Here is a 142598-nt window from a genome sequence, read left to right as displayed (position 1 = left end):
TTCTGAAGATTAAACAATTCTAAAATACCTACCATGCATTTTTTATTCATGTTATCAATCCACATCGTTAGGCTGCCCAACTTAGGCAGGGAAATCTTTTTTTCTATGCGACTACTACTCAATATGCATAGGATATTAGTTGTAGTTTCATTGTTTAGCTATTATTAATACATATAACAATAATGTTATAATCAAAGTTTTCTTGATTTTGATCACATTCTAGTATGTATTATAAAGCAGGTTATAGGTACTGAATAAAACAAAACAAGTGGTTTTTATGGTCTATTTATTGTACTTATCTAGGCTGTCGCTTCAGGCAGTGTGGTGATGATATCAGAGTCACCTGGGTCTGTGATGGCAAGTGTGCATACTCTGTAGTATTTACCACAAGCTGTGCCAAGTTCAATATTGTTTCCACTGTAGTGGTGGACTCCGGTCTTTGCCAAAAGCGCATAATATTCAATCTCTGATTTCCTGGAAAAAAATATATTTATATTGTAATGAATTTGTGCATGAAAACTGAAAATTTGGACACAGATATTAATTTATTTTAAAAACTTGGTGAAATGCAAACTAATTTGCATTCATAAGACAAATAAGGTTCTATACTATACTAATACTATAGTTAAATGTAGGGACAGATGAATGTTGTTTGAATTTGTGTATAATGACAATGACTTGGGTAATACTTACACAGCACATGTTTCACAGTAAAAAAAGCACCAAACTGGTACTATTTATTGAGTTCAGCATGGACAGACTACTCCATAGGTTTCCCAAATTTTTGGATTAACAAGTAAAAATTTATAATGTAGCACAGAACTTATTAATATATCTCCTATAAAATTATCAATGTGAATGTTGTAGGCCACATTGATATTTTTTGTTGCCGGGATAAGTTTCAATATTGTAATGAAATGAGAATGTTTAAAATGTTGAATGGCTGTCATATGAATTTAATAAGTTATTTATATTTAATAGATTTTCTCAAGCTCGGAACAAGAAAGTTGCAACTTGTTAATCCAATAACAGGGAATCCATACTTCTTTGTCTAAGACTCCATATGCTTCCCTCAAATTAAAAAAAAACCATGGGAAACTCTACTTCTCAGTAGTCTCACCTTAGAGGAGGTGCATTCTTGGCAATGATAACCAGCTTCGCCTTTCCTTGACGGAGGGTCTTCAGAGTTTGCTTGTAACCCAGGCAATATTTGCCCGATTTCATTACCAACGCGAGGCGTGAGTTGATAGACTCAATGGTCTTTTTCTGGAAAGATAAAACAATGCAATGTTTAGTGCACAAATTAACTACTAAGCAGTTGTAAATAGTGAGACTAGAGCTTTGAAATAATTGAGGATTCAAGTGGGTATGTACACTTCCACGTTTTTGAACATAACCTCAAAATATTGTTTGGTGCTTCCTCAACCCCGCAAATTACATAATTAGCGAGCCTATCGAGCAACATCATAATATAGGACTTCAATAAGAGGAGGCCTATCATAAAATATCAGATAAACCATGCCATCAGTCCGGTTTCAATGTAAAAAATTCACGTGGAAACTTACTTGCTTCTTAGCGGCAACCATTGTGATTGTTGGCGTAATACAGCACAGCGGGAAAAGCTAAAATAAAACTTTCAGTTAATAATTGAAGTTTTCAATGTTAAATAAGAGTAAATTAGATTTGAATTTATTTTTTACACAAATCACACAAGAAAAGACGAACCTAGCGCAACCACGACGACAGAAAGACTTTTTTTTAAAGATCAAAAAAAGGGATGCGCATATTTCATAGACAATCATCAACGAATCTCAGAGAATCGATTTTTTAAATCGATTCTTGTTGATTTAATTTTATTATTAATTTTTTGTCCTGCATAAAAAATCTTAAGCATAAAAATAAAATACAGGGTGTTTGGCGCATCGTGTGCCAAAATGATTTGGCGGATAGAATGGGTCATTTCCTATATTTTCAGCCCCCATAACACGTTCCATGCCAGGCGGCTACTTTTATATTATTTTTTTTAGTAATTTCACCAAAATACCCAAATCGCATCATTTAATTTCGATTTAAAAAAAAACTACTAGGCGCAGCCCTAAAGTAAATATTTTGTTTTGACGTGCATTAATGTAGGGTTGCATCAAATCTAAAAATAAATTTACTGGAAAATATCATCTACTTTTTTTTAAATTCAGCTTTGAAGTTTTCCGAAAAGTTAAAAATGGACTGAACATTTAAGTTTACATAGGTATAAATTTTTTTTTAAAAGAGATAGCGATCTTCGGATTTTATCAAAACTTCTCTAGTCTATCCTCATTCAAACGGTATACTAATCTTGTTTAAATAATAACAACAACTTCACAAATTCCTTAAATTAGTGCATTGACTCTACTCGGACTGATTTGCGAAATTTGTGTTTATAGCCCCTTTTTGTGTGAATAGCACGTTGAACACCTAACAGGTAAAAATTATTTATCTCATGCAATGTAAAAACCTTTTCCCAATCGTTTTTCAATGTGGATTTCTTGAAATTAAAGACGATATTAATTATTTTGATCGTTTATTATCACAAATTTTGTTCAAAATGGCCTCGACAACGTATTAGAGGTGGGCGCCGATATACAATTGGCCGGCGGCGGCGCGCCGACTTTTTGACCTCGGCGGCGGCGGCGTCGGCGGCGTGACCTTGTTTGACCTTTGTTCATTAGGTATTTTTTTTTAATCTTCTTTTTTAGTATCTGTCGTCAAGACTAATCAGGTAATTTGCAGTTGGTTGGGGTTTGAGCCACTAGAGCAGTGGTTTACCCTAGTAAATTAGCTCTCTTGATCATAGATACTTTGATATTTGGATAGCGGGTTTGGCTGAGATCAGGTTCTCGTGTATTTCCTAAAGGCGAGCGTACTAATGTGCCGATAAAAGTACCCTTAACATGTATTTTTGAGCTCTTTGGAGGCACATAGTTAATGTTGGATTAGCTGACTGTCGGTGAAATATTATATTCAATTTTGTTTTATTTATATTTATGGTCTTTCCATGTCATCCTACGGTCCAGGATTTTAATGCAGTTTGATTGCAGCAATGTGTCGAGGTCTAAATTGGCCGGAGGATAAGTTTCACGTCTTAAATGATAATAAGGTGAGACTTCGGGGCTTAATTACATGCGCCACTTGGTCAGCCAAGCAGCTGACTTTGCAACAGTCTAGTCACTTTAAGATCACAGTTACATTTTAGGAAGGCCGCAGCTTTCTGGTGTCTGGGCTACTTTACTAGTAGATGTTATAGAGTATCGGACCAAGTACAGAGTCCTGGGGTACTCCAGCTCTGCAGTTAAAAAGATAAGATTTTGTCACCGAGTTTTATTTAAAACTGTCTGTCACTGAGATAAGAATCCATCAGCAGGTATTAGAAGTGTGCTAGCAGGTATTTTTTAATTTCATAGTCTTTTATGATAAACCCAGCTGAAGCCGCAGCGAAAGCAGATGTACAGGATTCTTTCTTTTCCAAACATTGTACTAATTATGGTTGGTATGGTTTCTGCCAAAATTTATGGTCGGGTATACTATATTACATGGTTCATACTTAGGCAAGGGAATAAATGAGCAAGAACGATCCTTTTCCATAATTTTAACAATACAAATGTCAGATTAATTAAGCGATAGGAGGAGAATTCGTTAGGCGACTTGCCAGCCAGTTAAGAGACTTGCGATGTTCTCACTCAGTGTGGTCATTGTCAAGACCATGGACTTCATGGTGATCAGATCAAATGCAAGTGCTTTACGAGGGTCCATTTTGGCTATTTCTTTAGCTTAGCCATCTCTCTTAGCGTTAGATCTTTCGTTTCAGCCGAAAGACGTCCTGGGCCGCTTGCATCCAGGCACTTCCTGCGACCTTCCCCAAATCGTCGGTCCACCTAGTGGGAGGCCTGCCCACGCTACGTCTTCCAGCTCGTGGTCGCCACTCAAGAACTTTACTGCCCCAGCGGCCATCAGCTCTTCGAGATATGTGCCCCGCCCACTGCCACTTGATTTTAGCGATTCTGTGGGCTATGTCAGTCGTTTGTCCTCCTGCGTCTTTCGTCCTCAATTAGCGTAGTAGGAATCAATCTTCTTCTTTGAACTTGAGGAGGGTAAGCGGAAACATGGCGGTCAACTCCTCAGATAGTCAAGTACAAAGATGTCCTGAAGCAGCATACGAGAAGATGGAAAATAGGCCCTCTCAAATCAGAATGGGAAGGTTTGGCAGCACAGCACCTAGAATGGCGGGAGATTGTGTTGTGTAGAGGCGAGTCCGCGAATTCAAGGAGCAGCGCACAACTGAACTCGACGCAAAACGCGATGATGTAAATCCCGTCCATCTGCCGCCATTCACTATAATTATGTTGGCGGCGGGTAATTACTCTCAATGTGCGAGGAGTTTGCCGGTAGATCGGCTATGTAAGCCATCTTCGGGCGCACCAGCGCCGCTAAGACAGCTAAGTCGAAGTGGTCACCATGACCGAAATCGGTCGGATGAATCATCATCAGTAGGAATCAAAAGGCAGGCATAGCTGCAAGTCTCAGATCAAATCCAATGCTTGATCTTATTTTTTGATTGAATTGTGCATTTTTTGGATTATCCATGTCAATGGGTTTAAATAAACCGGTTTGTCATGTAGCAAAGGTCTGAGATTTTTCTTGTCAGTTCGCACTCATGTATTACCGGACCTAATAGGCGTAAAACACTTTGAGGGAGGTACTTTGTTGCCTTCCAGAGGTTGTGGTTCCCATTTGCATTCCGAGACATATTTGCCAATCTCTGTGTGAGTGATTCGCTTATAGTCCAATAGTGTGGGTTGTCTGCCAGACGAAGGCGGGGATTTTTTTCTTGACAGCAGAGGGACCGGCGCCTCTCGCGATCAATTATTTACTAGTCCAAGCAGCAACTTGAATAATATACTTGATTTACCAAAATTATGCCAACCACATAATTTACATTAACTCAGTCAGGCCGCGCTGATGGCCTTAAACTCCAACTTAATCACCTTCTAAAACAAATCCTTTAAGCCTTAAAGGATTTGAATTGAAAGAATCCTGGCGTGTCTGACCATGCCTTAAAGTTTAAGGCATGGTCAGACACGCCAGGATTAACTCATTCCAAAGCTTTCATAAAAGCCTATGACCGAAAATGCTCCAAGCAGATCATAGGACTGAGTAGGATCAAAATGCGCATCTTAGTTCGAGCCCTCATTGGACTCAGCAGCTTAAACAAGCACTTGTCCGCTATGGGACTGTCCGAATCAAGAACGTGCAGGATGTGCCAAGAGGCAGATGAAACGTCACTACACATTCTCACGGACTGCGGACCTTTGATGCGCAAGCTGAGCTTACACCTGGGCAAACACATCCTAAGCCCACAAGATGTAAAACATATCGCCCCCAAAAAGATACTGCAATTCCTAATGGATGCAGGACTCGGAGGCGAACTGTAAGGAAAATAGCGGCGATCACAATAGATCGGTACCGGTCGCAGTGATACTAGGACTTTATTGAACTAGAATAACCGCTCAACTCAATAAAAAAATAGTTCTTCTGCGTTCGAAACACAAATTAGTACAGTATAGGAGAGGAATAAATTGCAAATAGTTGGTACAGTATCAGTATCGGCGCGCCGACTGCTGGTCGTCGGCGGCGGCGGCGTGGAAAAATTCGCGGCGGCGGCGGCGCGCCGGCGTGGCGCCCACCTCTACAACGTATACACTCACGACATCTTCTTCTAATTTCGACTGTTGTTGTATGCAGCCACATTTCTCTTTTTATTACTACAAAGGCGTTTTCTACTTGTGGATTGGAAGACATGGCCCTATACAGTGGCCTGCACGTTCCCCAGACCTAACTCCGTTCGATTTTTACGTCTGGGGACAAGCTAAAGAACTGGTGTACGTAACGCATTCAAACAATAGAAAAACTACAACGAATAGAAAACGCCTTTGTAGTAGTAAAAAGAGAAATGTGGCTGCATACGACAACAGTCGAAATTAGAAGATGTCTTGAGTGTATACGTTGCCGAGGCGGACATTTTGAACAAAATTTGTAATAATTAATAAACGATCAAAATAATTAATTTCGTCTTTAATTTCAAGAAATCCACATTGAAAAACGATTGGGAAAAGGTTTTTACATTGCATAAGATAAATAATTTTTACCTGTTAGGTGTTCAACGTGCTATTCACACAAAAAGGGGCTATAAACACAAATTTCGCAAATCAGTCCGAGTAGAGTCAATGCACTAATTTAAGGAATTTGTGAAGTTGTTGTTATTATTTAAACAAGATTAGTATACCGTTTGAATGAGGATAGACTAGAGAAGTTTTGATAAAATTCGAAGATCGCTATCTCTTTTAAAAAAAAAATTATACCTATATAAACTTAAATGTTCAGTCCATTTTCAACTTTTCGGAAAACTCCAAAGCTGAATAAAAAAAAAGTAGATGATATTTGCCAGTAAATTTAGATTTGATGCAACCCTACATTAATGCACGTCAAAACAAAATATTTACTTTAGAGCTGCGCCTAGTAGTTTTTTTTTAAATCGAAATTAAATGATGCGATTTGGGTATTTTGGTGAAATTACTAAAAACATTAATTTAAAAGTAGCCGCCTGGCATGGAACGTGTTATGGGGGCTGAAAATATAGGAAATGACCCATTCTATCCGCCAAATCATTTTGGCACACGATGCGCCAAACACCCTGTATAATATAAGTTAGTAAGTTACACAACTAAAACAACAACATCAGAGCCCCGATTACGCTAATTTTTAACGTCTCCAATACAGACGCGCTTCTTCGGTTTTGAGATACGGTTGTTCAAAACAGCTAACGTCCGGGCACGTTGAAGATGAAAATTTTTAGCGTAATCGGGGCGAAGAAATCGAAGAAGCGCGTCTATATTGGAGACGTTAAAAATTAGCGTAATTGGGGCACAGGGTCATTCAGGGCCCAATCCAGGGGTTCCCAAATTTATTCGAGACGCGCCTCCATTCGACCATAAAAAGAATCCGTCCGCGGGTGCCCCTCATCCTCCAGTCCAGATTTATTTATATATTGGTATTTGGTCGTATCGAGCAGTCTGGAATGTATCTTTTCAGGAATCGCAGGCTTTTTAATACTTCACAGATAACCCGCGTCCCCCGTTAAAGGTAATAGCGCCTCCCCTGGGGGAGGCACCCCCCACTTTGGGAACCCCTGTCCAATAAAATGGTGGAAAAAAAGCTTGTTTTTACAAGGGTTTAATCGATAATTTATTTTATGTTGTGTTCATTCACTTGGATTAAGCACTCAACTTGAGTGATATGTCTCTTCACTAGTCAAGTCAGATTGTTTTTGGTCGACGGCCGAGCGGCAGCGGCCATTTTGTTGTGCGATTTCTTGCGATTTGTGCTTTGTGGAATGTGGCATTTCAATTTGACGCTTGCGTGAATTTTGATGCCGGAATAGGTTTCTTTTACTGCTTCTACTTACTACACGATTGTACTAATAGATCTACATGTATTAATTTCTTTATGTAATCAGTAAGAGATAGTTTTTTGGTGATATAAGCGTTCTACTCCGATTTTTAGTAGTCAGTTTTATCATGGAAGGCCCACCAAGCCGTGGCTTTCGTGGCGGTGGACGCGGAGGTCCTCCAGGTCATATGCGAGGACGAGGAGGATTCGATATGCGGGGACGGTAAGTAGAACAATATCATAAGTTTACTGTTCAAATATTGTAGGTTAGGTCCTTGCTAATAGTGATGCCCAGTTTGTAGTCGGTGATTTGGTTTTTCATCTGCATTTTTGTGTAGGTATACATCGTTGTCATAGATAAGACTGTGGAATGTCAACTAAAAGTTTTGTGTCCCGTAGTGGCGGCGGTCCAGGAATGAGAGGTGGCCGCGGCGGCCCTCCGCGAGGGGGCATGGCACCACGTGGTGGACCGCGCGGTTTCCGCGGTGGCCCGATGCGAGGCGGCGGTGGTGACCGAGGCGGGCGCAGCTTCCCTCCTGGCCCTCAAGGTCCAGGCCCGCACCCAGTCCCCACTATTGAGTCCAGAGGTGCTCCTCCTCAAAGTAAGATTTTTAGTATCTTCATATGGATTCATTAATAATTTATTTTCTATTTATAATGCAACAGATATGGCAATTTTTTGGAATTCTCTGCCATACATGAACTCATGTTCAATAACATACTAGGGCTAAATATAACACTAAGACTAAACTTCCAGGAGGGTTCAATAACCGTGGAGGACCAGGTGGAATGAGAGGTCGTGGCGGAAGAGGTCGTGGTGATTTTGGACAGAGGGGAGATAGAGGAAGCGGCCGTGGTGGCATGCCAATGCGAGGTATGTAACCGATTTTATTGTGAAATTAAATAATGTCAGGTCTATTGTAAAGGTGTGTTGATAAACCAGTTGAGGCTACAGCAAAGTTATTTTTATTTTAGAAGATATTTTCACTGCTTTACATTTCACTAAAAATTCACATTAACTAGGTCGTGGGGGCCGTGGAGGTCCTGGTCAGGGTGGCCCGGGGCCGCAGGGCGGGCCGCCGTCTGGCCCCCCCAACATGGCGCCGCGTGGAGCGCCCGCCGGCGGCTCACACCAAGGAGCTCCGGCCCCACAGCAGCAAGCGCCCCCATTCAAGAGAGGAGGTGGTCCTCCACATGGTGGCCCTGGTGGACCACCGAAACGCGGACGGTAAGTTAATTCATAGTTAACGCCCGTATTCACAAACATTACTATTAGGTCTCACAGTGCGCGTGGATGCACAGGGTGACACACAAACCAATTACAGAGCTCTATTCAACGTTGTGCAATGTGCATTCAATTTGCTGCTTCACTTAAGCAAGCATCGTTTGTGAATACAGGCATGAGTTCCGGTCGCTGAGCAGATAGAATTTCGCACAATGACCCCGAGCTACCCATTCTTATCGCTCGCGCGTTATTATATTTCTGTCGCGCTCTCACACTCACTGTGCGACGGATGAGTGAGTAGCTTGGGGTCATTGTCCTTCAAGTTAAGTTTTTTTTTACTCCACTGATGTATAATCTATTGTGCAGATTTGATGGCCCGCGAGGAGGTGGCAGGCCATCACAGGGCGGATACCAGCAAGCCCAGCAGTCGCACAGCGCTCCACAACAGTCCAATGGCTATGGACCACCATCGTATGTACATTATCATTTCCCTACTAATCGCCATAAAAACGTTAAATAAATTTTAGTAATGAGTCAGACTAACATGGTTTATTATTAGCACACTTGCAACATAGTTTCCACAAGTAATGGTATCAAGTAAAATAAGCATTACTAATCCTACTAATATTGTAAATGCGTTTTTATATACTTCTGTTGGTGTGACTCGTTAATTACTCAGTAGCACCAATTTTACTTAAAAATGATGAACCTGAATCATGATAGGAATGTGCCGTCTGATACAAACATGACGATGTGATTATATCTGATAACAATTAAGTTCTATTAATTATTATTTTATGTACTTGTGCAGATAAATATACAGGAATGAACTTTTTCAGACACACTGGTTACCAGCCATATGAACCACCACAAGCGGATCCCTACTCTCAATCCTCATACAATAACAGTTCAAGGTATGTACCAAAGTTTAAACTACATTTTTATTTATTTAAAAAACAGCATGATGAGCCTCTCATATAGGAATTGCCGTCTGAAACACAAATGCAGATATTGTAGAAACTCTGAATCTTGTTTACTATTAGTATTATTTTTTGGAAGAGTATGAGATTTTTACATAAGATTTTTTTCTGCAGTTCATATCAGGGCAACAATTATTCTGCGCCCGCCCCAGCACAGGCCTCGAGCTACAACTCCAGTGGCTACGGCTCCGGGGGATACGGCTATTCCACTAGTGGTCAAGGTGGCTACGAAAACGATGCATATGGGTAAGTCAAATTTAGTTCATTGTCTTCATTGTGTGATCTTACTAATATTATAAACGCGTATGGATGTCTGGATGTTAACATGTATGTTACTCTTACACGCAAAAACTACTGAACGGATTTTGATGTAACTTTACAGTAATAGTATTATTGTTTATAGCCCAGAATAACATATAAGCTATAATTTATGATGATCTGTGACAAACTAAATTTCACGCGGGTGAAGCCGCGGGCTTAAGCTAGTATAAAAAAAATAAACTTATTGCTACAGTAATGTACATGCTTCACTTTTGTTTCAATACACATATCAAAGTATTTTAAATCTGTTACCCCCATGGAGCGGTTTTAAGCTTGATATCGTGACGCCTTAAGCCACGCCGATACACAGTCATGAGTCATGGAGATTTTATTGACTGGTCGTGTTACTTGACACATAAGTATGTGCCCTTTCAGTGATACTAATATCCTACTAATATTATAAAGGTGAAAGTTTGTGTGGATTTTGTTACTCTTTCACGCAAAAACTACTAAACGGATTTGGTTCAAACTTTACAGTATTATTATTTGTAACCCAGATTAACATATAGGCTATAATTTATGCGAATCTGTGGCACTAAATTTCACGCGGGTGAAGCCGCGAGCAAAAGCTAGTGTATCAATAAACCATTTTGTTTGTTTACTTAGCGGGGGCGCGGGAGGAGCAGGCGACACGGGCTACGGCGCGGGCGAGGCGGCGTACGGCGGCGCCGCGCCCGCCTACGACTCGTATTCGCAACCCTCCTACAACTCCTACCAGCAATCACAGCCGCAATATTCCAACAACTATGGTGGTAAGTACGGGAAATATTGAGCCCTAACACTTACCGACTACACAGTCATGTCAAACATATTCAGAAGTTAGTTTTAGTTAAAAGCTAGGAATTACTGTAGTGTATCGTTACTTATGTCGTGTCAGCATTTGTATGATTACACGAATTTTAGTAGGAAACCTTAGGTTACTGTAATTTATTACCATAATTACTAGGTATGATTATAGAATCATTATTAGTTTGCTGCAATAAACAATTCAGATACATCTGTATGTTTGAATGTGGTAAAAACTTAAAACAATCTTGCACATTGCAAGTATTTATTAGAACTAAATGATTAAACAAAGAAAAATGATATTATTTTATACTGCATAGTGATGATGCATAAGTAAGCAATATAGATCTATTTAAGAAAACAATGACAATGATTACTTTAATCAATCTAAAATTAGGTTTGTTCTAGTAACTTATATTATTTGAAATTAGTTATAAGTAGGTAAGTTTTTATAAATCAGTATTAACAAAATACAGAAATCTTCTATATAATTATTTGCATTACAGGCAGTTGGTGATCTGTTAAACTAAAACAGAATATGATTTGCATCTAATACCACACTCTCGAAATAAAAATAGCTGGATCAATTATATTGAAGCAATTACATTAAGAATTAAAGTTTATACATATGAGTGCTAGGTATGAATGAAGAATACACAAATTTCATGAACTGTAGGCAGAGATTGTGAAATGACAAGATTAGACTCCTTTTGACTTATTATGGGATGAAAATGTTTTAAGATTGTGTCCAGTGTGAAATTATAGTATTTAATGTTATATCTCAGTGACCAGGTTGTTTATTAAAACAGAATATTACACATTGTAATAAAATGCAAATTTTCTTATTGAAGTATGATGATGGTATAGGTAGGTACCAAAATGTTTTAATAGACACTAAGTTCGTAATAAACTTGTGAAAGATATATACTGTGTATAATTTTATTTGGTTGATAAAATCACATTTAATTTTCTCACGTAGTCACACGAAATGGTATGACAAATAGCTATTATTAAGGAAAATTAATAAATAATATTGAATATAAATTGAGTGTAAATTTATTTTTGTATGATTACAATCATACATTTTGGTTTAATACATATCCAGCTATCGTTATAAGTATGCCAATGTGTTGGCAAGGATATCTGATGGAATTCCAAGGTAATAATTTTGTGGTATTATTATAAATTCATAATTATTTAATATGACTAAAGTTGTGGTCACAGTAGCAAGATATTTAGAGATGCAGTTATAAGTTTAAAAATGGCATGAAATCCATTTTAGGCACATCACCTGCCTTTGACAGAATCATTTCACTAGCCTTTAGCCAATATTGGTTAACCTATCAGATATTTTTATTTATGGAGAATACTGATTTCAATTTAATATGTGATCGTCAGTTCTATGGCAATTATATCAAGAAAAAGCTCTTCCTGAGAGAACATTGTGCAGTTGCAGTACTAATAGTTTTTTGGTACATATTTATTACAAATGAGGAATATTTTTGGTACCTTTATAAAGTAACAGTATTAACATTTAAGACATAGTAAAGCATGACTAATAATTGGACATTCAATGTTTTCAGTACACTTTATGTAAAGGACGCAGAGAAATGCAGGTATTCAGGGTTGCCAACTTTAGGTAGGTGTGGTATAAAAGACATCCAGTAATTAATATATGATAATTTTTATACTTAATTTCGCAATCCAAAGTGTACAAAGTATTTAACAATATTCGCAGATTAATATCTGCTAGTAAGTAAAAAGTTAAAGAAAGAAACACATTATTTTAAGTTTCAATTGCAATAAAATACTACATAGGATTGTAGGTACTGTACTATGTACAGACGACAGCACATCAGACTATACATTTTCGTTGCAAAGTCGCCCTTATCGCAACTACGTAAGATACCACAGTGTTTACGTTGACGTGCTATCGACTGTACTAATATAAGTACATATTTAGATAGGTACCAGCTTTTGTAGGAAATGGACACTTCGTTTTAAATAAATGTTTGGAAAAACGATATACACAAGTTTATAAGATAATTTACAAAAAATTGTACCTACGTATCCCTTGATTGTTACCTGTTGTGTATGCCTTAATAAAGGTCACTGATTGACTAACTCACTCATTACGAAATTTCAAAAACTACCAGTGCTAGGAGTCGCGAATTTTTCATGGGGATTTCTTTTTAGAACATAGCTGCTCACTAAGACGGGATTTTGCAAAATTTAACCCCTAAGCGGGTAAAACGGGATCCACGCGTACAAAGTCGCGGGCGACCGCTAGTAAGTAAATAAAATGCTAACACTTAATGTATTGGCAATGATTATCTCACTATTCTGTGCTATGCACTAATATAATAATATTTAAAATATGAATAAGTTTGCTAAAACTGGGTTCATATTCCAAATGATGAAAAAACCTTTATGGTTTTATATTATGTAATTAGGTAGTTGTTCTGGCCCACATGAGATTTCTGTATCTCATTCGCGGAACCACAACATGATTAAGAACCACCTTTGGCATCTTAGTACCTGGCTTAATCAGACATTCCTACTTGTTATCGATATAAAGTATATTATCTACTAAAATTAGCCGTTAAGAATTGTGTCGCAAAAATATTGAGATTATGAGGCAAATATGAATGTTATTGTATATTACTTAATTATATTGAAAAGATTATAATTTTTAAGGCAAAACTAAGACTGAAACAATACCTAAAAGATGTTTCAATTCGTAAAGATCGTACTTACGTATTTTACTGTTATATCTGAAACATGTTCGTTGGCAACCCTGTACCTACCGACCTACCAATAAGAAGCGTGATATGGAAATAATATGATGGTTGATGGTAAATCGTAGTTGAGATAGTTACTGATGCAAACGATGATACTAATCATCATTAACAATGAAGCTCCAGTTATTTTCAGGTAACTTAATCTAAGGATTGAAGAAATATTATAATAATGGTAACAGATTACGTTGTACATACGATATTATGGTAACAGGTAATGATCATTTATATTTATTTTAAAGTAGGTATTAAAGTAAGATTTAAAAATCCACACAAGAACATGTACAGAAGTTCATATAGCTAATTATCTTATTTCATGAGAGCATCATTAATGATGTCACTATAAAGAACATAACATTACATAGTTTTAATTTTATTATAAATTAATTAAATCGAAAGGTTAATAATGATATAAACAGTATGAATATATCAATGATGACCATGAATGATACAAGATATCTTCAAATTAAAGGTTTTGTTGTATTAACACAACAAGTATAAACAAAATTATAAACGATGCGAAATAACTGATATAGGATAAGCTATCTATTATGGGTGATTCTGGTTCAAGCAAATCTATGAGGCCAAACAAATTGGCGTATACGCTAGTTTTCATTATAAATTGCTAAGTTAACAAACAGATGTTATTTTTTCGGTACCAGAATTACCCCATGTGAGGTTACTAATTAATAGAAAATAAGTTCCTGTGCAGTAGATTTAAATCAAATGGAACCGAGTAGGGTCAGTGCGCCAAAATATAAATTTTATACGGCAAGAAACGGTGGTAGGTGGTAACTGTATTATGTGTATGGTATACAGAAGTATTATAAGTAGGTAAAGAGTGTCCTTGCAGGTATACATAAAATGATAATAGGATAAGGACGAGCTTTATTGACACCATTAATATTTATGACATGGAAAGGATACAAAAGATAAGAAACAGCAGATGAAATATCAATAGCATAGGTTGCAATTCCGGTGTATTGACGTTTTTTCCGATAAATAATCACAAAAGTAGAATAATCATTTTGACTGCAAGAAATTTAGAAGAATAAGACGAACACAAACGGCAGGTATACAATTTGCAAATTTTGGACCAAGAGAAAGAAACAGTCATTCAAAGATAAAAGTGGCATATCGCTCATCTACTTACATACTGAATGACAGAAAAATTTACGCACTGACCCTACTTTTTACTAGAACAAAGTAATTAGATTTACATTGTAGAAACAAGCTTACATAATTATTCAAATAATCCCAGATAGTACACAGGAATAGAACTACTAATTGCACACGCAGATTTACAATTCACTGCCACTGCAAATTCTAGTCAATGATTTAATATTATTCATTAACTAGAATTAGTGGTGGTTGTATGTGTTTCAGGCAACTGTTTTAAATATTTGTTTAATTTTCAGAATATGGATAAAATATCCTGATGAAGTCTTTGAGTGAAATTAAGGACTTGTTGTGAAATGCTGCAGCGATTAGCCGTGATAGTAAGGTATGTAATTTCAAAAAGCCAAAATCAAAATTGTTCACTTGTTTAGACCAAAGAATTAGTTTAGTTAATTATCCTTGAAATATTTAACCATTGTCATGATCTCGCATCGATAGCGCCAATTAAATGAATTTTGCAAAGTAGGCCTGTGGACACTACTACATATTTGAACAGCCAACTACCGCTTTATCATAAAGCCTACTAAGTACTGCTTTATTATCCATGATGAGCACAGACTGTATGTAATAAAACTAGTTTGCCTTATGATGGTGGTCACAACTGATGACGCTGAATTTTGATGACGATTGATACAGAATATAACAAATAGTAGATGAAATCTTGTAGGATAGGAAGAACTTACATTGTCTGATTTGATTTTTATTTTTCAGGTACTCTTCAAAATCCAGTCGAAGTGCTTTACAGAAACGCGATGCCATGTTTCCGAAACAATAGTCTCGACTTTTGTTTGTTATTTTGTTGAATAAATGATAATGACTTATATCAGTGTATATTTATTTATAATTATCACATGTTAAGCCAAGGCGCAGACCGTGTAATGTACTGACTGATCAACTGCCCGACTGAACTATCGGCCGACGAAAAATCGATGGTCTGCGCCTAGGCCTAGTGTAGGATAACTAAGATACTTTTTCACGCAAAAACTAGTACTGAACGAATTTTGATGAAACATTAATCTAGCTATGATCTATGCCAAATTGCCAAGGCCCTTATGATGTGAAATGAAAAGACACTGAGAACTCCATTGTAACTTGTACTTTTTCTATCATTTAAGATGAGTTAAGTCTGTACAAAGTGATTTCGATGGTTTGCGTTATTGTTGTCCTATCAAAAATCTAATTATGCAAATAATTTGGGCCCTATCTGGGCTTATTCCACTATTCCCCATTGACAATCCCCGTCAACGGGGATTATGAACTTTTTGTTCACTATTCCCCGTTAACGGCAATTGGAGCTTATAATGTTAAAAATAAAATCCTATAATAACTTTTTGTTCACTATTCCCCGTTGACGGGGATTGTCAACGGGGAATAGTGGAATAAGCCCCTATCTGGTGGTGTAAATGTGCCCGGAAACTTTAAATTTGAGCCCTCAGCCGTTTCAGCAGCAGTATTCAATAAAAAACGGGTCTGCCATGTCTCCGAACTCGATTTTTGTGGGGCCGGCACTTAGGTTGAGTTGCACCAACTAACTTTAAAAATAAATTTGATAAATTGATACACGTCAAAAATCTGTCACTCCATACACAAAGCACAGGTTAATGTTATTGTTACGGTTAAAATAAGGTGGTGCAACTGAGTCTTATGTAGTTGGTAAAAGAGAGTTAGGCCCTTTTCACACGTCCCGGTTGCCGGCTAACCGGCGCCGGGTATCCGGTGGTGAAGTGTATGGGCATGGTACGTAGCTTTCACATGTTCCGGCGTAATTAATCCGGCATGCCCATACACTTCACGACCGGGTACCCGGCGCCGGTTAGCCGGCAACCGGGACGTGTGAAAAGAGCCTTACTGTTTTGTTACCAATAGGCTAGATGACAAAATATTAGACTCTTATTTTCTTTCACAATTAAATAATAACAGTGCTAACTTTTTTTTATGCTACCTACATCTAGTTGAAATGTCCCAATTGAATAAAACAAAAGTATTTTTTCAAATATTTTTTATTACGCTAAGGTAGTCTCAAATAAAAAATCATCAAATATATAATTTTCAATATGCACAGTTACATCTTTATACATGTAAATAATATAGTACATAACAAATAAATAATAAATAGTACCAAATTTCAGGATTTATCCATTAAGAAATTGTCGTTTGGTGAGAGTTATAATACAAAGTGACTTGACTAAATGCCAATTTGTATATTATGTGGGATACTCTTAAAATTGAAGAATAAATTTACATTATCTAAATTGTTGTTTTAATAGTCAATAATAAAATTATTTATATCAGTTAATAATGGCATTGTTCTTTGTTCAAAACGTAACATAATGTAACCAATTACTTTTCATCATCACCACCAACTAGCTTAACTTTATATAAACAATATAATATGGCCATATACGAATGAATAGGTAGATTTCACATTACACTTTCTTTTAGAAATAAACAATTGCAACATAATAATAAAACCTAAGCAATATTAACTTACTTAAGAATAATTTTCAATATCAAAACATTTATTCTAGAGGTTATTGCTTAATATTACAATAATATTTCTTAGTAGGTTGTATCGATTCTCAGTACAAAATGACACTTGTAATAAATGGGTTTCAATTAACTCGATTGTAATTACGTGGATTGTCTTTTGAGCATAAATTACCATCTGTCACTATCACAAGTCTTTAAATTCCAAATGACCGAAGCACATGGTATAATTTTGTTACTTTGACTAAACTACTGGCATGTCGTCTTGTACAATGAGGGCACGAGCGGACACCAGCTCCCCAGGCAAGTAACATTCGTTGTTCGAAACGCCCCCCCGAAAAATGTACGATCATGACGTATGCTCTCGTCAGGGTGCACGGACGCGTTATCTAAAGCTACGTAAATGTACTGATATCGTCCAAATGGATTCGCATATGGTAACGTCATCTACATATTGTCGTGCGAGCGAGACGAACTGTGGCTTTGTGGCGAAGTTACATTGGCTGCGGGCACCGGGCCGCGTGCGGTGTGCGTCATCACAGATCACAGGCGGCGCCACTACCAGTTGGCCATGCCGGGCTTGTTCAGCGTCATGAAGTATATCTGGCACGAGGAGCCGCCCTTGGCCGACGAGAAGAATACTTTGTCGTTGCGCTCGCACAAGAACTTGAGTCGTTGGGCCTTTTTGTGCATGAACACGCCGTCGAGGTGGCCGCTCTCGACGGAACGTATTTCGATTGCCTTGTTGCCCCAGCCCATGATTTGTCCTGTGCCGATGTAGGCTACTGAAGTGGGCATTTCTCCCCACTGCAACAAACAAAAAAAGTAATTATTAAAATGTACTAGCAACGAAACACATTTCAATATTAGCAATAACAAAATACACTAACCTGAAGAACAATATTTTTGCTAACACGTCCATTAGTATTCACATACACGCCTTCGTTGTCGTAGCATAACAATAACTGCATCCCATTGGAGTTCGGAAGAGGTACAATGCAATGTGGTACAATGGCTCCCTGTGTCTGAAAAAAATAGTATCAAATACATTTTGTTGAGGCTAAGAAATTTAATGAAGCATCTTTAAACCTTTGAACTTGCATGCTTGATAGAGTTTAAAAAAGCCAATTATTTAAACAATACACTTACATGCTTCGGAATATAAATGTCATAGACAGTGGCAGTGTCCAAGTCAACAGCGTGGAAACCATCGGCAGAGCCATAAATTACTTTCAGTCTTGTTTCTTCTTCAATGGTAAGATCTACTAAAAGAGGCCTGAAAAAAGTTATGAAGTGAGTATGATAATGTTTAAAATAAATCAATGACTAATGTTAACAAATGACATACCTATGCTGTAGCTCTCCAAAGTTTTTGAAAGCCATGAATTTGTGATAGGGCTTAGGAGCCCAGGCGTATATCTCAATAGAATCCTTGAGAGCAATTACAAGGAATTTGATTCGTTGATATTTCACAATGCGGAAGTGGACTGCTCCTTGCAGCTCACCAACGTTGATCCAACCATTCCTCCTTTCCGCTTGCTGTAATAAGAGTTCAAACATTAAAATTCGTTACATTGTTAATAATTCGATTAAAATAAGAGGTGCTTCTACTCACATCACTTAATCCATCGGTGCGCAGTATTTTTGACTTGAGCCAACTGAGATAGTACACTCGGACGCGGTTCTTCTTGCCGGATACCGTCACGAGAATGTTCTGTCCTTCTAGCACTTCCATTTGTTGGAAGCGGCGTCGTGAGATCAATTGATAAACTTTGCCTTGTCCAGAGCGGTCAAGTAGCATCAATCCATTTTCCGTTCCGATTAGTAAGTTGACTCCTGTGGAATGAGTGTAGCTTATTAGAATAAATATTACGCTATTATAATATTATGCCAAAACTAGGTAGAGTTACGAAATTATTTATGTTGAAATTGTATAGTAAGTAAGTTACAGTAGCTGGCTACAGTTACAGCTACATATTTCCGTTTTCTCTTTCGCTCTCATAAAATAGTGATGCTTAACTTAGCAATAGAACGAGACGACCATGATCGAAAATGTGTAGCTGAAACTATGGCCCACTGTACAGGCGACAGCACATCAGGCAGCTAAGTTTTGCAAAAATTATCTATTTTTTTTTTAAAAGATTATTATCAGCAATTTGTATTGCCCAAATTACTAATAGTCCCGTTAGCCCCTCGTGTTAAGCTAAATGAGAATGTTACGAGTGGGCTCACCACAATAGTCGAGCGGCACGGTGGATATATTATATTAAGATGCTACAATGCTCATTTTACTCTGATGTGCCGTCGCAAGTTTGAATGTGGAATACCAAAACGCTCGCCACTAACCCCAGAGCGCCGCGCAGAGTATCTCCGAGTTGAACCGCTTCTTGTACTTCCTGATCTCGGGCGTGTCGGAGCTGAGGTCGTGGCCGGTGGGCGTGACGTTGACGTTGACGTGCGACTCGCGGCGCGACGCGTTGCCGGAGCCGCCGGTGCCGCTGCCGGCCGAGCCCGCGCCGAAGCCGAACGTGAGGAAGGAGCGCTGCTTCTGTTGCAGGGGGAGGAACTGTTGCGAGCCCACCGACGAGCTCGACGGCGACTGCTGCAGCGCGCCCGCCACGAACGACTTGGACGGCGTGGACTGCGCCGAGGGGGGGGACGGGTGGTGGTGGTGGGGGAGGGGCATGCCCCCGGCAATCGCTTGCCTGTACTGTGGAAGACCAAATTAGTATTACTTTACATTCTCATTTGAAAACTCAATTATATGCAAATTTCAATTGATGTGAATATTACTCGATTTTTTAACTTCGATGCCGTTCGATCGTGATCATTGACACTTAAATCTAAACATTAATAAGTGATGTTAGTCAGGTAAGTCCATCTCCCAGTTATTAGTGGTCATATTCAATACAGTTGGAAAGTTATTTGCTCATTGCTATTATCTACAAAATCATGACTTAATATGACACATGACAGTATGAATGATTGCAGGCAATGATCAGATTATATTTGGCATTCCTCGAGTGTGGATTCATTCCATTCATCAATGATAATTTTATGAATGTCCTAAAACCTTGTATGTTGACAATAAGTCATTTGACTTGTAAATTTTGATAAAAAATAAGATTGTAGTGTCATCTCAATTAGTTTTAAAACCAATTTTGTCATTTAAATTTTGAGGCAGTATGGCAAAGCGCCTTTGCTTTCCTGCTATCTTTGATTTCTACAAATTTTGTCCTTATGGTAAAGTTTGTCCATAAAATTTATGTTTTTTTTAGTTCTATAACAATTTAACAGACTGTGAAGTTTTGTTTAGTATACAATATACATGGCCCCGTACGTTCTTCATCCGCAAGCGGGAGGCAGCCCGCGTGCTCCCAGTCCTAGGACCCGCGACCATTGTTTACAAAGTTATTAATTAAGCCTCAAAATACTTCACTACCTAAAGCTAGGGCATATTCATACGCATTGATGGTCAACATAATCAATCCGATACAAATGAAAGCATCTAGAAAATGCATAAATAGGAAGAAATGATACAGATTTATTATAACAAACAACAATCTATGAGAACCTTTAGAAGCGCTTCGTTGCAACTCGATGGATACTTACTGATTGGCAACAGTCGTCGGCGAACCGGTCGCGGTCGGGCTCCGGGTGTTGGCATGATTGACAACGATTATACATTAATACGGTAAACCAAAAGCACGAAACCACACGGGACCCGCTCTCCTCGGGGGCTCCCAAAACTAGCGTCCAGTTACAAATATCAAGACTTTCAGTGTTAAAGGGAAGCTACTGAATGGGCTATGGAATAAATAAAAGTGATTGGACAAGATTCGGGATTTGTTTTGGTAGCCCCTTATGTTAACACTCATTAGGCAATTTTATGAGCCAACAATTTAAAGATTCAAATTGTATAATTAGGTATAATGTTTTATAAGCGCCCATTTGGGAGATTGTATGATAGTACATGGATAGATGTTGCGAATATAATCCCATGAAATTATATAGAAAATGATTATGTATTTTAATTAAAGATACTATAAAATTATTCTATGTATTGTCAGTGTTTGGTCTGAGTTATGATAATGAATTTGTTCTATGCATAGTATACAAACTCTAACTAGACGTAAGTAATCAATGGTTAAAATGTGTTCTACTTTTTTGGCAAAAATACAGAAGATTTATAGCTGATTATTGCAGATGTAATGCTCATCACACCATATTAGGTGTTCAGCGACGTTAATCGATATCAATTAACCTATCTCGTATCAGAAAAACAAGACAATAGAAAACAATTTCATTGTTATCGCGCTAAGATGCGGAAAGATAATCCAGTTTGTCGCCTTTAACGCGTGTTTTGCATCAACAAATAGATGAATACAACATGAGAATGGGTTAAGTAATTGAATTGCTAAAGTGAAGTTTCTCAGACCAAATCCCGACATCAAGCAGTTTCTACGCTGTATGTGTAGCGAGTGTAAGGCTAGGCTATCATGAGTCTGCTCAACGGGCGAGCGTGTGAGCGGTACAGTGGTCGTGTATCTCACCTCCTCGCTGGTGGACTTGTCGTGGCGCGGCGGCGTGGTGGGCTGGCCCGCCTGGCTCACCAAGTCGGGGAGCACGGAGCTGGTGCGAGCCCCGCTGCCGTCATTCGCGCCACTCGATCGACCCTGCGCATAAAGCCGGTTTACATAACACGGGCGCAATATTTTGGCTGCCTGGCCATTGGAAGAGGTCCTCTTCTTCAAGAGGACCTATATTGAGCAATAGGAAGACGGCCAGCCTATAGCGAGGTTTATGCCATCAATCCCTATTTTTAAGTGACCAATATGGTAACACATAACAGGAATTTTGTTTTCTTAGGGGTCTCTTTTAGTGATCGATGGTGAAAACGGGCATTAGACTAGCAATTAAACTTGCAGAAGTTGACTTTCGCAAGCTGTTTGCCACTGTGTAAATAGCTGTGGCAAGCTAAATTCTGCAAGATTTACAGTGGTGACAGTTTGCGGAAGTCAACTTCTGCAAATATTGCTACTCTAAAACTCGCTTGTACGCGATTGGATTGGATTGGATACGCATCACGATATACTCTTATCGTAGATTTTAGCGGTAAATGTATGGGCTTATCATGTAAAATTGATAAAATGCCTGGATAAGTTTATATCGTGGCTCACATCCTAGGCTAGCCGGTCGCAGTGTAGAGACTTGGTAAATGTGGTCTTCTGCTGCACTTTAGTGGACAAGCAGCCAAGACTCGTTTTGTGATACAAATGTCAAAACTTAATTCACACTCAAGATAGAATCGAATCTGTAATTAATTGAATTTGGAAGTTGGAGTATTCACAGACTTGAATGTAATATTAAGTGTAGATTCATAATAAGGGCCTTAAACGCAACATCACAATTTTACGCTATTGATCAAAACAAGAACAAGAGTAATATCTATAACTAAGTAATGGATTGATGAATGTTACAATGACTAGTATTATTAATAATTTCTCAGCATCAGAGCGTGACAAACACAAACAATGCACAGCCATACATGCAATAAACACATTCACAAAAACTGTAGATATCCTTTTCAGCTTCGACATGTCGTTAGGCGGTCATTCCCAAACTTGTTAATAGTTGGAGGTGTCGTGGGTCGGTCTCCTAGGCTCGTTATTTAGACGTCGCACTTCTGGCAGGAAGACGGTATTCGCGCGCACAGACTAATGGACAAGGTTAGGAACTCTTTGTGACTAGTGTTATGGTCAGTTAGTCTGAAATGAAGCTGTTATGTGCAAACTAAAATGATAAAATAATGAAGAATATATTATATTGATTAAAATCTAATTATTCCAGATCCCGAAGTGGTCAATGTAAATGTAAATATAAATTAAATAAATACGCCTATGAATGTATTTATTATTTAATCACGCCAATATGTAAGACGTGTGAGCAATATTAATTGTTACAACAAAATCAACCATTCAAGTTTTAATTCTACAGAAAGCCATTTCTCTATAACTACACCTCCACTGGTTAATCTACATAAATATACGTTAACTATATACCACACCAATTTTAAAACACAGAATCTTCATTCACTCATTTATTTATGGGAGACAATAACAATTTATATCTTGTTACAAATAAATTTAAAGTAATATAACCCAAAAGGACATAATAAAAAAAACAAGTTAGTTTATGAAGATATAGAGATATAAAGTGTAAATTATCTTGAATTAGTTATCTATTATTATAAATACAGACTTGTATGGTATAAAGGACGCATTTTTATGTAGGTTTGGACTAGATTTGTTATATTTTTTAATAGCATCGCTTACACGCACAGTCGAGTAACCATGTTAACCATTCCCACACAGATGTAATACAAACCAAAACCAGAATACAGATATAGGACTAACGTTCTTTCACTAATGGTTAGTAATAACTAGGTTAGAAATCGAACCCCATACCAAAATGTAAGTATGATAAATTCATTAATCAAACTATCCTGAGCGGGGAAGCAATTTACCTTATCCTGTGCGAGTACCGCTTCCTGCCCACTCGACATAAGCTCAGAGTGCCGATTGTAATGTGAGTTTCTTCGGAATACTATGTCAGATTCAGTCTTTTCTCTGCGGGGCCTGACGATGCTGGCATCGGGCGCAGGCGTGGCGGTATCGGCGGTGACGTCAGGCGCGCCCGCGAAGCACACGCTTGACGCAGGTGAATCGCTGTTGACGGAACTCTGCCGACTCGGCGTGCTATTCTCGCTATCTTGCCTGATCAGCGCCGCCACCGTCTTCAGAGCGTCAATCGGATTATTCGCCGACACCTTTCTATCGCTCCCCTTCTTATCACTCTTCTTCACCTCGCCCTGCGCCGACATCTTCAGACTGTCGTTCATCTTTATAAAATCAGTCAATATCGGCTCGCCCGAGGCCGGCGACTTGATCACTTGCTTCCGCGAATTGTTAAATATGCCACTGGATCTCAGCTGCTTGCTCGCTCCGACCTGACTTTCGTGCTTAGGAAAGTATATGGCGGAGTGTCGCGTGCTGGGCAAAGGAAAAAAATCGGAGTTCTCCCTTCTGAACCCTCTAAAGAATCTGTTTGGAGAGTTCAACTCCGCGTCTTGTTCCTTCTTGTATTTGATGATGTCGGAGAGTTTGTCCTGGGTGGATTTCTCGCTGTGTTTCTGTGGTTGCGGTTGCTTGTGGCGGGCGGGCGGCGTGTTGTTGGCCTTGAATTGGGACCAGGGGTCTTCGCGTCGCGGCGGGGGCGTAGGCTCGACACGCGGCGTTTCTTTCTTCTCGCCCTTGCCTTCTGCATTCCGCGAGGGGAAAAACCGCGCGAAGTCCCAATCCTTCAGGAGCACCGCCTCGTCAACGTCCGACTGCCGTTTATCGGTTTCCGTATTCTCTTTCTGGTGTTTTTTCGAACATGTCCGATACAAAAAGTACACGTAAATAATAAAAACAAAAATAAAACATGAAAATGTTAGGGATTGTGCTCACTAATCTTACTTTGGCGTGAGAAGCTATAATTTAGATGTTTGCTTTCAGTCCTACCTGAACATTATAAAGTGGCACAGCGACAATCTTGCGGGACGCTGTGGTGTATTCAAGAATGAAATTGCTTAAGTAACTAGTTTTATGTACAAATCCATTATCCTCAACCTCATGCGACCTCAAGTACTTCCCCAACCTCATAATGCCTTACATTAAGTTTTGAAGCTAATCAAAAAAGGTTTTTGCAAACCGGGTGCATGTTTTTCTTATTTTAATTAAAGTCGAATCAAAATCCGCGCAAGAATGTCGCTGTAACTTAATGTCACTGATGCTGCAGTATGATTTAAATTTCTTATTTGGCGACTCTGGAGCTTAGCCCAAGCATCGCAATCATTTAAAATCGTTGTTACATTCTTGCGATATGAAATTTAGATTCGAAACTATGAAAATTGAAAAATAAGGCTCAGTTATATCTATTACTTGCAGTCAGACGCTGCAAAGTCGCCAATGTGACTTGATACAGGTGATAGAAACACATTCACAATATTATATTGAAGTAGTTGTAAACATATCTATAACCTACTTAGAAATGTCAAATAATGTAGCATCTTCACAAATACGCGAATGTGTTTCTAATCAGGCAGTTCCAAATGCACCCTCACGATCGTGTCATCTCGGTCTTAAACTTACCCGCTTCATCACGAGCGTGCGGTCTGGGTGTGGCTCGTCGTCGTCGGGCGTGGGCGGCAGCGGGCGCGTGGGCGCTCCGCCGGCGCCGCCGCCGTCCTCCGACACCGCGCTCAGGCCCGGTCTGTAGCAGAACTCGGGACTGACAAGCGAACGAAACGGAACCAAAAAAACGGGGCAAACGAAAAGGTAAACGCAAATCAAAAGTAACAGAAAGGGTAATGGTTAGTGTACACGGAAATAAAAGTGTGGGAAACATGATTGTGAATGAATTAAATGTTTTGACTACACTACTAAACGAAATAATAATGTTCATCAATGTTGAAATGAAAGGTAATAAATTTGGTTAAACCACCGATGGTTGTCGGTTTTGTGTTCAACAAAAGTAATATAAACAAATGTGATAATGTTGTTGTATCAAATTAAAAATACGACATCCAGAAAGCAGGTATATCAGCCAGATATCGATATCACCAGTCGCCACTGCGATCTAATATGCAATCGGCGCCATCTTTCGGTCACAGTCGTTACTATCTGTAACGTGGCGTGCTACTTACAGCGGTTTGGGCGGGTCGCTGGCGAGCAGGGTGCCGTCGTTGCGCACGCGGCCGCCGCTCTCCTCCGCGTCCGAGTCGCTGTCCGACTCGTCGAACGTCGGCTCCGGCGGGTTGCGCTCCACGGGAGGACCTAGCATTACATACCATTTTATACCTTATAATAAAATAGGTAGAATTCAAAATAATTTAACACATCATAACATCCAAAACGAATTAAGTACTTGTAAATTCGATCACACATTCGTAAGTGTACCAATAGTTTTAAGCATTTTTATACCGTTTTAAGCATCTAAATTCTCACTTGGAATAAAAAGTGACATAATTTTTTGGTTGTCACACACCATGTTATGATTTAGAAAACATGTAAGGGCACGTACCTTGCCCATTAGTAGGTGCACGCGGAGGTCGATTGGGCGGCTCGTTGCCTGACACCACTCCCAGTTCGTTGAGTTGTGCAGCCAACTTATCCAAATCCTGAAAATTTTATAGCATTCACTACAATTCTTAATTTTTCTTAACAAAATATGAACTACAACATCCATATAAACTGGTTTTCTACTCGTGCATATTTAGTAAAACCTTGGGAAGCAAGAACATGTACAATAAAGCATTGCAATAAATAAAGATAAACCAACCTCTGGTCTTCGCGGAGGAAGCTGCAGTTGAAGATTACATTGGAGTGCAAAGTAATGTAACAGCGTGACATGGAAATAAAACAAATACGCAAATAAAACAAACGATTACAACAACTTGTATTGAAATGGATATAATATTGTCATAAATTAGCTAACACCAAATGATGAATTCGTATTTGTGTAAATTAAAATTTCTTAATACATTGTAGAATAGTAACTTACTATGTTATGTTTAAAAAATCTCTAAGCAATTTCGGGGATAAGGATGACAAATCTAAAGTAAAAAGTCCATTATGCAGCATATTGAGATGACAATAAAATAAACAAACAGAATGAAATTGAACAGCCTCGTTACTGCTATCAAATAATCTTTAAAAAAATACATTTACATGGTTTACAAAATACCCTGTTTGTACTTTGTCAGAAGTAAGAGTTAAAGAATCATCATTTCGTATTGTCTAAACATAGATTTAATAAAAATAAGTCTACCATGCACTAGCATACAGTACAGTACGCACCATAGGCTTGAACATGTGGTGCGAGCCGCGCTGCGGCGGCTGCGGGCCGCTGGCGGGCGGCGTCCCGTTGTTAGAGCCCGAGCTGTTGGACGAGCCTGACGACTTCGGCGTCGGGGGCAGAGGCCTGCCACATTACATCCAAAATCAAAATTATTTTTATTTGTTTAGACTAATTAAATTAGTACTTACAAATCGTCAAATGCTCTTAAGGAGCCTATACACGTCTCATTCTTTTTTTGCTCTACCAGCGCTTCGAGACAAACATTTGGCAAGTGCTGAGAAGAAGCGCCGCAACAAACTCAGTCACCACTGTCTGCCTGTTTAATCCAAATATCTAGCTGTATTATTTGGCGAAAAAACTTACTAATTCGTACTAAAAAACATTCGTTATCCGATTTCATTTCCGTTGATTAAAGCGACGCTCAGATGGTTGCGCGATGACGTGTCTTCAATGTGATATCATGGATTTTTTACTTATTTTATGCCCGATGAGAATGCTTAAATTGTACCACTTCAACTTATTACGATCTTATGATCAGCTTTCTGAGCTCTACATTAAAGATAATTGATCTCACAACCATCTGAATCTAGCTTTAAAATAAAACTACACTACTTTTGATTTCTTCAGCTGATTTTTACTAATCCCGGGAGTTACAGTCACTGAGCATTTTTATCTTGTATTATTCATTCATTTAATCATGCAGTTTTTTAATGTTTGTAACCTATGTTAGCACAAAACAAATTAATTGAAATCCGGGTTCTAATTACTTGATGACAAAGGCATTTCACTGTAATATTTTAGTGGATGTAGGATACGTAGATTGATGACATGTTCTGGGGAAAGATGCAGCATTAAAATGTATTTAGCTTGTAAATAAATAATGATATTTACCTATATCTATTAGGTTGCTGTGTTTGTGGGTCTGGCACTACAATCAGTCTTTGTGGAATGGAAGGCCTCGCCGGCGGGCCAGGTTCTAGAGTCCGACAAACGACAAATGTTAATAAACAATGCAAATAACGTCACGTGGTCACATGAAGTTAGGAACGTCGGTTACCTGGTATCTCCTCCCGCTCCTCGCGTTTACTGTTGCGTTTAGGCGGCGGCTGCGGCTGTGGGGGCTCCGCGGGAGCTCTGGGTTAAGAAACAGTTAATTGAGGACGAACACAGTTAATAGGCAGTTTTAGTTTGATTCATCATTAGCTTCGAAAAATTCTTGCAGTTAGAAACACTTCACTGATTTATGTCTATTTGTAATGATTTTGCTAATGGCTTTCTCAAAAAGATCATTATCTGCAGTAAACACTGCACTTTGTTAAAACACACTTTATAAACCTTAGCATGTGATGGTAATTGGTGAGCACTTACCATCACAGATGGAGACTGCTATCCCAGTGGCTATGAAAACAAAAGACACTCACCGTCCCTCCTGTATCTGTTGGAAGTTGCGGCGCAGCGTGTCGCCGCCCTGGTGCGCCGCGGCGTTGTGCACGATGGAAGAGGGCTCCCCAGCGATCGCATTCTCCTCTTCTTCGCCCTCAGATCCCGAGTATTTGTAGTCTTCGCGGACCGAATTGTCCTGCTTTCTCTTTTTACACCTATCTATGTGATCCTTCAACTGTATTCTCACTTGTCTTTCGGTAGGTTGGTCCCTGAACAATGGAGTTTTAATAACTAAATAAAAATTAGAAGTTACAGCTAAAATATAAGTTTAAAGAAGACAAACCTAGTTCATTACTTTTTAAAACATGTTAGTCTGACTCATTTGTTATTTTGACTTGCTACATTTTGTTGATGCTGTTACCTGTTAGTAATGTTTTAAATATCCTCATTAATCACTTACCTGATGAAGGGATGCTTTAGAAGCTGCTCAGTATAAGGCCGTTGATGATAATCCTTGACAAGAACAGTCTCAATAAAACTATGAAATTTCTTAGCCCATTTTTTGGATTTGAGACGAGGAGGCGGATTTCTGAAATATGAGAATTATATTAGAACAAATGAAGTTCTACATTAGGTTGCTGTGAACATATTTGTATAAATTCACTTACCTTGGAATAAGAAAGAGAGCACGCATAGGATGGAGATCACAGAGAGGTGGCTGACTCTCAGCCATCTCCAAGGCAGTGATGCCAAGAGACCAAAGATCAGAGCGGTTGTCATAGGTGGCATCCGGATTCTCATCACAGGCAATGACTTCTGGCGCCATCCAGTAAGGTGTACCAATGAATGTATTCCTTCTACCGATGGTCCTATCAAGTTGTGCTGACACACCAAAATCCACTAAAAACCAAATAAAAACAATCAATACAATATGTCAAGTACATTTGAGCAAATAAAAAATAGAGATTTAGCATACCAAGTTTAACTTCAGCATTGTCAGTCAACAAGACATTTTGTCCTTTGATATCCCTGTGGATGACTTTGTTTGAGTGCAGGTAGCTTAGACCTCTCAAGATTTCTCTGCAAATGTAAGAGATCCATTCTTCTTTCAAAGATTGTCCTTTGGTTGATTTCACCAAATCCGTCACTGAACCTGTGTTTACATTATAAAAAGGTTTATTGCATACTCATAGATCGAGCTTTAATTTAAATCAAAGATGATTAAATAAATTCAATGTGACGTACCAGCACCACAATACTCCATGACTAACCAAAGTTGGTCATCTTTGCCGGGGGGACTTTTCTTAATAAATGCACCATAATAAGTAGCTATATTTCGATGGTTAGAGTACTTTTTCAGAACATTTATCTCAAGTTTGATTTCTTCCTCTTCATCTTGTGTGACGTCCATAACCTTGATGGCGGCAAGTTGGCCAGTTTTGGTGTGGCGGCCCTGAAGATAGTAAACCCAATTAATATTTAAGTACCTTATTTAGTATTTCCATTTCATTATGTTGTAAATATCATTATTTATCATTACAGATAACTTACTAAGAAGTATGTGAATGATGATAGTAATGGGCATGATATCAATCTATAATTTAGGTTCATGACACACAAATGATAAATACTAGTAAGTAAATAAACTGTTTGAATTTACATATAGATCTACTAATTTACTATTACTGCAATGTTTAATGATTGATATTCTCAGTTGTAAACATGTTTTTATTCAAATAATCAATTCATAATCAGCTAGTAAAAAGTGAAGTTAGATTTTTTAAACAAATTTTATCATCACATACAAAATATGAAAATACTAGATATATTTTTAAATACCTAGTTGTATATTGAACCAGATTCTGCATATTATAGTTAACAGAATAACTAAACTTAAAAGTGGGGGCTATCTGAAAGTAAGATTCATAGTTACATTATCACTCTCGAGGTATGATGATGACATTACCTACATTCATTGACATTCATAGCTTGACTCTCTAATTGTACAGCTTTCATTGAAGCCTATTAACTTTAATAAGTTCCCCAGGAGAGTTGATCTAATAAGCAGATGGACATTTATCAGATGCAATGAAATAAGTTTTGTGTCATTTCACAGGTATTGTTACTAGAGTATTTTCCCAGTGAAGGGCTACTTGCACTTTCATAGTAGAATAAGATTAATGTTACCTTGTACACTTGGCCATATGTGCCATTTCCGACAACTTCTATGAGTTCGAAAATGCCAGCAGGATCCTGAAATGAATACGGGCAATTAAACTGGAGATAAAGGTTGATATACTTTTCTGTAAAGTGAACCTATACCTATGATTCACGCCCTGTGAGATCATTGCCCTTTAGTCGGATTTTATAAAATGTTACACGTAAGGAGGCTGCTAATCTATAGGCCTTTAGTTGCTCCTATTCTTAAAATGCTTTTAAAACATACCTTTAGAGCGCTGAGGTCAATGTCGTCCAATGAACAATTTACAGACGGTGCCAGTTGATGCGCCATTTTGAGTATATTGTCACACACGAAGACAAAGCACGGGAGCCTCACATCAATGTATAACAAGTAAAAAAAGCACTAAACTATGACATTGGCAAAGGGATTATTAATATTGTTGTATTAAATGTATAAATGATTTAAGAGACACATTGTTTACACCTAAATTTTGAGTAAATTACAGATACACAATTCGTATGTCGCACACACACCCGGCAGAGATGCCAGAATTGCCAGATTTATTTTATTTAGTGATGTGACGTGATTGTTTTTCGACCAATATCAAATAAGTTTCAATTGCATTCAATTGAAATATTAGGAACAAAGATATTTATTAGTAATCAAGAATTTATTTGTTATGTAGAATATCAGTGACAAAAATGTTATACTGAGTCTTTGAATATCTATGACAATAACTTTATACCTAAAAATACAATGTATAGCCTGACCAGGAACATAAAAACCCTGGCATAGAGGCGCGTCAATTGCATTTGATAGTGCAACACTGAGTACAGTCGTACCTGTGTTAAATTAATAGCCTAACTTTATGTATGAATTACGGGCTAATTTGATATTTTCATAAATTAACGAATAAAGATTATATAGGTAACCTGGTTTAAATAAATTAAATGAAACCATCAATCGAGCTAGTAGGATTTATTTTATTATTCATCAATAATAAAATTCAGAACTTGAATATTCAACTGCAATGTCTGCTAAGAACGCTTCAAACTCGGTACTTCTTTCCCAATTCCATAAAATTCAACACTTAAGTGTCAAAAAACTTTAAAATAGGTAGTTGAAACAAACCACAGCTAATTTTCATAGTTGACTGTACTATACGATAAACATGTCAGTCAATTTGACAACCTTTGTCGGAAACATTATTCAATGAAAATATTGTCCGAACCCTTAGTATTTTTCTTCGACAAATACTTTAACACATTGTGAACCACTTTTCTTTCACGACTATAAAAAGATTTTAGCAATTTATTCACAAAATCAATTGCGCACATTTAAAATAAAGTTTGTTTACACTATGACAGCAATAAACTGACATGCAAGGTGACATTATAATGAAGTTTTCAGTTACTGTTGCCATTAAAAGAAATTAGTACCATTAGTTTTCCGCAACATGGCTAGGGTTTTTATGTTCCTGGTCAGGCTATACAAACGAGACTACGTCATTTTAAAACCTTTTAGGTGCGATTGTGCTGCCATCTTTACATTACTTTTTATAAGACTGACAGCTGTCACAACGGCGCTAGAATCGCTAAACTATAAAAGTTTACGAATGATTATATCGATTTTGTAGATTTTATGCAGGTGCAATAAATATTTTTGTTCTTACAAATGAATCTGAAATACTTAGATTGCGCTTTTCATAGCTTTTAGCAAGTTTTATCTTATCCTAGGGAACCGAGTATAAATTAAGGATTTTTTATTTCTCTCTTCCACAGTAGGAAAGATCAAGAGGAAGATTAACTTAGCAATTAATAATGGCCCATTGCAGTTGGTTTCTGATTTTTAATGACAAAGGTTGGATTTTTCACTAGACCCATAATATTGATTAGACCCGCGACACGGGTCCTCTGTGACTAGGGTTTCTGATTTCTCGACTTATTTTTTTTCTCGAGTTTCGAGAATTCTCGAGGCCAAAGTCTCGAGTTTTCTCGGGTCTCGAGTCTTTTAATGAAAACTGCTGAAATCGGTTGAAATTTAATAAAAACACAGGTTTTTTTAATCTAATATACCTACTTTTATGCACAACAATCAATATTAGAATTTAGTACCACTTATTTTGGTAAGGAAAGAAACAAAAAATTAAATCTTCTTTCATAATTAATATTTACTAATAATAATCATAACAAAAGTCATAAAGTCGCGTGTTGTTTAAGGATAAATAGCAATAAAAATTTGGACCTACAATTGAATCACTTTTGTTTTCTAAAGAACACAAGTCCAAATAGCAAAATTACGATAAATATTTTTTTTTATGAACAAAAAAAACTTTTTAATAAATTTTTAAATTTCTTACAGATAACGACTTGAATAAACTTTACGAGGAGGCGCGAGTACCTAACCTAACGTCTGTTAGGTAAGGTAACTGTCTAGTTAACAAATTTTTCAATCTTTAAATCAGTCAGAGTTAAACATACATATTAATAAATCATACTCGTTGGTGAACATTATTACTTAGTTTCGATTAAGATCATTACTTGCAAATCAAATCAGTTAAAAAAGGAAAGACTAGGCTGCACAGTCTTTTATTTTCCCTTAGAAGCGGACATCCTTGTTTTATTAATTCAATCGTTAGATATTACTATTATGTATAAAATTGATGAAGGAACTAGTAGTTGTATTTGCTTAGTTTCGAAGAAATATTCGATATTGTGATTTTATAAAAAAAACAGTCTTAGAAGCATATTTTCTAAAAAAATTACATAAAGGCAGAATTTTGTAAATAAATTTACCTATCACTATAACGTCTACCTTTATGCAGAAATAAATGGTTATTGCTGCAGTAATTTAGGAATTATTTAGTAATTTATGATTTTCAGAAAACATTTTTTTCTCCGTTACACTAGAAAATTGGCAGCTATATTTACTTAATATTGATGCATGATATAATTATCTATAATACCTGAAAATATTACTTGCCTATCCCGTGGAAGTTCGATGATACGACTAGAAAAATTTGTCAAAAGTAATATTGACTAAGGCCACAGAATAATAATAAATACTACGTACAGAAGTTTTACTTCGCGAAGGTATTTAAAAAAATGTATGCTCAATGTCATTAACAATATGGTGTAATTTAGCTTGTCTCAAGAGTCAAGCAAGTTTGTCAGAAGTTTTGTTGACAAACGTCAGTGATCGGTACTGCGCCGAAGCTATAGGGCTGACTTCGGTAAAATGATGTGACGTGAGGTGCCAATCTGCAGAAAATGGCGGAGGAAAAACATGATTTAGCATGAATTATCATGAATAATATTAACTACTTATTTACCTCTCAGTGTCTTCAGGCAACTTAAAAAAGTACATTCTGTGTTTTTATTATTATTTAGGCAGTTAAATACTGCACAGTATTTAGTACACCATTTTTTTTATTTTTTTCCATCATACACAAGAATACGCGTGCGTGAGTCAATGTTCGCTCGTATGTGAGGCCTTGTCGAATAGTACTCTTGTAGGGGGCAATCGTGCGTGTTTTGTTTTCGATGTAAACTCGCGGAGATGAACAGGCCTGCTAAGGCCATCGATCGAAACCACTATTAACTGAAATTTGCAGTCAAAAGTGGTTTTGATCGATTATGAGTTTTGACTGCAACATATATATCGATGTTTCGAAAACGATAGGATTTCCAATAAGCCGCCAGAGGGCCAACTCTATAATTATCAAACTCGACCAGACAAATTAATAATGGTAAAAGCAATGAATTTCAATAGTTATCTAACAAAGGCATTAAAACCGTATTGTTACGGACGGCATTTAAAAAACTAAAAAATATTCAGATGACAACCCTATTTACATATAAATTTTCTAAACTCATAGAAATTAAAATATCTTCGAACTTCCACGGGATAGGCAAGTAATATTTTCAGGTATTATAGATAATTATATCATGCATCAATATAAAGTAAATATAGCTGCCAATTTTCTAGTGTAACGGAGAAAAAAATGTTTTCTGAAAATCATAAATTATTAAATAATTCCTAAATTACTGCAGCAATAACCATTTATTTCTCCATAAAGGTAGACGTTATAGTGATAGGTAAATTTATTTACAAAATTCTGACTTAATGTAATTTTTTTAGGAAATATGCTTCTAAAACTGTTTTTTTTTATAAAATCACAAAATCGAATATTTCTTCGAAACTAAACAAATACAACTACTAGTTCCTTCATCAATTTTATACATAATAGTAATATCTAACGATTGAATTAATAAAACAGGGATGTCCGCTTCTAAGCCAAAATAAAACACTGTGGGCTGGTCTAAAAGCAACGTTGACCTATTAAATAATTAAAAACTTACTTTTGTCTAAGAAAATAGGTTTTCAAGAATATTAAAGCTTTAAAATCGAAACTCGAGAATTCTCGAGCTCCGGTAATTTTTTTCTCGTCTCGAATGAAGCCAAATTTCTCGAGTTTTCTCGAGTTCGAGAAAGCTCGAGCAGAAACCCTATCTGTGACACAGAAGACACAGAGTCTGTATTACTTTTCTCTATGGAGTCTGTGTTTTCACGAACGGAGCGAGATTGGCGGTCCTTTGGTGCGCCGATAGAGTTTGCGCCAATGGAAACTGGCGACGTTGCAAAGAAATGAGCCAAATAAAATTCATATTAGTATTTGTTTTCAAGAGTTCCTAAAACATTTTATATTAATTTAACTAAATATTATATCAAGCCACGGTCTGCTGCTTTGCTCGTGTGAAGCCTTGAACTTTTTAAATTTCCCCAGAGGAGTAGGATCTATTAAGCAGATGGACAGTTACAGTATTTTCAGATGTAATAAAATATGGTTTGTATCATGAAGGGAAAATAAAATGATAAAAGAGTATTTCTCAAAAAAAATGTACGTAACGAAACGGTAGTAACGAAATAGTAAGGCCATAAGGCTTGTTATACATTGGCGAAATATTGTGAATGCTCTTCATTTATTCAATTCGAAATATTTGTAAGTATGCACCCAAATACGGGGTAATATTAAGGGGTTAGAAATAAAATAAGGGAGTAATCATTCATACTATTTTAATAAAATTATTTTTTTCCATCATGTTTATCCATTTTGAGTCGTTCTCTGTAAGCTTTTTGCCTTTCGGGATTGGTTTTTGGCGGCATTCCTAAAAAAACAAAAGAAGTAATCACATAAAAACGTAATCTAAATAATTTGATAATTTTTTGCTGGTGGCACTTCTGTAAAGCAGATAGTATCCAATCCTTTTGTTATTAACGCTCTATATTTTTTGAAATAAATTAAGTAGTGAATATTACTATGCTTAGTCAGGTAATAACAGTATACACTCAGCATTATGTTGTACTTTTTCGTAACGTAACAAAATGAGATCAGAAACAAGTATTTTTTTGATAAAATTTGTTACAGCAAATATAAAAGCTTACTAAATGTTCGTACCACACGTATTACAAAAAATGGTTAAATGAAGACTTACCGTTCTATATAAAATCGCTGATTTTACTGCCTGTTACGAAAAAGTAATCCCACAAAACACACACGTTTTTACTAATTTTCGCGATAGATGTAATGGCGGAGACGTCAGGCCAACAGCCATTCAGAGTGCAGCTATTGTTGTCCGTGTAAAATAAATACGGAATTGTTCAGAAACCATGGGAAAGTAGAAATAAATCGTAACTAAAGAGTAAATAACGAAATAGTAAATGAGAGCGACTCATTTTGTTTTTTTGCTTTAAATTGCCAATTCATTATGACACCCCATAGAAAATCAATTTGATACAGAAACTGCGATTACTGTAGAACGATAATACAAAGAAATTTACAATAATTTAGTTACGTATCGCATTTTATGAAACAAAAATACATGAAAAAGCTAGGGTGGCAAACAGGTTTTTGTATGAAAGGTAAAAAAGGACTATTTTTTAAATTTTTTTTTTTTTTTTTTTTTATGTGATAGGAGGCAAACGAGCAAACGGATCACCTGATGGTAAGTGATTGCCTCTAATATTTAATTTAATAATATCTAAATATTTGGTAATAAGTAGGATTATAGCTATAATTCTTCGTTATCTTAAAGATTAATATTCATACTTCAAAATTGTGTGTGTGTTTTTTTTGTGTGATGATTTATAAATATAAAACTTTTGAACTGTTTCAAAGAACACTTTTTTTTTTTCAAAATGTACATTTTTTTGAGAAATACTCAAAAAAGAATGTTTCAATAAACTTTTAAAATACGAAAAATGAAATTTAAAAATGGCTCCTATTCAGAGGTATGAGAAGTACTTAAATGAGTAAATTTTTTGTACGGTGTTTTGTCGATGAAGTTGCACAAAGAACACGGGGGTAAAGTAGGTATCGGAAGTCCATTCCTATTCCTTCCCACTTCGACGCAAAGTCAGAATTCTCTCTACCCTTTTTTCGATTCTAAATGACCCCAACTCTCCTTCATATCTTAAGTTTCAATTTAATCTTCTCAGCTCTACGCACTCACGTTAGCTCCGCTCCTCCAACAAGTCCGTTCTTTCCACTCCACTTCACCGAACTGGTTTTCTCTCCGACTCCTTCCGTCTCCAGGCCATAAGGCTCTGGAACTCTCTCTCTCTGCCTGAAGAGACCAGGCAAGCATCTAGTAAGTTTTCTTTTAAAAATCTGTCCATAACCACTTCCTCCATATGATTTCATCTTCATGAATTGTAATTTCAGTTTAACTTAATCATCTATTTTATGTATGTATTTGTTTATTGTATATTTTATTTTTATATATTTTATGTATGTATGTAGCATATTTGTTTTTGTTTTTGTTTCCTGCACTAGAAGTACCGCCAAAAAATTTCTTTTCTGCTCAACCCAAAGGTAAACTGGTTGAGAATGCATTAAGTTCGCCTTATGTACAAATTTATTTTGGCATTAAAGTATAAATAAATAAATTCCTAAACACATTATGTACCTATCTACTATTAGCAGGTAGGCTATTAGGCTTATTAGCTTTAACTTTATTAACTTTAACGAAAATGACAACTGTAACGTTCACAGACTCAATGGCCTTAGCAATCTTACAAGCACTTGTTCAGTTTTAAATCTCACTCCAAATATTCAAGAAAAGTTTTTCTTAAGTGCTGATAAATATTGGTATTTCTAGTACTCCTCTGTCTATGTAATATAGAAACCTCTCGAACTGCATGTGCGTGTGGAAATGCGTTGATACTATCTTCAGTAACTTAACTTAAATTGTTAATGCTTTGTGAGAATATCCTTAAACAGAACTAGGAGTAGGAACTTACATGTTGCTTCAATAATTATAATCTTTTGTATTCGGTATATTTCTAATATGGGAAATAAGTAAGACACGAAGTAACCATAAGCAGTCAGGGAAACACCTTTGTCTTGTTGAAGGAATGAAGGTTTTCACCCCTGACTCTAAGTACTAATGCTATAGCCGTAAGACCGAAGGGGTCAATCTGACTTAAGAACTTTCAATTAAGTCCTTCTATCGACATCTGATAATGTTTCATGCAAATTTTAGTGCCTATGGTTTGAAAGTTGGGACTTTTGACCCAGAGATTATGGGTTTGATTTCCATGTAGGCCACAAAGTTGTGAAGATCACTTTGATCACTTTGTATTTTTATCAGACAATATAAGATCACTTTGAAGCGGTTCTAACTATAGTTAGAACCGCTTCAAAGTGATCTTATACTGTCTGATAAAAATACGTTTATCCGCATCTGTATAAACAAGTCCTAGGTTTGGATACTAATCGGGTCACTTTAGAGATATTGTATTTTTCTGATTGCATTGGGAGATTATTTAATGTTAAGTATTCAAAGTTGCATATGTTACAACATCATAAAGGGGAAGCGCCGGACGCAGGCCGCTACCAATCGATCAACATGGAAAGCATTGGGGGAGGCCTATGTTCAGCAGTGGACGTCCTATGGCTGAAATTATGATGATGATGATGATTCAAAGCTGACGTCGCGCGCGTCATTAAGGCCCATTCAGTCCAGCACTAAAGACCCTCGCACGAGGGTTCAACGGGAACCAATTAATAAAGTCTCGCAAGAGTCTACCTTGTCCACGGCAAGACTCATCACTACTATCATTGTTAAGATCATCAGACACCCTTGCATTTAAATTAGGCTACATCTGAATACAAGCAAAATCATGAAGACGCAATTTCGGTTGTACTCGATACCGGTTCCTGGCCTAGTTGTAGTCGCTCGAAACGACGTGTGCTATTGCACAAACACCAAACTAAAATTATTGACTAGATATTACAGAAGTAAAATATAGCGGCGGTGCTACGTGCGGCCGCGCGGCCGTGCATACCGAATCGTAAGATCAAAGCACGCATAGGTACTTTACCCACAGCACTCCCACACTCGCATCTTTGGCTGTGCTGGTGCCGCACACAGGCGCAGCGGAGGCAACACTAATAAAAGTATAATAAATGTTACCAAGACACAGGCACAGTGTACGGTACTATTTGTTTGGAGGGAGGTTGAAGGCACTCATACAAGCGAGGGAGAGGTGTTGTCGCGGCCCGCCAGTTTACCGTTGCGAGGCGTGTAGTGCGGCCGGATCGGACCGCGACCCGCGCGCCGCCGGCACCCAGCTACTGCACTCGACCTGACTGGTCACCGGGACTCTCAGGACTTGCTGTGCCACGAGGGTGTTCATGAACTAACTCGAAACTTGTTCTGGAAGGTAGAGACGAAGTGCTACATCTCGTGCTTTATTCACTGGAGTGTTATTCAGATTCTGGTGGTTTATTGGATCGCTTTTACATCCACGAAGGTGAGTTTTAATATTATGACACTTATAAGCATTTTATGATTAACAATATCTATTATGTGTTCCTGTTTTGGCTTTTACCTACATTTATTGCTCTAACTGTAATTAACTACTTACTTTAGGTTAAGCACAGTTATAACACTAACAATATGCACCTACAATTTATTATATCCATTGCGCATGCTTACGATAAGGTATTTTATAAGCACAATATAAATATAAAGGCTTCAGATTTGATTATAAACGGAGTTCACGTGTAAGTTGTAAGCTGGTTAAGGAAAATAGCTTTTAAAACTGTTCCACCAATAAGTTTTAAGTGTTTCTTTTTACACTAAATGCGCCGAAGCTCGTAGCCGCAGACCAAGCGCTTCTGAGGAAGATTCCGATAATTTCGTGTCAATGAACACGAAAAATGTCTAAGACCTTTAGTGAAGACAATGCACTAACTTCAGCGTGTTTGTTTTGGCTGGTACATGTTAAAAAGGGTTTTATATTACAGGTTGCTTTCAAAACTAACATAATAATAAGCTAACAAGCTATTTTGGTATATCTTTACTACATTAATGTAATGTATATGTAGGTATTCGTGAGATTCAATTCGAGTAGGTAGAAAACACTATAATAACTCGGATTTGCAGGCACTAAGGCACTGAAACCAATGTGAACATAAACCTATTGCAGTATTTGAAACCATGCAGCATGTATCCTACCCTACCATAACGTCACCAAGAACAATTCTGTAATAAGATAATCGGAATGTATGCGGAGAGGAAATTGAAATGTCATACTTTTCTCAACATTTAGAGAAAGACAAAAAAAAAAAGATAAAGGGAGACTAAAACTAGTCAAACTTCAATGAAAATTAAGCTTTTGACGATGTTTGTTACTTCTTGCGAGGTAATTAGATAATTATGTAAATGTTTTATAGTTTTAATAATTGAGGAAAATTGAAATAATAAAAGGAAAGATGCACTCGATTATAAACGCCAGTAACTAATTGTAAATTAATACAGTTATACCAATTTGGGGGCTATGAAATGAACCCTAGAGGGGGTTCATGAATATTAAACGCACGTACTTTCCCAAGAAGACTTTTCAGTACCTAATAATGATAATTTGAAATTACAAATGGAATATTACTAAATAATATTTATACCTTTACTTTATGAACACGTTTTGCTTTGTGTATTAGTATATTACTGGAAGATATTATGGCTTCTCAACACAACCTTTGGCCGCGGTAGAAGAGGTAATGTCTTCTTAATGTTGATGATTGCATCTGCACATACTGCAATAAAATGTCGGAAATGCTGGGAAATAGCTGCTAAATGTAGCAAGATGTAAAGTAAATTAAATACGAAATACCTATTCGTTTTTATTAACTACATCTTGATTCAAACAAACCTAAATTGTGAAAAACTACTTAGTACTCTGCTTCGGCCAACTTTTCATCATCTTTGAGATACATGAAATTAGTTGATGAGTAAAGTGTTGAAAAGTTTCTACACTGTCACCAGCAGCCAACAGTAATTGAAGCTTTACAGATTGAACCCGACTGAAAATTTCAAAAGAAATTTAAAAGAATTCAACTGTTTGGGAACAGCAAGATAAAACTATCCATTGTAGCTAAGGAAAAAACATTTAGAACAACCGGGGATGACGTCGTTAATAAGTAAAATTAACTAAAAGACATGATAAAATTTTATGCTATATTAAATGAAATAAGTCTGTTACGAGTACAAATGTAAATTATGAACGAGTACAAAAGTTAACAATTTGTACGAAAGTGAATATAAGTATCATCGAGTCACATAAGTTGGTTGTAGTCCTCTAGCGTTGTCTCTTTATTTAACCACTATCTTTTGCCCGCGGCTTCACCCGCGTGAAATTTAGTTTGTCACAGATTGACATTTTTAGCCTATATGTTATTCTGGGTTATAAACAATAATACTGTAAAGTTTCATCAAATTTCATCAAAAGAGTAAAAAACATCCAGACATCCACACAAAATGATATTAGTAAGATATTACTTAGCTCGCAATAAATAAATAGCTATTGACTAATATTTTACATGACACAAAACTTTTATCTAATGTGGTAATAATACCTATTTAAATTAAGTTATTAAAGCTTTTTGAAGTTTCTAATTCGCAATATTTTTAGAAGTTGGGAAGGAACGCGTTGATGTCTTTTTTGCTGATTGATATAAGACTCAATTTTAGAATTGTGTTTTACAAATTTTATTTGTCTTTCTATGTAAAATATTCTTCTACCCTAAAAATGGACCATTATTAAGTATATGAGTAATATTCAATACCATATATTAAAATAGTGAATAGGTAGGATTAATTTATCATGAAAAAATAAAACTAAAATCTACTACAAACTAAATGTATTTTGTGATAAAACCTTTACAAACCTTTACAACAAATGTTACTGACGGGCCGCGCCGCAACGGATGTACCTCGGACAGTGTGGCCGGTGCCTATCGCAAATCAATTAATTACAGTTAACTGTTAAAGATATTTAGTGGTCATAACATACGACCGGAACATGGCTATAAAGCTGTTTAGGTGATTTTTTATGGTGCCAAATTAACAGATTTCGGAATTTGTAATGTGCATGGGTATTAAAATTGGCATTTTGATGCTTTTTCCAATTGCACCGGCATTGCCTTGGGCGTAGTATTGAATTAGACAAAGGATAAACTTCGTGGCTCGATCCACCGTGTTTACAATGAAGATGGCATTAAGGTAGTCGGCGGGGGGTGCGGCAGGGGGCGTTACGGCATTCATTGTTCGTAGCAAGCTCGCGATAAATGTACTACGAGTAGAGATGAGCGGTGAAACATCGATGTTGACAAGCAGCTAAAGTTCACGAAATCTAGTGAAAATATAAATGTAGATATTACTGTAAACTGGTTCAGTTGCTCCAAAATTAGAAAACTAGATGATTATTTTTACATTTTTATGTTATACTCGTTTGTATGCGCATCAAATGAAGATTATAATCTTCGTTTGATGCGCATACAATATTTTTGTAGTAGCTATCAGTTTAATAAAATAACATCTCACTAAAGTTTTTAATTGACCTGAAAACCTTGCTTTTTATTTACTTTGCCTATACTTAAGTTATTATTACAGTAGGTACATTTTATGTACAGTACATAGTACATGTGGTTTTTTGTTGCAAGGTCCAGAGCTAGGTATCAGTCTTATTTTTGTAATACCATCACGAAGTCGATGTTTTATTCAAAGCAGTGATTTATCGATCATCCCTAGCGCTCGGCCGAAGCGGCGGGTGAGCCGTGATCTCACGTTATGTAACCCGCATGCTCCACACAGCCGTCACACTGCAATAGCTAATTTTAACTATACCATAGACTACATCACGACTTGTCCTTTTTGTCTCATTTGATCGCGTCCCAATTTCATACGCCTCGGCAAAATTGTTTCGCAGCTGGAAATGGTTATTCTAGCTTCTGACTGCCAAATGGAGTCGTGACTGCATACTTACTAACCCGCTCTGGATCACCCGCGCACATTTTTAAACTCATTATCGATTGACGAGCAACTCAATTTGAATTTGAAGACCATATGTTGACACTGCACAAAACATTTAGCATTGACTAATTTAAAAATAAAATCGTTTAAAGTTACCACAAAATATAACACATGTAATCAAATTATTACGACCATTAGGTTAGGTTGTGATTAATAACAAAATTCGATGCAGTCATTAATAACTACGATGGTTGTTTCTCATCATTCATTTAGCATGCACATATTAATAGGTTCATTAGAGAACCTTGCGTACGCGCAACGCGCTACGAGAAAAGAGACACACTGCATTATTACTGTTCGACAAACAATGGCTGGATTAGGGTTCCGATAGCTCGAAGGCTAACAATAATTCATTAAGTTAATGATTACTTGATTCAAAATAATAAAACTATACATATATTGGGTTGAATAATACTGAACCTGGAGGTATGATTTTTAAGTAGTACATTGGCATACGTAAATTCAGAATATGTACCTATTGTTAAGTAGTTTATTTATTTATTGTCTAGTACCCATATTAGTACAAGCTTTTAGTCCAGTAGAATTAGCTTTTAAATCGGAAATAATTCCTACAAAAGATTTTATTGTTTTAATGGCTTCATTGGTTGCCCATTAAGATTCTCCTAAGTTTTCGACTTCGACGGAGTTGTGCTTAAGTGGTGGGGGCCCCCGAAAGAGGCATTTTTTCGGTTTTCCGGTTATACCGCGTAAAGGACTTACCCTATCAAAAAGTGGTCTTCATGACGGTTGAAGGGCACTTAATCCTGCATTGAATAAGATCAAATTCATATGTTTTGGACAAACCGTTCTCGCGCTAAAGTTCGGCAAAGTAGAAAATATACGTATAATTAATGACCCTCTCCACGTCCAATGGTTTGTTACCCACAGGCTTCCAAGTCTTGAAAAGGGCCACCTCAACCAGTGTAACCCTATCAAGGCTTACGAGCTTGATGCGCCTATCCTTGTTCGTCCCAGCCGTTCCTTAACTGCGGTTGCTGCACCTCTTCCTGGCACTCACCTGAACGACTCTGTGTTACCTACTGTGGCTGCCCCTCTTTCTTGTATCCTCCTGCATGACTACGTTGCCTAGCCGTATGCCTGGTCTAAGGTTCGACGCCAAAAATCAACAACAACAAGTTCATATTAAAACGCTGAAGAGTTTTTTGTTTGTTTGTTTGAACGCGCTAATCTTAAGAATTACTAGTTTGATTGAAATCATTATTTTTGTGTTGAATAGCTCATACATTGAGGAAGGCTATAGGATATATACAATCACTCTACGACTAATAGAGGCGAAGCAGTAAAGAAAAATGTTGCAAGTACGGAAAATAGTATTTAAACTATTTTCACGCGTACAAAGTTGATTTTGTGGCGTCGAACCTTGGACCAGGCATATAGCTAAGCAATGCAATCGTACAGGAGGGTACAAGGAAGAGAGGCAGCCACATTAGGTAACACAGAGTCGTTCAGGAGAATGTCAGGAAGAGGTGCAGCAACCGCAGTTAAGGAACGGCTGGGACGAACAAGGATAAGCGAATCAAACTCGTGAGCCTTGTTAGGGTTACACTGGTTAAGGCGACCCTTTACAAGGCTTGGAAGCATGTGGGTAACAAGCCATTGGACGTGGAGAGGGTCATTAATTATACGTATATTTTCTACTTTGCCGAACTTTAGCGCGAGAACGGTTTTTCCAAAACATATGAATTTGGTCTTATTCAATGCAGGATTAAGTGCCCTTTAACCATCATGAAGACCACTTTTCGATAGGGTAAGTCCTTTACGCGGTATAACCGGAAAACGCCGCTTTCGGGGGCCCCCACCACTTAAGCACAACTCCGTCGAAGTCGAAAACTTAGGAGAGTCTTAATGGGCAACCAATGAAGCCATTAAAGCAAAAAAATCTTTTGTAGGAATTATTTCCGATTTAATCAATTTTTGTGTTTAATTCTACTGGCCTATTTGCTTAGTTTGGGACTAGATGTGTACTAGTGTCAAATGTCCAAGGATGTCCAAATTACTTATTTGAAAAACACACGTATCATCACTTCAGATTCTGAATTTGTTATTTCTCATGCATGTTTTGATCTTGAATTAACATTTTCAAGTTCAAGACCGTACCAAATGTCCGCTTAGATAACAATTGGACCCAAAACAATGGAAATTTTCCATCAAATTGTTACGGTGATTAGCCATTGATTGGATAGTGATAGAAAATAAAAAGAGATCAAACGCGTAGAGCCTTGACCCCATGGAGTCGTGTCGGATGCATGGCTAGGCGACGCGGAAGACTGCTGGGCGCTCGACCGCGACCAACTCCCGCGCAGAAAGTGTGTGTCCTTGCGACAGTACAACCTCTGCCCCGAAACAAAAACAAGCGCTCAATAGAGCTAGGTCTAACTGCGCTCGTTCCACACGATCTCATTATACCATCTACATACTCACATTGTTCTCGTCTCGCACTCGTACTTTGTGTAGGTCAAAAAGACGCATGCATATTACACATGGTATACATAGACGTAAGGTGTACATGCACTTGTAAGAAACTCTCTATTACAATACTTTGTGATGTGGATGTAGCAGCCATGTGAGATAAACAATTAAAACAACAATTACAAATAAAAATGTGAAATATCCTATTCTACCCAATAGCCCTAATGTAAGAGAATAACCAAGTTCTTAATAGCTCTTAAAAATACTTAAGGCTTGGTATTTCTGCTAAAGTAGGTATTTCGCGCTGTCAAAATCTGCGCGCGCAATACTTCGCCGAAGACAGCGCGCCAAAGAGCTCTCGCGGCTACACAGTATAGAATTACGCAGTTTGGAAATACGCAGTTGGTTAGGTTAGGTTGACTTCCTTCCGTTCAAGCGTCACACTCACAGCACTTTCTAATACAAATCATATCCAAGTGATACAAATTAAAACAACTTTCACAATTTTTGGGAATATATTTTAGAATCGAATAAACATAGAATATAACTGCCAAAGTAAACACGGTTCAAAGAGGCGTGGCCCGACCCGACCTTCCGGAAGTTCCGCGCCGGCTAAAAGAATTTCAAGATTACGTCACCCGACCTATCGGTAGATCCTCAGGAGCTTGAGCGATTGGAAAAACATTTTATGATCAGTTACTCGTAGTAGCGATTATTTAGAGCTTGGATAATAAATTATAGTTGTTGCAATTCACAAAGCTTTGCATGTGGTTAATTACATTAATCAGTACACGCATCAATTTTGTTCAGTCTTTTTGTTTATTAATAAATAAAAATATCATACTAAAATTGCATACATATTTGTTTGTATTGGTCTGGGTGTTTTCTTTCCATAATTTATGTATAACGTATGTACGGGGCTCTGTATCGAAAATCACTATCAGCAATAAGCATCACACACGGTTACCTGGAGTGCATTACCGCAGCAAAAAGCTTGCCATCTTAAATGAACGGTATAATATCGAGGTTTCGTCAGTACAGTTGCGAACAAAGGTGTTTGTGTAGTGTAGTTGAGTTGAGAGGTCAGATTATTGAAATAATAAAACGAACATTTTATTTTTTAAATACATTTTTAAAAAAATTTACATTACAGATAACAATGAGAGGATGACATTGCAAGGTGGTGCCAGTCCAGTCTTAAATCCGTTGATATATGCTGCATCTGCCATGTTTTTGGCTAAAAGATTCTTCTATCTTGCAGTTTAGACTTTTATTACAGACCTCAGACAGTATTTTTGGAAAACTTTTACGCATGGTGGAGGAAGGGACGCTCTAGAGACTCAAGTCTAGAAGGAGTCACATCAACTCCAGTTTTAAATCCGTTGACATCTGCTGCATCTGCCATCTTTTTGGTTAGAAGATTCTTCCATCTTGCAGCGTAGACCTTTAGCTACAGACCTTAGACAGTATTTTTGTGAAAATTCTTACGCATGGTGGAGGAAGGGACGCTCTAGAGACTCAAGTCTACAAGGAGTCATATGAACTCCAGTTTTAAATCCGTTGACATCTGCTGCATCTGCCATCTTTTTGGCTAGAAGATTCTTCTATCTTACAGCTTAGACCTTTAGCTACAGACCTTAGACAGTATTTTTTATTATTTATTTGTGTCAGTGTGCTCTTCTAAAGAATGTAAGACGATTGTATGTAGGTACTATTAAAATGTAATTTTAACTCATTGGTTTTGTCTCATATTTATTTTGAGGAATGTACTATGTATCATGAGTAGAGTCTTCGTTTAAAAGGATGCGAACGATTTAAATTTTAATAGGTAGACAAAATTGAATTGAATTTAAGCTTTCTCCAGTAACACTGATATTATTATACTGTGACTCATCAAAGTCATCATTGTCAAAAATATTGACAAATCGCGAACTGTCACGGCCAAAAAACTGACACGCGTCCGTCCTCCGTAAGCGCCACCGCGCGACTGATTGAGATTGTCCAAGCCGTCATGGACGATTTTTTCCACATTTTTTAACATAGTAACTAAATAAGACGCAATATAAAAATTTCATCCGTTAAAAGCCCTCAAGTTATTTCTGAACTTTAGTTTAGTAAAAGATTTAGAATCTCAAATCGCTTATTTTAAAAATAAAACCATAAATAGAAAACGAATAGAGGTAACTTTGGGAATTTATTCTATCGAGTCAACTTCATCAAATCGTGTTTCCATCCGTTAATAGCCCTAGAAAATATCCTCAACTATGCCCAATAAAAATCTTAGCCTTTAATTTTACTGTTTAGTACCTCAAAAATGAAAAATGAAAACCTCATTTTCGCCATTTTCTCTGCTACCCGGCCTTAAGTACCTCACATGTACGAAAACGGCCAACTCGCATGAAATTTTAAATTGCATTTCTTGCACAAGTCATTATTGCAACTTACATTTTGATATTTGCGTTTCTTAACAACTAAGTGTAGCTTTCTAAATACATAAAACATTTCAAGTGATTTATAAAATGTATAAATATTGGTAAGGTGTGCTACATTTTACCAAACGATTAGATAGAAAACTTATAAATTAATCCTAATGACTGGCGTCCGATTTTAATTAATTAGTGTTGACGTATGTCACTATTGGTAAATACATAATTAGTTTAATAGGATATTGCACCATAAACCATTGTAACACCTATATTACTATTATGGAAGCAATAAACGTATTGAGTATTGAAAAAATATATATTTTATAGTATAGTAAAAATGGTATTGGTAAGTCACTTCACATAAGGAACAGCTTCGATTTCTAAAAAAACTGACTAGTTAGTGTATTGGACACTGTATCTATGCCAGAAGATTAAATCTACAATCTAGCATTATTATTATTTTTAGATACACTTGCGATAGTACAACACATGATGTCCAAAAGATTTAATCAATCAATTTGTTCGTTACGACATTACTCGTACTTACAAGTTACATACAGCTGATTATATCAATAGATCCAGTCTAGAAAATAAAGAGTCGTGATTACAAACGTATCTGCATGTGTACATAAGAAGATAATGCTATCAATTATGCTTGGATCACCTCGCGATGTGGGGTTCCCGTTATTGCTAGCTGGCCTCTTGTAAGATTTGGCGAGTTCCAAACGATGGCTACATTGAATAGATTGATTGCTGTTGCATTTATCTCTAATACTTGATGAATATCTCATGAATATCATTACACGATTTTTGATTGAAACAAAAAGTAAAATGAAGCTCAAATTGGTTACGTATTAACAAAAAGAAAACACCACATTTGATACTACTCGATACATTACTTTCATCTACATTATGTAAGTAGGTAATGAGCAGTAAGAGTATCGTGTACAAATGATGAAGATTTTATGTTCTCATAAACAATCTAGACTTCAATTTTTTTACATTTATTTGTGTCTGAGCAAAGCGTGCTTGTTTCTTTAAAAGGCTCGGGCGTGACTAATCTTCGCATTAAGCTTAATATGTGGAAATACACTCAAACCAAACATAAATGCTAACGTGTTCGTGCCGCGTATGCATGTAGACACAGACATATGCGCGGCGGTTGTTTTTGTCGAATATTAGAACCGAAGAAACCGCCGAATACCGCTAGCACTACCGTCGGTTATTGCTCTCGGATTCCACAACAAATTAACATGTATTCAGTACGACTACATCTTATACTTAGTCATTTTACGTTAAATTTCTATCAGACCTAACAGCTATGAAAAGAGCTTCTTACAGTATAAAACCATGTTCTCTACGTACCTTAATTGAGTTTGTTACTTAGTTACACTCATTACAAAACTCGATCAGTAATAATTGAGTCATGCTAGTAGTTTTTTGTATGTATGTCAACAAATAGGCTGTGGCTAGACGAGAGATCGAGGTCATTCCGTTTTGCATTTTAACGCGACTAGCTTTTGTCTTCCGTGTAGAATATGTACTATAGCTACCTACATTCTACATAACTGCATATTCCATGTTCTATTAGAAACTGAAACGGAAAATGAAAACGTATTCCCAGTTTCATAAAAAATGTTATCAATAAAGTTGTTTTCACGTTTTGGTGCATTCTTAGATTTAATTGGTACTGATCCTGTTATCTTGCAACTAGTTTCATATTAATATGCATGATATCTACGCAGACCTGATCTGGCAGCGTAGGCGGTTCGTTAAATTAAAAGAAAATGTTAAATGAACGAAGTGCATTAGCAATTCAGTCACTTAAAGCTAATACCTACCGTCGCGATTAATATTGTTTATGAAAGCTTCATACGTATTTAAGTACAAGTACTAAACAGGATCTATTTACATAACTATTAAAATATTGTAAACAAGAAAATTTATGTGAGACAAACTTCCTAGGCTGTGTTTTTAATATTTTTGTGTAGTAATTTTACCTACAAACAAGCATTCTTTGACCTTGTCTTTTCCTGATAACTACACAGTTTGGATTTTCCAACATTGCGTTGCCACCAGTTCTGTAATTAGACTTTTATTCGCCTGGTGCTGGCTTCTATGAATAATTGCGCCCTTAATAAATAGTCCTGTTTTGTTTATTTTTGTTACCCTAGCAGGAACTTCTGGCTTCTGGCCCAACTTTAGCCCTATTTCAGCTGTGCTTAGTACACACTTACCTGATAGAGCATTGGTTTTTTTTTCTTACTATATGGATGACTCTCAAATTAAATCTAATAATTAGTTTGACCCATAATTCTTATGACTATTTAGTTAATTTTAATTCTTGCATCGGAAACTACATGTTGTGCATTCATCTAAATAAATGTTGCAATGCAAAAAATATTTTGTTTCTATCTCGTAATTAATTACCTACGAAGTTGTCAGTTAAAGTAATTAATTCGATACGAAGTGCCATTAACTTATCATTTTATGATAATCAAATTAATAACACTATGTTGGTCAGAGCTGTGGCTAAAAGCTAAAATCCTAACAAGTATTCATTATAACTGGTTTGTTGTCGGAATATTCGAAGATGGAGTGCAAGTGAAAGTCATGATCAACGTACATAAACAGTTCCGGTTTATCTAAGTTTTTTTTATCGTTAATTAGCATAGCAAGTCTTACTTTTTTGTTAAACATCAATAGCGACAACTGCTTGTCACTAGTTGTTTGGTTATTTTATTGAGGGAAATTCTAGTAGTAAAACGTAAAAGTCAGTGTATTTTGTCTCACTAAAGTTATTCCTGAACCGCGCGCATTAAGTTTATTAGTATTATTAGTATTTAATATATCGAATTATTTATCATATATAAAGATTTATTGAGCGTACCAACCTATATATTTTTATGAAAATAATTTAGTTCTGTTTGAAAAGTGTGTTTATTTGGGCTATTGAATTGTATTTTCCTTTAAAATTTTATCTTCTAAATGAAAATAATAGGTTTAGACATCATTAGCATTGATTGAATTCAATTGACTTTTTCTGAATCAAAAGTAAAACAGTTTAAAAATAAAAAAAATAATTACTTTATTACGACCAACTAACTCCAATTTGAGACAACAGCTTTTCAAACGTCCTTCAGTGTCACTTGGACGCGGAAATTAAACAAGACTCGTACTGAATTACTTACTAGGCGTCTAAATTTATTTCGGTGCATGAACGAATCAGTAAGCAGGTATTTGATTGGACAATAAATAAATAGAAAAATTCAATTTGTGCTTTGATAACTTTTTGTCGGTTCAAATAAGATTACTGACCTCACAAGACTGCGATTATATCTACGTGATTTGGTTATGTAAGCCTCGTTTAAATACAGGACTTATTTGAGAGACGTCCTTGCAGTTTTTTGTTAAAATTGAGGAAGCTTGTCTAGCCGTTTATTTATTATGCGTAGTTTAAATATAGAATATTTTAGGCTCGCAGTTAGCGCAATAACATATATTCGTAGTGCGTCTAGCATTCCTCAGGTTGTACGAGTAATTCATTGTACACTAGCTGGCTGCGGTTTCGCCACGGAACAAAAACGCTATTAATGTCATTTAATCGTTCTCTCGAGCGTGGGATTACGAGCAGTTTTAGGTATGAATTAAGTTTTAATTTGTCTTGTACTTTTCCAGCAGTTCGACTGACCTTCAGCTTTTAACGATAAAGTTGGAACATTTATCTTGTCTTGTAGAGCTTAAAACAAACATTTTTGTAACTGGCGGGTGTTCCGCGTTATAAATCGCTAAAGTTGTCATGAGATAGGCACAACAAGAAGTCTTAAATATTAAAACTGAATGTTGATGAACAATGAATAACGACAGGCTTCAAGTATATCCTGACTTTCACTACTCACAACAACTTGTGTGTATTGTTAGACACTAGTGAGGTTCGTTCGAGAAGACATAATTAAACAGTCTAGAAAGATAGCTCCAGACAAAATGAACAATGATCAGATAGACAGGTGTCTATCGCTCTGCATTTCTTTTTAATTTAGTTTTAACTAAATAACAATGTAGAGTAACACTTGAGTTAGTCAGTTCAATTTGAGTACCTATTCTATACATGAGCTTTATTCAGCAACGATTCAATGGATACTTTTTACATTGTCATGCCACGTTATATGGATAAAATCGCTTTATATTTTATGTAAATTAGAATGCCTTTGTAAGACTAGGTTGTGTAACGATGCCAAAATGTCATTTCAATCATGTTACAAACAGGTATAAATACATGGCCTAGAGCTATCGAGATTTTTATAAAAAACACTTTTCTTTATTAAACCGTTTCCAACTTGTTCGTTTCACATACTGTAATTTACTATTAGGAAATTATTTAAATTGGATCCTTGTTTTGTTGCATCGTGACTACCTCATTACCACAAAAGAAGCCCGTAATCAAATAATTTGCAGCTCAAACTTATTAGTCTACGCTTTGACAATAGCTCTCACTATTTTAATAGTAATATTCTGTGGTATAACAGCGAGACGTCGGAAGTCATCCATTAGGTTTCCGTTCCATAATACCTAAAAATGCTTCTCAGATGAATCTGCGAAATGAATAAAACCGCAACAGTGGTATCCAATTAAGTGGATTGCTAATAAAAGTGAAATCGAAGCGAGTGCAGTGCCCGCGCCGCGGCTGCGACCGACGCGGCGACGCTGCGCGGACGCTCGCTACTAATATATCATTATTTATTTGTCTCTGAAACTGACTTACAATTTATATTAACTAAGCAAATAACTGTGAATCTTTTTGGCAGTCTGTAGTCTATTGCTGACATACTTTTGAAAATAGATACTTAAGATTAAGAATGGTTTTCTGCTGGGTAAGTTATTTTTAGAATTCGTTATTACAGAACTCACGAGAATGACACTATTAATACTTGGGTCAGAAGAAATAAACATCTATATTTGGAAAACATCGGATGAATAAATGATCTGACTGGCTTAAGTGCGCATAGCTACTGGTCGTAAATGCAGATTAAATCACTTTTAACGCTTTAAGAATGTGAGAAAGTTTTATTCAAATCATTCTAGTCTGCAACGAAGACGTTTGATTAATTAGTCTAAAAATAATTGATATTAGATTGATTAAGAGTTATACCAGTAGCTGAAACACGTGGTGTGGTATTTGAATAAAACATATCTTGTTAATAGGTATAATGGAAAAAAACTACATTAATTTAGTGACGGAGTGTTCAGACTGTTGCTGTTTGTTTCGGCACAATTACGTTCTCCCTTAAATGGAAATGTGTTTTATGAGGACTGTGGACTGTCATAGAAATGGCTTTTCATCGAGCAGCGCATTATAATGAGGCTAACAAGTCCTGCTGTTGGAATGAAGGCGGTAAGGTTTCAGCATCCAGCCATCAAGCACATGTGAAATGGGGGCATCCATAGTTTGCGTGCGATTGTGATGTCAGTCTGGCGTGCAGCGTAAATTGAATAGTCACTATCGTGCAGGATTGCTTTTCATTTAACATTGTGCAAGTTTAAAACCAGTAGCCGTGTGAGAGCTTTAGATAATTTAACGTTATTACTCTTTACTACCTCGTGTCTATTTATTATCATGAGAAATAATTGCACGGCAGCGCTATCTACATGAGGACAAATTAACATTAAGGTTTTGCACTTTAATCTGCACTAGAGTAACCCTAGTATTATTTATACGTGGAAACCGTATGTTGTTACTTATAAAATTACTTACTAAGTAATCCAGTAAATATGACTACTACTTTACTAATAGAAAAGACATTTACAAAATCTTTAAGTAGTTTAAGTTATAAAAGCTAACTCAAAGATATAAGCAGAAGAATGGAACAAGATAACTTTTGGTTTTCTTTAATACCTAATGCATGCGACTATGAGTGTCTTAAATATTTTAATTATAATAATAACTAAGGTGGAGAGGTTAAGTGAAATCAATTCCGAATCAACTTAACGAGTGCAGTTTTTATGTCGTCTACAGCCAAACTGATGAAACCGGTCGGATATTCATTGGTGGCTATTAAATTATTTATAATAGCGATTTCACGCTTTGTTTCGGTATGGACGCTAATCTATGAGTAGCCAGATAGTTGTAACGATGGCAATGAATTTAAAAGTGAAATAAAATATTACAGTTGAAGCTTTTACGCTACAATTTTATGTTGACGTCACTGTATTATGTTAACGCACATTTTGTAATATTAAAAAATAAAAGTTAACACAAAACACACATAGAATCACGCAAACGTAATCTTTAGTTCGTTTCATGTGAGCATTTCAAAACTCTTACCATTGACCTACATACATCGGTGGTAATTTCGGTCAGTCGGCAATATGTAGTTCGGTATACTTCATGCTGTAATTAATTAAACTGTTATACATTACATGCCATGTGCTTACATGCCTTTAATTAGTAGGTATTGAGTAGTTATTGATTATGTTAGCGTAAGATTATGTATATGTACGTACACTACCAACTTATCACACATAAAAATCATATTCTAAACTTACCCTATCTTTGAAAGATATTGCTATTGAGCATTGATAGTCCTATATTTTCAAGGAAATTGTCGGTTTAAATTAACTCTATTTCATTTTATGATCATAAAGAAGCCTGAGGGCTTTTTAGAGTGTCTAAGATTTTACTATTAACTCTAGTTGCTTGCGACTTCTAGTCTAGTGACTTGCGCACTATAAAAAGTTATAGTTTTAACACACAAGAAAATTCATTTAGTTAGTTGTAAAATTATGTCAAAGAACAAGTTTTGGTTTTTAGCTATAGACTAGTTTTTATTATCACTACAACAACCACTAAAATTCATCTATATTCATGTTTCTACCAACCGTTTGGACAATATATTATTCACTGTTGAATGAAACTGCATGCACACGTATTGCATACAAATGGTTTTAGTGGAATTGTAAATATCTGTATTTGAACGCGACTTAGTCGACTGGTATAATATGTATTTTAAAATCAGAACTCGACATATCAAGCAGGTTTTAAGACAATTTTGTGTAAAATTGTTTATTGAATATAGGTGTTTTATGTGGGTAGTAAGGAAAAAAGTTCTAGTCCCTGAAAATTTCAGGAAATGCCCAAATTTTTTTTTATTAAATGAGTTTCATGATAATGTTTAGCACACAGCAAAACAATTGTATTCTTACTGAACAGTTAACCGGTTATTGGATGTCCACAGTAAAAATCGGTTTAGTTTAGTTCAGTAGACGCTGAGCCGCGGGAGGAGGAGTGGTCTAACTCTGCCTTGGCGCATGATTTATAATGCGCCTAGATCCGGTTAGCGCAGGGTTTAGAACAGCTAGGGCTGAAGTTCTTATAAATAATACTAAACAGACTTTATTTTGTGTGATAACATCAATTTGATATTTATAATAATATTTTTAATAGTTACTTTTATGAAAAAGTAAGCTGCCTGGGAAAGTCCCTGTCAAAGTGAATAACAAAATCTTTTCCATACGTTAACTCGGAAGACGTTCTATAATGTAAAGAAATCTCTGATATCAACATTATGCTGGGAAATAACTGAGGTTTATTAACTAGAGTGAAAATATTGAACTGTATATTACAAGAGACAGCCCTAGGTAGAACACCAACTGCACCCACGCCTTCTGCGCTATTATCGCGCCGAAATGATCACTCGACACACTGAGCCATTATTCGCTTCTCTTTGTCCGCCGCCGCTAAGCTTTCGTACTTTTTCGCCATAAAACAAGAACATTATCGCATTATTTACGTACGACTCACAATAACTGCGGCTGTAAATTAGGAATGACTAATAATGGCGGATAATTGACGACTTCGCTGCCCAAGTGCTGTATTAAGGAAAATTGCAGTTTATCGAGTTTCGCAAATGCTCAACTCCAGAACGGGGAAATGTGTGTTGTAGTAAATATTGTGTTACGATAGAATCTGCGATATGAGCGCGGAGGCGTGCGTGGCGCTCACGCGGCCCGCGACATACCGTCACGCCAGGCCTCGCCTGCCTAGTGTTGTAATGCCGTACTTTGCTTCTTTTGACAGCTCACTTGAAGCTTTGTTCTTGATGCCAGTACCTACAAAACATAAACTCGTAATACCTACTTAACTCAACATTCTGCAAAGATTTATAAATTGTCTATGATACCTACATCTCTAACATATAATTATTATCTATTATCGAAAAGTAGATCAGCTTTCAGGACTAATATCAATGCCAGTCGATACCTAGAGCTACGCTCATTTCATTCTATTGAGTGGGTCGTGAGTCAATTCATCGATGAGTCCGCTGTACCCATTGTTGCAAGGCGGTCCTGCGCTCGTCTGAGCACCATAAAAATTTCTAATAGCTGAACAATTATGGATATTTCCATTCTATGATGTAAAAACCCTCGTTTAGTTATGGGAGACTTTGATAACAGCAGATGATTTCCAAACGAATTAACCATAGTATGTTGTGATGTTTTGTTCGTGTGCATTCTTCAATGATGGCCGTATAAAAACCTGAAACCTTGTGAATAAACCGACATTACAATTACAATGACATATCACGAATGCGGCAAGAGGCCCCCGGTATTGTCGGGCTCATAGTGATTCAGCGCTACGTGGCGAGATGCGCAGACGACCGCTGCGGTGTGTTACGGTTAATGTCGCTTGCATCACGCCGCCCCGGCCGATGACGCCGAAAGAGACAACGGAGGAAAGTCATGACGACGCCTTACACCACAGACCACTTGACATTTTTGCATTTACATCTCTAACCGAATGATTCACGCCATCCCAAGTGTTGCCACTAATATTTCTCTCCCAGGTTAGACCAATTTTTTGCGGTCGAGACATCAATCAGCGCTGCTCGCCAATGCTGATGAGCACTTTCTTCGCCACCCGTCGCGCTTGTCAGTCAATGCATCATCATTATTGATTGACCAATTGACCTCGAGCGTTATCCTATTTGTTTGCTTTCTGTACCGTGACAGCAGTAATAAATAGCTGTTACACCTGCTCACATATTGAATTTTCTATCTATTTATAATTATATTAATCTAATTGCTAAGTGGGCACTTAACATAATTAATAATTATTCAGATTTTAATCAGTCATTCTTAAAAGTACCTCGAGACTCTCCATCTTTATAGAAAAATGAATGGGCATCCAACACCATTGAAACTTTGATTAATGAAGAGGGTACTAAACACAAACAGATAGCACTCCAAATTACTTTTATAATATTCAACTACATTGAGTAGGTAGCTCTCGCAATCTACCGAGAAAATAGTAGCAGTGAGTAGGATCAAGAGGGTTATGCGTTAGTTAGTATAATAATAGTCTAATTATCGAGAAAGACGATCGGTTAGCGTGGTGTTGGTTGCGGTTTGAAAACAAAAGTGAAGGTCACACGTGTGCGCCTGTCTGGTGGCAGCGGCCGGCAGATGCAGCCACTTTCATCGCTGCGCCGGCGCATCGGTCACAGCCATGTCTGCCATCTCTAATTTGAAATTAAAATGCTCAGCAAAATAATGCACCAGAAACGTTTTCTATTTGTGTGCGCTACGTAACGCGATGCAGCCGCGGCGTAGCCGGCCAATACTACGAACAAATACATACCAGTTTGCGCAAAGATATTTTCATTTGTTGCACACAATGTACGCTGCGATTTATGATCTTAATTTATTAGGTGAGCACCAGGCTCACCTTTGACGACCATTTCATAAACTTATCTAACGCTGACATGTTCTTTATTATGTTGAGTAGAAATATGTTTCTAAGTTGACTTTCATTAAGTTTTTAATGACCGTTGCACTTTAATCAATGCGGAAGACCTTTGACAAGATTTCTAGTCGATTTATATCCATTCTAGACGTTTATGTCTGGTGTTAAGCGCGGAGAGTCGATAAAATGCAACCGAAGCAAGCATTTAATGACTCACTATAAAGTTTACGTGGTATTTGTAAACTTTCTAAACTAAATGTAAAACACTAGATTTCGTTAAAATAATGATTTGTAATAATAGGGCTTCGAACTTTGTAATTAAGTCCAAAAATCTCATTAGTGGTAACCTGTAATAGCGTGGTGGTAATGGCCGCGTGCGGTTCCTAATTAACCGATAGGTTCGGTGCTCGGTGCAATACGCGCGCGGTCGAAGGAGGTCGCGGGCGTCGCCGGTACACTAACGTACACTTAAATTACCTCGCCGAAAAGAAAAAGTGTACCAATTGAGCTGTGCAAGAGCTAGACGTAAATCAAATTGAAGATGCCCGATAAAGTGGATAATAATTAGTGGAAGACGTGAAAGCGTTGGGAGAAAAATTCGTGAGAGTTTGTGTTAGTGTGATTGTGCATTTGGCGGACAACATCCGGTTGTGGCGCTAGTGCGCGGCTGTAGCCGGTTCCGTTAACGAGTTGTCTATGCAGCGTTGGATATTTTTGTACCGAAAAATTCATAAATTTTCCACAGCTTGCCTCACAACTACTTTAAAAAACCAAGGTAGGTTGCATCGTATATTTGTTCTAATATAACGAAGTGTTTCCTATTTTTTAGAAGATAATACATGACATTATTGTTTCCCACGCCTTGATACATACACATTCCTAAAATATATTTTTTACTGAAGTGTATTGTGTGTTGCTACATGCTATCCATTAAAGGATAGCTTATTTATATGGATTTCTAAAAAAACTCGATCACTCTCACTTGCATTGGGGTCTGTCGTTTCATTACAATAATGTAAAAAACGGGTTAGTTGAGTGGCCGGCTTGCCCACGCGCATGCCACATGTAATAAAACTTCTAATAGTTTCTATTATAAAAGATAAACAAGACATTATTTAAATAGCTGTAAATTCGCGGTTTGCATTTGTCAACATTTTTATGACTACATCTTGTTACATTTTATCGTTTTATAAGCGTTTCACTATAATAGACTCCTACCTCTACTTTTATTTAGATATGCAGCCTCTCATTTATAATGCCAGTCATCATCATCATTTCAGCCACAGGACGTCCACTGCTGAACATAGGCCTCCCCCAATGACTTCCACATCGCACGGTTGGTAGCGGCCTGCATCCAGCGCCTTCCTTAATGCCAGTGTCATAAATTAATATTGGACGAAATCTAGTAAAGAGGAGAGGATAACCCATAATATAGGGTTTATGATAGGTACTAAATGTAGTATAAGTAGATTTAATTTAAAATTGGTAAAAAATTTCGGAAAACTAATTTTTTGGTTATAATCTGATGTTCAACCTTTGTAAGCTTTTAGATAATTTCATAAAATACAATTTGCTAGATATATAACATTTATTTATACGAGTACATACGTGCATGTATATCTAAATAGTATACAATTCAATCCATCTAGGATTTAGTCATCCATGAACACTTAAAAATTCGCCGTGTACAATTTAATAGTAGGTTGACAATCTCGACAATGTTTAGGTAGAAATATTTTAATGGCAGGAATTTATAATATTTAAGCATCTGAAATGCCAACCAAACTCTCTACGGTTGACCGCGATCCGATGTATATTAGACGACATTTCTATTGTGCCAGCGGAGTATGTATGACACAAATACCTATTTCGTTAAAGATTATCTCTAGACTCAGGTGTACCTATGAATGGGAGTGTAGCTTAATAAGATATGTGTATCGATAACCCCAACTATTTATGCCCTCTCTTCTCTCTCTCTCTCTATTAAAAACATGAATTCGTATAGTCAATAACACATTTGAGTATACATTTTATACAGTTTTTTTGATGAAACACAAATATCCGTAAATGAAACTTTAAACTTAATTTATCATAAAACACTTCAAATAATGTCTCACAAATACACGATATTCGATTAACCTATTTTAAGGCTTTGTTGTATTTGCACAAAAGCAATAAACTAATTACAACGTGTCTATTAAACTGAACCTAATAATATGCTTCTTAATTATTGCAATTTACATTATCACAACTAATTTCAAATACAATTACCTTTATTACTTTATGTGATTTAAATATTAAGGTCCCTTTATTAGGCTGATTGCTAGAAAGCGGGCTAAAAGAAGTCGGCAGCTCAACACAAAAGCTTTGATCGAAATTTTCGCTGAATATATGCCGCTGCCAACAAGGACTGCAATCACGGCGTGATTAATACCTGTGCAATTAAGTAGTATAGTAATTATAGTTTGAACTATGGCGGTAGCAAAGCGACGAGCTGTTGGCAGACATGCCGGTACCAATTATGCAATAAAGCGGACATAGAACAATATTATGCATTATTGACCAGAGCGTTTATATCGCGGGCGGCTCCGTGACTGGTCCCGGGGCAACCTGATCGCGGATGTGCCAGCAGTCCGACGTCGTGAAATAGCTGAGCCAACTCATATTCTGCGTATAGTATAAATAGCAGGGTGCGCAAGGTCGCGGTTGAACTAAACTGTTTTACTGAACTCGTTTATACTTGTGAGTCTTTTTATCACCCGGATACCGTATTCGATGTATTTACCCGCAATGTGTGGTCTGCACTAAGAGTGAAGCTAGATTCAAACTCAATTATGAATTTAAGGCTGTGATTTCATTTTCGCTGAATCTTTTCATTGAGCTTAATATAGGCTTATCGCTTTACGACTGGTTACTGTATGCTTTTTATTATCAATTTAAAAATACTTATTAATAAAAAGAGGCAAATCGTCGAAAACGAGAGCACCGGTCGTGTGATTTCTCGCTTGAGTAACAGTGCCATAATACCACGACGGTAATTCCAATTAATCTCGCAAAAATTGGAGCAGATAAAAGAATTTAAATCAAAAATAAAGTGTCGCAGGCAGATATTTGTCGATAACGATATATGTATGTATAACCTGTATGTTTACAAGCTCTACACACTTGTATGGCTTTATTTAACTTTAGCTTTCAAGCTCTATGTTGATCGACCACAACTCGACTATTTGCGCGGTCGTGTGAATAGCCACCTATCAAAAATGTCGATGTTTTGATATCTGGACATGTTTCCGCATGTAATAAACTTTCGAGTGCGGCTACTGCGATCTGTGAAAACATTTCTAGATTGCGTTCCGTTGTGCAACTTCGCTACTGAGTTTGTATTTGAACAAAAACGGTAGTCGCAGGTGGGTGGCGACGAACCGATGTTGCTGACAACACATATTTACTCTATCAACATCGTATTTGCAAAACACAAGATGTTAACATTAAACTCCGAGATTTTGTGATGGCGTTTAATGGTTGCATAATGAATGTGTATGTGTCCGATAAGCATCAAGATCGTGTCGGTAGGTATGTGAGGTTTCCGGCGACTGGGACCGCAATTAACTGGGACCGCGGTCCCAGTCGCTGGATCCATAAAAATTAAATATTTTTCTTCCAGCGTTTAGGACCACTCATAGATAACTTAAAGAAATATATTATTCAAGCCAAAATCGGTGGAGTACTAAAGTTGATGAGTGGTCCCAGTCGCCGGAAGAAAATGATTTAATTTTTACGGAACCGGCGGCTGGGACCGCGGTCCTAGTTAATTGCGGTCCCAGTCGCCGGAAACCTCGGTATGTGCCTTTGAAAATAATATAAAGTAAGTGGATTGTGTGTCCATTTCTTTGGGTGATTGACGTTATAACTTGATCTATCCGAGCCGCTCGCCTTTGTACCTCAGATGCCATTTATATGTCATGTTTTACTTACGTATAAAGTTACTTGTGAAAGTTATATTGTCACAAAAGTCAATGTAAAAAATATCAAAGTGTAAAAATACTTTTTCTTTTTCGTTTAGACCCTTTTATTACATAGTGCTTTTTTATAAGAAACGTTTATGTTAGTTAACTACGCGAAGGCTTAACTCTCACCATGGCACCTACTTAGTCAGGATCTATATGCATAAGTTACCGATACATGACTATCTGAAATGGTAATAAATTATTTCTGCTTGCTAATAGGTTCTAATGTAGGTAGCATTACCAATAACATGTTAAATGGAAATAACGTATTCCTTTTTATACAAACATGAATCGTGTTATCTACTTCCTTTATCGGCACCGACTGCCTCGATGCTGCGAGATAAAACTGATCAACACATACGGGAGTCGAGTTTTTAAGTATTCGAATTCCATTTTGTATGCGACTCTACGTACACCAAACTGATTCAAATACGATTTGTAAGGTAAAACGGTTTCAGATTATGCGAATTAGAGTAATGCATATACATCCCAAAACCCAGATACATTTCATACATATTTTATTTTATACATATTTGCCCATGTTCTATAGTTTATTAATCTTTGAAAATTCGTGTTAGTCACGACGTAGAATGCGTGGTGTGTGCCTTGAATGAGCTGCCACAATTCTTCAAGAACTAAACTTTTTATATTTTTGTCTTATTACTTCTGAGTTCATAGGAGTCTGATCGAATATGAACACAAAATAAACTAGGGAGTGTCAAGTACATTAGGTACGTGGAGAAATCTTAATACATATACATAAAACAGTTTTATAGTTGTTTTAAAACTACATTCTTAGCGCCTTGTAAAGCTAAGTGGAAGCGATATCCCCGAGAGATAGGCAAAACTGTCGTGCTGATAAAAAAGTTGCACCTTGTTATTCACAGACTCAACAAAGAAATTGAATGCAATGGTCAGTTCAATCATATTGCGTCGATGTCTGCAACTATGTTGGAGTATGTAAATGTTCCTTGATAGATTATGAAGTTATTCAGTACTAGTGTTTGCCCGCGGTTTCACCCGCATAATTTTCAGTCCGTTACTTTGCGTGTTCTTTATAAATTAGGATACACATTATTGTATATTTTCCCTTGAGTCTCAACTATTTTTATGCCAAATAATATATTCTAAATAGCTTCAGTGGTTAAGCGTAAAAGGGTGACAGGCAGTCAAAGTTACTTTCGCATTTACAATATCAGTTTGGATTAGTGTGCAACGTTGCAGCGACATGCAGCAACTAATCTGTTGTACAAGTAGATACTGCAGGAAGTGGACATGTTAATGGCTAAATACACTTGGTGTATAATTGCTGTTACTGTTTGCTTACAGGTATTATGAGGCATAACTTACCTGCACAATATGATATAAATAATTCAAGTGAGGTAAACATTTGTAAATATTTGAAGTGTTTATTACTAGGTACTAAAGTTATTGAATAAATTATTTTGTCGTTCGTGTCAAGAAAAGTGTTTAGTAACTGACTGAAAAAAGTTGATTTAGGTTTTTTTAACAACTGTAATTATTTTAATAAATGAAGTAAACCTTTTAGTAGGTCATGGAATTAAGCAATCGACATTATTGACCCCTTTATGTTTATCACCTACAAGAAATAATAAAATCACAGAATAAAAAGTTTCCTTCAATAAATAATAAACCGTGAATGATTTTTTTATGAGCAGTAACGTTTTAATACGCGCTTGGAATCATGAAACATGTTCAGACGTAAATAATCGCTAGAAAGGACTCGGAAGTGAAAGGCGGCGATTTTTGATTTTGCTCGATTTCGCGTGCGTAATAATTGACGTGCACTGCCCTGGAAATATCAGTCAGGCGGCCATTAACAGCTTATGAAGAACAACGGCCAGGAGAACTCATTTAGTAATGACAGAAGCCGTCCGCCGCGCCCGGCGAGGCCCGGCATGCAAACCAGAGCACTCGCCTTGTAATGACCGTAACGTTTTTGCAATCGAATAAATGCATTTTTGATAATTAAGCCGAGAGTTCTTGCGTCGATCGATGCAAATTTATTAAATCGATTTACATTTAGCCGGAGCGTGGCAGCGGAATGTCGTGCATTGTGTTATTTACATAGCAAATGCGCGTGCGCATGCTCGTGACGATGATTATAGCGCTGCATTGTATCGTGCGCTTAATGCAACGCTAAGCTGCGTAATGCTTAGACAATAGCGCCGCGCTTATAGTGAAAACGGTGGCATAAATGCGGAAAAGTAATTAAACGACACCAAATAAAGTTTAGGTATCGTTGTGCTCCCTTATTTTCACATATTATTCGTATATTATCATAAAATTAGGACCCTTTGTAAAGGAATGCAACACAAAATATGTTTACGAGAAATAACACAATCAATTGGGAAGTAACTTTTGTATTTTAAAATAGAAAATCCCACTCCAACAAACCGACTTTTTAGTTGCATTGCACGTCAGAGTGAAGTTTATCGCGATGGTCATGCACAAAATATGCATCCGCGACCGAGAGGCGAGTGCAGCCGCGGCACCGCGCTTGTTTCGGAGGCTACCGCGGTCGGTTTCTCCTCGCACTTGTGTCGCGGCATCTTGCGGAGGCGTTCCGCGCGCCTTTTTTGGAATAACTCGAGCAAATTTCGTCGGAAACTTTTATTTCACTTCGCTCGAGTTGCACTCGGAAATCGGATTTTTATTTTAATGAGCCAGTTTCGCGGCTGCGTCTCGCTCGCACCCGCCGGTGCACTGAATAAATAAATGAGTTGCTCTACTTTCTATGAGATCGTTTCTTTGGGCGGTTCGATGAGACGCGGTCTCGGCCGCGATGACGCAGGCTTTGTGCGCCGCTTCGTGCGCGCGCCGCGTGCGCCGACAACATTGTTCTTTTACTCTCTACACAATAACAATATTCTGTTCTATCTAAAGATACATTTCAGTCACGATTTATGTTACAGAAACTCGAAGCTTTGTAAACTCCAATTGATTCTTCCCTAGAAAATACCATCACGTTAAAATTGTTTACATTATGCTTTAAATGTGAAGCCATCAATAATTTCGCAATCCGTTCTATTTTATCGATGAAATATCATCATACTTGTGTTATAGTTTTCTACTATATTATGCTGTTAATCATTTCATTTATGCAAATCTCACAATAGCACACAACTGCTTGCCGAATTACGCATTCATAAATTTAGTTTTGACACACCGTCCAAATTACGGACTATACTTCTCTAAATTCACTCTTTAAAATGAAAATCATTTACAATCCGTTGGTGCGCTTAGTTAAAATTAATGCGTTTTCTGAGCGTTTACTTGTATCCGCCCGGGCTCGGTTGTTGTAGAGAAGATAGTGTATGTTATTCTTAAAGATATGAAAATAGAGTTCAAAATCTGCGGACTTGCTGGTTTCATTACAGCAGATCATCTCCGTCACTGTTGCCGACGTAAACCGGCTAAAGACGGACATTGACAGATTATCGGATGAAATTAACTGAGCACCTTATATGCTCATCATCATCAACCGATGAAATCTTCAAATTGCCGTTTGGAGGTCAAATGGTACTTAATCATATTAAACTGCAAACCTTTACGAAACTGACCATAACGCTGATAGTGGGAACGAAATCTTTTGTGGCATAGAGAAATATATTTCTTAGTAACATATTAATGCATAAATTAATTATTAATTATGATCGCTAGTTTTTTGTTTTAGTTATCGACTCAAATATGCTTTTCAGTTTCAGACTGCTACATTTTATTATTAAAGCATAATTAGCACCTTCATATGTAATGAAATTGGCAGCATAAAAGTAGGGAAAATATTCTTATGAATTATTTTTGTCGATGAAAGAGAATATCAATCACAAAATAGAAATACATTTGCAATCAACGTTCACCGAAAATAATGCATATCTATTACATGCTAATATAATATTTTAACCATAGTGTAAGTGTAATGATCAAATTGTATATTGGATGTCCGTAATTTGACAGACATATTGGGCTTCCGTTGTTTTTTACTAACTGTACTTTCGCTGGTTTTTTACTCTCGGAGAGACCCCATAACGACGGACGGACTTCCCCACACGCAAGCGCCAACTCAACACTCGGTTAAAAGGTCAGAAAAAAGAACTTCGCGTTATGGCAGTCGAGTAGTGGAGCACTATGTTACCTACCGGACATGGAAAGGACTTGTTATTAGTGCAATGCACTTGTATGCGTCACAACGTGAAGGACACGCTTTGTCTGGATCAGGTGGTCGTGCGCAGGTGGGGTAGGGGGGAGGGGGGAGGGCTCGAGGCCGCTTCCTGTCGCAGGACTGGTTCTGCGGTTTGCACCACTTCGCTTTGCACCAGTTTCCAGTGCAGCGCGAACGACCTCTTAACACTTAGGCGCGTTTTAATAAAAGGTCTTAATGCATTTATAATTGGTTTCGATAACAATGATAAACTTTGTTAGGTCTACATTAGATAATACATATTTTTAATTTTATTTCATGACTCTAAGCTTATACAATTACGGACATTAATCCATTCTAGTAACCAAAGGAAACTTTTAGAGGAAAGTTTCCATACAATTCTTTGTTGTTCAGTTTTAAACTATTTATCTTGAAACGCTCTTCCATAAACGTGAGATCATTTTATTACTTGCCCTTTTACTCGATCACTTGACTTCAGATTTCATACAAGTACTATAATACAGATTATGGACAACAATGGTGGTTAACACCCATTATGGCGTGAGCTTTCGTAGCACGTATTTCGTAGCATGAAATAATGGCAGATAAAACATATTTCAATTGTTTTTGTTAGTATCATTTTAATTCCTCTGTTTCTCTACACACGTACTTGTAATTGAAAATTTATAATATAAAACTATGGTAAATTATTAGTCTCAGAAAAATAAGTTATGTCTAGTTTGCAATGCATGTTTAATTAGCACTCCAAACATGTATGTATTGTAGGTATATGGAGCATATTAGATTGTGTATATGCAAAGTTGCAAAGTACATTCAAACAACATGTTATGTATTTAGCAAACAGTATAATAGAATAATAATAATATACTAGTATAAAGTCGGTGTTGCTGTCAAGTAGAAACTAGAAAATTATTTTAATGTCTTGTTCGTGAACCTCGCGGTGAAAATGTTAAAATAGTTTACATAAAGTCACGGTAGCGTTGTGGTATATGTATTGTCCAGAGAGCACTATGATACAGTTACAACTACTGCTTTCTCTGTGTACTTCTAATTTGAATTAATGCATGTATCGTGAACAGAAAGTTTCCTAAATCTGGAAGTAATAAATCAATTTTTCAGTTGGAAATCAAAACGATTGTGTTAAGCTTCCCAAGTTCAAATATGTCTTGTGAAAAGAATATTGGTGTTGCGAGTGCAATTTTAGCGTTTTTTATTTTTCGGTCTGTTCACACACTGTAGAGATCATGTTACCGCGTACGATCTCTTGTCCATCTCAGTGTAGTCGTGAAACTTAAGTACACTTATTATAGATTTCTCCGCAATATACATTTGCAGTTCATTAACCAAGCTAGATTACATACTTACGAGTACATTTACAATAATGATGTAAGTTGTATCTGTTAAACTGTATATAAAGCCTCAAGTAGGCTTTATTACATCAAGGTATGTTGAAATATTCTGTCTTAAATTAATCTATTGCAGGTTTCAATTTAAGAGATGGATGATAAAATCTCATACAACACTGCATCCGGACTATTTATTTGCTGTTTTGTTGAGACACTTTATTTGTTCATTATCATTACACAACCGCCTTATTATCGAGCAACTGCACCTATGTTCGTAATATACTATAATAACACTTAAAGTACACGGACTTAGATGTTATTACTAAAGTAAATTAATTTTACACTTCGGAAAGATATTAAAGCGATTGTGTGCCACTAATTTGCAAAACGCAAGTCATCATTGGTTAGAGCATTATTACGAGTACTCTCTAATCTTTCAAATATCTTTAGTCATTGTGATCTCAACACAATTGGTTACAAATAGTGTTTTACAGTTGTTCACTTTCCTCTTTGTGGCCTGTATAGAGACTAAAGTTGTATTGGAATTTTGAACTTCAAGATACATGAAGTTTTATATTTTTTATGTAAAAGTATGTAAAAAGAGTAAGATTTCCAAAGTTTCACCAAATGGGTGCCCTTTTGCAGTAAAGTCTTGCGTCGCGACATCGGTTCCTGATGCTCTCTGGTCATACTCGTTATTAGTCTCCTTAAAAATCGGGCAAGTCATCTCGAGGTCCGATTATGGCCAATAATAACCACGAGTAGAAAGCGGCCCTCGTTTACTTCCACTGAAATTCTCGATACTGATGTTTTCGATAATAAAAACCAATTTGCTCTCGATCCCGCATCGGATCAACGCCTCGCATCCCAAAATTGTACTTGGAAACTCCTTTTATAATACTAAAATACTCGTAACTAACTAATAAGTGCATTGGAATTATGGTCGGTTTCTTTTACGATATGTTTCGTATCTTTAATGTCAAAGTCATCTAAAATAAGCCCGCTCAACATCACACACACAGCACACGTGATAAAATAAACATTTCATATTTTTGTCAGTGTTCTTCATCTATGGTCCGTCAATGCCAATATGTTACCAAGTGGTTTACGACATTTTAATGGTTTCATTTGGCTAATTATTTAAATGTATTCGTTGCAGATAGACGTCCGGTTTGGTGCTTTGGGCGTGACGCGAGATAAAGGGTAAGATCAAGTTACGTTATAAAAATTAACATAAAAAATTTGCATAAACACGCACTTTTCTGGTGATTACTTTTTTTATTAAGTTATAGAAATCCTCTACTATTTGTAGCTGTTATTTTTAGTGACCAAAATAAAACATATGAGAACTATGTCAGTCCATTTTGTGGTAGCAGGGTGGTGTAAGCTGGTGAGCAAGGACCAGTTACCGTGGGGCTTCGCGGTTTACAGCCCACTGGCCCGCGGCCGACCCGCAATCACCCATTATTGTATAACTGAACCTACCGCGAAATTATTTTGCATTCGTTTTTTTCTCAGTGATTATTTCGTACGGCTTCCGGCTGATTTTAATATCTTAATTGTCTTAAATTAACATTATCATAGATAGGTTTTTATTTGTTATAAATATTTTATAGACATAAAAGAAACCATGGTCGTGATGTAAGCATGGATACTACATGCGTCCAATTAAGTAAAATATGCAATCGATTGTACAATGTAATGTGTCACACAATTAAACGTGTTTCTAAGAAACATATGAAGGATGTGGAATATCCGATGGAAATATCTTATTAGACGTTATGCAATGGCAGCATGCTCGCTTGTCTATTCGGGATGATTTAGTTGTCAATCACTGGCAACACAGTTGTGGTGTCGGACAACTCTCGCACGCCGCGTCTGAGTCGAAGCCTTTTGCGGATGAGATAGACCGCAACCTTTGTCATAATATCGCAGATTATGAAGATAACGCCGGCCATGAATTCATGTAAACGCCAGGCAAAAGTCAAGGGTGCCGCGCGAACTTTAATGTGAGGCAGCGATGAAAAATGATAACATTGATCGATCGCTATTGTCTCAACAAAGCATCTAAATTATATATTAGAATTGTGTAGCAGAATCAGGTTAACAAATTGTTTTCCGTGGATAAATTCTTCGTTTCAAGAGAGCCTGGTGTACCTTAGTTTGTAGTCGCAGTGTTGTTTTAGACTCTTCACAATATTTTATCCAAATCTCACTAAATAATGCTTTCAAATCCTTTTAACCTCCCCAATGTACTTCAGTCAGGGCATAGACCTTTCTCAAAATATGAGGAAGTATAGTTAAAATTTTTGAAACAGTTTTATCCATGCATGCGTAATGCAATTTATTTGTCAATAAGTTCATACAGCGACGGTAAACGCTTATCGTTTGCTCGAGTTTATATTTGCTTGAAGGTAACGCATACCACATGCAGGTCGGTAGGGTTGTCATACGATTGCGACATTGCTCTGCTGCAGTAGCTTTTAATACAGAAATTAAAAGCAATATGGGTAACCCAACTATGTACATACATACATACATATTGGAAATTTAAATACCAAAGTATACGAAGATACTTTTAATTAAAAATGATCTTAAGATAGACATTTTCAATATTTCTTATGAAGATCTCTTTGCAATTTTAATTAAATAAGATTTTTATAAAACTCAATATTCAAATCATCAATCGACGCATAGCAAGTACATATATGTATATCGATAGTATTGCTCAATAAATAAATAATGACTGATCAGTTACGACTGAATTTATGGATTAAATTTTTAAAAATCTTGATTGTAGAGCAACCCTAAAGTTCGGCCTCCGTCTGTTTCCGCGTCGGCGCCGGCGCACTAACCTGCCTCACTCCACGTGTATTGAGTTTCTGCAGTTTATTCGAATACAGTGCCTACTTCTGTGACATTAGTGACTATATTTCCCTTTTATAAGTTCACGACACAAAAGTACAGCAAAAAGTTATTTTTTTCCGACGCTAGGAAATTAATATTACTTGTTGGCTGTTATAATTTAAATAAGAGCTGCACAAAATAAAAAAAGTATCGATTAATTGAAAAATAGTGCTGGCATTTCATAAATTTTAAAACATCCTGAACCTAAATCATATTTGGATTGACTTTACGCGACAAATATGTGTCATATATTTAAAATGATGTGTGTTGCAAAGGCTCCTTTTAGCAATTTACACTTAAAATAAGCCATCAGTGAAACAAGTAGTTGTCATGTTTCCGCACAAGCTTGAATTAAAATTTTGAGTGGCATGTCGAAGCTGGCATGCATGGCACGACATAAAAATAAGCTGTCATATGTAAATTTAACTAGCTCCTTCAGTTGCAGTGTAATTGTATATCATTACAGAGAGCCTTGGATAAAATGCGATGCAAAGTAAATGTTGATGGTATATCGACGTCGCAGCCGATTGGTAAAAATGGTAAAATACATGTAAAACGCAAGTTATCACCCATTTTACTCGACAAATACCGAAATTGCGGTTCTGTTATTTTGTTAATATTTTCCGTGTCACTTTACAATAGCAACCCCGCTGATTCATTCAATTTTGTACAAAACGAGAACCTGAAAGATGAAATGCTTCTTTCTAAATCACAAAAAAGGTGTGTGTTGAGAAATCTTACATAAATAGGTACATACTCGTGACTATGATTCTTTAGGTTTCATTAGGTATCTTTTCCATTTATTTTGATAAACTATTTTGATAAAGTAAAAATGGCACATTAAATTATATGTTTTGAATCGATTAATTTTGAATAAATAATCAATAAAGTGTGTAGCGTGATATTTTATAAGTTGGCCATTTAGCGAATTAATTCACACATGCTTGTCACTTTCTTCATGTGACTCAAAAACAGACCAACAAACCGCTCTCAATCCATTTAATCTTAATTTAATATGTACATGCAGGGGATTATTTATTTCTGCTCAAGCATAATACGCACGTGTGTCAAAGTTTAATACATTTAATATAAAATTAATAATTCTAATGTGCAGTTTACCAAACGTAATTTATTTCCAATAAGATACACGGAACAATAGGAAAAACCATTTAATCTATCCACATTAAAGCGGTCAACTGGTTTTCAAAAATGTTAATTATGCTGACATAAACCTGTATGCGCTTGAAACTTTAAATAGACGTCTGATAAAAAGAGAAAAAAAAACTTTGTCAAAATCACATTGGTTAGGTTAGGTGTTTTTATTGGCGTGGCATGCAGCGGAACCTGTTTGTGTAATGTGCGAGTGTTAGCCGCCGGAGCTCTGTTGAATGAGCACGCCCATGACTGGATTATATTGGAAAATAATATTATTATTTGTTCAGTCACAAAGCAAATATGTGCCCACCACGAAATGTTTCTGAGTGAAGAATCTTGGTAGAATAATTTTACGGCAATGACTGGGAATGTTATATTGTAATTTTTTTCTAATAACAAATGTTGGATAACGATGTAACGATCAGTGCAGTAAGAATAAAGGAAGCTTATTTAGTCACAACTTGACGAACATCATCACGTTTTGTGGAAGAGTTCCAAACACATTCAAGATTCGCGAATCACAGTCACGTGTCACCGATCTCAAATATAGTTGATTCAACTCAATCTTATTTCCATAATTTACATTTTAGTTTTCCTGTAAAGATGTTTCTTAAAACCTGTCCACACCATGCTCTACCTATTTCCCTGTGGTAATTAAAATTTTTATGTAAATTAATCGCATTAAAGGAATTGACGTAACTTTGAGTTTGATACACACCGTATACACCATAGAATGATTTACTAGCATCTACCTATGTATACGGAGGGAGCTACTCATAGTGAATCGAAACCCACGCGTTGATGTCTTTTGTATGGGCCAAGCGCTGGGTCCTGTACGCTCTTATGTCCATCAGCATAATGGTTAAAATAAAGGGTTTTCGCCGGTGGTATTCAAGTTTATTCACCATAAATCTTGGGGTTTGACATTTAGCTTTTGACGCGTCATTTACACCTTTGTGCCTTGTTAACTGACTTTTATTTAATAACAGTTGTTGTTTGCGAGCTTATTTCCACGACGCCTGTTTAGTGCCACCAACAAATGACATCTCATTTATGCGTTGGGTACATAATCACACGCAGCGTTTAAGCTTAAAATTACATAGCTTTTTATAAGTTATATTTACGTGTTATAAATAGCAAGTCGTAGTTAATATCATTGTCTTTGTTAAAATATTTTACATTTAAAATTTCAATGACACCTGCCAAGCAAACTACATTATTTCGCTTGTTATCGATTTCCTTTATAACATACGTCATTTGTTAAGTAAACCCAAACAGGTTATTGGAACAAAAATGAAATACTCGACAAGATTTCGATCTCGAATTGAACCCAATTGTGTGCGAGATTACTGATCTGGTTCTTAATTTTAGTGTGTCACTTACTTTTAACTTTAAGCAAGACTTGATACATGAGCTAAGTATTTACGAAACGTTAAAGTAACTTATCATTTCGCCATTTTCGGTTTCCGCAGTGCTGTTGTTAAGCTACTGAATGATTTTATTAATTTCGTAAATAAGTTTAATTTACATGTGATTATCATAATAATATAGAATTAACTTAGAAACATTTTAATCGCCAAGTGCTTTGTTTCGTTTATAAGGGTGAATTAAAATTACTGAATTATGTTTCAACATTTTTACTTCATTCCTTTTGTTCCGCAGTAAGATTTTCAGGATTTTATAATTTAAGAAGTCATACTCGTATGCAAGTATTAATCATAAACCTAATTTAGAGGTATCTATTTATGAGTTCTTTAGCTTAAAGTAGGTAATTGGTAATTATAAAGCCAAATTCTATTTAAGATTGTACGGTATCAAAAACTCTAAATCTTTTACATCAATCTCAAATCGAACGGAGCCGTGACTAGTTTTTGTGGCTATTAATGTAAAAAATAAGGATTATTTTTTGTAAAAAAGCATTGCCCAAGTCGGAAACTCCAATGGAACGATAATAATATAGTGTCAGTGGTAAAGTGGAACAAGGAACTCGCGTAGTTGGCGATTGGTACGTTGAACCCCCCCGTAGTTGTGTGAGTGCGCGCGCACACTCCGCCGCGTGTACGCACGCTGTGTGCGCATACGGCGCGCGCTTGTGTGCGTCTAACACGCGTGTACGTGTATTAATCTGATTCATGGCACTCGAACTCGTGATACGTAGGTACGGCCGCGTGATGTCTTAGGCAGCATTGCCTTATTAAATGTTTTGGTAGTTTCTTCTAGAACCTATCGAAATTTAGGTCATAGATTCTTTACTGTATTGCTCTAAAGATAATATGTAGAGTAAATTACGTTCATAAATGTAAATAGCTGTCTTAGTCTAGAAAGAAAATCAACTTTTTTAAACATCTTTGATTCAACATCAATTGACTTGTTAACTTTGGTCGTAAATTCTTTCCATTTACGTCTATGAATGAGCAAATTCATGATAGCCCAATGAAAAGGTTAATCAACACCAAAATTTAATGATAATTCCGATTTTCAACCACTAATAAAACAGCAGGTTGAATTAATGAATACCTGTTTGTACTTTGTACACACGACAGACTGTCAGTTTCGAAGAACCCACGCTTCTTTGAAGCCGATTTGTTGTATTAATCATACACAATGAAAGTAAGTTAATAATATGGTAAAATAGGAAACGTCTGGTTTATGCATTGTTAAAAATTATGCATTAGTTAAAAATAGCAGACAAAATTTACGTAATAAAGTGCTTCAGCCGGCACTTTCTTTAGTTTTTGCACGGCTATATGTTTTGCAGTATCGCTCTATCTCGACACACCTATGAATTCATGACAGCGTGAACATTAATGCATTTATGTAAATATAAATGCACAGTGAAATGTCGTTATTGTGATAATTTCCATTTTATAATTGATAGAATTTATAATGTAATAAACATAATGTAGCGTTTTGTATTTGTAGAACGATATGATGACGCATTTGGTTATTTTATGCTAGTGCGTGGACTTTAAAAGAATTCAAATCCTTTCTTATGAATTTCTATTCCTGAACTTTAAGTGCACCTAGCGAACTTTTAAAATCTTTACCTTATTATTTAATATCGATTAATAAATGGATCTTGCTTCTGTTCTGTTACTGTTACATCCAAAATCATTAAAAAACATAAACAAGTAACTCATTAACGACGCCCAATGAAATAGAAATTATTGTTTTTTTACAACAGTTTTTTACTTATGACTAGTGGAAATCAATTATTCAGTTTTCAGATATAAAAATTGAATAATGTTTCGTGCTATGGAACGGTATCCTGAAATAAACCTTAATTTAATAAAAAAACATTTTAAGATCGCACCAATTTCGAAATCACGAGCTCTCAACAACACGAAAATATCCAACAATTTTGTTAATTAATTGGTTAAAATTAAAACGGCAATAACCGAGCCTGAGGCCCGCGCGAGAAGTTGCCGCAAGCGTCCTTGCCTCTTGCCCAACATAAGTGCTCGCGTTAGCCGCATCGCACTAAAAGCTTTCCGCGCAAAATACCAGCAATAAGAACAACAAGTAATTAAATCGGTCGTAATTGTTTTAAGTGTTATGCGACGGGTCGATGCTGAATCTATTTGTGATTGCCGACCTTTGTTTGTTTCGACACGATCGGTACACTGCTCTACAATATTTGGAACACATCTTTATGATATTAGCATTATTATTTTACGTATTAAAAATGAGATTAATTTACGATGAAACGAACTTGAAAGAGCTTTTTTTACATAATGCAAGTGAAAGTTTCATATAATTAAGTCGCATCTTACGAGTATAATAATCAAGTCACGTGAACTGATTATATTGTGCTTTTTCATTGTAATTGTATTAATAATACCATCATTACATATTTCTTTTAATTATATTACATTTGCAACATAATTGATAGCGATTATAAATGTTAAGTACTCTCTAAGCCTTTTAACTCATACCTCTAGAAGTAGCATGATTCAATTGTATTACAAAACCTTTCAGTCAAGTTAAACTTATTGAATTATTTACAGTCTATATCTCACCAACTGTACGAGCAGAACACGTAACCTAACGTTATTGTTAACAACTTACGTTGCGTAAGCCACAATGCAATTTATAGATAAATGTCATTACTGACGTGATAAAAGCCGATACTAATCTATTTCATTGGAACACTCGAATTGGCCGTGGGTCACGTTTGGGCATGTCATTTCCTGGGAGACCTGGACCGCAAAGGTTAATTTTGTATTGTTTTAATAAAAGCAAAGCTAATTATGTTTATTGTTATTATTAAGCATCTGTATATGATGTTTATCATTGATGGAATAATTGTAGTTACAATACACATATAATCTTCTGATGCATGTTCGGTTTTATCATTCTACTAGCTGTGCCCGCGACTACGTACGCGTGAAAACCCGTTTTCGCAACATTTTTCATTATTGCTCTGCTCCTATTGATCGTAGCGTGATGTTGTATATTCGTTCCTCGATAAATGGGCTATCTAACACTGAAAGAATTTTTCAAATCGGACCAGTAGTTCCGGAGATTAGCGCGTTCAAGTAAACAAACAAACAAACTCTTCAGCTTTATGATATTAGTATAGATGTATCTATCGCACTATTGAGGGCTAGTTTAGACACAATTTATGTTTGAAACAATATGTGCTATGAAGATGGTGACACCTGACTTCATTACAAGGTCACACCCAAGGACTTGACACGCCACACGAGTTTACTCAACTACCACTCCTAAATGTCCATAGTCTTTGCTTAATTAAGATTCATTTAAATAAGCTCTTCGCTCATGCATGATTAATGAATGAGATTTATGGCCTATGAAATATTTGATGATAGATAAAAAAAAGTGGTCTGACGCCAGATAAAACTAGTCGCTGCCATTGTCTTCTACCAGTCTGTCAAAATTATTATAATACGGTATAAAATAATACAAAATAGCACTCATAAATAAATAAAACTCATACATTTGAAAAGGTTAACAGAATCAATTAAAATACCGTAATTCACGTGGATACGAGATTTATGGTTTCTTTGGGACATCGAATGTTTTACAATAATAAAATAAACATACATATACACTTCCTGAAAGATGCAACGCAAACTTATCTGTCTTTCAGTGAAAAACCTTGATCAACACAAGCAAAGCAAAAGGTTATTCCATGGCATAATAATTAATAGTGTACTAATATTTTTATGTTCATATTTTTCGAATGCCATTGCTTGTAAGAATTTCTCGGTAGTTTGAATTTGAGGCATTTATCTAACAATTCCGTAATATCCGTTAGGACTAATTCAATGCAGGCACACATGGCGGTGCACTCGGGCGCACTCACACTAACGTAGCACGCACACGTGCGCAGGAGGCAGCGGCGCGGAACGAGTTCGGCCGACCTGCGCGCAAGAAAGAACTCAGCCAAGGACGCCGGCGTAACGGTGCCCCGCGTCCCCGCTGCACTGCCTTCGGGAAACTCACCCCGCGTATGGCTAGCTGTCTGGCAGGGATGTTATGGATACGAACTTTCGGTTATGGATACGGTTACGGATATTTGCCCGTTTTCACCATCAATCCCTATAAAAACAAAATTCCTGATGTGTTAACATAGGGGTCACTTAAAAATTAGGGATTGGTTGTGAAAACGGGCAATAGAAAAATATTATACCGGTTTCGGTTACGGTTACGGATAGTAAATCATTTCGGATAATTTCGGTTACTGATATTAGAATTTTAAAAAGGTAAAATTCAAATAGCAAGATGCTGCGCGACCCATATAGCCACTTTGTGTACTATGACGGTACCTATGATAAAGGTAAAACAGGCGGGGATATCAAAATGATGCCAGAGGATGCCAGACAAGTAACAAATATTGAAAATATTAAGATTAAGACTCCGCCTTTATCCGAAACTTTTGAATCGGTTACGGTTACGGATATTTTTTAATTCGGATATCCGATAGTTTCGGTTACGGTTACGGATATCCATAACATCCCTGGTGTCTGACTGCATACTGTCTGGACCCCGTAATCTATTCAGTTATGTCACCACTTACGTCATGGATGCAATCTTTGAACTATTTTTTTTTTGTTGATTATCCATTATCATTAATTAATGAGAATGGGAAATGCTTCACGCCTTGACCTCTTGCTTTATTTATTGAGGATATTTAGAAACTAAAAAAAGAATTTTAAATTAAACATTTAATTTTAACTTGTATTCAGGAAATTTTAATTGATAATATTCCAATTTATGTGTACAAACTGTCGGCGTTAACATTATTCCAAGTTATTAGCATAATAAGTGTTGCATGCTCATTAATGTTGCCAATTGACTCATTACCGTACGCATGAGTGGAACATTCGCTGCGAATCAAAATCATTGGTGGCTCTAGCTGGTACAAATTAGTTAAAATACACGAGAATATTCAAATCGATTAGAACAATCGCCGAGATAAATTAAGTGTACAAGGAAATTCCTTGAATTGTATTCAAAATCATTTAAATTCTAACAACTAAAATTATACACCTTACTTCACGTTATCTATCAGGCGGGCAATTATTATAAGATAACAACGAGAAGTTAATTTGTGTCCTACAAATGTCAAAGGTTACCAAGTTTTATTTGAAAACGAAAATGCCGAACGACTTTGTTTGCATGATTAAACAGCTAGACTCGACCTATGAGATCATGATCGACGTGTCCTAAATGAAGCATAATTCTTCAGAAAATCCAATTTTAAGTTCCTTCGCCCGGCCATCGACCCTAAAAACCTTATATTTCATCTCGCTCTATCACCTGAAGTGCAGTAGTTTCGTCTCACAGTCACGAATACCGCTGCTCTGTCTTTATTTTGTTCCATTACGGCCAAGAACAATGACTATTTGTCGATAGGACTGCGTTCGTATATCTATTCTTTGCTCGCGGGCGCAGCGCGGGAGCGTCAGAAAGAGACGGCTAGCGTTCCGAAACTCACGACCTACGCTAAATGTTTTGGATTCTTATTGGGCCGCGGAGAGCTTTAAAGATGGCCACTCGAGGACCGTTTTCTTGTTACGATAACCCAATTTTGTTGCATTACGTCGGTAGTCGTTCTGTTTAAATTTCAATAAGGCAGCTCCATTAAGTTCGAATGTCAGGAGGTAATGCGAGTAAAAAGACGCCGACCTCGTGGCGTGTTCGCACGGTGCCGGCGCAGCCTCCGCGGGCCCCGCGCAGGCTGCGCGGGTGATTCAACTGTGTTCGGAAATGTCGAAGGTTTGCCGGACGTAGCTGACACGGAACTACCTTCAGGCTCATGCGTGTTTCCAGGTATTATCATAAAAACTTAACGATCAAACAACTTAGATAGAAATTAATAGGACGACTAGGTGAGAGTACCTATATTATTATAATTTCTAAAAAATAATGTACTAATAGATTTTTGTTTTTAAACGTTGAATAAATAAGTAGAGATGGGCCGACTAGTCGCCGACTAGTCGGGAAAGCCGACTATTCGGCATCATTTGTAGTCGGCCGACTAGTGACGACTATTCGGCAAAATATGCCGATTATATTCGGCGCATTACAAAATTAAATAATGTGAATGAAATAAAACTCATAATCACCAAGATGATTATGAGGTAGACCAAGGGCGTTTATCTAAACCACTTTTGACTGCAAAAATCAGTCAAAAGTGGTTTCACCTGATTTAAAATTTTTGGCAATCAGTCTTAAATTCATACAAAGTTAAGATAAGTTAAAAATACCAGGAAATCATCACAATGTGTAAAGTTTATGCAATTTGTCCATATAAAAATTATGACACTTTTTTTTTGGGGAAAAAATGCATGGTATTGCATACCTACCCTGCGGGGAAGTGGTAGATTATGTGGGACTCCTCTCATCGGAAGGATGATGAATACCCACATAAATAATCCCTGAGATCCGTCGAACGCCTTAGTGTGAAGAACTATGGGAATCCGGACAAAGCCATCAACTATCACAGTCCGTCACGGCAATTGCCCACCTGTATGGCGGGCCCTGCCTATCCGACGGTGGTGGTAGTCCGTGCAATGCAGGCGGGGGTATCTACCCCCACGCTCTCAGCTCGCTGACCATCACCGAGGAGGGTGGAGATGAATCAGTGGGCTTAGGATGCGCGCCGCCATAAGCGGTTATCACGCCATTTTATAATTTTTTCCCATACATTTTGACGTCGATAAGAATAAATCACGGCGCGATTCCTAGCCCAGCAGGAGGCGATCATATTGTCACCTCCCCTGACCCCTCCGCCGTCGAAAATGATGACATCCACCTTAGGTAAGTACTGTTAGGTGATTGTAATGTTGCTTTTTATTTTTTCTCATATTAAAGAAATCTTATTTCTCAAGAAGTTATAATCTTTTAAGAAATCTAGATTATTCTTATTTCTTTGAGAAATCTAGATATTATTCTTCGGACAAGTAGGTATTAGAATGATCGGCATTGCCGATTAGTCGGCCGACTAATCGGCAATTTGAAAACTGATTAGTCGGCTAGTCGGTTAGTCGGCAAAGACCATAGTCGGCCCATCACTATAAATAAGTTTTACCTCGAATGTAAACAAGAAGTCTCTACTGTACTGTACTGACTGTACAGTGCATAAGTAAATAGCATCAAATAGCAATAGTAAATAGCATTGCTAATCCGGTACAAAAGACATCAACGCGTTAGCATGCGAACATTTAAATGTTTTAAAGTTTCTTTTATACATTATTTTGCTGAAAACGATTTATTGTAATATACATATTATATAAACTAATAATAAAAATATAAATTAAATCTTTTATCAAAAAATAGGATGTATTATTCATGTACAATTCAATTATATTACCGAGCTTTTGTTTAATTACTACTTTACTCATATTATCTTGGTATGCCTAATGTAAATCAGGAACAATTTAATGACGACTCAGTGCACTAATTCTACTTCCTCATTCCGATTGAAATCTTTATTATTATCTACAGTTACATTGAAATAACTTTGTGGTATTTTTAAATTATAAATTGAACCAAAATATACATAAGCGTGAAGGTTATTAATTTATTGTTATGTACTATAAACCGTAAAACACGTGCTTTTGTTTACAATGATAAAACAGAATACTTTCAGCCATCACTGTTGAGAACAAGTTCCAAACCAATTTTATGTAAGATTTTTTCTCGGCATTTTTATCGATTGACTAAATCTATGATTGATTGTACGTGATTACAGGTTAAAATGAGTGATTAATGGTGTATCAGATTTCAATTTATTTTTAGATTACTGAGAAACGGATCGTCTGAAGTCTTCATGTTAATCACTTTTAATACTCTATAAGTATTATACTTAGGTTTTTAGTTTTATATTGTAGCTTCAAAAGCATTAACTTCCTTAAACGCAGTATCTATTTTAGAAAAATTAAGTATCTGTTTATTAAATCACAATTAATTCATTTAACAAAATCATTTATAACTCAAGGTGCTTTGCTGGCTGCGATGTTGGTGCATTGTCTGTTTTCACGCCACACGTTAATTGGTTTGCACGTGGATCGATCTGAGCGATATTTTTTGCCGCGTGAACTTGACAGAGGTCCATGTCACTGCTGTTTTCCGCATTAATCACGACGCGGATTTCACTACAAATCCTGTTTATGTTTTTATCGCCAGATACCTACGTAACTACGTTTTTTGCTATCTATTTAATCGTTTGCAAACCATTTCTTTTGTGGTCTGTAGTTTTTGCGCGCTGTAATTGTTTGTTACGCACACTACGTTATCTGATCGATATTGATAGGTAAACAATGACGATTATACAACACTGGTTTTTGTAAATAAACCTCAAAATAAGTTAACCTATTTCACAAAATTTCTTCTTTCACATTAAAAAACATTTCTAAAACAATCACTACATTGCAAATCTAATGATTCAATAATTTCTTTCTTCCGTCAAAGTGCAAAATGCTCGAGTTTCTGAATCAAGCACTTGAAGTAGAGCGCGAGTGCTTCTCTCGACTGCCTTTGACCTTAACCGTTACCTTTTTATTTCACACAATTACAGCGTTTTTAACAAGTGAGATTGATTTTCCACTCAAGCGGTCATCCATCAAATTATATGCGTGCTACAATCGCACTTGTACTATCCAATTCTATTGGACTACGTGTATACTGAATAACCGTTTTTGTGACCGCCTTAGAAACACTTTGGGAAGAAAGTTTCATCTTAACAAATTGCTATTCTGAATTATTAGAGATATTGTTTTTCATTATGAATGCCGATTCTTTTTAATTAAACTAGAAAAATATTCTGAAAGGAATCTGTCTTAAAAATAGTTTTTAGAATTTAAAACAATGAATTTATTTTCCATGAAGATCGAACACCATTAGAAGAGGAGATACGGAGAATAAACCCATCAATCATGGTTTTTCTGAAAAAAGTACCAAGCTTTGTTATAAGTTAATATTATTATAGGTAGAGAGCCAATTCAGATTTAAGTATCATACAACATTTGCGATAATGGCCGAAGAGGTTCGTGAGTCGTGACTGCATTAGCCTATTTCCTGGCATTTGCTTACACATCGGCTGCTTGATACATTGTATTGTAATAGATGGAAATCAGATAGTGCGTTGTCCACAAAAAAAGTTAAACTCCATATCGACATCACAAAAAACGAGAGCAGCCTGCTCAAGCGACGTTCAATCTTTGTCATTGTTGTAGCAAATTAATCATAAGTGAAACTGATTGTTCACTCTAGTTTATTTTCGTAATGGACGGCTACCGAACATTTTTTAATGTTTTTTCGATGCGAAAGCACTTTGGAAAGTAGAAGCAATTTGTTATTCATTGAGGGACGCCGAACCTTCTAGTTCTTTGTTTATTTTTACAAGAACGTAACAATAGTGGGACTCGGTCGGGCTATCTATGAACTTACAAGAAAAGCGAACACTGGCAAAGCGGGTGTCTTTTTGAAATCTTATAACGAACATTTGATTCGACTTCACAGCAATTAAACGTTTCCATGGAAAAACACTCAATATCCACTTTCATTCGTACAATAACTCTATACGTTTGCACAACGAAATGTACTGTAGAAATCGACTAATTGTTGCTCTCTAATACGGAACAAACAAGCTTATAGATACCGCGAACGAAACTAATACACTAACCACTGCATTTTATTACGTCTCATAAACTCATATAACTGCCAAAGCTAGGCAGATTATAAAGTTTCACATTAGTCGTCCGAAGAGCTACGATGTTTAACGTTGCGATGACTTCGTTCCATTCTGATCTTTAAGCTCGTCGTGATAAGGTGTACTGAGGATTAGGTTTTATAAGTATTACGTACATTTGGCAGACATCTAATCCACTAACGATTTACGGGAAAACGAGGCGCGTTTCGCAAAGCTGATTGCGGAGGTTCGAGATTGGTTCTCGTGTGTACCGTATCTAATTTATCACAAGTGCGCATCAGTGTAACAACCAATGCGAGAGCGCGGCGTGCGAATCGCTGCGTTTGCGACGCACTCGGGTTGCAGGTGTCAATCGCGCGCATACATTATAGCTTAGGAGACGGCCATTCCGGAAAATTATACTGTCATATTCACTCAGAAATGTAGGAAGTCTTTCTCGGAGCTTTACATTGTAATACTCGTATCTACACCGCTAATCCTTAAAGGAATATGGATGAAATAGGCATATTATAAAAGACATTAGAAACCTTACATAACTAAGCATTAAATAAGATTTTCTTTTGTTTATTCATAAGGAACCTATCGACTGATAGGATTGCGAAAAGTATAGATTTATTCGAAATCCGAAATGGATTTTAAATGGAAAATCTGTTTTAACAATCTCATTTGAAACGGCGTTGATACTGAAAATTAACTTTTTGAATCGGGATAGTGATCTATAATAAATTATTCATTCATGATTTGCTTACTGGCCTCGGGGCCAATTAGAAATTCAAACTATGATTCTGACAGCATCACACATACTATAATTATTATTGCAATTATTTTAAAGTGTTTTATTTATAATATTTTTGTTTGTTTCAGGTAATAACTTTTGAAATCTATCAGCTGAACGCAATGCCTAGGCCTATAAGTCATGGGAGGCGTAAAGACGCGCTTGCAATTTGGCACGAAGCGGGTATGTTTAGTGAGAGTACATACATATAACAGTAAATATTGCCACGATATGTTATTAGCCATTACGCATATATCCTAACAACGTTTACTAGTTTGTAAATACACGTAAGATCGCCTCGCGAGTTAACCCCTATTTCAATATATCAATATTATGATAATATCAAATCATTTAGATTTGAACGGATTAGTCTTACCGATCTACTCGTAGGTATGAGATAATGCTATTGCTATACCATTGGTCGTGTCGAAATTATAAATTAAAATTAGTGACTAACTAAGATCACTAAGTATTCTTAGCCAATGTTTACATAACCAGTTCAGAAAAAATATGTAGGCAATTTTTAGTCGATCTTCAAGTTGTACATTTAAATCAATAAATAAAACAGCACTTTATATTCTAAGGATGAATTTAAGGCACGTTTTGTTCCATTTAAGTATGTTAATGACTTCCAAAAATGATATTTAAGCTAATCGAGATACCAAAAAATATATTAGTGCTAATCAAAATACAAAATTTGATACTGAGTTAGATTAATTACCGGGGTTTCTATGTTGAGGACTTACATAACACAAAATACATACTTGACTAGCAATCCGACCCCGCTTCGCACGAGTTGTACTGTTTTTAATTTATTACATTATTACCTATAGCACTCTAAACATCCGTGCTGAGGTTTTTAGATTAGCCCAAGAATGCTACTTACAGAAAGCGCCATCAATTATATGTATTGTTCTCCTATTAAATAGTCGACTACAAAATATGTATAGTAGAGAACATATTATGCAAAATATGTATCTACTTGTCTCGTGAAGTAAATGTAATAAAAAGAATGCCTTCTTGTTATCAAAATAATAAGAACACAATAAATTGTGTGTAAGATGTAAGTAGCATATCGAATTGACAAACAAATAAAAATAATTTTACATACAGAAAAAATAAACCAAATACGTTAAATATGCTTTATCCATTAGTATTTTTTGCTAAATAAATTTAAAATTAAGCTGTGTCATATTTTATTGAATGTTTAACCACTAAAATGCTCCATTTCCATTAAACGGCCTGCCATATTAGTATGCAGGATATTGCCTTCAAGGTAGACCGTGCCGTCAATATCCTTGTTCACGGAATAACTATGATTTTGAAGAGAACTCATATGATTAAACTGATTATTTTGTTCATAATTTCACCGATAATATTACAAGAATATAACTAATAGAGATCATATACAGCGGCTGTACATGAAGTCGTTTACTTTAGTAGAAAAGTCAAGATTATTTCAATAAATTACTCGTAAACATTTATTTTATACTTTCAGTCAACAACAACAACTGTACAATGGAAATTATAAATAAAATATCCCTATTATTTAATAAATTAAAGTTTTAAATAAGTATCGTGTATTACTCGTAGTTACTACGATAAACTACGACGTAGTTATCTAGTTGACACAAGATAGAAGAGATGAATTTACAAAATACAAAATGTTTTTATTTACCTTTTTTACAACTAGGTATAATGCAAAATAACCATTTAATTTGAAACTTTTATCTACCATGACATTAAACAGTCTTGATTGCTGACCGAGAATCGAAATGGTGGGACGAAAAACTTATTCGCATAAATGCGCTAACCTGAAAATGTATCGATTCGGTACATTGTTGTAAAGGGAATACGTATCCGAGTGTACGTGCTTGCGAAGTAAATGTCAATAACTGGAGCAATTTAAAGGAAAGTTATTAAATAAAATTATGTTTTCACTTAAAACTTGCGGCAATTACCTTGATAAACAGTCGTACTGCATGAACCCTTCAATTAAAACTCACTATTCCGGTTTCACAAAGTGTACTTACTTGCCTTCTCTCAGGAATTATAATTTGGCCATATTCATTACGAAAGTGACTCTGTGTAGTGCTGAAGAACAATTGTCCATGCCAATTTTATGTCTTTGTGATGAGCAACCACAGAAAAACTTGCTGATATTAAATATATCAAGACCATTTTAAAAAGTGCATACTTACGTATTTAAATTGGTTGGCTGGACATTAAAACTCTTTTAGAATCCTATAAAATAAAGATTTCATGGGGATTTTCAGGAACTTCCAATTGGTCTACCTATTAAGCCTTTAAGCAATTCGACATACATCCATTAGCCCGAATGTATAGAGAAAGGTAGATTTATAATAAATAAATTAAACAAGTCTACACTAACTTAGTAACTATCGAGCGTCTTGGCGATTTATTTCAAAGTTTTGAAAGCGTTCTTAGTTTGAATGCAACTTCATTGACAATAAAATCTATATTTAGATGGCACGTATACAACACGCATACAACACACACAAGTATACAACACGCATCAGCCAATTTACGACGTGCAATTTATATCTTCGTTTAGCCCAAATTTCATTTGTAGAGACGGTGTAATTGATGTCTATTCTATGAGTCTTTGGGCACACAAATTCGATAAAGAAGCGGATCGATTAAAGACGCCATTATCGATAAAAATAACCATTACGTTTATCGATTTAAATTGCAAACGAGCGTCACACGTTTGCCAGATTTGGCGTCGTCGTTATTTCTTGTTAATTGGCACCGGCTCGCTCATGTCCGGCGGTCGGCGGTTCCGTCGTGAGTAACTATAACACGTGATTATTGAAACCTGTACATTGTTACACATGTACATTTTTATTGGTGCCGGATATTAGAGTGTACCGCTAATGGTAAGTTTCGGACCAACTCTATAATTATATCTAGATTTTTTTATTAAGTCGCTAGTTATTTGCAAAATCATCCATTAAATTATATGTAATTCAACGGATAATGATCCTACATTCTTCCTCACCTACTTAAAATGCTATCGTTAGATTTAGGTGCCTATATTTCTTAAACCAAATGTTGAGACTTTGATACCAATAAACCTTGATACAAATGTAGGCATTCGTTAATGTTGAATGTTGTCTCCAATATTGTCATTTATCTCAACGACGTATAGAAACAGTGCAGATTGTAAATGGCGAGCGAACGAAACACAATAGGCCTTAGGTATTCGTGCAGTTTCTAAAGCGCTGGTGGTCCGCGCGCAGTAAATCTCTTAGTACGGATCTATGTTAATCGATAGGACATTAACAACGGTGTGTCGGTAATGGTCAGTCCTGGACGAGGCTCCGGCGCTCAAGGCTGCGCGGTGAAAGGACGTGAATCTGGATCATCCCAGGCCCACTGGTAAATGCCGGAGCGAATCTACACAAGCTATTTGAGCTGCAAATGTGCAGCCTTCGGATACAAATCGGAAATTGTCGTTTGCGTGCGTCGTCCTGACGTGAACCGATCGCATGCTCTCGAGAACGTAGTGGCTCAGATGCTGCGACGACATCCAATAAATTACCTCAAATGGAAGATGTTCGCTGAACGGTGGCGTGTATTAGCTTCGTGGCTAACTAAATGGCTCACGTTGAATGTCGTTATTTGTTCACATCAAAATATGAATCTAGCTAAAATATCAACTAATTTTATATGTTATTTTGACAATATTACACGTAGGTATGTGTGATTTATATAAAAAACAAAATTGATATTTATGAGCTATGAAAAATTAAAGTGACATTGCTTAACACAAGTCCAATCAATCTTATGATAAATGCTATGAGTTATAAATCGTTGTGTAATATTCTTTAGTTTATAAATATTACAGGCAAATAAAAACGTGGTGTAAAGGACAATGTTCGTTCTCCATACATTGTTCGCCGTTAGATCAACAGTGCCGAAAAAATACTTTCTAGGTTCTAAATGACACAAATCTTTATGTAAGAACAATTATTCCTGGCGGACCAATTCTATAAACTTATTAATAGCAACATTGTTATCATAACCTCTTACTTACTAGTATTGTATTATATTATTTTATGCACATCGATTTGGGAGATGTTCTGTATTGTAGTTGTTGCAGCCAAATTGTATTATAATATTGGACGGGTTTTGGAAATAGCTCGGCGTTCCACTTTTATGATTTACTTACTTACATTTTGCACGTAAATAAATAACATGAATCCTATGTTTACTTTCCACTCTTGACATTTAACACGTGACTTACCAAACTAACTATCTCCATGGTTACCGTCTTAGTCTATGCATGACTAGGGATTGAACAACTTTTAATTGAATATTATTAATAATTCTCGATAATTATTATCGATTGAAAAATATTCGGAATTTGAATCGAAAGATATATTCAATTTTATCAATATCAAAATATTCAATTTTAATAATAAAATAAATATTATTTACTACTACCTATGAAATGTTCTGAAAATTGCCTGGAGCGCTCCCCCAATCCTGGGTTTTCCCTTTCCAAGCTGAGAGGACATCATTTTGGTTCTATCGATACATTATAAAGGTACTTAATATTTGAAATGTATTACCAATTATTGTTATAAGCATTTTGAGCGAATAAAACTTTCAATTCTATTAGAACTTTAGACATTTCTCTCACTTTAAGCGGCATTGGATTTTTCATCGGATTTTGAAACTGTTACAGATATATTAAAGATGATCCCATATTGTTGTCATTGTCTATATCAGTGTTATGATCACAAATCTTTTTATTTTATTCATGACCTTCGACCAGTTGGACACATTAGATAGCTTCTTGTAGTATCGTGCAATATATTTTTAACTTTTAATTAAAATCTAGTTATACTGTAGCAATTTGGACGATTTATTTTATTTACAAGATCGGTATCTTATTGTCTATGATGACCGCAGTCAACATCACTATTACATGGATTCCTAACAATGAAGTACGGCATTGCCTTGTGCCGATTTTACATAGATTTTATCGACACAATTATGGAACTTCATAGGATATGGAGCAGGCCACGCCCTAAAATGTCCGGATGTCGTCATAGTATTATGGAATACATATAAAAGACTTTTATTATTTCATTTTCTAATCCTCAAGTGTCCGTTACAATCTAATTAATATTTAAGTATTCAAAAAGTAAGAGATTAATTTTGATACTTTACTGCTGTGCCCAGGAATCTAAGGCGGTTTCTGACAATGTCCTTTATAGTGTTCATGAAAAGTTTCATTAATTTGGCAAGTTAAAACCTGACCATAATAAATTATTGATTACAGCGGATAATTCAATCAAAATAACTCACACGCGGTCTGAAAAAAAATCAGATTGTGGGAGTTTTTACCCGGAGACAGTTCTGTGCCTATATTTTAAATTCTAGCCAGATAAACTGGTTCATCCAATTGATAGTAAATTCCTATAGTCCACAATACCTAAATGGCACATACACACAATAATCAAAGGCTTCAACAAACTCTTGCCTTTTTGCTAAAGCTCATGTGACTAAGTATAAAGGAAACTTAATAAACAATTCACAGGTCGGTTAAAACTGGCATTTAACGCATTTGTATTTGTTATTATTACACTACTGTAATATTTTTATCAATTTAAACTAGGTATTATGAAAGACTTATTTAAAACAAGACGAAAAATTATAAATGCTACTAATAGACTGAGCTTAAAGCTGTTTTATTTGCCGACGTTTTTGTTATACTTTAGCCTATGAACATTAGATTCGACTTCGTGATTAAAATTCCATTGTCTACAAGCACATTTTAAAGTGAGTGCATTAAATACATTTTTGTGTCGTTTCATTGCAAATCTTAACTCTACATTTGGATAAAGGCTACTTATTAGAATTGAAACCATGTAGGACATAATCAACTCTGTTGAGATCTTAGAGCACGCCCCCATTGATATATCAACTGTTGACACAAAAATTGATAGCTAGTATAAATTATCATATACCAGCCTGCACTTCGAAGTTATATCAATAGATAATTTGTAACCAATTCAATGTAGCGAGTTACGAATCTCCACGTCAACACCACAGACTATGCAAACGATGTAAACTGCATTGCGAAATCCTAGCGGCCGATGGACGAGATAATATCTGTAAATAAGTACCAACTAATAATGGCGAAATAAATTGATGCAAGTGAGATCACGACTCGCGAGTTATTACTGAAGCCATCTACACCAGTTTACGGCGTTAAAAGAGGTTAAGTTTGCTAATATTACGAGTACTACCTACATTACAGAGTACTAAACATAATACTATCACATTTTATCTGTTTACACTGTGGTACCACCGCTGTGTACCATATATTACTTCCATATAATGTTTATTTTAAACTAGCTGACCCGGCGAACTTTGTTCCGCCTTAATGGCAATAAATAAGCAGACTTTTTTTTATTTCGAACGGGATAAAAAGTATCCTATGTCCTTCTCCTGGCTCTAAACTACCTCCCTGACAATTTTCAGCTAAATCGGTTCAGCCGTTCTTGAGTTATAAGTGGAGTAACTAACACGACTTTCTTTTATATATATAGATTACCTTGAGAAACTGGCGATAGAATTGCCATTTACGAGTATTTATTAATGAAAGATGATGAAACATTTTTTATATTAACAGAATTATGAAACTATTTCAAATGTAATGTTCTTAGTTATCTTCTGCATACTTAACCATTTGAATTTACCCAACTAACCTTATCAGATTCGTGCTAATTTAATCCAAAGTAATTATAATTTAGATTCCGTTCAGCGGCCGTACTAATTAAACAGATGTAACAGCTTAATATTTATCATTACATGCGTAAGCGCAGATCAGTTATACGCTTTATTGCTGGAGATGTTGCGATATTATCTCCGATATATTGCAGGCATATTTCAAAATATGTGCCCAAGTCGCCAAACAATGTAACCAGTACGAAGGAGATATATAAAACGATTTAGCAGAAACCGTAATAAGTTATGTTATTTAATATTAAACAGTAGTATTTACTTTTCCTTATAGCTTTAATATATCTTACATTTAATATATCAACAGTGTAGAAACTATTTAATTGTTTTATACTTCAAACACCAAAAAACATAGTTGTCATACAAGTTACTTTATTGGCAATCTTCTTATTTTATTAACACGCTAGAAAGTGTTTCAATGTTAGTTGTAAATTGGCTTGACGATGATTTTAATTACAAAAAAATAACTAAGCAATTATCAAATACTTTTGAAAGTAGTTTTCGTTAAATTACCTACCAAAATAACAGTGATTTATAGAATGTACATCGCACCACTGAGACGTCTAGAATTCATATAACTTAGTGTTTATTGAGAAACATTAGCACTACTGGTTTATTTTAAATCAATCAAGTAGTTTCTGCGCAAAGAAAAAAGCTCAAAGGTGCTAAAACAAAAGAACTGAATGCAAATTTTTAGCTCTTACAGTGATAGTATTATGAGAAAGCAAAAAGTATGACAGTGATTATGGTCACGTTGACATATTTCACGAGAGGCCTATGCGGTTCCGTGGCCTAATAAAGGCATAAAATGTGTATTAATACACCTTACAAATAAGATTTGCGCATGGTTTTAAATGTTTAAGTTAGATAATTAAGTATTGTGAATCTGTCTTTTCAATTTTAAATTATCAGTGAAAACTCATAGGCTTGTGTAAGACTTATTATTTTTATTCTACCTGTATCATAATATAAGCTGTATGTTTTCCAAATAAAGAAAATAAAATAAAAATAAAATGAGTAAATATTAGTAAAATATAAACTTTTCCATGCGGTAATTGTCTATAAGCTATCTGTTCCTGAACGTATAAGTTTTTATATAAATAAAAAGAAAAAAACTATCTAAAGTCATTAAAATAGCATTTCATGCCTGATACTAGCGCGCAGTGTGCGTTTGGCTTCCTGGGTGCCCACGGCTGTACAATGTTTTTGACTTGTTAATTTACTACATTTGACATGTGCGCTATTTGTATGTCATGAGGTGATATTATAACTAAATAAGGTGCAAAAATTTGTGTATTTTCTGTTTGTTAAAGTGAAAGTGACAAAGTAAAAATAATTTTCTGGTTACTTTTCCTTAACATCTAATCCAAAAATATGTACCTATTTAAAAAAGTTCAAAAGTTATAATATCCGCGTGAATAATTGTAAATAAATTCCTATATTTTATAAAAATAATATTAAATACCTACACTTGATTCCAATTTGAAACAGACATTCCACTCTCCAAAAACAAGGTCGTTTTTGCTATGTTATCCGAGTGTTTTTATCATTTCCGTATTCATAATATGCTCGTAAAACGAAAGCTATTTCGGCATCATACACATTTAGGATTATTTTGCATATTTTATTGTAAAAAGGTTATCGGTTATCGCAATATGAGTATTTACCGTTGTCATCATTTTTTTAAATAATTTAGGCTAAGTTGCACCACCTAACTTTAACGATAACTATGACGATAACCGGTGCTTTTTGTATGGAGTTTGACAGATATTTGACGTTTGTCAAAGTTAAAATAAGATGGTGCAACCCAGCCTTAATGTGCTAATTAAATGTAGGTATTGGATACTCTGTTAGTTCTCCTTTTTAGGATTACAATCATAAACCGTTTCACCCAATGCGTAGAGTCAGCGCGTCATCAGAGACAGAGCATCTGCAGTAATGCTTCTAGTCATGATGGAGATATAAGTGTCAAAATTAATTAAGCAAGAAATCGACATCCCATAAATAGGCACTTTCATTTAGGCCGACCGTATTGGAAGCCCACAATTACGCATCATATTGTAAAGCTCGTCACTCACCCGTCAAGCATTTGATGCGTCTACTGCTGTGCTGTGCTTTATTACTCTACAATCGGAGCCGAGTGTTAACTACCAATTAGCATGTTCATTTATTTCCGTCGAGCCGCTGTCAAAACATTATCTCATTTGATCTTTTATTTGTATAGTGATGGACCAAACGTCACAATGTCTATTAAAACTTGCCTTCCAATTCACTTTCGTGAAATCCTGATTGATTTTGCTTTTCGAATTTATTGAGGTGGCACTTTTTGCACATTGGTTATTTTCGAAAGTCATTTCGATTGATCCGAGATGAATAACATATTATTATCCTCATTACCTAGGTACTTTTGATTGATTGTATAATTTTACTATATTTAATAATACCTATCTAACTACCTCATATTTTGCAAAAGCAAAAGCAGGATTACGTATTTATCGCATTAAATTATAAGATTTGTCTGCAGCCATGAATTTCTACAGTTATCTCTGCTGTATGCTATTTCTAGCCATATTAAAATGTAAATAAGCATGAATGTATCCAAAAACTGTAGGTATAGACCGTTTTTATACACAGCGCCGATGAAGCAAAAAACTTGTTTGGTCGATATTTACTCGTAATTGCGTTCAGTGTTCAGTCACCTATTTAGGCAGTACACGAAACAGTATCGGTTTTCATCTCGACAATGCCGGTTAAGGGACATTCTGCGAATAACATTGATTAAAACCCCATAAGAGAGTGAACGTAGGTGTTTCGCACGAAACCAGAGTAAACCGGATACGAATCGGAGGGCGCTCCCTCCGCTTTTCTGTAACTGGAGCAGACAGCCGCGGGTCGGCTCGAATATCGCCCCTTACGTCGATAATAAGATTTTCTTTGGAGCCCCGACTGCGTTTCTCTTTTTTGTGAACGCACCTGCGATGTAGGGCAATCTTGGCTTATTTCGAAATGCAGTGATTGACGCTTATCGATACAAATCATATGTCTCGAACTCTCAACAGACTTTGCCTACGCAATTCGCGCGGTTGCAATATTGCCAATTGTAGTGATGCTACTATTTATTGGAAATCATTATCATTTACATGTCACGCAGAATATTGCAAAAATATGTGCCCCATTGTATCAATTACTTAGCATCAGTTTTAATTAAAATATGCTCTGGTTGGCCTGTAACACTCCACTTGCAGTTCTAATGTTTAATTCAAAAGGTCGGCAGTGTTTTTGCTGTACTGAAAAGGCTAATTGGTATCATCAGTCTTGTAAATAGACACATTTCGTAATCTTAGTAACCAATCTAATTAGATAATCGTAAAGGAATATTAGAATAGGGCGAATCGGTCATCGCTGTATAATTTTGGTTCAGATGTGCCATATAAGCTAAACCAGATTGACAAGATTACACGTCTATTCTAGGCACACGTGCTATAGAATGACGACAAATAGGTAAGTAAAACGTGAATGGATGAAGCGGTCTCGAAATTATATAGATATAAAACTTCGATGTCATCAGACTATTAACAAATGTAAATGAAAGCTCAGAGATTTTACTTAAATATAAATCTGACAAATAAAATCATCTATTATTTATCACCTAAGCACGGGTTACACATACAGATTATATCTTTACGAATTGTTAATTCAATTGATCTAATTTTTAACAACCATATTCATATACTTTTAAGTTATTGACTCATGGACAGGACACAGTAAATTACTTAATTTATCATATTTCTTAATTTTATTGATTTATTAAACCCATCATTTCTTGTAACTTGAACTTGATTACGTAACACATTATAACTCGTACAGCGCAATTCTAAAATGTAAATGGTCATCGAAATAGAGTTAAATCTGCGTGGGAAAATTGTTAAACTGGACCGTATTTGATACACTGGACCATATTTTACAGCGTAGGTTCTAGCAATTCGGCGTAAGCGCAGCGAGTGAAGTACTCCCGTTAATGTCACGAGTAGATTGTGCATCCTTGCGAACGCACCGGCCATCCCGGCCGCTATAAATCAGAACGTAAACCGCAATAGACTTGTATTGGCATTTATAATGGCCGCGTGTTCCACTATCCACGATGCACGTTTACTATCTATATACACTTAATTATATCGGGCGAACTACGAAAATAATTACTGGGTTAATTGAATTGCAAATCTTATTGCATCAATTTCTCGTAATATTAAGCTACCATATCTGATGGCCGGTTATAAAGATACCGCATCCGTAGTTTGAAACTATTTGGTACATCGCGTATAGTTTAACTTGAAATAGGAGGTTCTAAAATGCAATTGCATGTGAGCCCGAAATTGCGAACTCAAGTTCTCTAACGTAGCTAATAGTTGTGCGTTAGTAGGAACCTGTCAGGAGGAGCTTCGCGTTTGTAAATTTTATTTGATGTGAGGTCGTTAATTGCATTAACCGCGTGTCACTCGAGGTCCACGGTTACGCGGAGTAATCTGCGCAATGATAATTTCACTTCATCTGCTATCCGACTTGAATACATAATAATCTGGCATAAAATTGCAACAGCTAGATAGACGAGAGAGATCAAAGGCTGTGCAAGCAAACGGTCATCTTCGTCTAAATGCCAAGGGTCAGAACGCATAGAATACCGACGTTACTGGGATTGCTTGACTTGAGAATTAACTCAATTCTGACTTTACTTTTTTAATGGATTCAGTTTTGTAAAGCAGTTCTTTATCGATTATAAACGAAAATTAACGAGTCCTAATAAGCTTTAGAAAGCCCAAGCCCAGCCCAATTATTTGTTGTTATGCCTTCTTTGCGAAAAAATAAGATTTTCACGTGTCTAATAGTAAAAGCTATTTCATTGGTTTATGTTTCATGGCCTGAATATAAAAAGAATCACCATAATTTGATGTTCATAGTTCGAGGACAGGTCAACACTAGCCCGCACAAATGCCGGGCGCTCGGATGACATCGCGGGCGCTCTGGTATGCACCACCGCTCCCTTTTATGGCCAGCGACTAGTATTTATCGATCTCGCGAATAGATCGGTAGCTAATTACTCAGCAAATACGATGAATAGCTTTCGTTTCGTATTCAGCCGCGGGATACGATGTAACTGATAAATCGCAGAGTCAGCGCCTGTCAAGTAATTGTTCTTTATGACTAGATAGCAGCGCAAATTCTTGCATCAAAACATCGTGAAGTGAATTTTAATACATCGCCAATTAGCCATTGTTGTTAACTTTAATGTTATTCAATGATATATTTTTATTATAACAATAACGTTTTAATTATTATAATACGATTTATGTTTCCGTGTGCGCAGTGAAGCTTGGTGAGGACTTCAAGATATTCGTGAGTTCGAATCAAACGTAGAAATAAAATCATTGATTCAAGTCGTCCAGTTCAGCAGCGTAAGTAATAGAAACGAAATTTAAGACGTTCGTCGCAGCTAAATTGATACCCACAAACCTGTCATTCCTTTAAGAGACGTAGTTAATTGATATTTAGGGGATCTAGAGTTGCGCGGGCGCACCTGTGCCGTGGCTGCCACTCGGGCGACGAGCCGGCTGCCAATTAAGCCGCCTCATTGTCGCTGCGTATCAGGCGCGGATCGTAGACCGCCTGGCCGCTGCACTGCCTACATGTGTAAGGGCTACCTGTCGGTCTGCAAGGATTGCAATACGTCTGAAAGGACACTTTATTGGCTTTAGCGTTGTTGTAGTTTTTATCTTTTCGTATCTCAATTCAAAATAAGATCTCAATATCTTTCCTTCAGAATTGTAGTTTAACTATGAAATGAAAGTAAAATTATAGGAATAATATTTTATCTACACCTGTTAAACATGCTGTTAAGACTATTGCATTGCTGTTTTGCTATTTTTCAGCGATTGGATTTTCCTCTAAAAAACTGATTCCAATCATCAACAGATTAAGTTACTAAGTATTTAAGGAAATACACGATTTCAGATTTGCTCTAATATATTTCCTAAGATTAAAGATAGATAAAGTAGATCATATCAATAATAGCTACAAATAGAGCATTAATAAATTCTAAAGATTCTGTCAGCCCTATTTCCAGAGACAATCTCGAGCAAGGCTTTAGCGATAATTGTTCGCTTATTTTTGTCGCAAATAAACCCAACTCAATTTGTAAGCACAGAGATGGCTCTCGCAGATAAAGTCGCGCATTGTGGTTGCGATATCGAGGTCGGTTTATACCGTGTTAATTAAAGATAACAAGCCAGCTTTGTCGATATTGGCCGCGTTATCGTGTAGACGCGGTACTTAGGTAACGGTCCTCTGTACAGTTTTACAATGTACGAAATAGTTACGTTTATACTATAAAGATAAACCTTGATATTATGGTTGAACATGAAAATGAACATGACATGAATAACCTGTTGGATTCTTTATTATTTACCTATGCACGGACGGCCACACATCTATCTACGGGGTGGCCAGGGAGTTGACGTTCAAAGCTAAAATTTAGATTCCTTACATCAAGGTGTATCTAAATCACCACCATGTATGTTCTACGATTTTGCTTAGTTTATTTAGGAGATTTTTTTGTGATTTATCCTTAACTATGAAATTATGGTTTTAATTTTTTTTCTCACTCTGGCGAGCAGCGATGTAAGGAATCTATAGCTTTGAACGTCAACTCCCTGGCCACCCTGTATAACCTGGGTGTCATAAGTACATATCACAGCAGCGTGTGCAAGTTAACAGCTCTTTAACGTGTTCATCTGGCAGCGACGGCGTCCCCCGCGGCATTCAGCCATCACTCGGGTTAATAGGGTCCACCGCCGGGAACCCGGCTAGGGTTAATCGAAACGTCAGTATTACGTAGTATAGGGATTTTACTGCAAAACTTCAAGAATCAAAAAGAGTTACCTTATTTTTCTTCTGACGTAAATATGAGCCCCTTAAAACATGAAATTCTCTTTCTTAGCAAATAATCAAATATTATTAAAAATCCTTTAATTTAAATCCTGTAGTTTTCATGATTTTCGGTTTAAATAGCCTTTAAACTTCTTAATGTCACTTTTAGAATGCTTGAGACAGTAGTTTTTTTTCTATTTTATTGAAAGCCAACTGCAAACTGAAGCAAACCATATCATGCACATTCTCCTATTTGATCCGTAACTCATTCGCATACATATTTAACGTCTGTAGCTTGTTAAATATTGTCTTGTCCGCAGCGAGTCGATCGATGAATCAAATATTTGTATAATTTATCGGTGTTTTGTAGAGCGGTGTGGGCCAGCCGAGCGCACGCGGGATGGCGCAACACTCGTTAACCCACATGCGGCTCGGCTGCGAGGCGAACTTATCAAATTCACATCCCAATAGAGCGAGCTTGTAACGGACGCGACTACCGGCGACACAGGAAGATGGCAGACTTGCGCAAAAATACTCACTCTTAAGGCCGGGTAGCAGAGAAAATGGCGAAAATGAGGTTTTCATTTTTCATTTTTGAGGTACTAAACAGTAAAATTAAAGGCTAAGATTTTTATTGGGCATAGTTGAGGATATTTTCTAGGGCTATTAACGGATGGAAACACGATTTGATGAAGTTGACTCGATAGAATAAATTCCCAAAGTTACCTCTATTCGTTTTCTATTTATGGTTTTATTTTTAAAATAAGCGATTTGAGATTCTAAATCTTTTACTAAACTAAAGTTCAGAAATAACTTGAGGGCTTTTAACGGATGAAATTTTTATATTGCGTCTTATTTAGTTACTATGTTAAAAAATGTGGAAAAAATCGTCCATGACGGCTTGGACAATCTCAATCAGTCGCGCGGTGGCGCTTACGGAGGACGGACGCGTGTCAGTTTTTTGGCCGTGACAGTTCGCGATTTGTCAATATTTTTGACAATGATGACTTTGATGAGTCACAGTATAATAATATCAGTGTAACTGGAGAAAGCTTAAATTTTTGATAATGAAGAATGTTCACTAATTTTGTTTTTTAGCTTTCTGTATTCTCTGTTAAAAATAAAAAATACACGTGAAAGAATTATTTCGATACGTCAATTAGTTTCCAAGATATTGAATTTTAAAAGTGCGGGCGGCGGCCGGCCCGCCATTTTATGCGCGTGACGTCATATTACAACGACTGGCTCATATTTGTATGGGTGGAATCTTGCAAACTGAATTAAGACCCACTTCCAGGCAACCGATTAAGCTGAAATTTCGCAAACACATGTGATTTGGATGACCATGCAATATTATGATGACATGGAGCTGATCTGATGATGGAGCTGGAAGGTGGCCATAGGAACTCTATAATAAAACGACTTAAATGCATCGAGTTTGGGTTCGTTCGTTTTGTATTGATGAGTATTTTAATTCTATATAGTAATCGGGGTCTAATGATGGAGCTGGAAGGTAATTCGCAATAAAACGACACAATCGCATCAAGTTTGGGTTTGGTTCAATTTTAATTTCTGTGATGGGTCTGGGTGTTAATATGTATAATAAGTTTGTATTTAGAAAAAAAAATTATTTAAGTATGTTTATATCAGTTTTCTAGTGAGCGGACGCTGTGAATGTACGTCACGCGGGGTCACGTGACCGTCGGCGGGACTCAATATTTAAGCGAACTTTGAATGCCTATAAAATCATAACTACTGGGTATTTTTGAATGAAATAAAAACTAATGTATTTGTAAATGTAAAAGCTTAACTGTAACATAGGTTTTAAGTGATTTTGCATACCTAGTAACATTCTCAATTAAAAATTATCAATTTCGTCTACCTATTGAAATTTAAATCGTTCGCATCCTTTTAAACGAAGACTCTACTCATGATACATAGTACATTTCTCAAATATGAGACAAAACCAATGAGTTAAAATTACATTTTAATAGTACCTACATACAATCGTCTTACACTCTTTAGAAGAGCACACTGACACAAATAAATAATAAAAAATACTGTCTAAGGTCTGTAGCTAAAGGTCTAAGCTGTAAGATAGAAGAATCTTCTAGCCAAAAAGATGGCAGATGCAGCAGATGTCAACGGATTTAAAACTGGAGTTCATATGACTCCTTGTAGACTTGAGTCTCTAGAGCGTCCCTTCCTCCACCATGCGTAAGAATGTTTCAAAAATACTGTCTAAGGTCTGTAGCTAAAGGTCTAAGCTGCAAGATAGAAGAATCTTCTAGCCAAAAAGATGGCAGATGCAGCAGATGTCAACGGATTTAAAACTTGGAGTTCATGTGACTCCTTCTAGACTTGAGTCTCTAGAGCGTCCCTTCCTCCACCATGCGTAAAAGTTTTCCAAAAATACTGTCTGAGGTCTGTAATAAAAGTCTAAACTGCAAGATAGAAGAATCTTTTAGCCAAAAACATGGCAGATGCAGCATATATCAATGGATTTAAGACTGGACTGGCACCACCTTGCAATGTCATCCTCTCATTGTTATCTGTAATGTAAATTATTTTTAAAATGTATTTAAAAAATAAAATGTTCATTTTATTATTTCAATAATCTGACCTCTCAACTCAACTACACTACACAAACACCTTTGTTCGCAACTGTACTGACGAAACCTCGATATTATACCGTTCATTTAAGATGGCAAGTTTTTTGCTGCGGTAATGCACTGCAGGTAACCGTGTGTGATGCTTATTGCTCATAGTGATTTTCGATACAGAGCCCCGTACATACGTTATACATAAATTATGGAAAGAAAACAACCAGACCAATACACACAAATATGTATGCAATTTTAGTATGATATTTTTATTTATTAATAAACAAAAAGACTGAACAAAATTGATGCGTGTACTGATTAATGTAATTAACCACATGCAAAGCTTTGTGAATTGCAACAACTATAATTTATTATCCAAGCTCTAAATAATCGCTACTACGAGTAACTGATCATAAAATGTTTTTCCAATCGCTCAAGTTCCCGAGGATCTACCGATAGGTCGGGTGACGTAATCTTGAAATTCTTTTAGCCGGCGCGGAACTTCCGGAAGGTCGGGTGACGCCACGCCTCTTTGAACCGTGTTTACTTTGGCAGTTATATTCTATATTTATTCGATTCTAAAATATATTCCCAAAAATTTTGAAAGTTGTTTTAATTTGTATCACTTGGATATGATTTGTATTAGAAAGTGCTGTGAGTGTGACGCTTGAACGGAAGGAAGTCAACCTAACCTAACCAACTGCGTATTTCTAAACTGCGTATTTCTATACTGTGTAGCCGCGAGAGCTCTTTGGCGCGCTGTCTTCGGCGAAGTATTGCGCGCGCAGATTTTGACAGCGCGAAATACCTACTTTAGCAGAAATACCAAGCCTTAATCGGAATAGCCGGATTGAAACTGGCATTTGCAAATAAAATATAATTACATTTTGGTGCCGGCGATTTCAGCTTGAAATGGGTTTCCGTCTGCATACACACAAGTTAATTATTTAAACAACAATTTGTTGGAATTTGAACTTAACCCAGCATGCAATAAAAACCATGCATATTGATTATGTAAAACCAGTAATATCTTCATTAATGTACGCAACATGACAGCGTTACTAACGCGTTGATGTTTATTCTTATAAACATGAATGCGTCTTCGCTAAACTAACATGATTAAATACATACATATTTATCATCCAAAGTTTAGATTAATCATTAGGCGTATTATGTAATGCGCACAACTTATCATTGCAAATGTGAATGATCTTCTGTCGATAGATACCGACTGTAAACCTGTCAATTACGTCAGATGGACTTAAACGGATAGGAATTATTGTGATTTGTAATTCTTACAATTATCCGTAGAAATTCTATAAATCCCGACGACTTACGCTGCACTATAACGATTGCTTCATTATGATAATGACCGTGTTAACTCATCAGGGGTCTGATATTGTTCATACAACTTACACAACATTAAGGTGTACATGGCAACTTTACATGCTAAATACTTAATTCTTACAACAAAAGTAGAGGTAGAGTTGTTCAAAGCTGCAACTTCAATCTTCAGTAATAAAATTGTCGTAAGTCAAATTTTATTAAACTGAAAGTTACATCTATCTACTTACCTAGATATCATACATACTCGTAGTATGTAGTAGCACGTTTGTCGTAACTTTTAAGTTTTAAAAAGTGTGTAAGCTTTTTATTTATAATGATAATAAGTCGACTTTTGAGTTGGGCTGCTCTTTTGTGCTGCTGATTTGTTATTTGCAACTGCATAACAGTAATTCGTGGTTTCTAGCATTTAAGTTAATGGCGGAGAATTGTTGGTCTATAACTATAATGTAATAAAGTTGACTTTCAGAGGTGCCCAATTATATTCCACTAAAAGGTGAAAGGTTATTTTTTTGTATTAACATTCTAACAACGCTCGCTTTGTATCACAAATGTCATTACAGTTTGAGTACTTTATCAAAATTGACATTTACAAATATTTTCTCATTATTTGAATCTGCTAAGAACATGTAACGATAAATGCTGGCTTATTAGTTTTTTTCTGCTCGTGTCCTTGTGTGGTGCTTCAAAGGTACCTACTTATAACAAACCCACAAAATACCAACTTTTTATGAAACTGAATACCTACTGTAAAAGATTGTATAAAGGTACTGTGGGTCTGCATGCATTCTCCTTTTTAATCACTCTTTATCCTAAAGTGTTTGGCGTTTTAATATAAATTGCTTCTATTAGAAATATTAAATCATAGATTTCATCTTATTTATTAGGAATATAAAGTTTAAAATGTGTGAAATCGTACTTAGATTCGTCAGATTTTATATTAATAAATTGAATTTTCATAATTGCATCTTTTAATATCACTTCGGTCGAGTTCCTCACATGTAAAATGAATGTTGATATTTGTTATTTTGTAAATTAAATCTACAAATTCATCAATTATGCTTTTCTTAATTTTAGCACCTCTCAAGCTTAAATTGAAGTTAATAAATTTTAAAAGAACGACATGAAGTAAATTGAGCCATTACTCATTTATTAAGGTGAGACTCCACCGATGTACGCAACACGCATCGTATACCTCACAAATCTTTTAATTAACTTGTTCAGAAATAAAAAATACCAATATGTGCACTTGTCCAAGTGGTTTCATACATATTTATGCACTTAGTCTTATCATTTTGTCAGCTTTAGTTTTTCTTGTTCTCGAACAAAATAGCAGCTCTTTAAGAATGTACATTTTCAGGGACCAGCATCATGCGACTCCATATTTATATACAAGGCTTTGTGGTGGACTTGTACCTTTATTGTGCCATTAGTAGCCCGTTATTGTTTTCTGAATTGTCTTAATATCCGACCGGCCGCGACCAGGACATAAACCCATTACGTTAATCAGCGGCTATCGGTTAATTTTATAGCAGCCGTGGACCCCGATTCGTTGAAAACCGCGACTGTTACGTATTGCGTAGTTAAAAACGACAGCCGCTATAAGATCAGTCCATTAATTTCTTAAGTATAAACAATTTTACTACACATAATTTATTGAATTTATCGGTCTGCAGTATATAATAGGTATTGACTCATATTTGTATAAGGTCGCCTTTATTAATATCATAAATAATGCTTGCTTTTTATTTAGGTAATCATGAGATTTTACTTTGTAAACTTAAGTGTCTTGTTATAACTTTATTTACAAACGATAAAAGGTGAAGGTTCTAACAACACACTTGAGTTAACAGTGCCTAAATACTACGACTAAATGACATGCAATAAGTTCTCAACAAAGTGTAATATCATTTGCATCGCCTAGAGCTTTGGCGTCTGAATAACAGACTCAGGATTCGCCTGCTTCTGCCTTTCTCATCCGATTTCTGCCCACATTCCTATTAAAGTCCATCTGTGTAGCCTAAAGCGCCGCTCACTGTATTCAAGGAAAATTGCGATGAAATTAAAGCCACAAAGAGACATCGAGTAACACAGAACTAATCAAATACACTTGACACTTAAATTGTGTATGTTACGAAAGTGCACCTACCATTATGATTCCTAATCAAACCGATTTTTATAGAGGACTTTTGATTCTACTTTTTTTCTTTTGATGAAGAATTCAAGAGCAGGAAATGTTACTACGTATTTATTTTTATAACTGAGTACGTTACATAACCTTATACACTTTCCAGTATTTTATCAAATAATGAACTACAAAATAAATACTATTGTTTATAATCATAGTAATCATTAACTATAAAATAAAACAAATATATGTTCAGTAGCTGAAATCTTGAAATATAGACATATCCGGCCTATTAATTAAGCTTCTTTGAAACACGGAATTGCCTATACGATTTATATTCGCTTAAAATCACATTTTTGTATGCGAAACCGTTGAGTTAAATCAATAAAATTTAAACCAAAAGACAATTCTAATTAGCAATACAATCGTAATACCTAGGTATAAAAGACTAGACATGATTTAAAATCATCCATATTTCATGTTATTGAACTATTTTACGAAATATTACTGAGTATTGTTAATAAATTTTGCAATCTGAGTCATTTCGTTGTAATTTTTCTCAGAGAAGACAAATTTAGTACACTTAAATTATCTTTGTAATGCAGCGACGTATATTACTGATTAAGTTTAGAACTTTATGAGCTTTAGTCAGCCTAAAGTCAGTCGCAATAAGTAGTTAAACGTATTTATGGTCGTCACTGCTCAGCTTTACTTGCTAGACTCAACATTGTTAGCTGAACGGTGTGCAAACTAAATTAAAAGCCTGAGTTGTTGCTTAAAAGTTCAAATTACACACATATATGTATAAAAAGTTATAAGATTCACTATTAAGTAAATGGGTTTTATGTTTAGGGTTTACAATTTTGAATCTTATTCTTTGACCATTTTGATACGAGGTACTTATTTCGATTTTATTCGTTTTTGGGGCTCTCGATGCTACCTTTTCTTGATCTTTTGATGCTTCCATTGTCTTTCACTCTAAACATCTTTATTATAATATTTTTACCCAAATTGCCATATTTTCAAACTCCCATTTCAAGATTATGACCTAGCCATAAATCTTATAATTATAGTGTGTCAGGATTTGCAGTTGTGAAGCAACTCACATGAAATGTACACTAGTAAACAACGCTCTCGGACCTCGAAATAATATTAATTGTGAATGGTGCCTAATAAACTTCCAAGATTATACTGTACGCTGTAATGTGAATTAAACATTCGTTCCAATATTTTTATTGCTGTAAATCATAATTTGACAGCAGGGTCCATCGTTCTTATAAAACATAGTAATGGGCCCAACAAATAATAGCTATTGTGTACCGGTAATGAAGATTCAATTTGAGGAGAAAGTTTTTTGTTCCTCGTCAGATGAATGAAGTCATTTTACTAAAATAAAAGTCGGAGTTTATTCACTCATCGCTGTATTCTTTTTTATGAATTAAAAGATTTTAAGAATGAACCTCCAGCAGGAGTTTTGATGGCATTGCACAGTCTTGTTTATTCTACGTAACTAAAAATATATTTAAGTATTTTAATAGTTAAACATGATATCATTTGAGCTGTCTCAAATAATGTCATTTAAGTAGTAAGTTTGTAGTAAATGTGTGCTACAAGTAAATAATATTTGGTCAAATATCAACATTGTATCAACTAACACTGAAACACAACACTGTATGTTTCGGTCCCGCGAGCTCGCTCCAATTCATCGTGTCGGTTCTTGACAGACCTTTCTCATTTTACGCCTTCAAACTACGTACGGACTTTTCAGATGCAGAAAGATATTGTTTCATGATACTTAAATATCATAATTCATGCTGCAAATCTTAGTCTAATTATTTTTCAGACTGAATATTTCCCTTAATCTGATTCATAATTAGAATTCGGCCGTTTGGTGTAGTGGTTCGGAACGGACTGCTATGCCGAGAGGTCCCGGGTTCGATTCCCGACCGGGCAGAAATTGAAATGATGAATTTTAATTTCTGTGACGTGTCTGGGTGTTACTACTCGTATGTATATTATGTATGTATTTACAAAAAAAAAGTAGTACTAGTAAAGAAGTATATCCGTTGTCTAGTACCCATAGTACAAGCTTAGTTTGGTGGGACTAGAAGCGTGGTGTTAATATGTCCAAGAATTAGAAAAAAAAATAGAATTGTTGTGTCACTAATCTTCACATTTATTCTTAGTGATGCTTAAAGTTTTGGCCAGACTTGCATCAGTTACGCGGTCGCGAGCGCGGGCGGCGCGGTGTGCGGCGCGGGCGCAGGCTACGTGATGCCTGATAGGCACGACGCGTGACTCGTTCGCCCTGGTTTCGTACAGGATCTAAAGACACGAACAACAACGCGAGCTTGTTAATTAAACATTCAGTAACAGCTATATTCCAATTTTAAGACGATACACTTTAAAACATGATACGATTTTATCTCGTTTCATGTTCGCCGTCTACACTTAAATGAACAAGCCATTCCCGTAATTGTCCCGATAAAAATATTTAAAGTTCCTTTTCTTTTAATTTCAGATCGACTCCCACAACGACGACATCATGGAAAGCATATTCAAGTACCACGCCTCCGCCGCTGAGAGCTTCATAAACTGAGTTCTTGACGACAGTGACCAGGGTTGGGGTGAATAATGGGAAAAAGGAACGGACGGATCAAGTTCGCACATTCCATTGGTCCGCCGGCCGAGCCCAGCACGCCGGGCCCGCGCGAGTAGCACCCCAGCCCACGCGCGCACACCTGCACTTCAGTTACCGACGCTCTAGCGACTGCCAATAAAGTACAAGTCATACCGGGTTATAAATCACTTATTTAAAATTAGATGTATTTACTGTAGTACAAAGACAAAGCGAACGCAAACAGTGAAAGTTTGCTTTATGTAGCAAAACCGATTGATGTAGAAGACCGAACCGAGTAGACGTCCTCGGTTGAATAATTGAAACGGCAGACATGACGGCCACTGCCCCAGAACTGTCAAAGTCGGATTTCTTTGATTTCGTGACGTCGCATGAAGTTACTGATGCCCAATATAAACAACAAATGCGATCTGTGAATGTGTTCATGGAATCTCCAGACTCCAGATCGAATCCGTTGCTCTCGGAAGAGCCCAAGGAACAGAACAACAACAACCTCTTGAGTATCGCGGGTCCGCAAGCGACCGCCACCGCAGGCATGGCCACGGCGACCACTTCCACCACCTTACAAAGTTTTGACTCTATCTGGAACGTGGATCGCGACCGCGATCGAATAGATACAGCCATGTTAGAAGATCTTAACAAGTATTACTGGAACCCACCAGAAAGTGAAATCAATGGCTCACATCCTATCTCTGATACAGCTATTTCAAATAAACTAATCAGTAATACTGATGGGCAAATATACACATTAACCGTACTCAACCAAGATATAAATGAAACGAGTACAAATCGGTACTGGGGAAAAGACGAAGAAGTATCAATGTCGAGTCCAACGGACATTGAACAACCGCCATCTTTAGACTTGGAATCGATACTGAATATGAATGGGTTCCCCAACGATTTCAACCAAGATTTACCAAAAGTAGATGGCTTCAACTATGAAGACGCTGATTCAGAAAATCAAAGTAACGATATGAATACGAGTAATTTAGTAAAGGTTGAACCTTACAACTACGATGAAACTGAGTTTGCGAGTAATGATAAGACTGATGACCCTCACAGTCCTATCGTTGGAACACCAACCATTTTAGAAAGCCAAGTTGAATTCAATAATAACAATAATGATTGGAAATTAACAGATCAAAACGAAACAAATGAATCATTATTAAGGAGTGCGTTACAAGGAAAAGCATTCATTAGATATAGCACTATACAAAAAAATACAATTAAATTAGATGGAAGTACGGAACTCAAGAGAGTTATCATTAACAACAACAACAAAGCAGATGTACCGTCTATGTATCAAGATAATAAGGAAACAGATCAGGAACTCTTAATGGCGATAGGGCCACCCAATGGTAATGTAAACATATCAATTTTGTTAGAAGATCCTAATACAACTGTTATAACAAATGGTGAGAACCCGTCATCAACTCAAAGCGTTGATGACATTCTGCTATCGAACCTAGATGCCAATTACCCTGAGGACTACGAAAAGTTAAAACGAATAGCGACGGAGCTGGGAGAGTCTATGCAAACGTTTTGCACGGTGGAAACGCTGGATCCTACCAGAAGCGTCTACAACATACATCACGTAAACGGTGAGCTAGTGACAATGATCCCTGCCAGTGATGTCCAGTTACCCCAGCATTTACAAATAGTAACAGCCTCGCCGACTGTGACCAGCACAAAAACTCTTAGCAAAAAACACAAAAGGCTACAGAATAAAAACTCACCGCCTGCCGCCCAGGCGCAGTCGGGCACCGCAATCCAGGCGGCGACGTCAACGTCGAACGGCGTAAGAAAAGAAAGATCTCTCCATTACTGCTCAATTTGTTCGAAGGGATTTAAGGATAAGTACTCGGTGAACGTGCACGTGCGGACACACACGGGGGAGAAGCCGTTCTCGTGCTCGCTGTGCGGGAAGAGCTTCCGGCAGAAGGCGCACCTCGCCAAGCACTACCAGACGCACATCGCGCAGAAGACCGCCGCCGCCAACGGCGCGGTCAAGCCCAACAAGAGGTAACCGCGCCGCCTCGTCCTCCCCGCTTCACATTGATAGTCAATTGAACTTTGTCTCGGTGATAAACAAAATGTACTCTTTAAACGTATACCTAAAGGCTGAAGTATCACAGATGAATTTGGTAAGGTGCTAATTAATTTAGTAGTTTAGAACAATAAGGCAGTCGCGAAGGAGAGATTTGAAGGTTCTTGGCCGTTATCTTAATTGTTAATTCGTATGTAATTCCGCCCGTTACCGAATACTTTTTAGCTTTAGCTAAGAACAGGTACTATTAAGTGTTTAATTACGAGATTATGATATATCATATTTATTAGTCATAATAATGTTAGTTTACAATAAAGTCATACGTATTTTCATGCATTTCGTGTAGGTGTACGAGTAATTTGGTTCCTGAAATGTCCTGAATTCATGTCTGTTCGCTCGCGTACCACTTACGCAGAGCCAGACGATCCCATATTTTCGATTTTGTCCGTTCTGTGTAATCCTATCGATCGATAACTAAATGAAACAGCCATCAGATAACCGCCTCCGACAATAATGAGCAGTGCTGGGATTACTGCTCGCCGCCGCCGTAATTTCTCCCGCTGTGCAAACGACTAAACTTTCTAAAAAATAAAAAAAAACAGAGTAAAAGAACGAGTATTCACTACCTACCATCTTTCACCGCTTAAATATCTATAAGGCGGAGCGGTGTTCGCAGATCTGTTCACGGTGTTATTTTTTCCTCATACTCAGCACATGAATGGCACTATCATTTTAGACGGCGCGGTACCTACTGATCGCCGATCTTACATAATATCCGTTTAAGAGGAGAGTATTTCTCCATAATATCTATTTTAAGATATGAATAACACCGTGTTATTATTTTAATTCGCCTCTTCGAAATAGCCCATTTGAAGTCGAGGACGATTATTCGACCATCCATATCGGAAAACCCGGTGAGCGGTTTCTCATTGCCAATATTACATCTTTCGCCTCATAGGTACCAAGATAGCCTGATTGCTCCCAGATTGCTATAAATTAGAAATACAAGTGGTAGTTCAATCATGGTCTTTAAAATTGTGCTCCCTTTCTCGTCTAACAAATTGGCCTTTCTTTGTTCGGGTCCAGCACTTATATAGAGTACATGGTCTCGGCTCACATTGTTTACACAGCGCCCGGTGCAGCCTGAACATAAGCATGAAAGTGCTTCTACTATCAGTGAAAAGTAATTGCCTTGCGTCGTAGACACCATCCCATGATCTATTTCACTATTGCTTTTAGAAATTGATTGCGCTGATAAACTTAATGATTTTTAAACAATGAGCTTTCACTGTTTTGAACATTTTTAAAGATTACTATCTCTTATTCATATTTCCTAATCTGGGTAATTTGGAACCAACCGCAAGCTTACAAAGTTAAAAAATGTCTGTTCATTAATAGATTACGCAGCAGTTTGTAGGTAAAAAGTAAAATGAATTTGATTTGGTCCGACCTCCATAGCAGGAAACCTAGTCTTTATAATGAGTGTCGAACCGCGGCGATGACGCAGCGGCTTCTGCGCGGGCGTGAAACCGCGGCTGCGCGATCTGATCAACACCGCCATTTTTGATGCTACTACACAATATTATTTGATCCCACTAAAATTCCCAATGAATCACACACAGGCAGAAACAGAAATTGGCTACCTACTCTTTACTTTTTTCTGTTTAAACTTAGTAAACAAGCATAACACTGATTTCAGTAAACCGACAGAACTACAAAGCTAGTTAAATTATCTTTCAAAGCTTCAGCTGTCCCAATTTATAAATACATTAAATATAATTAGTTCAATCATCAAATGAAATTGAAATAGCATTAAGGTCAGACAGTTCGATATTTCGACCGTCACACGTCACCAGCCGATCAACTGGGTACGCCCGGACAATGTCACTATGCGTGCTATGACCTGCTGCCTGCATATTTTTCACTATTGAAACTATTTCTATTAAGTTTTAAGGTCAATTCGCTAACCCATTGTCTAGCTCAATGCTACTAAGTATTAAATTATGTAATATTACAGTTCAATAGTGGAAATTGTAAATTCATTTATTACAATGGGTACATTATAGTGTTTGTCCTCCATAGAATTAGCATGTTAATCAAAATTCTGAGTAAAGTTTTTCTCTATTGTTCTTTTTAGTTGACTCTACTTAAAAATGATTAAATTTTGCTACAATCGGAAAAGTGCATAGTCATGTATCCGTATTGTAAAATTTTAATTATCTTAATACTGTTACGTTTTATGCAATTTAAAGACCAATCTAGACACAAAAGTTTTTCTTCTATCTCTTCTTATTTCAACATAATTCTATCTGAGCCAATCTTTGTTTTAAATATTTAAAAATCTGTAGTTTATGATACTGTCTCTCTAATTTAACACCTTTCTCGAAAAAATTTTAAGCTATGGTTAAAATGAAGTCTAACATAGTTACGTTTAGCGGTTACACAGAAAAACACAAAACTTGTTTAATCTTGTTATTATAAAATATCATTCTATTTAATGTATGTACTCGTAAAAAGGTGCCTATCAAAAAGGATACTCGTATGTCATTTCATGTTCATCTTGCCAATGAGAACTTTTAACAACGAGTTGATTACTTAGTATTAATTAATATTTTAACCAACACTGCCTTTAATGCTCCTACCCGACTGAAATACAAACTGTGTATGAACAAAATATTGTAATAGTACAATTACACGATTACTAAACACCTTGTGTAAGTAGAAACAAATTTAATTTTAACATATTAAAACATTGCATTATTTCATTATAAATACTCATAGACGTAGTTTCTTTTTGTGTGCTTGTAAATAGAGATAAAATCTTAAGCCGCAATGTTACTCTCACTACTTATTTACAGCTTTTCAATCACTGCCAATTACAGTGCTGTTCTTTGATTTAAATAAGTGAGAAAGGTTTATGAGCCGCACGAGCAACACGTCAGTTCCACTTAGAGTCGGCACACGCGGAGTCAAGGGTTACCCGGGTACACTCTACACCCGGAGCCCGCCACATCTTATCTTTCTTTCCCACACCGCGAATCTAAAAGCATTGATATATTGACCAACATATCAAAGAAGAGAAACTACGCTCTATCCCAATTAGTACATACAGAATAATTTATAATTCCGTGCATAATATGCTTGAATATGTTATTTCCTGCACAAGGTGTAACTACTTACATTCACAAACTACATGTACCGTGATTCAATGTGTGTAAAATACGTTGCTAACGCATTACACACTACTTATACCTACAATACTCATTATTTGTAAATATATCGAATGTTTAAGATGGAAACTAATTTGTGAAGTAAAATTATACTCTACCACTCGTATCTCATTAGATGGTATTTTGAAAAGTAGCGAATTTATAGATTTTATAAGGTAATATTAATATTGAACTTTTGAGAGATTTACCAATTTATTTTAAGAGAACTATGACTACCTTACATGTTGTGCGCGAGCATAATAATGGTTGTTAATATATTCATGTAATATATTAAATTATGTTGGTTATTGAGAACATTTTCGAAAAGGTTTTATTGATATTGATCGATTTTTATTGCATTTGTTCCTGAGTTGATAATTAGATTTTATTAAGAATTATGTATCGTCTATAAGAATTATATGAATAATATGTGCATGATTAATTTAATTTTATTTAGTTATCCGTAGCTTTAAGGACGATGTGGACATGCTTGTAATGAGTGTAGTGTTCGGTAGTAACGAACCGGACAGCGTGTAAATATTTATTTATTGAAGAGATGCCCCGCGGGCCGCGCGCCTCGCGAGTGCCGCAGGGCCCTGCGCGGGCGACTTTGGCAAATGGAAAAGTAGCCACAGGAAAGACCGTCCACCTCATCCTTAAAATGAAACCGTCCTGTACAATATTATTTCATTATTTATTTGTAGAATTATGGTTAAGATGAAAAAGAAAAACAAAAACATAATTGTATTTTGATTAACCGGAGCTGTGATTTTTGCTTATCTGTAATCTATTAGCGGTGTCGCGTGTGCCGACAGCAGAAGGCATCGTGGCACTGGCCCAATCACTGAAGTCTTCCAAAATCGTGAGTTTGTGTGAGTCTTTTGCGTGATTACGCCCGTAACTTTAAGGTTAATGATAATGACAAGTACCTAATATCGTATGCATTCCGTAATATTGATAAGCGGCGTCGCAGCGCAAAAGCGTCACCCGAGCCTCGGGGACTGAGTATTCGTCAGATCAGATCTGGTCACGTCCGTCAGTATCTCGCCGTAAGGTCTGTTTAATGTAATGGATAATTATAGCTACCATATTTTTTACAGATTTACAGTTTTGTATTGATTTTCTTATATTTTTACTTTCCTACGCTAGTTTGCTAATAAAATGTTTTTATAATAGACACTGTTTTATTTCCATAAAAACCTTCGAATGTCTTCGAAATACATCGTAAATTTTGCAATATTCCTATGTTTATAATTTGTAGAGCTTTTAAATATAGAACACTCATAAAACGGAAATTATTGCAAAATATATCATGCAAAAAGTGTAACAAAGCCATGTAACTAACATATTCTTCCGGCGTCGGGTTGTACTCGTACCTACATTAATTTAAAAACAGTGCCGCGAAGGAACTACAAATCTCCGAGACGAGGCACAAATCGCAAGTAACAAGGGAAAAAGTCGGATAACCAGTTTTCCGGGCTTTTCAATTGAAACTCTAGCAACCAAGTGCACTTGGAGATAGAGACTTATGGAAACTTATAGAATTTAAACATAAGGTTTGTTGAACATATAAGACATAGGTATGTTTATATTACTTATAAATAAATAAGGTCATCTCTTAAAATAAAATAAAGTGCATAATGTATCTGTGGATTGATGATATTATCATCTTGTCTAGGTATAGTTATATTTTACAAGGAAACAACTCTAAAGTTACGACATGGTCTAAAAATTTTTAGGATCTTGGATAGTTTAATTAGAATAATAAAAATACTGTATTCGAATAATGTTATTTAAAACTTATTCACTTTAACGATGACCAGGTAGAACGTTTCATAAATATATTATGATGTTTCTATTTGGACTAATTAATAGAACACCTTTGGATAATGGCCGAATTTTTATCTACATGCCATGTTCAAAGTCTTCCATTCCTATTGTTTACGATTATAAGATACGCCAACAAAAACTTTATAAAGGCATAAAGAGAAGCAACAGGGTCGCCACAAGGCATTGTTCTGTTTTCCGGCGGGAACCACCGCGGTTATGGCTGTCAACAATTCATAAGTACGAATATTTCATTTGTAGAGTGAAGTACGAGTAAGTACACAAAAATCTTCGACTCTACCTAAAGAAACTGAAAAATACACGGGACCCCAAATAAAAAGGGTCAGTTAGAAAATCGATATCTTCAAAAGTGCCTGACCTAGCTTTGTGAAACAAAACATTCTGGAAAACGCTACGCATTTTTCACATACTAAAAAAAAAGCTAGAATTAGTTTAGTCTTTATTTCATAAAGCCAGGTCAAATACTTTTCAAGATATTAAAGATTTTCTAACCGGCCCTTTTTATTTGCGGTTCAGTATAAACCTAGTGCTTTGCCGTTCTGATGTCATAAACAAGCACTGGTGAAACCTGAGGCAGTCGTTTTTTTTCGAATGAAATATTACTCTTAGTACATTCATCATTATGAATGCATAAATAACAATAACAATATAAATTGTGAGCTAACTAGCAATTTATAACCCGTTCAGGAAGTCATCGTTAAAATATCTAATCGATAAGTCTAGCTAAGTTTTACTAGTATTTAAGGTTGAAATGGAATAAATAAAATAGAAGAAGTAAAGAAATAAAAATGCTATGCATAATAATCGATAACCGAAATAACCAGAAAAAATATCTAATGTAGATAGAATTTACTGTTTAAGTCTGAACGAACAGTGTTGATGAATAACCAATTATTGACCTTCTTGCATCATATTTTATTATCATTATTAGCCTAGGTGCCGTGTGGTGACGGCAGAGTAGAATACATTTGTCACCAACCCCTACTCTTCCCGCGGGTGTCGTAAGAGGCGACTTAGGGACTACACATCAAACAGAGAATGGGCAGCAGCGCTCTCTGAAAAACATCAATCTTTTAAACTGCGATCTCCAACCCGCCTGCCAAGCGTGGAGATTATGGCAAAACCCTCCACTATAGTGGAGGAGGCTCATAGTCCAGCAGTGGACTGTAAAGGGCTGTTGATGATTAGCCTAGGTAGTAAGGCAAAGCATAGAACAGGTCAAAGTCAATCAGGTCTTAATAATATACACTGACCAGAAAAAAGTCTATTATTAAAATTTTCATAAGGCTTATGAAATTTTTAACGTTGAAAAGTATGCAATTTGGCAGCCCTACACTTGCAGACCATAGGTGGTAATTAGTTCTATTGTGTTCGAACCGCGGCCGATCGTATCGACCGCGCCGACCACTTCCGATGGATTTACGTTCGGAACTGCTTTCCACTCATTGTTTGTTTACCTGTCCATACATACGTCTCCAGCACGACTCCTGCGCCGGCCAGATCGGTCTTAATAAACCCGTTGACAAGACTTTCCCATGTTTATATTCTGTATTATCCACCCGAGTCTCGTACTTATCGTACGCCTCCATGTGAAATGTAAAACACTTGAAATTCCTGATCGGTTACGAACCGCGCTTAATATTCTCCGCAGGTCATAAAAATACTTAAATTAATATAGGGACACGCTTTTGGCAAGATGCCAAGAATACCAAAGTTTATTGTAAGTATTTGATTTTTATACAAATTTATTTATTTTATCAGAATAACAAAATTAAAATTTTACATGCTAATCTAGAGTGCTCGTAATATAACTTAAACAGTTTAGTATCCAAATACATACATCCAAAACTTACGAGAGGAAAACGTTCATGTATCGAAAGTGCTTTTTATCAGCTAAATCAACATGTACGGCTAATAAATAGTGACTAATAAAATATAAACTAGAAATAAATCAAGAGTCAAGACATGCCCACGCATGATCTACGAAGAAAACCCACCGGTGCTTGTAATGTTGTTAATGTAAACAGACATGTGAATATTGTGGAGCCCTCGAACTTTCTCCGCGTGATGAGCCGTCAATCATCATAAGTTAGAGACGATTTTCCAGTTATCACTTTAATAAAAGTTCACATCAACAACGTGGACGATGAAATATATTTTATTTAATAAACGTTAGCGATAAGTGCTTGTACGTTAATGGGCAGCATCAATTTCGTTTTGATTGATAAGTCGTGGTACATGCGGTCTGACCGTTCTAAACGGTTTCACCGTAAATAGGCACACTCATTAGCGGGTAATTCATTAATACTCACATATTTCAAGACCGTTTTAGCCGCGAAAGTCGAAAATGTTTTCTAATTATTTTGGCCGAGTCACGAGTAGAAAATGGCTAGTGGATCCTTGTTTCATGTTGATCCGCTAACGACACTGCGCCACAAAAGTTGGGCATCGGGAACACTGGGTTCTATTCATGCAAATCTGTATCTACAAAGCTGATGATAAATGATAGCAATAGCGAAAATAAAGACGCCACGCAACCATACGCCATTAGCGCTGCAGGAAATCGTAAATTATGAGTGAAAACTAGGCATTCTGCATTTTCAATTGAACAACGAGGATACTTGCTCATGTCGAGTTTACAATCGAGGCATTGAGTGAGCTTTATTGCTTATAATTCCAAGCGGATCCTTAAGAAGATATTATGGGCATTCTGAGATAATTGTGAAAGCTGAAGTTGGATTCTTACGACGCTAGAAGTTCAAAAAGTTAATGTAGTTTGACAAGATTTTTTGAAATACCTATTAGAACGAGTGGGTTATGTGAGCTCAGCGAGGCACTTCAATCAGCGGAGTATTTACACACGGAGCTCAAGAATGCAACTTTTGAATGTAGAGCTTTCACAAAGTAGGGGAGAGTTCGGTATATTGTACCGCCGGGTAAATTGTACCACCCTCATACTTCGTAAATTATTTATTGAATGTCTGTAATTGCAACACTCAGCGATACACAACTAAATTCATTGAATATCAGCCATTTAGATTTTGCCGTGACAATGAACACGTGTGTTTTATTTAGAAAAGTTTTTTTTCATTGTTTACATGTAACTTTTGACAATGCATGTTTAGTTTGTAATTTTGTTAAATTTAATCGCACAGTGTTTCTCATTTATTATTTAGAAGCTTAAATTAGTGCGGATAACAATTATTTGACAATTTTTTCGGTATTTATAAGCTATATTTTTAATCGATTTTTTTAAAGTACTATCACCTAGTCGGTTAAATTGTACCACATCAAGTTGTATGCAATTTTCTCAAAGGATTTTGATAAATTTTTAGTTAATCATTATTATGAAGTTATAATAGCATAATTATGTTTGACTTAATAATAAATGAAAGCAAAAGACTGGCAAAGTAGATTAGGTACAGTGTGCGTTGAGATAATTGGAATTACGAAACTCGTACTCAAAATCGTGATAAGTGTAAAACAATATCGATTGTCTATGTTATTAACTACTGTGCCTTTTCGTTACCTTATTTGTTAAGAATGTATCGCATAATATTATGCCATAGTTTTTTTATACCCTTGAAATTTATTGAAATCCAATTTAGTAACCCTGTGGTACAAATTATCGAACCGGTTGGCTACGAAGCTCTGAACTCGTATTTTGTTGATTTGTGCTAAATATACAACAATCATGTTGATTGATACCTATGAAATAGTAAGTTGAATAATTTCTCTTTTATTATATACCATGGATATTAGTAAAAACAAAACAAAACTATGTGTAAAATGGGATTTAAAAAAACTGGTCAAAATTAGCGGACTCTCCCTTATTTTTCTTTTTACACACTTCTACAATATTAAAAAAATGCTAATTTCAGTTTTCATAATGCAATAAAAATAATTTCATCGAGTTCTCTAATGCTTAGCTTATAGATAAATATATATATTAACCTTTGTATAAATCTTTTTGAGGACAAAAAATATTGATCATATGTTTGTACCACAAACTTTTAAGCTTTTCGAGCAAAGTAAGTCAGTGCTATAATGATTTTTCACTAACATTAAGTATTTATTTTAAGGAATCTTAGTAATAAAAACAAAGATTGGAGTCTATTTACCTCCAAAGGCTACAAACCACAGCCACAAATGACGGAGGTCAGAATGATTCATGCCTTAGGTTGGCAGACGTTTTATGACTCCTCTTCGATAAAATTGTGGAAAACTAGTTATCTGACTAAGTATATCAATTTGGTGCTAAAATTAATTAATTACTTACGTCGGTTCTTACATGTATAATCTAGTGTATTCGATCTAACGATGGACTTTATACTTTCTTCCATATCGATTGAGTAGATGATAATATTACAGTCGTAAAATCTTCCAAAGGAAAGTTTCCTACTTCAAGAAATTTCAGAGTTGCTTTTTGCTTCAATCGAATTAATATAAGTAGCATATTTCTCGAAGATCAGTTCTTAGACTAGTTTCTCAAAATCGTATAAAAATTACACTACATCACGAGTGATTTCAGAGAACAGCCTTAAGATATAAATAGCGCCTTATTAAACATCAAAAAGTTTATAAAACCACTTACACTTAAATTAAAGTGTAGATCTGTAGTCCGAGTTACCAGGTTCGATTTCCAGTTACAAAATGACCAAAAAGCTTGAACTGACTAGAATGGCCAAAAGGAAATTATACTTCGGAGATCACGTTAACACGACTGACGTCGGTGTTTGGACCAGTAATTAAATTAATTCGAAAAAAAAAACTGCTTAACGCTTGCTGCAAATAATGGAGTAAAACGAATACCGATTGCAGTTTTTGCGATGCTTTTTACAGCAAAAGTAAGTCAATGGGTGGGTTAAAACTAAAACCTCTCAAACTGTAGTCAGGTAGATAATAAAAGTTTAATTAAGCTCCTATTTTGCAATTTTATATTTAAATCCACAGCCGAATTCGTCGAAGCCATAAAATCATCCTTCGTGGTTTTAACAATAAATCTATAAATTGGAAATAACAGTCAATCAAAATGTTTAAGGTGTATGGCATTAAGTATAAGATTGATTCTACAGGAGGAAATAGGTAGGGTATACGGTGAAATGTGTTTTTCAAGATCTTTGGTTTAACTGCGGCTATATCCTTTGAAGACTTTTACCTTCACCCTTCCATTTCCATCATTCTAAGTTGAAATTTCTAAAAACTCTTTCATAGTGGATATTTCCATCATAAAATAAAGCTAATATTCAAATTTTCAGCTTTCTACATTTAGTACTTTCGACTGTGCTTTGCACATAGTCAGAACAAGAAATTTTAAGTGAACGAGTGGTAACTCGTACTCTTCTAGAAGTTAATTTATTTATTAATATTAATATGTACCAGATGTTCAGATATTCTAAACTATGTAAAGTCATCTCAAGGAAATAAGGGATTTGAAATAAAATATTTAATTACAAAATCGTCCGAAGACACAAATATTGTTTATTAAAACATAGTCCGAAATAATAATAACTTAAAACTTGCTCGTAACTTATATAAATACCTAAAGTACTTATAAACTAGTACATTTATAATAATGCAGAGTGCGGCAATTTGGTAAGTGTTCAGTTTCTTATCATAAGAAATCGCAACCAGTTATAATCCTAATACATTATAGTCTTATCAAAAACATAAAGAGCGATAAATACTAACAACCTGTGAAAATACAAAATCGACTTGATTGCAAAATTATGAATACCTACTCAAGAAATCACAAAATAAATAATTTTCATACTTTCTTAAGTATTCCAAAAAAAAACCTTTAAAGAATCTTGAACTAAATGAATTTTTCAGTTCCATTTCAAAATGCAAACTTACTATTTAGGTGTATATTTATTAACACTAATATTTTCCAAGTCTTATTTAACCTAATCGAGGAAATCATAAATGACAATGAACACCAAACGTGGTGATACCACAAGTGATAAAAACAAGTGTAAGTATTATACGCGAATTTTGGTTTAGTTCAAGTGCAAAATACTAATTCGCTTTCAAAATATTAGGTAGAGAAAGGCTTAAGTAGGTACTTTCTTTTTTACAAAAAGTACCTACAGACAGAGATCAAACCAAACCTCTTATTGGTCGAATTTTAGTATGTTTAAACCATCCTTTTCTATACATAACCTGAGTGTAGCTTTTTATACTTGCGTGTATTTTACTAATGGTGCTCTCAGTATTCTAGGACCTTTCAACCCTCTTACTCATAGAGAGATACTGGTATAAGCGACGGTGATAGACTCAAAAATAACGACATTAGAAGCTCTACTGTTTCAAAAATGCTGTACGTGCTTCATTACATCTACCATCTTTGAATCGTAGTATCTGTTTCTACTGTTCTGATTAAGGCTAAAGTTTGTTATCAAGCTGCATACTAAACTATTAAGTTAAATGTTTACTTCTTGGGGTCTCTGTAGACGCCCATGAAGAGGATGGAGCTGGTAGGCCGCTCGTACACCAGGTATACGAAGGGGAAGTTGGCCACAAACCGGCTGGGCTCCGCCGGGCGGGATGAACGGAATCCGAAGATGGCGGTCGCTGCTGCTGCTACGGTACCTGAAAAAAAAGCAAGATTTGGTCATGTACTTACTGATATAAAAACAATAAGATATATTTTTTTAATTTGATCATTTTGAAATTCACGGCGCTATCGGTTTACGCTTTTTGTTATTTAGAAATAATCGTGTCGAAACGCATTTGATAATATTATTAATATTAATTTGTGCAACTTTTTTGCAATATCGATCAATCAACCTACCTACATTTCAATTATAGGCAGTTAATAATTATAAAAACCAGTTTTACTATAAATAAAATTAAGGAAACGAAATGAGTAAAGTTGTTACTTGCTGTCTCACCATGTTATAATTACAAGTTGAAAATGTCGACAGCATAATCAATGTCTCGCTAACTATGTTAATAAGTCACGGTAGTGGGCTCTGGTATCCCGTCTGATGCATTTTTAGGAGAAATTCATATTTAATTACAAAATCATAATCTTAACGGTACGACATGACAGTTTAAAAAACAAGAAAGTCTGTTCTGGGCCTAAGGCTAAGTTTTTTGACGTTTGTTAAAGTCAAAGTAAGATGGTGCAACCCAGCCTTAACAATTATTTTGTAATTTGACCTGATTAGTCATCAAATAGAACCCGCTAAACTGAAACTATGATCTTTAAGGAAAGAGGAGGTAGCATACCTTCTTCGTCCAGCTGTATCTTGGCTTTGTGGACGGCGTCATCGAAGAGCACGCCGGGCTGATCTGACAGTGTGGTGAAGTCTGCGCTTACGTTGAATAGGTCACCCACGCCCATGGACTCCAGGATCTAAAAGTAAGTGAGTAGAGATTAGTACTGGAGAATCGAGTCATCATCATCGTCATTTCAGCTATAGGACGTCCACGGCTGAACATAGGCCTCCCTCAATGATTTCCATGTTGATTGATTGGTAGCGGCCTGCGTCCCGCGCATACCTGCTATATTTATGATGTGGTCGGTCCACCTTGTGGGTGGACGTCCCACGCTGCGTTTTTCGGTACGCGGCCTCTATTCCAAATCGCGAAAAATTTTACATACTCTTTCCAGCAAGCAACTGAAGAACTATCTTATAGCCCATTTACACTATGTGTCATATACCATGGTTAACAAACTGTCTAGGTACTCGATTAAATTAAAATGTATCATTTTTTCAATCAAAGTTTAGATTTATTTTAGGTGCTCTTAAAAACTGGTATTCTATCATATTCCTTAAACACTTACCCCTCTCAAAGGCATGCTTCTCTCAATAGTGAACTTGGGGATCTCCACGATGACCTCGCGGCCCATGTAGCTCTCCTCCACGACGGCCGCTAGACGCTCGGGGGTCAGGTTCTGGATGATATTGGTTACACCTGGAATGAAATGACGATGTGTTTGAGAATATCCAACCTTCTAACATTAAAATAGCAATACGAGTAATTAGTTGATGTATGAAATCACTGTGATATGCCTATTTAAAAGCTTAATGAAGTTAGTAAAGCCATTTTTTAAGAATATTACAATCTGTAAATACAAATCACAATAGTCGAGTGGCGGCGGGGTTCGAAGACTCTTCACTCTACACTTCACCGTTCAGCTATTTTCGCTTGACAAGATATGGTATAAGTAGTAAAACTTGAAGAAAGTATAAGTAAAGAACCAAACAAGAAGGCCAAATGGTTTCGGGTTCCTTTTCCATACTTAGATTTTTTTCGAAACTCGCAACGTATTTGAGCTTTTTGTTATGATTTTGAATAGGCAATACAAGTTTACTCGTAGCAGTGTATGATCCACCTTATAACGTGTAACTAACCTTCCTTCATGGAGTAGGGAGGGAGCAGTATGTACATGCTGATGTCGTTGCCCTTATAAGGCAGCTCGAGGATCTGCGCGCCGAGTTCATCGCTCACCACTGAAAAAAACATACTCAAATTGTAGAAATGCATATTACGAACTCTACATTATGAGATCAAGCTATGTAGAATTTAATTCAGGTAAGAAAAGAAAGAAAGAAAGACTTCTTCCCAGGACTAGTCGATATGTAGCCTCAAAGTGAACTGATGGTAGGGTAACCCATTTTGGGACGCGTTAAGTGCTCTGAAGAGGGCGTACATACTATTATAGATTTTGAATTTGATATTTTTGGTTATTAAGGAATGACAAATTATTAATGAAGCTGACTTTAATTTAATGATACTGAGAGAAAATGTTTTTAAATATAACGTGTACGTATTAAGCAGCTGAATCTACTGGAGTACAAGTAACCTTTATGCAAGCATGGGTAATTATTACAACAAACTATTGAAACTTATTCAAATAATATTATCTATATATACAGGGTGTTAGGTAAATGGGTATATGAGCCGACACTAGCCCATGTTAACATGGGCATATAAATGGTATGGTGAAGTCAGAAAATGGATATCTTCATTTAAATTATTTTAATTTTCATACAAATCGGATTTTATAAAATTTATTTTGTATGAAAATTAAAAATATTAAAATGATGATATCAAAGGACAATGTTCGTTCTCCATACATTGTTCGCCGTTAGATCAACAGTGCCGAAATAATACTTTCTAGGTTCTAAATGACACAAATCTTTATGTAAGAACAATTATTCCTGGCGGACCAATTCTATAAACTTATTGATAGCAATATTGTTATCATAACCTCTTACTTACTAGTATTGTATTATATTATTTTATGCACATCGATTTGGGAGATGTTCTGTATTGTAGTTGTCGCAGCCAAATTGTATTATAATATTGGACGGGTTTTGGAAATAGCGCGGCGTTCCACTTTTATGATTTACTTACTTACATTTTGCACGTAAATAAATAACATGAATCCTATGTTTACTTTCCACTCTTGACATTTAACACGTGACTTACCAAACTAACTATCTCCATGGTTACCATCTTAGTCTATGCATGACTAGGGATTGAACAACTTTTAATTGAATATTATTAACAATTCTCGATAATTATTATCGATTGAAAAATATTCGGTATTTGAATCGAAAGATATATTCAATTTTATCAATATCAAAATATTCAATTTTAATAATAAAATAAATAGTATTTACTACCAACTATGAAATGTTCTAAAAATTGCCTGGAGCGCTCCCCCAATCCTGGGTTTTCCCTTTCCAAGCTGAGAGGATATCATTTTGGTTCTATCGATACATTATAAAGGTACTTAATATTTGAAATGTATTACCAATTATTGTTATAAGCATTTTGAGCGAATAAAACTTTCAATTCTATTAGAACTTTAGACATTTCTCTCACTTTAAGCGGCATTGGATTTTTCATCGAATTTTGAAACTGTAACAGATATATTAAAGATGATCCCATATTGTTGTCATTGTCTATATCAGTGTTATGATCACAATTCTTTTTATTTTATTCATGACCTTCGACCAGTTGGACACATTAGATAGCTTCTTGTAGTATCGTGCAATATGTTTTTAACTTTTAATTAAAATCTAGTCATACTGTAGCAATTTGGAAGATTTATTTTATTTACAAGATCGGTATCTTATTGTCTATGATGACCGCAGTCAACATCACTATTACATGGATTCCTAACAATGAAGTACGGTATTGCCTTGTGCCGATTTTATATAGATTTTATCGACACAAATTATGGAACTTCATAGGATATGGAGCAGGCCACGCCCTAAAATGTCCGGATGTCGTCATAGTATTATGGAATACATATAAAATACTTTTATTATTTCATTTTTTAATCCTCAAGTGTCCGTTACAATCTAATTAATATTTAAGTATTCAAAAAGTAAGAGATTAATTTTGATACTTTACTGCTGTGCCCAGGAATCTAAGGCGGTTTCTGACAATGTCCTTTCTGTCTTCACCATACCATTTATACGCCCATGTTAACATGGGCTAGTGTCGGCTCATATACCCATTTACCTAACACCCTGTATAAAAGAAAGTCGTGTTAGTTACTCCACTTATAACTCAAGAACGGCTGAACCGATTTAGCTGAAAATTGTCAGGGAGGTAGTTTAGAGCCAGGAGAAGGACATAGGATACTTTTTATCCCGTTCGAAATTAAAAAAAAGTCTGCTTATTTATTGCCATTAAGGCGGAACAAAGTTCGCCGGGTCAGCTAGTCACTAAATAAAAATTGGTAACTTTTTACATAAATATTTAATTTCTGAATTTAACTTCTTGTCGATTGAAATGTTAACAATCAATCTATGTCACTTACTATAATGAAAAGTGCCCTTTTGCTTCATAAAAGGTACCAAAGTCTGGCGGGTCTCCGACACGAAGAAGGCTTCCTTCTTAGTCCTTTCTTGGGGGAACTTGGAAGCCCACACGCCCTTGAAGTATGCAGCATTGGCTAGCACCAGCTTAGTGTCCTCACTGACTCCATCAGCTGGTAGCAAGTCCTTGATGTTGTTCTTAGTGACCTGAGACACCCACTCGTTGATGTAGTCGCGAGCGCCTTTAGGGTCGTTATGGAAGTCCTGGAATACAAAAAGTAGAGGTAAGTAAGTACTTTGCTCTTATTTTTACTACTCATAATGTCACGTTTTATAAATTACCTATTATAAATGCATTTAGTAACACTTTAACAATCAGAAGCCATGAAGGGAATTTTCGGTATTTTAAAAAGCTCTGTATCTTTACAACATCTAAATATATTATACAGGGTGGAATTTTGTAATGCCACCTGGAGGGAAAGTACTCTTAATATTGTAGATAGAAAAAAATTCTCAAAAAAAACATTCCTTTATTTTTGAAAAGAAATAGAACCACATTCAAAGATTTCCAAAAATTTGCTTGCCACACCCGGGAATCGAACCAACTAAAATCTGTTAAAAATTACACCCTGTATTTTTATTGCATCGATCGTTAGGGTTAAGTATAAGGATGAAATATCTCTAACAAACTTGATAAATCAAATGAAAGGAATACCATGAAATCTTACATTACTTTAATTATGTGCAGAAAATTGTATGGTATGGTAGTGAATTTCCGAAAATTTTTCGAAAATCTATGAATGCAGTTCTTTTTCTTTTTAAAAATAAAGGAATGTTTTCTTTCAGTAAAATTTTCTATCTACAGTATTAAGAGTACTTTCCCTGGAGGTGGCATTACAAAATTCCACCCTGTATAACTCAAAGCTGACTGACTGACTGACTTACAAACTGACTAACTGACATAGTGATCTATCAACGCACACCCCAAACCATTGGAAGGATCGGGCTGAAATTTGGCATGCGGGTAGATGTTATGACGTAGGAATCGTCTAAGAAAGGATTTTACTAAACTCCACCCCTAAGCGGGTAAAACGGGATCCACGCGTACGAAGTTGCGGGCGTCCGCTAGTTAACCCATATAAAGATCCTGTAGCATTGCTAAGGAGATCATAAACATCTTAATCATTTATACAGGATGACAGGTAAAGCGATACATTCCTTGAAAGGGGTTAAAGTAGAGCTTATTTGCAGTCATTTAAGTCATATGACACCATGTCCGAAACTTGTTCATTTCCAAGTTATTCATGATTTAAGTATTTTTAAAAAAATCTCCAGTTTTTATGTTAAAATGTACCCTTGTAATGAAGAATACGGAATAATCTTAACTTTTTTGTTGTATTCGTATAGCTAAATAATAAGATTGACATTTTAAGGCCGGGTAACAGAGAAAATGGCAAAAATGAGGTTTTCATTTTTCATTTTTGAGGTACTAAACAGTAAAATAAAAGGCTAAGATTTTTTTTGGGCATAGTTGAGGATATTTTCTAGGGCTATTAACGGATGGAAACACGATTTGATGAAGTTGACTCGATAGAATAAATTCCCAAAGTTACCTCTATTCGTTTTCTAATTATGGTTTTATTTTTAAAATAAGCGATTTGAGATTCTGAATCTTTTACTAAACTAAAGTTCAGAAATAACTTGAGGGCTTTTAACGGATGAAATTTTTATATTGCGTCTTATTTAGTTACTATGTTAAAAAATGTGGAAAAAATCGCCCATGACGGCTTGAACAATCTCAATCAGTCGCGCGGTGGCGCTTACGGAGGACGGACGCGTGCCAGTTTTTTGGCCGTGACAGTTCTCGATTTGTCAATATTTTTGACAATGATGACTTTGATGAGTCACAGTATAATAATACCAGTGTTACTGGAGAAAGCTAAAATTTTTGATAATAAAGAATTCTGAATTTTGTCTACCTATTGAAATTTAAATCGTTGGCATCCTTTTAAACTAAGACTCTACTCATGATACATTCCTCAAATATGAGACAAAACCAATGAGTTAAAATTACATTTTAATAGTACCTACATACAATCGTCTTCACTCTTTAGAAGAGCACACTGACACAAATAAATAATAAAAAATTAGGTCAGTGGGTCAAATATAGGGGCAGCTGCACGTCACTGAAAGACGATTCTGTTTACTCGGCATCTGGGCTGGAGAACATGAATCCTTGCTTACAGATGCAGATGTAAATAGAGTTATAATTGAACAAATTTTACATGAAATGTTTAACAGAACTCAGTTAAAAGACTTATACATGGAATACCAATAAGGTTGCGGAGGGAAAGCTACCTATTATAAACTAGCGGCCGCCCGCGACTTCGTTCGCGTGGACCTCGTTTTACCCCCGTTAGATATGATGTTTTACCTCATTTTACCCATGTTGATAGATGGCGTTTCACGGTTTCCCCCGAATGAATATTTACGAACGTCATACCGTAGTTTGTCCAGTGCTGTAGATTTTAACCAATGACGATAGATGGCGCTTTTAGACACGTCTTATTTATTTATTGAAATTTATTTGCCACATATCGTCATAATGTTAATCTGGGGTATAAACAATAATACTGTAAAGTTTCAACAAAATCCGTTCAGTAGTTTTTGCGTGAAAGAGTAACAAACATCTAGACATCATGACTTCCAAACTTTCGCCTTTATAATATTAGTAGGATATTTCACAATCCAAACTAATATTTACTATTTAGCATTTACTTACAGTAAATATTAGTTTGGATCGTGAAATATTTAAAATAAAAAAAATAATAAAACAAAATAGGGTTTCAAATTACCTATCTATAATCTAATATTATAAAGAGGTAAAGTTTGTGTGTTTGTATATTTGTTAAATTGTAAGGGGTAATCTCGGGATCTACTGAACTGATTTTAAAAAATCTTTCACCAATAGAAAGCCACATTATATTTTATCTGAGTGTAATAATAGGTTATATAAAAACCAAAAAATTCCACGCGGGCGAAGCGGCGGGCGGAAAGCTAGTTTATTTATAATTATGTAAGAGCATAATTATTAAAGTCGAAGTCAAACATTCTTTATTTGTGTGGACCTATATTAACGAGAGATTACAAGGCGTCAAATATTTCAAGAAAAAAAATAAAAACTATTATAAAGCTAAATTTTGCTCTCATGGAGCCTTTACCTACTCTGACAAATTAAGACTTAGAGAAGAAACTAATAATAAAACTATTTAACTGTCCTGCAATGAAAAGCTTGATCGGGTACAACACCTCAAGTTATTTCAGAACTTGATTTCATTAAAAGACTCCGAATATCAAATCGCTTAGGTATCTAATGTCAAACGATTCTGAAATGTCAAGTGGACTAATGAATAACCCATTAAGATAGTAGCGCCCTCCTGTCAATGACATACCTGGAACGATAGAGTTTTGAACAACTAATAAAAATGCTTTGTCCTAAATGACTGACGGATATCGTAGAGACCTGAAAGTTGGAAGGTGTGTTCTTTTTATGACGTAGACATCTCATAAGAAAAGATTTTCCGAAATGGGGTCATGAAATGAAGGGGGTGAAAAAAGGGGGCAAAGTTTGTATGGGACAAAGTGATTCCTTGGTTCAATCTACTTGAAATTTAGTTTAACAATACCTTAAATAATTCATGAAAGACGTGTGGAACGGGTAGAAAGTAATTTTGGCAGTCATTTTCTTCGAAGTTGATATCAATACTACTTAGTGCCTTTGATTTAATTACTTTTTATTTTTACAAGTGTTTGAAAACTCCATTTTAGATTGTGTTCAATGTCAAGTGAAATCTCAAATTGAAATGTCTCAATCTCAATGAGGAGACTCTGTATTTATTCCTAGAATTCCCCAAACACCGTCAAATTACCCTTTCGAATTCAAGACAGTGCAGTTTCCCATCAGTCTGCTTCGTAATGACTATAAACAAAGCTCAAAGTCAAACTCTAGGGACCTCTGCTTAAACTCCCATGAGTGCACAGAGGTACGCAGGTAACCGCGTGTGATGCTCATAGCAATTTTCGATAGGTACAGAACCCCGTACATACGTCATACATATTATAGAAAGAAAACACCCAGACCAATACAAACAAATATGTTTCTGCAATTTTAGTATGATATTTTTATTTATTAATAAACAAAGAGACTGAACAAAATTGATGCGTACCTATACTGATTAATGTTATTAACCACATGCAAAGCTTCGTGAATTGCAACAACTATAATTAAATTTATTATCCAAGCTCTAAATAATCGCTACTAAGAGTAACTTATCATAAAAAAAAAATCCAAACGCTCAAGCTCCCAAGGGCCTACCGATAGGTCGGGTGACGTAATCTTGAAATTCTTTAAGCCGGCGCAGCACTTCCAGAAGGTCGGGCGACGCCACGGCCACTTTGAACCGTGTTTACTTCTGCAGTTATATTTTATATTTATTCGATTCTAGAATATATTCCCAAAAAGTCTGAAAGGTGTTTTAATTTGTATCACTTGGATATGATTTGTATTAGAAAGTGTTGTGAGTGTGACGCTTGAAGGGAAGGAAGTCAACCTAACCTAACCAACTGCGTATTTCTATACTGTGTAGCTGGAAATTGTGGCGGGAGCTCTTTGACGCGCTGTTTTCGGCGAAGAATTGCGCGCGCAGATTTTGACAGCGCGAAATACCTACTTGAGAAGAAATACCAAGCCTTAAATTAAAATTTGCAAGAAAGAATCGTCATTACTCAAGTAAAAGCTAAAAAACCATGTATTATTTTGCAAAAAAAATACGTTTTAGGTAATTAAACGAAGAATTACCAAGAAAAAATGTACGGAATGTTGTGTACAAATTACAGAATTTAGTTCCTTGATTCATTAGCTATTCAAAAAGGTACAGGTGTTTAACAAACACTACATAATTATTTTTTTATTTGAATTTAAACGTCTAGTAAGATACTTTCATAAAAAAATTAATAAATAAAAAAGTCACACTAACAACTATTCTTGGGTCTCAATAAATGAAAAACTTAGTATTTTAATAGTAATTGTAACACCTAATTTTATTTAGGTCATCATCTATCATTATTTTAAGTCCTGCTCAAACTGTGAGCCCCGTCTTCTAATACAAGCTCGTAGTCTGTTTCTCACTTCTGTTTTTGTGACTCTTGTTGTCAAACTTTGCTGAATATCTTGAGCTGCCCTCTAAATGCACTCACGAAGCTTTCACACACACAGCACACTTTCGGCTCAGTGTACGCCAATGGATGGATCAACAATATCCACTTCGTTGGATTGGGCGCGGTGGACCCATTCCTTTGCCAGCCAGAAGTCCGGATCTGACCCCTTGCGATTTTTATTTATGGGGTCACATGAAGTATCTCTTGTATGTAACCCCCGTAAACAACGAGCAACAGCTTCGTGAGCGCATTCAGAGGGCAGCTCAAGATATTCAGCAGTTTGACAACAAGAGTCACAAAAACAAAAGTGAGAAACAGACTACGAGATTGTATTAGAAGACGGGGCTCACAGTTTGAGCAGGACTTAAAATAATGTACCTAGATAAAATTAGGTGATACAATTATTATTAAAAGGCATGTATTTAAATGATCTTTTTAAATTAGCAAAAACGGCAAATAAAAAAATCTAAATGGTCATCTATTTTAATGATTGATCCTCTTTCTTTGAGACATAAAATAAATAAAATCGATCGATATTTTAACCTCTTTCGAACTACGCAAAAAAAATTTGAGATGTAAAAATTATATCTGATCGTTACTTGTTGGTCCTCAAAAATAAAAGAAATGAGCACCAAATATTCAATATTTTGATACTTTTTTAAATAATTCGATTTGTATAAATTATTTTTTGTCTATATCAAATAATCTTCAAAATAATTATGTTATGGTACTTATTTTTATTAAGTTGTGGTCAAAGGATGGAAACTATTTAAAAGCACTTGATGTTCAAAGATTTTTTTTTATTAAAAAAAGCATACTTAACACGTTCACACTGCGTTATCGGGTCGAATTGACCTTAGGTGCGGGATGGATATATTCGGTCTTTTCAGTAGTACGAAAGATAAATATTGTTTTGCAATTGTTTCGTGAAACACAGTAAATACCTATTTGGAAAAAAAAACTTATCAGGTCCTTACGACCCGATGTCGCACTAAAAGTAAACAAATATCGTTTAGTGCTTTTATCGTGTCTAATCGACCCGTTGACAGATGACTTTATGGTCACTGATCACGGTCGAGATCGGTATACTAAGAGAAAATCAACCTTGCGATTTGAATAAAATAAAGAGGTAAAAATTATGATGTCGGGTTCAGGGATGTCAGAAGTAAGAAATTATTTTACATAGCGCTTCTAGTCCCAAACTAAGCAAAGCTTGTAATTTAAACAAATATGGAAATGTACCATTCTGCTTGCTTATTGGCCGGTAAGCCCTTGGCCAACTCAGTAACCAATGACGGACGATTGTCACTCAACCAAAAAGTACCGCGTAAATTAAAAGATATTTTTTAATTAAAAATATTAACCAATAATATTTTTTGTTAGATCAAATATATTTTTAAAGTTAAGTTATACATAGATCGAAATGTATTTATTAGGTGATCAATATTAAAAGGCAAACTTGATATAAAAATCATCAAATTAACAAAATTAAAGATCAATAACTAAAAAAGAGGATCAAATATTATTTTTGTTTACCAAATATTAAAAGAGTATGTTAAACATAAATATTATGTTACCATTAATGAAGATCATTCATAATTTATCCGTAGATCAACTAATATAGACCCAATAATTAATATAAAGATAAAATATAATAAAAAACATCATTTATTTTTAAAAGTGCACATACAAAAAAGATCAATTAGTTTTTAGAGGATCAAATAATATTGTCCCTTATTAAAATACTAAGTTTTTCATTTATTGAGACCCAAGAACAGTTGTTAGTGTGACTTTTTTATTTATTTATTTTTTTATGAAAGTATCTTACTAGACGTTTAAATTCAAATAAAAAAATAATTAAGTAGTGTTTGTTAAACACCTGTACCTTTTTGAATAGCTAATGAATCAAGGAACTAAATTCTGTAATTTGTACACAACATTCCGTACATTTTTTCTTGGTAATTCTTCGTTTAATTACCTAAAACATATTTTTTTTGCAAAATAATACATGGTTTTTTAGCTTTTACTTCAGTAATGACGATTCTTTCTTGCAAATTTTAATTTAAAATGTCAATCTTATTATTTAGCTATACGAATACAATAAAAAAGTTAAGATTATTCCGTATTCTTCATTACAAGGGTACATTTTACCATAAAAACTGGAGATTTTTAAAAAAATACTTAAATCTTGAATAACTTGGAAATGAACAAGTTTCGGACATGGTGTCATATGACTTAAATGACTGCAAATAAGCTCTACTTTAACCCCTTTCAAGGAATGTATCGCTTTACCTGTCACCCTGTATTATAAAATAATTAAGTAATAACTTCTAATTTTAGAAGTTATTGTACTTTAATTATCTTCAGTTAAAAACAAAAACAATGCAATAAGTGCTGCAACAGATGTGGTTAGTTAGCTGAATTAATTGTTCAATATTTATTTGGTAAATTGATTGTCTTTTCCTTCCAATACAACATCGTAGCAGCTTTCTAATATGTGCTACGAATAGTAGAGCTCGTAGTTAGGTAATTAATCTGTATTGTGATCAACAAGGCGTCTTGATGTGATAATCAGCTTTGGAAGTTTCAACACGGTCTAGTAGTAGTAAAATAGTATTCATACTTGCAGTAGGTAGGAACAATTCAGATATAAAATAAAACTTTGTAATAAAATGGTATAAACAGATGACAAGTAAAAAATATTAGTCAAGAAAGCATGAATCAAGTTACGTGCGTTGCGTATCACAATACCATTGTTCCTTAGTTCGGATTTCCCGTGACTCTTAGCTTTGTAGTTTTTTAAAAAGAATATTAATAATTTGTTTGTTTGTTTTCAAATTACTAATAGTCCCGTTAACCGATTCGTGGTAATAGTTGTATGAAGGAATCGCTAGACTGGCCGTCTGAATTAATGTAGGTACCTACCTATTCGGATGACTAGGCAGCATGATTCCGGCAACGTTATAACAAACGTTTTTAGATCCGAAAAAAAAGTTTTTCAAAAATAGAACATCCATACCAACGCCTCGAACTCGTCCGAGAAGAGGTCAAGCAGGCACTGGCGCGCGCGCAGCTCCGAGTCTACGAAGAGCTTGTTGGCGTTCGTGAACTCATAGCTGTCGCTGTTGTTGTTGGCCGAACGGGACCGCTTGTCCACCTTGTACGCGGTCATTAGGTTTATCTTGTCCTGGAATGTAGAGAAGTCTTCATAAATAAACAGTTTAAATGTTACTAGTGTTGCAAGTCTAATGTGCTCGCCAATCTTTAAAGTAGGTATTTCAAGTTTAATTTATATCTATCTCACTCAATCAATAAATTACTTTTCATAACAAAAAATATTTGAATAATTCATCAAATTAAGATCAGAGCGTGTTGAGTACGAATCGCAGGCCGCAGTTTTCATGAATTGTAACTAATAATAACCAATTTCCAATCTTACCAAATTATCAGCAATTTGCAGCGACTCCTTCAGTGACTTTTCAGTTTGTCCACCCGATGTAAAGTAGGCTAGCAACAGCGAATGGTAGACGGAGAAGGGAGAGAAGAAGATGTTGTCATCGGGGACCGCTCCGTTGATGGCGTTAAACAGGTTCAATGTAAACGCCAGCTGCCCTCGGTACAGCGACGTCCGCGCTTCAGGGTTCAGTTTCTTAGATGAGTCATCCTTGTAAAAACATTGGCTGTTGACAGTCGAAGCGACTATCAGCGCCAGTAAGGTTATCTTCAACATGATGCACCTGCAACAAGGTAATTTGACATTTATCAATGCAGCCTTGCACTTGATGGCGCAATTTACGTAATCGTTACATTTACAGTTTTGCAGAAAATACAACTGAGTCATAATGGGGATTTTTCATGGAAGTAGCTGTTTATAGTAATTGCGCAGCGATAGTGAGAATTACAGTATTTTCTCGTAGTAGGTAAATCCTCTTACCTACGTAGGTATTATTCCCAAATCAGTATTTGGATTAAGTACTTAATTTGAATAATATTTGTCTATATCTAGCGAGTACAATCATACAGCTAAGTATTCAGAGCTTTTATATTTCCGTGATGTAGATAGTTATGTAATCTGTTAAAAAGTAGAAATTTTCTTCTAAATAGGTACACACCTAACTAAAATGAATGGCTGAAAATGTTCTTTTGAAGGAAAACACACGTTGTTACGTAAACCCTTTTACTATTGTCGAAACAATGTGGGCCAGTTCTTTGCTAAATCATGATTTATGCTTTCGCTCTGTGTAAAACGATATTGAATATAGTTCAAACTTCAAACGAACAATGACATGGCAGCCAAGTTTACGTCTGGGATACATTTCACCTCACTTTCTCTGCTGCGGAGCAGCGCAGGCGCGGGGCGGGGCCAGCGACCGCCTGCGAGATCAGCGTGAGAAGTAATGATTTTTAATAATCGTTCTTATACCATAATTATTTAATTATGGTATAAAAATAGTTATGTACCTATTTAGGTACATAACTATTTTTATTCATTTTCGAGACATGTCTCAAGAGTAATAAACCAGTATTGACCAGCGTTAATTTTTTATTTTTGGTTCTAGCTAACGTTTACACTTAACGACAAAATTATGCACGTTTGTCCCCAAAAAGTCATTCATCATCACAAGTCCAAAAAGCTCAATAAATACAACAAATAATTTACATCGTAGCTGGTACGGTAAAGATAGTAGGATTCCTGCATTCTTCTGGTTATCAGTCCAACCACTGATTCACCAAAAAACAATAGAGAAGAATTTCCATGAGACAACGCTAAAATGTTATTGATAGCTAACCAAAACTAAAAGTGGTCACAAAGAATATGACTGTCAAACTCTATCATCTTTGTCCTCAAAATGTATTGTGTCAAATAAATGTTTATTCATCCATTCATAATGCAAAATAATAATATGAGCGAATATTAACTATGTCACGACCACGAATGCTCATCATTCTTTCTGAGGTCAGTCTCAATCACCTCAATTTCAGTCTGTATGACACACTTACTTAGATAAAATTGCTGACCAGTTACAATAAGTCTGCCATTGTCGATCTTGTTAACTTTTTTGACTTTGATTTGCAAAGTAACTACTTTGCGAAGTGAGTATTTTTAGGGTTCCGTACCTCAAAAGGAAAAAACGGAACCCTTATAGGATCACTTTGTTGTCCGTCTGTCCGTCCGTCTGTCAAGACCCTTTTTCTCAGGAACGCGTGGAGGTATGAAGCTGAAATTTATATCAATTACTCAGGTCTACTGTCCCTTGAAGCTGTGAAAAAATCAAACTTCTAAGCCAACGCAATCAAAAGATACAGCCGTTTATGCCGCAAATTTTCGACACTTGCAAGGGAATCAAAACCTACAGGGTGCTTCCCGTGAACTCAGAATCTTGAAATTTGGTACGAAGCAACGTCTTATAGCATAGATAAAGGAAAAATTACGAAAACCATAAATTTTTAGTTACATCACACAATATATTTTTTTTTAATAATTTTAAACTTACTACCCATTTCCTCATAAACGCGTAGAGGTATTAAATTGAAATTCATACCAAATACTCAGGTCTATAATACCTTTAAGCTGTAACAAAATCAAACTTCTATGTCAACGCAATCAAAAGAAACAGCAATTTAAGCTGCATATTTTGAAACGGGACAATATTATTTGATCCTCTAAAAACTAATTGATCTTTTTTGTATGTGCACTATTAAAAATAAATGATGTATTTTATTATATTTTATCTTTATATTAATTATTGGGTCTATATTAGTTGATCTACGGATAAACTATGAATGATCTTCATTTAAGGTAACATAATATTTATGTTTAACATACTCTTTTAATATTTGGTAAACAAAAATAATATTTGATCCTCTTTTTTAGTTATTGATCTTTAATTTTGTTAATTTGATGATTTTTATATCAAGTTTGCCTTTTAATATTGATCACCTAATAAATACATTTCGATCCATGTATAACTTAACTTTAAAATATATTTGATCTAACTAAAAATATTATTGGTTAATATTTTTAATTAAAAAATATCTTTTAATTTACGCGGTACTTTGTGGTTGAGTGACAATCGTCCGTCATTGGTTACGGGACAATATTATTTGATCCTCTAAAAACTAATTGATCTTTTTTGTATGTGCACTTTTAAAAATAAATGATGTATTTTATTATATTTTATCTTTATATTAATTATTGGGTCTATATTAGTTGATCTACGGATAAATTATGAATGATCTTCATTTAAGGTAACATAATATTTATGTTTAACATACTTTTTTAATATTTGGTAAACAAAAATAATATTTGATCCTCTTTTTTAGTTATTGATCTTTAATTTTGTTAATTTGATGATTTTTATATCAAGTTTGCCTTTTAATATTGATCACCTAATAAATACATTTCGATCTATGTATAACTTAACTTTAAAAATATATTTGATCTAACTAAAAATATTATTGGTTAATATTTTTAATTAAAAAATATCTTTTAATTTACGCGGTAGGTACTTTGTGGTTGAGTGACAATCGTCCGTCATTGGTTACTGAGTTGGCCAAGGGTTTAGCCGCCAATAAGCAAGCAGAATGGTACATTGCCATGTTTGTTTAAATTACAAGCTTTGCTTAGTTTGGGACTAGAGGCGCTATGTAAAATAATTTCTTACTTCTGACATCCCTGAACCCGACATTATAATTTTTACCTCTTTATTTTTTTTCAAATCGCAAGGTTGATTTTCTCTTAGTATACCGATCTCGACCGTGATCAGTGACCATAAAGTCATCTGTCAACGGGTTGATTAGACACGATAAAAGCACTAAACGATATTTGTTTACTTTTAGTGCGACATCGGGTCGTAAGGACCTTATAAGTTTTTTTTTTTTTTAAATATTTACTGTGTTTGACAAAACAATAGGCTAGTTTCCTAAAAAAATTTTTTTAGTCCGTCACGTTTAATATCAAAAAATATTGGACACATATATTTGTCAATCTAACAAATAATTACATAGTTATGGTGCGTTGAAGTTCCGCACGATGTCACAACGTGCGGCACTTTTATGCACGCATTGACGTCACGGGCCTCTTCTTATGAACTTTGGCGCGCTTTATCTCTTTAAATTTTCATTAGTTTGAAAAAGTGAAAAATTCGTGTAGAGTATTTTTTGATAAGTTAACTGACGGACTAATTAAAACTCTTGCTTTTTGACCCAGGAAACATCCCTATTGCAAACAATATTTATCGTTCGTACTACTGAAAAGACCGAATATATCCATCCCGCATCAACGCATCCAGCACCTAAGGTCAATTCGACCCGATAACGCAGTGTGAACGTGTTGAGTATGCTTTTTTAATAAAAAATAAATCTTTGAACATCAAGTGCCATTAAATAGTTTCCATCCTTTGACTACAACTTAATAAAAATAAGTACCATAACATAATTATTTTGAAGATTATTGGATATAGACAAAAAATAATTTATACAAATCGAATTATTTAAAAAAGTATCACAATATTGAATATTTGGTGCTCATTTCTTTTATTTTTGAGGATCAACAAGTAACGATCAGATATAATTTTTACATCTCAAAATTTTTTTGCGTAGTTCAAAAGAGGTTAAAATATCGATCGATTTCATTTATTTTATGTCTCAAAGAAAGAGGATCAATCATTAAAATAGATGACCATTTAGATTTTTTTATTTGCCGTTTTTGCTAATTTAAAAAGATCATTTAAATACATGCCATTGGTTACTGAGTTGGCCAAGGGCTTAGCGGCCAATAAGCAAGCAGAATGGTACATTGCCATGTTTGTTTAAATTACAAGCTTTGCTTAGTTTGGGACTAGAGGCGCTATGTAAAATAATTTCTTACTTCTGTCATCCCTAAACCCGACATCATAATTTTTACCTCTTTATTTTTTTTCAAATCGCAAGGTTGATTTTCTCTTATTACTTATACCGATCTCGACCGTGATCAGTGACCATAAAGTCATCTGTCAACGGGTCGATTAGACACGATAAAAGCACTAAACGATATTTGTTTACTTTTAGTGCGACATCGGGTCGTAAGGACCTGATAAGTTTTTTTTTCCAAATATTTACTGTGTTTGACGAAACAATTGCAAAACAATATTTATCTTTCGTACTACTGAAAAGACCGAATATATCCATCCCGCACCAACGCATCCAGCACCTAAGGTCAATTCGACCCGATAACGCAGTGTGAACGTGTTAAGTATGCTTTTTTAATAAAAAATAAATCTTTGAACATCAAGTGCCTTTAAATAAGTTTCCATCCTTTGACTACAACTTAATAAAAATAAGTACCATAACATCATTATTTTGAAGATTATTTGATATAGACAAAAAATAATTTATACAAATCGAATTATTTAAAAAAGTATCACAATATTGAATATTTGGTGCTCATTTCTTTTATTTTTGAGGACCAACAAGTAACGATCAGATATAATTTTTACATCTCAATAATTTTTTGCGTAGTTCAAAAGAGATTAAAATATCGATCGATTTCATTTGTTTTATGTCTCAAAGAAAGAGGATCAATCATTAAAATAGATGACCATTTAGATTTTTTTAATTGCCGTTTTTGCTAATTTAAAAAGATCATTTAAATACATGCCTTTTGAAACTCGCAAGTACTCGCAAGGGAATCAAAACCTAAAGGGTACTTCCAGTCGACCTAGAATCTTGATTGGCATGAAGCAACGTTTTATAGCACACATAAAGGAAAAATTCCGAAAACCTTAAATTTTTAGTTACATTACAAAATATATATTTTTTAATAAATATAAATTTATGAATTTCATTTTGCAATAAAAATACCATAGTTATGACTCGATTGTCGTAATTAACGAACTTTGTAAACCTTGCAGGTTTGTACGGAACCCTCGGTGCGCGAGTCCGACTCGCACTTGGCCGGTTTTTTTTTTATTTCAATTTATTTCTGTTGCTCATTATTATTATGATACCAATTGAAACAGAAATATGGAAAATGTAATTTTATAAATATAAAAAGCTAATAGTAGGTGTACAACACGTACTATACCACCTACTAAATCACAGGACATAACCGCATAAAATAGCAGTAGTAACCACGTCAAAGGATTTCCCTATTCGTGTTAAACGTATCTCTACATGATCATACATATGCATGACCACAACCTGATATGTAAATAATTTTATAGTAACTACTGTTAGGTTAATAACTAGTAATTTTAGTTATTATACGTAGATCTAAATATAAAATTGAGAAAGAGAAATTCTACGAGTATAATTCGAGTCACCATGAACTTTGAAATTCAAGTATAGACTTTGACCTGTTATTGGTCAGCAAAATGGGGAGGCTGCTGAAATGATGACGATGATGATGAACTACATAAACTTGAGATTGCTTCGAGGTTTGAGCGTTCTTATAAAAGAAGCTAATCCCGAATATCATGCATTATGATTAAGTAAGGCAGTCACTCTGACGAATTTATCTAAGCCGTTAAATGTAATTATCCTCAATGAAATCATTTAAAACGTGAATGCGTTGCATTACAATTTTGGATTAGCCACGGGTTACGAATCGTGAACGATAAACTTATGAAAACGTGTTTATAAGTATATGAATCAAATAACTATTTGACGTAGTAAAACAGAGCATTACTAAATGGTAGAGTCGAACAAATCCTCGTAAACAAAAAATTATTTAGGTAAGTACCAGTCTGAGAAGTCCAACTTTATATGACGTTTGTTTTAAGACCCTTGAGCGTAAGGACTTTTCCTTGTCGTTTCTGGGTATTTACTTGTTTCGGATGTAAATAAAGAGTGGAATTCCCATCGAAAACGGTCAGTTAAGGACTAACAGAGAAGCAGCGAAAGTCACACTCACGTCATCGCTAGTCGGTTACACAACCGGACCAGCAAACCGTGTCAATGTGAGTAATATCGGAATACAACGCTTCGACACAATGCTTGAAGTTTTTTGAACTAAGGACAATACTCAACCTGTTACTTAAGTTAAAATTCATTTGTTAAAAAATATGAAAGTACTTTTGTACATTTGTACCTACATAATAATAATAACGGGCTAACGGGAATATTAGTAATTTGTGTAATAACAAATTACTAATAATCATTAAAAAAAAAAAAAAAAAAAATCATCGCAATTCTGATGAGCTGGACTTTTTCTGATCTACTCCAGTCTACCACTACTAAGTAGGTACTTAGTAACTAAGGTCTAGCTATTGATTATTTTCTCTAATTTAGCAGTGCATATTTTGTATACTCTTGTAAATGTTAGTTACAAGTTATTTTCAGCTACTTACACAAAATCCAAATTGATTGTGTGATGTTTATTACATCAAACGATAAAACAAAAGAAATTTATATGTGACGGAGAACAATACAATAAAAACAATCGCATAGGTACTGCGCAACCGTATCGGGGCGAATCTCAACGCTTTCTACGCTATCATCACATCATGGGTTTTTCAGACGCGGGCGAAATTCGTGTCAGTGTCACATATTGTGTGGCCGTTTCGTCCGGCGGGGTTTCCAGTGCATTCAATAAATTGACTCGGACCTCGTTACAAGGTAACCAGGTTTTTAAACCACACGGAACAATATGAAGTATGCTAAATGTATTTAAGTTAGAAACAAATCGGTCATCATTAAGCTCGATAACTACGTCTTATCATTTGAACATGGCTAAGAATCCTGTTTTACTGATATTTTGATACATTACCTACCTGGGAATCCAGAAAATTCATTCTGGTAAATGAGCGACAACTTTTCGTTAACAAGCACAGCTGATATGTTATCCTGAAGTTATGATAGGGCAAGCTATATTTGGGATGTATATGCACCCTGAAAAGGGTCTTCGCATTACTAATAAAGAATTTGATTTTGAATAGGCAAACTAACTGTTATTGATTATTGTTGTCAAATTCCGAGAAAATATAAGAAACTGCAAATAATAAGTATGCGCAAATTGAGGCTTATGCATGGACTCCAAATTTTAACGGAATCACTTATGCCCTGAGGGTATTTCGGATAGCATATTTACTAATCTAAAAATCGTAGTATACAAAAATATGAGGGTGAAGGATGGACTGTAATAATGACTCTGCCCGCATTATTAATATGTAGGTAAATATTCAACTATTCACTGATATAAAATCAATTTTCAATTTCGGAATGGTGGTTTCAAACATAATTATTTTAGTAGTAGGTACATAATTATTTTACTACAGTGTTGAGCTGGCTTTATGGGTTGCTTTTGCAAGCCTAGCTGTAGCCTGTACGACTGCGACTCTACCTACCTGCCCTACTCGTCCCGAATTGATGTGTTAAATATTTTACAAACAATATTAGCATTCTTCTTCTTCTTCTTTTCGTGTCGACAACAATCCTACACAGTGTCAGCCCAAAACTCCGCCACAAGAGTGGCGTTGTCAGTATTATTAGCATGCATTAATTCTAACTAGGTATACTCTAACACTGCCGTTTCATCCTATTCTTAAAATTCCAAGGCGACAGCTGTTCCACTTCATATCGGAGACGAATACCGAGGCCGCATCGATATACTATGCCAAAATGTTGAACTCCACTGAATGGATATGCTAATGTAACCTCTATTCGCTACCCGTAAGGTCCACAGCACTCAGACGGCGCGGGTACGTAACGTTTGCATAAGACCCTCGGCCTGGCTCGACACGCGCGCTGCCCGAATACCAAGTACTTCAGTCAAGTACCAGTTTCTTACTTCAGGTGTTCGTTGTTTTTGTCTTATTAACAGTTAGGAAATATAAGATTCAAACCATGTAGCTAGTAATTTACACTCCGGACTTAACTGGTTTAAAATTATGGGGTTGTTCATTGTGTATTTTATTGTTATTTGTTTGCATTTAATGTTATGTCCAACAAATAATGCTTGATTTACTCGTAGTACTGCGTAGGTACGTAGTTTTCTGAATTTATTGGAAAATAAACCTAGGTAGGTAACTACTTAAATAATGCATTTACGAGTACTTACTACTTATATTTCATGAATTCATAACAGTAGGTATTGGAGACTTGTAATAAATAAAGAAAAATGTACAGACGTAAAATTTTATCGGTACCTAAAGTTCATTAGCTTTTTGTATGGATACGCCTGTTAGAAGCTTTCTCTAACGGAAAGAAGGAAACCTAATGTTAATTTTAATAGATACTTGTATTTAGGAAAGAAAAATATCACGATTCCTAAACTCTACATTTATACTCCGGTCATATTTTAAGGCAATTTAGACTAGGCTCTACATTATGCATGTTTTTGTCACTGATTAATTTTAAGAAAACTTTTGGAAAACTTTTCATGAATTCATAATCTTTGAAAATGAAAAACTTTTCATTATTACAAGATTCAGACTCCAAATGAGATAGTATAAATAAATCCGGATGTCTGAAATTCCTGAATCTTTTTCCTATGTAGTTACTCGTAGATACCGTTGAATAAGATAGCTACTTCTGTGGTAACTCGCGTCAGCCACAGGTTAACTGCTCGTAGCCAGTTACTTTCGTAGCTGAATTTAATCCTAAACACTGGCTTATGTAGATGCACATAAGTACGCGGATAGGAAATCAGAGCGACATGGATGTTCGTTGTGGCTACTCTTGCGAAAATTCGTCATAGTAAATTAGAAAGCGTGCATGATAATCAGCGACCGCCGGCCAGCGGTCCCTGTGTTAGTTAACGCAATCCGCGAGTAAACGCGTGTAAACACTAAACACAATACATTCATATATACCTTATACAATGCTATATAATTTCATACGCTAGGTATAACTGTGGGAAACGTCGGGAAAATCGCAATCTAACAAAGCTTTTCTATTTGAAAAAAAAAAACTACACCAGCAACTGGTGAAAATAATTAACGTCAGTAGATTTAATTACGAAGTTAATTTCATTTGCACGCTATATTTTATTTAAAAAAACATCGTTTAGTATTCTAAAATGCATACAGGTTTATCCTAAGGTAATACACAAACAACAGCTCACCTGAGACGTCCTTATACGGCTGCTCAAAATAGTATTCTTCTTCGTAGATAAAATTATGTGGAAACTTGTTAGAACGTAGTAATATTTAAAGTAATTTAATAAATCCTTTAGTCAGTTACAAGCGATATTTTTGTAAAAGTAAATGGTCACGCGTTGCGTTGCAGCGAGGCTCAGAGACAGACTGACTCAATGAGAGCCGGTCGCTATCCTCTTTTATGTTTATAGTAAACTGGTATGCGCGAGCGCACCCGGCATGTCAACAGCATCAGGTAAGGTAAAAATAATACCTCTTTTATTCCAGCGCCCACACAGAAGGCTGCTGGTATCAAAAGCGTGTTAACTACGATATAATCTTAAAATAATTAATCGCCTCAGATTTACCGTTACTGGTGTTGGTCGCATAACTGTAATAATTGACAGTAAAATCGGGAGTAAGCCGACAAAAGGGGTCAAGTTCGCAGAACTTTCTGGTTAAAATCAAGCCTGTGTTTGAACGCAAACCTTTAAGGATTGCATAATACAGAAAATAATAGCACTAGGTACTATCGACTACGAAAATAATTAGTACCTACAGTCATACTGATAGGTACAGTCGAGTTCATAAATTAATCAATATTTTGAAATATTGGTAGTGCCAATATTTCAAAATATTGTAGCGCGGTCAATACTGCGCTATCGCAACATGTTTATAAACAGTTTATATGATTACATTTTATTTATTTTTGAGTTTGTATTCAAATATATGATCGTTAGACAATATTTTGAAACATTAGCACTGCTA

General features: G+C 35.8%; 5 protein-coding genes across 10 annotated transcripts; 2 read left to right on the top strand and 3 right to left on the bottom strand.

The window, feature by feature from the left end:
• Positions 1-269: 269 nt before the first annotated feature.
• Positions 270-1776, bottom strand: LOC135082183 (large ribosomal subunit protein eL30). Its single transcript, XM_063976956.1, has 4 exons — positions 1726-1776; positions 1566-1622; positions 1121-1266; positions 270-474 (listed from the first exon to the last, which is right to left on the bottom strand). The coding sequence occupies exons 2-4, from the start codon at positions 1584-1586 to the stop codon at positions 300-302; spliced, it is 342 nt and encodes a 113-aa protein (XP_063833026.1). The 5' UTR covers positions 1587-1622; positions 1726-1776; the 3' UTR covers positions 270-299.
• Positions 1777-7295: 5519 nt separating this feature from the next.
• LOC135082164 (RNA-binding protein EWS-like) lies at positions 7296-15592 on the top strand. Of its 3 annotated transcripts, XR_010259365.1 has the most exons (10): positions 7296-7705; positions 7882-8084; positions 8240-8356; positions 8506-8710; positions 9074-9178; positions 9547-9621; positions 9802-9933; positions 10615-10760; positions 15011-15096; positions 15483-15592. XR_010259365.1 is itself a non-coding variant. In XM_063976942.1 (9 exons), the coding sequence occupies exons 1-9, from the start codon at positions 7611-7613 to the stop codon at positions 11309-11311; spliced, it is 1089 nt and encodes a 362-aa protein (XP_063833012.1). In that variant the 5' UTR covers positions 7305-7610; the 3' UTR covers positions 11312-11717. The 3 variants fall into 3 exon arrangements, 2 of the variants coding, with proteins under 2 accessions (XP_063833005.1, XP_063833012.1); XM_063976942.1 differs by lacking the exons at positions 15011-15096; positions 15483-15592 and adding an exon at positions 11301-11717 and having other exon boundaries at positions 7305-7705; XM_063976935.1 differs by lacking the exons at positions 15011-15096; positions 15483-15592 and having other exon boundaries at positions 7297-7705; positions 10615-11717.
• Positions 15593-17475: 1883 nt separating this feature from the next.
• Positions 17476-31301, bottom strand: LOC135082048 (serine/threonine-protein kinase mig-15). 3 transcript variants are annotated; one of them, XM_063976803.1, is made up of 22 exons: positions 30991-31301; positions 30732-30797; positions 29790-29997; positions 29521-29697; positions 29213-29444; positions 29005-29133; positions 28583-28813; positions 28219-28295; positions 28053-28137; positions 27161-27284; positions 26643-26663; positions 26385-26481; positions 26008-26137; positions 25454-25574; positions 23785-24678; positions 21812-21934; positions 19605-19968; positions 18874-19094; positions 18607-18797; positions 18408-18534; positions 18149-18283; positions 17476-18065 (listed from the first exon to the last, which is right to left on the bottom strand). In XM_063976803.1, exons 1-22 carry the CDS (start codon positions 31054-31056, stop codon positions 17817-17819), a joined length of 4068 nt encoding a protein of 1355 aa, XP_063832873.1. In that variant the 5' UTR covers positions 31057-31301; the 3' UTR covers positions 17476-17816. The 3 variants fall into 3 exon arrangements, with proteins under 3 accessions (XP_063832873.1, XP_063832879.1, XP_063832886.1); XM_063976809.1 differs by having other exon boundaries at positions 18149-18277; XM_063976816.1 differs by lacking the exon at positions 23785-24678 and having other exon boundaries at positions 30991-31299.
• Positions 31302-39306: 8005 nt separating this feature from the next.
• Positions 39307-108462, top strand: LOC135082022 (uncharacterized). Of its 2 annotated transcripts, XM_063976775.1 has the most exons (3): positions 39307-39543; positions 68394-68437; positions 105551-108462. In XM_063976775.1, the coding sequence occupies exon 3, from the start codon at positions 105981-105983 to the stop codon at positions 107691-107693; it is 1713 nt and encodes a 570-aa protein (XP_063832845.1). In that variant the 5' UTR covers positions 39307-39543; positions 68394-68437; positions 105551-105980; the 3' UTR covers positions 107694-108462. The 2 variants fall into 2 exon arrangements, with proteins under 2 accessions (XP_063832845.1, XP_063832852.1); XM_063976782.1 differs by lacking the exon at positions 68394-68437.
• Positions 108463-118216: 9754 nt separating this feature from the next.
• LOC135082013 (serine protease inhibitor 88Ea-like) lies at positions 118217-142018 on the bottom strand. Its single transcript, XM_063976761.1, has 8 exons — positions 141818-142018; positions 132215-132512; positions 131795-131962; positions 123561-123822; positions 121135-121233; positions 120564-120694; positions 120005-120131; positions 118217-119362 (listed from the first exon to the last, which is right to left on the bottom strand). The coding sequence occupies exons 2-8, from the start codon at positions 132503-132505 to the stop codon at positions 119202-119204; spliced, it is 1239 nt and encodes a 412-aa protein (XP_063832831.1). The 5' UTR covers positions 132506-132512; positions 141818-142018; the 3' UTR covers positions 118217-119201.
• Positions 142019-142598: the final 580 nt, after the last annotated feature.

The sequence above is a fragment of the Ostrinia nubilalis genome, chromosome 2 (assembly GCF_963855985.1).
Source record: "Ostrinia nubilalis chromosome 2, ilOstNubi1.1, whole genome shotgun sequence".
NCBI classification, from domain to species: Eukaryota; Metazoa; Arthropoda; class Insecta; order Lepidoptera; family Crambidae; genus Ostrinia; species Ostrinia nubilalis.
This window is presented reverse-complemented; position numbering and strand designations above follow the sequence as displayed.

Excerpts from the sequence above, each read along its gene's own strand:
- LOC135082183 (XM_063976956.1), bottom strand. The coding sequence starts at position 1,586 with ATGGTTGCCGCTAAGAAGCAA. Across the intron at positions 1,267-1,565 it reads TGGTTGCCGCTAAGAAGCAA|AAAAAGACCATTGAGTCTAT; the intron begins GTAAGTTTCCAC and ends TTATCTTTCCAG. Across the intron at positions 475-1,120 it reads AAGAATGCACCTCCTCTAAG|GAAATCAGAGATTGAATATT; the intron begins GTGAGACTACTG and ends ATTTTTTTCCAG.
- LOC135082164 (XM_063976935.1), top strand. The coding sequence starts at position 7,611 with ATGGAAGGCCCACCAAGCCGTGGCTTTCGTGGCGGTGGACGCGGAGGT. Across the intron at positions 9,622-9,801 it reads TCATACAATAACAGTTCAAG|TTCATATCAGGGCAACAATT; the intron begins GTATGTACCAAA and ends TTTTTTCTGCAG. Across the intron at positions 9,934-10,614 it reads TACGAAAACGATGCATATGG|CGGGGGCGCGGGAGGAGCAG; the intron begins GTAAGTCAAATT and ends TTGTTTACTTAG.
- LOC135082048 (XM_063976803.1), bottom strand. The coding sequence starts at position 31,056 with ATGGCGCATCAACTGGCACCGTCTGTAAATTGTTCATTGGACGACATT. Across the intron at positions 27,285-28,052 it reads CAGCAACCTAATAGATATAG|GCCTCTGCCCCCGACGCCGA; the intron begins GTAAATATCATT and ends GTAATGTGGCAG. Across the intron at positions 26,482-26,642 it reads TTCCTCCGCGAAGACCAGAG|GATTTGGATAAGTTGGCTGC; the intron begins GTTGGTTTATCT and ends TAAAATTTTCAG.
- LOC135082022 (XM_063976782.1), top strand. The coding sequence starts at position 105,981 with ATGACGGCCACTGCCCCAGAACTGTCAAAGTCGGATTTCTTTGATTTC.
- LOC135082013 (XM_063976761.1), bottom strand. The coding sequence starts at position 132,505 with ATGTTGAAGATAACCTTACTGGCGCTGATAGTCGCTTCGACTGTCAAC. Across the intron at positions 121,234-123,560 it reads AAAGGGCACTTTTCATTATA|TGGTGAGCGATGAACTCGGC; the intron begins GTAAGTGACATA and ends TGTTTTTTTCAG. Across the intron at positions 120,695-121,134 it reads TCCCTACTCCATGAAGGAAG|GTGTAACCAATATCATCCAG; the intron begins GTTAGTTACACG and ends ATTTCATTCCAG.